Source organism: Orcinus orca, chromosome 12, assembly GCF_937001465.1.
Source record: "Orcinus orca chromosome 12, mOrcOrc1.1, whole genome shotgun sequence".
NCBI classification, from domain to species: domain Eukaryota; kingdom Metazoa; phylum Chordata; class Mammalia; order Artiodactyla; family Delphinidae; genus Orcinus; species Orcinus orca.
The window spans coordinates 36,146,639-36,283,159 of record NC_064570.1 but is presented as its reverse complement, the minus strand read 5'-3'; the positions used below and the strand labels follow the sequence as shown (position 1 = coordinate 36,283,159).

Sequence of the window (136,521 nt, the reverse complement as noted above, 5' to 3'; positions counted from 1 at the left end):
TTCTGGTATATGACTATAAGAACTCATATTTTGTGAATGTGGGCAGGAGAAATAGATAGTTTACTGAGTAAATGTATATTTCTTTGTCTTTGATAGTTTGCTGACATATAAACCTTAAATAGAAGAAGCCCAAGGCAATTTTGTAAACCATTGTATTGCAAGTATCTTCTCCTTTTTATAAGGCCATTTGGGTTTTATCACATAAGTGTCTTTTTTTTAATTAGAAGTTACAGTCTAAGCCAGATGATCTTAATTTGAAGTTAAACTAAGGAGAAAGCAAATTAAGTGTTTTGTAGACAAAAATTTTTGTAGACAAAAAAACACCTATTCGGTGTTGCTGGTGGTGATTACATTTCATCAGTTCACTCTCATCATATAGTCTTAGCAATAAGCCTAGAGTCTCAGGCTGTGCCCTCCAAAAAAGCAGAGCCCAAGATCTTGCGTGAAGGTAATCATTTAATTTGGGATGTGAACCCAAGAAACAGTGAACCCAAGTGAACAGCTGGGAGAATGAAACAGGAAAGGACTATAGGCTTATCTAAGGATGCATTATCAAGGCACAGTTGTCTCTGTGGGAACTGTACCTCAATCAATCCTCGAGGTCCCTGAGAATAGCCATGTAATCTGTTTCTCAGAATTGCCCACCCCAAAGACAGAAGAGGACAAGTTTATCCACCTGCTCTGTTGCCCATTAGTTGAGGGTTGCTCCGTGGAACAATAACTCCTTCATACTTCCATGTACATGAATTTCAAGGGCTCAGAAGTCTGCACAGGGCATCCAGTGAAGTAGAGGCAGAGAGCTCCCAAGATGGAAATCTGAGGAAGGTGCTGCCAGGTTACCTTTGCCAGCAACTGATTGCCTCTGTGCGGCCTAAGTAAAAGCCCGGGCTGAGGAGACGTGAGAGCATAAGCGGTAGCAATGCAGCATTGTAGGGATAAATACACCAACAAAGAAGAGAAATAAGACAGTTTGTTAGGCTAATCACATTAGCCTCTGATACACACACACACGTGCGCACGCACGCATGTCTTGACACTGGCTTCCATCAGATTTCAAGAATCAATTATGTTCATCTCTTCCAGACTCTATGTTCAGTAACGGCAAGCTAGTAGTTTCAAATCAGCAAAGATGTGAGTGTTTACACTACAGAAATTGGCAGTCTCTACACACCAGAGCATTTTTGTTTGTTTGTTTGGTGGGAGTGGGGCAGAGAGCTGGTTTGCCAGCACATGACTACTACGTGTATGTATCCATATATATGTGTGGGTGCCTATACAGAGACACATGACAAAGGTTTAACTTATTTGTAAATTGTATTTTGGTGAAATAATAAAAATCAATTAAATTTAAAAATAGTACTATCTTGATTCCAAAATAACAACTATCATAGGAGCCTTTCTGTGAAGGACTAAACTTGAAAGCATGAGCAAAATGCTAATGCCACCACCTACCAACCCACAGATTAAATGCGGAAGAAAGAAAAGACCTCTAGCTGAGATAGTAGCCATATGACAATCTGTTATGACCTGACCAGCACATGCATGAAATTTATCAGACATTTAAGAACAGGGCCACGTAACACGAGTAGTCCTCCAATCCTTTCAAAGTCCCTTAAAAAACAAGTGTGTTTTAAATTTCAAACACAGCCATTTGGGGCCTAAATTCAAACTATTGAACTCATCATATTGCTTATAACTTCTTGTGGTTTGAAAGATCTTACTTATAACTTAGGATCCACAAGCTTCAACCAATTTAGAGGACAATCTGGTGACCAAAGATAACAAAGCTTGTCACAGAGAAGTATTTGTTCAGAGGGCCAGAACATACAAAAGGGGGAAACTTCTGCAAAAGCCAATGCTTCAGTTCTGTGATTATCTTTGCTGTCAGGAACCAGGGCTATTCTATTTACATTTATCCCAGGTGATTTATTACTAAAGTAAATATTCTAATGTAGGACTACTACTGCATTTAAAAAAATAATAAATTTATTTATTTATTTATGTATTTTTGGCTGCATTGGGTCTTCGTTGCTGCGCACGGGCTTTCTCTAGTTGCAGTGAGCGGAGGTTACCCTTCATTGCAGTGCGCAGGCTTCTCATTGCGGTGGCTTCTCTTGTTGCAGAGCATGGGCTCTAGGGCATACGGGCTTCAGTAGTTGTGGCACACGGGCTCAGTAGTTGTGGCTCACAGGCTCAGTAGTTGTGGCTTGTGGGCTCTAAAATGCAGGCTCAGTAGTCGTGGCACATGGGCTTAGTTGCTCAGCGGCATGGGGGATCTTCGCGGACCAGGGCTCGAACCCGTGTCCCCTGCATTGGCAGGTGGATTCTTAACCAGGCAGGTCCTTACTATTGCATTTGAAATTTCACAATTTAAATTTGTTTCATGATGCTTCCACTTTAGTATAAACTTTAAAATAGAAGATTCTTGTGGGGAACACTCTGGTGAGTGTTCAGCATTTCAGCTGCTGGTGAAATGCTGTCAGCAGCATAAATATTTGTTGAACCAAGACATGGTTATTAAAGCCATAATCATTATAGTGATTACCCTGGAATCTCTCTTTGGGTCTCTATCTCTTTTTAATAGATAACTCTCTTGGTACTGGTACAAAGGTGTATAACCCTTGCATTTCTAAAATGACCCAGAGTCACGTAGCCAACAATGGCTTTAGGTTAGGATTTATTCTTACCTTGATACGTGTCACTTTATTAAATCATGAAATGCATTTAGTATACAATGGTGAATTTACTTAAGTTGCTCGTTCCCTTGCTTCTTTATTTTTGCTGATAAATATACATAAGAATATTGTAATAAACATCCAACACTTGTATCAACATTGTTATACCTTGTGTGATGATTGCTTTTAACACTTTAACCTAATACCACACTGTTATAGGAGTGATGTAATGAATATGTTAAACGTTATGTATTTAATGCACATGAAGAGAAAGATGTGCTGTGAAATGCTTGAGAAGCTGTTTGACTTCATGAAATCAGAAGCTTTAGTTTCAGACAGACGTGTCTCACCAAAAACTGCCTTACCGTGTAATTTTGGGCAAATTAATTAATCACTCTAAACCTCAGTTTCTTCATCTATAAACAAGGAATGCAATATAACCTAACTCACAGGGTTCTTGAAAATTATAACTAAGATGACCTATATCAAAACCTCTGCACAGTGCATGGAACAATGTTACATTCAAAAGATCAAATCGAAACAAAACATTGTTACTATCAGAAATAACCTCACCTAGAAAACGGAGATAATAATAGCTCATTTCAAGGGATATCGTGAGGAATAAATGAGTTTATATATGTAAATTGCCTAGCAAAATGCTTAAAACAAAATAGATAATCAAGAAATGATAGCTATTATCATCATTGGATTTGTTGCCACTGAAATAAGGTCTTTTACATGCTTATGTTTTAAAGTGCTTATGATTTGGAGCCCTCTGGTGGTCCTATTGGGCACTGCAATTTTGAATCAGTTAGTAGTGTTAAGCTAACTTAGATCAGTATTTCCTCAAACTATCATTTACATACTATTTTGTCAATCCAAAAGAGCTGTTACTTACTTAATATTTTTATTTAACTTGACTTATTTCTTAAGGGAAAATCAATATATTTCCAAAACCAGTTTTGTATCATTATGGTAAATGTTAAACCAGTATGTTTTTAACATTTGTTAGATACATAACTGTTAATATAGAAAACTGTACTTTGGGTACCAACCAGAATTATACCTCATACAGCACTTGAGAAACATTATTTTATATCAATAGATTTCATTATATGAAGGGTTAGGAGAGTTTTCAAAATAGGAAGCAATTTTTAAAAATTGAATCAAAGAATTATGAGACATTAGTTTGATGGACAAGAGGACAAAGGATTTTCCCAACAGAGATTAAAGTACATGTAAATGCAGAGGGCTGTGGAAGCACTTGCCTCATGGTGGAAACTGCAAGCGGTTACAAATAGCCGGACCCTGGAGTACAAGTGAGTAATTGGCCGGTACAGGGAGAGAGGTGGACATGGGCACATCAGGGAAGGCCTCCTGGGTCGTGGGGAAGACGGTGGACTCCTTTCCTGTAGAGTCATCGTTTTCCCAAGAATTGAGTTCCATGAGATTTTAGTAAATACTTCTCCTCACCACCCCTCAAAAGTGTTTATGTGTGTGTATGTGGTGTCGAGTTTGTGAAAAGCTGAGTTAAATCAAATTACACAGTATTTTGTTATTGCAGAGGTTGTCACAGCACTGTAAAACTCTAAGAGGACATTATAATATGCAGATTTCCTAACATGTTTGATCTTGGAGTAGTTTATTTTTTTAAATGTTGTCTTCCTTGTGAGACAACGCAAGTAAGAAATGTCCTTGGGTTATGGAGAGTTCTTTTTTTTTATAAAGACAGTGATAACATGATTAGAAGAATCATTAGTAACAGTATGGTGGCGGATTTGAAAGAAAAAAAAAAACTAGAGGCTGCCAAATGAGTTAGATTATGGCTGAATCACCCATAGTACATGTAGAAAATGTAACATAATCACTGCATATGTCATGAATTTTAAACTATAATAGCTAAAACTAATTTTAGGGCAGTATAAATTTGAAAGCAGTAATTTATGCCTTAAAAAAAAGAGACATTAAATAAAGTAATGGAGCTTATTGGAAGGAATGACAAAACCTAAGAGACATAAAGAACTGACAGAAGGAGAGAATTCTTAGAAAAATAGAGAAATATCCCACGCCAAGAAATTAGTACAATGACAGGCAAATCTGAGTAACAGAAAATAATCGTGAGGATAGAATAAAAGGTATGATAAATGCTCAACAGTAACAAATTATAGAAAAATTACTTCCTTTTTATTTGAATAATTATATTGTGTACTTCAAAAGTTTCTTGCAGCTTTTATTGAAAATGACAGATGTAGGTGGAACACTTTAGCTTATGAAATAGAAATCAATTGTGACTCTTATCATTATGAGTTTTCAAAACCAGACTGTGAACATATGTATGTTAGTACAGGGTAGTACTCTGGCAAAAGTGAGCTGGAGATAAAGAGAGGTGGAATTTTTTTTTAAATCTCATAAGTAGAAAACAAAACTTCTTGAATATTTAAGAGAAGTAGAAAGGGAGGAAAATCTTTTTTCCAGAGGATATTGAATGATTCAAGCAGTTTGATGTATCCTGTTTGCTGTCAAATTGATTTTATGAACTAGCATTTAAAGCAGCTGCTCTACTCATTTGACAGTTATGGGGAATAATTACACATTTTCCTTACTAAACTGGTTTGAAATGTCACATTGCTTGAGAGTTCCTTCAGCTTGTCGGATTGTGTTAATTTTCTCCATTTTTCTAGTGAATGTTTTAAACTGTTGACCCAGCTCATAAATAGAGCAGCCCTTTTCTTCCTCTTCTGAAAAAGACAGGTGATTGGGTAACAGATATCGGTGGATATGCAGAAAGTGAAGCATCCTGGTATAGAGGTAAGTCAATGTTTTTAAGAGAAAGTCAAAATAATTTTTTTCTTTTTTCAAATTCTTCCATTGATATTATGCAACATTTATTTCAGGAGAATTTAATCGATTAATTTTTTTTTAAACTTATATTTTCACTGAATATTCCCTAATCTTATTACAGAATGAATTGTGGTTGTAATTTTTTTAACTGTTCCCAGGAATGGAGGGAAAGAAAATTAGAAACTGGAAGCAGTCTGGCATCTGTGTTAAGAACACAGGTTGAGGAATTTAATCTGGGTTCATAGTTCAGCTCCACAGTTGTTAGCTGTCTGATCTAAGCCAGTTAAACAACCCAAGACTCAGCTTCTTTGTCTGTAAGGTGAATGAAAATACCTCTCTTCAAAGAGATTTTATGTGTGTGCAAGAGATTATTTTATCATTGTGGCACAGTCTAAAATTAAATTGTTGATATTAAATCAATATTATTACTTTGGGTTTCATTTTTCAAAATGAAAATTAGAACATGACCTCTAATAGTATGAACCATTTGGCATCTCAGATTCTCCTTGGGTTCCACTGATTTATCCAACCTTATCTACAACTTATTCCCAGAACTAACCCACCATTTCTGTGTGGCTGGTCTTACTGACCAGCCTTCCTAGCTTCTATTTTCTAGAGATTCCAACCGGATGGTCACCTAGAGGTGGCACTCTATCTTCACTTTTCCCAGTCAACACTTATCAAGCACAGGTCCCTAATTCTCTTTTAAGGTATCCATATATATGATCATAAATTAGTATATTAACCATTTGTCAGAACACGTTTACTTTTTAACAACTGCCTTCAAGTTATCTAGAAAACTGCCTAGTGGGAGAATGTCAATCATCAAGAGTCAGGAGTAATTTTTGGCAAAAGGCTGTATTGACAGCTCCAAGTGGTTGCGTGTCCACTCTGCCCATACATAAGATCATCATAGATCAACAGGATAATACTTACATGTGAAGTCTATTGCTCCTTCGAAGATTAGAAAGTAAGGAAAACTAGGAATGAGAAAACCTTGCATTAGTAAATTTACATTTGGCAAAGGAAAACCTCAAATCTCTAATTCTCATAATATGATAGACCAGAGATCCTGATACCACCCCACTAGATAAAAACGTAATAAATTATTGAAAACTTTAAATACAGTTTTTAAATGAAGAGAAGAGGCTAAAAAATAGTAAGGGAGATATGAGGACAGGGGTGAATTATGAGCAGATATCTGGGGAAGTAAGATACCTTGGAGGCATATGCAGATTCTTATTTCCATTCAGAAAGAAATAAGAAAAAAAGTCTTGTAACTACAAAAAAATGGGGAGTCAAATGCAAGAATAGTCTTCATAAAGTTTAGACTCAACAAAAAATACAAGGAACCTAGGAATGAATGTAACAAAAGAAGTTCAAGGTGTTTATTGTATTAAGAATACGGTAAAACTTAATTGAAAGATATTAAAGGAGACATAAATGAATGGAATTAGTTACTCTGATCATGGATGGGAGATTCAAATTTTTAAAAATTTATCTATAGGTTCTATGCTACTTTGATCAAAATTCTAGTAGCAGTTTTTGTAGAATTTGTCTTGCTAATTCTGAAATGTCTGTGAAAGAATAAAGAGCTATGTGTAGCCAAGACACATTTGAAGAAGTACAAGCTAGAAGATGTTCCTGAGCAGATTTACAGTTTAGTATCAAATATCATTAATTAAGATTCTGTAATATCGGCCTAGGGATAGATAAATTGATCAGTGGAATGGAATAGATATTCCAGAAATTAAACCACATATGTATGGGAATGTCATATATGACAGAGTTGGCATTGCAAATTTGTTGGAAAAAAAAAAAAAGATGTACTAATAATTGACCTGGAATGGTATGGAGGAAAATGCACTTGGATTCTTTCTTCACACTATAAGCAAAATTTAATTCACTTAAATTGAAAGAATATTTAAATGTGAAAGACAAAATATTAACACCTTTAGAAGAAAATATAGGGAGAATATATTTATGATTCCAGAGCAATAAATGCACTCTCTTACTAAACAGAAAAGCACAAAAAGTAAGTGAAAATAGAACAGTTCACCATATTAAAATTAGAATGCCAATCAATTAAAAAATGTAGAAAACAAGTGAGAAGAGAAGCTACAAAGTGGGAGAAAATGTTTGCAATATGTGTAACTGACAAAAGACTAGTATGTAGAATGTGTATAGAGCTCCCAAATGTTAACCATATAATGCAAAACAACCCAATAGAGAAGTGGGCAAAAGAAAACAACACATATATTACAAAAGAGGAAACAGAATGGTAAATAATCATATGAAAATATACTTAATCTTGTCATTCTAGGAAATGCATATGAAGACTGCAATGAAATACAATTTTACACACACTAGATTGGCAACACTTAAGAAACATTCTATTTAAGTTAAAAGTTCATAAAGAAAAACATATATTGATGAAGTTTGTGCAGATAATTATAAAGATTAATATTGATCACATTAGCCCATTTCATTGTATAACCTAAAAAGTTACAAAGAATTTTTACATGTTGGCAAGGGTACAGAGCAAGAAGAATTCTTATATACTAAGAGAGTATGAGACAAAATGGAAACAATTTTAAAAATAATTTATAATTATATCATAAAATTGAATATTTGATACCATTCAAGCCAGCAATTCCACTCCTAGATATACACTTTAACAAAAATGTTGCACAATTACACCTGAATATATTTACAACAATGTGCATAATAGCCCTGGTTTATGATAGCAAAAAAAGGAAATGACTCAAAAAATTTGAGGGGAAGATGGATACATAAATTATATTATGTATTTAGTCCTACAAAAATGTGTTCCTTTCCTTAACATAATTTTAAAAATTTAAATGTTTATTTTATTCAATGGAAAAGTAATATGTGTTCATTAAAGCACGACTGGAAAAACTCAGAAATCAAATCATTCTTAGTCCCATAACTCAAACAACTATTATTAACATGTCGTATTTCCTTCAGTCTTTTAAAAGCATAGGTCCCCTGCCTTTAAACATGGTTGAAATGTATTTTTCTATATAATTTATACCTTGATATTTTTAGTGAACCTTGTAACATATTCTTTTTCATAGTACCATATATTTTTTGTTTTATCATCCACTCTTTGGAATCATAACTTTAAAGGATGTTTAATGTTTTCTAAGTAAAGAAATCAACTTATTTATTAATTCACTCAGATCTTTTGGGTTTTTGCAAATTTATGATAATCATTTTCCACAAATACATTTCTGTGAATATTTTTTTCTCTGTGTATATATATATATATAAAGCACATATATATAACACGTATATATATATACACAACTGTGCAATATCTTTAAATTCCATATTATTCTAAACTTGAGCATTTTTTTAAATTGTATTTATGCTTTACCCCTTATAGTCACCATTTGTTTTCCATTCCATTCTGCATTTCTGACCTTACATCTAGATTCATTTTCTTTTTTCCTGAATAACATCCTTTCCTATTTCCTGAAGATTCGACAATCTCACAAGTCAGTACAAGCCAGCTACAGTACTCCACTGGTTTCATCACTGTATTTTCTAAAGTCAAACCATCTGGATTGCTCGGTTTAACCTTGATTGGTAAAGTGATAAGCACACACACACACACACACACACACACACATACACATTTAATATACTGTTGTATTTTATTTGCCTTCATTTTATTTAGAAATTTTGCATTGATAGTAATAATTTTTCATAATTTTCTCTCCTAGGACTGCCTTTGTTGGGTTTGGGTATCAAGGTTACAGCTGTACAAGGTCTTTTAGAGTCTAGAGATTTCATCCCTTTTCCTATTGTTGGTGTTGTAAGTTATTTTCCATATTATTAATTTTGATTATTTTTGATGGATAGAAGTTTTACTTTTTGAAGCCAAATATGTTCGTTTTTCCCTTTCTATCATATCTAAACTTTGAAAGTACTTCTCAAACTGCAAAACCTAATAAATACTCAGTTATATTTTCTTTTAGCTTTTCTATGGCTTAGAAATATTTGATATTTTAATTTCTGTGGAATTACTTTTGATGTATAAGGTGAAAATTATATACCTTATACACCTGTATAAGGTGATGTATAAATTGAAAATTGTCAGACTTCCTAATCAGAATCTTAAAAGAACTATTAAAAACTCTTGGATTTTTTTCCATTTTAAAAGTAAACTTCAAAAAATGTTTTGTTTAGTCTTGGTAAAACTATTTCACAGATTTTCATAATAGATTTTTTTTTAAGTTTTGAAATTAACTGAGAACAACTCTGTATATATGAACAAAAAAAGAAAATTTACAGATTTTTTTATATAAACTATGTGTTTGATTGAAATTAGTGAATGTAAAATGCAGTTAATTCCAAAGTTAATTATAAGTTAATACTATATGAGATATATTTGACTTGCTAATTTTTCCTGTACAATTTGCTTCATCAGCTTATTATAGGAAAGTTCCCTGGAGAAACAGATTTCTCCTCACTCATGAGGAAGTCTTACTACCAAAAAACAAAAACTTCTGAGAGAGAGCTCATGAAAATGTTTTCCTCTGAACAATTCATATATGCTTATTTTTATTCAAAAGTTTAAATATTATCATTAGAATATTTGATCAATTGAAGTTTATAGTGCTTTAAGAATTTTTCAACTCCAAAATGATTCTTTTTAATAATTACTAATTTGGGGTTTATTTTTTCTTCTTCCACAAATATGTTGGCACTATACAGTGTATATTATATATACACTGGGCAATATACAGCATTTCAAATCAAATTTAAATGGGTTTATTCCATTTTATAGTTTGCAAAATGAAAAGTTAATACTATTCACTCATTCACAACCCTAGCAGAGCTGATTTTCTGATTGAGTCTTAAACTGAGACAAGCCTACCTACCAGCCCAGGTCCTTGAATTTGACATAAGCTGATGTAACACAGTTTACGTTGACATGTTCTTATTGCCCTATTGCAATTTTAATGATCAATTTGTATTGTCTATCACATTTGTTTAAGACCCAGTTTAGATTAGTGTCAAAGTCACTTTGAAGTTTTAGAAAATAGCTATTGTGGTCACTAAACAATCCTTTGCCATTTGCGGCATTGTCTGTGGTCTATCCTGTGGCCGTGGATGAGAGACGTGGGCTGTCATTAAGATATCACCCAGATTTCTGTTAAAAAAATGAACGAGCCTCCTGGCTCCTGTAAGACCTTATCAATAATCTCTGTGACGTTCTACTTAACCTTTCTCTAATTTTTCAATGTCACTTGTAAACAACAAAGCCAGAAGTGTACATTGTGTTTGAAAAAGCGGGGCCGATACTTGCTTTTCCACTTTTGCTTTACGAGAATGGTGTGGTCATATCCATTTATCTAGAGGTCAAACCCTGGCTAAGGCGGCCACTGGAAACACAGCCACTAACCACAAGAGCTAGCTAATCAGCAACAAGCCATCTTGGAGCCTTTTGTAAAGAAATTGCACCTTTGAACCAACCTGAGGGCCCATATAAGTAATGTCTTCCCCATCCGCCTTGTTACCCGTCTCCCAGGAAAAGAGATTGGGCTAAGAACACTGTCACTGTAAGGTCAAGTGTGTAGTTGGGCAGAACTTATATGAACACGTTCAACCTCAAAAAAGAGAACGAGGGCTTCCCTGGTGGCGCAGTGGTTGGGAGTCCACCTGCCGATGCAGGGTTCGTGCCCCGGTCCGGGAAGATCCCACATGCCGCGGAGCGGCTGGGCCCGTGAGCCGTGGCCGCTGAGCCTGCGCGTCCGGAGCCTGTTCTCTGCAATGGGAGAGGCCACAACAGTAAGAGGCCCGCATACTGCAAAAAAAAAAAAAAGAGAACGAACTTCTAGCACTTTCCTCATACAGAGTTACAGAGAAAAACCACAGGGATCATTCTGCCTTCTCCTTCTCTTCCCCTCTCTCTTTAGGAACGAGGTAAAGCCCCTCTTAGTCCTTTTTCGGATAAGGCGTCTGCAGATGAGGAGTGATGATGATAAGGGAAGAAGACGACAGGGAAGTTCCAGAGCAGCTGTGTGCGGAAATGTTGGGTAAGGATCCCTCCCTGGCTAGGTGCAGAGGGCTCTGTATACTGTGGGCCTCCCTATATTACACACAGTAAGCATTTCTATGATTCTATTCATAATGACCTTCAGGAAAGAGTTAAAGTCATGGTTCTCACCAGGGGGCAACTTGGCCCTCCAGGGGACATTTGGCAATGTCTGGAGACATTTTTGATGTCACAACTGAGGAGTTGCTACTGGCATGTAGTGAACAAAGGCCAGGGATGCTCCTATCTATCCTATAGCACAAGAAAACATTAGCAAGTGAAAAATAGCAACAGTGCTGAGGTTAAGAAACTCTGTATTAAGACCTTAGAAAATTACTACTTTTTTTTTTTAATCTTGGTTATAAGTAACCAGGACTCGTTTAGGCAAGACTGCTGAGTACACCTTCCCTTTGGACACTTAAGATTTCCACTGCATCCCCACCTCTGTAGAAAGATCAATTCTGGAGGAGCGAACCAGGTTTTCATTGACTTAACCAAACACCCTCCCGTTGTTTTCCATGTGGAGTATCTACAGGAACAAAGAACAAGAGGTTGAAGATGGTTGTTCTCCTAAGCTTTAAAGATGTGAAGGAAATTCATCATCCTAAGTGGCAAGGAAAAAGAAGGACATAGCACAGTCTTCCTGGCCTAAACCATTATGTGGGGAATAACACTGCAAACCTGGTTAATTCCTTCATCCTGCAAGACTCAGGTGAGGCAAGCATCCTCCCCCGTCTGAGTTAGGAGACCTCCCTCATTTCTCACATGCATACTCGACTTAACTCTGGTACAGACTTATTATATTGCACTGCTTTATAAAGCATCTCTTTACCCCTCCTTCTCACGAGACCATAAACTCCCCAGGTAAAAAGGATCATGGCTCTACCTGTATCCTCAGCATCTAGCACAGTCCTTGACACATAGAAGATATTCAGTAGCTGTTTCTGAATCAATATCGATATTTCATTATTATGAACAATGATACAAGAGTTTAAGAGGGCAGACCTTAAAATTTTATAAATCAGAAAAATAAGTCAGAGTTTAGAAGAAGTTTAGGTGACTCAAGCTAGAACATCGTTAACTATTTTTAGCTCCTTTTAACAGCTAAGAGTCAGCTGTAACCTGGTGTTTAATCTCCAGCGTAGAGAGGACCAGAACGACGGAATAGACTCTAAAAAGTGATTTAATCACCAATTCTGATTCATCGCTTGGTGCATCCATGGTCACTATCACCAAAAACCATTCCTCTATAGATCACCTATGCCTAGTGATCTATAGAGGAATTTTTTTTATATAACTTTATTTATTTTTGGCTGCATTGGGTCTTTGTTGCTGCGCTCGGGCTTTCTCTAGCTGTGGAGAGCAGGGGCTACTCTTCGTTGCGGTGCACGGGCTCTAGGGCACGCGGGTTTCAGTAGTTGCAGCACGCGGGCTCAGTAGCTGTGGCTCATGGGGTCTAGAGCGCAGGCTCAGTAGTTGTGGCTCACGGGCTTAGTTGCTGTGCAGCATGTGGGATCTTCCCGGACTAGGACTTGAACCCGTGTCCCCTGCATTGGCAGGCAGATTCTTAACCACTGCTCCACGAGGGAAGCCCTATAGAGGAATTTTAATGGCACTGATTACAAATCAAGGACATCTTCAACATAACAAAAGCCACTAATGTGTTTATACATGTGCCAGGCAATCATGAGTATTCCTTCTTTCAAGCAAAAATGTAAGATTCTATTAATGTTTATTAGACTATATTCTGAGAGTAGCTATAGAACCTACTAGTTAGTTAATTGTTTATTCAATAAATCTTTTTTTAGCTATGAATTTGTATAAGGCTCTTTGTCAGGAAATATGAGAGGCTCAATATAAGACCCACACTGGACCCGGACAGACTTTACCATCTAAGAGAGAAAAAAGACTGAGTAATACAGCAAATCATTCAAGAGCAAATGTAAGTAAATACTACATTGTCTTTTGCAGATGAGGATGGTATAGATGGGAAGAAAAGGGGAAGATCTGTGACAGCTAAGGACCTGAGGAGGTGAGACAGAAGGTGATATTTCTTAGTCCCTGCCAGGCTTTCTAGTCACATTGCCAGGCCAGGCCAAGAAGAGAACTGTGAGTTTCTAGTCTTTTCTCTGAAAATATGACTGCTTCATCAACTTACAGATACAACCCATGGGTTTCAGATTAGAAAATATATCCAAATGCTTTTTATTTGCAGATTCCATATCTGTGAATTTGCCTCCCCACAAAAATTTATTTGTGACACCAGAATCAATAAAGTGCTTTCATGGTCCCTCCCGGACACGGGTAGAGGCCTGAAAAACTTGGGGAAACATGTGCACACCTCCCAGCAAAGGTCTAAAAAGGCTGAGCTCCACCTTCTTGTTTCAGCACTCAGATTAGAAACAAGTGCCCTTCTCACAGACTATAAACAGGCTATTTTTGTGTGTTATGGAGGGTGATTTTGCTATTTAAAACGATCCCCAAGCCTAGTGCTGAAGTGCTGTCAGGTATCCTAAGTGCCAGATGGCAGTCTGTGCCTTAGGGAGAAATGCATCCATTGAATAAGCTTAAGAAGTTTCATTCAGGTTTCCTAAGTTAAATAAGCTTAATAGGGCTGTTGACCGGGGAGCTCAATGTTAATGAGTTAACAGCATGTATTAAGTGATGTATCGTTAAACAGAAACACACATAAAACGGTTATATACTGATCAGTTGACAAAAATTTGGGGTCCAGAATGTCAGAGGAACCTAGCATTTCTGTATTTCTACCACGAGCAATGATTCCTTACTGTAAATCCACCCTCCTTCCTCTCCCCAGGGCATTGGCCCACTGTGCTGCAGCCCACGGATCTCGCCATTGGCCTAGCAACATCATTCACAATAAACTGTCCCATGAAAACAAAAACAAAACACACACACACACAAAAGTTCATCTCCAGTATTCTGACACCAAGTGTCAACTGTGGAACTTTCTTCACCTAGGATATTAATTCATAATTTTTCTTTTTGTTGATGATTGATACCCTTCCCTTGATTTAAACGTACACATTATTTTTATCCCACATGCCCAGTAGTCATAGATTCCAGAGCCACTGGATCACTTGAGTACGTAAGTGCCACTGTTTAATGAAATATGTATATTCAGGTCTGTAAACTTAAACACGTGACTTGGAGTGCTACTTGCAGACGATTCTGACGGTTAAGTATTTACATGGACCATGGTGATATCCAAAAGAAAATGCTTTTAAATTTGTGGATTATTTCATTGAACTATATAAAATGGGTATCAATAAATGTATTCACTAAAAAAAACCCAAATACACAAAACAGTGAAGGTACAGCCGACCTCAAGCCTTCGTAGGGCGGAGCACGCGCCCACAGCCCGGAGCGGGCGCCGTCCGCCCGATGCGCGGAGCGGCCGGCAGGTGGCGCCCAGCGGTAGGCTCCCTCCCCGCGAGGCCTGGGCCAGGTGGACTGGAAGGGGCGGAGGTAACCAGAAGCGGGCAGCTGAGGCCGCTCCGCGGTCCCCGCCCTTTCAGCGCTGCGCTCGCTACAAGCGTGCAGGAAGAGGACGCGAGCGGCTGTGTCAGCTGCGTTCCGAGCTCGGGCGCCGCTGCTGCTTCTCCTCCAAGCGCCGGGCGCCCCCGCCGCGCTCAGTCCGAAGTCGGCCACCATGGAGGCGCAGGCACGAGGTGAGTGGTCGCCGACCGCCCTGAGGGTCAGGCCCTGGGGAACGTAAAGGCCCTTTCCCTGCATCACCTAACTTTGCTCCCGGACCGAGCTGATGGGTGACCGCACCACATGCCCGCAACTCCGCTCCTACCCGCGCTTGCGGGGCAATTCCTGCTCCCCAAACTCAGGACTTGCTGTGGGGCTGGGGACCAGTGAAGGACGCATTAAGTGCAGAGGACCCTCCGCAGGGAATGCGCCAGCGGAATGCCTTACTCCTTTCCCAGCCCGTCGCCCACACGCTTCCCGAGCCTCGTGGGCGCCCAAAGAACCTGTTGGGCAGGGACCGGAGTCCGTGTTTCGTTCCCTTCTCCCCGCGGGGAGTAGCGGGGAGCGCTACGCCTCCTGCCCTGAGCGGAGGGCTAGCGTTCCGCAGCTCCCAAGTCCCGGGCTGAGAGCGGCGCGCGCCGCGGCGCTGGTTCCGCGGGGACCCGGCTCTCCCGGCTACGCGAGGGGTTTGCAGGGCCGGGACCTGCCTTCCGAGGCCGGGAGAGCGTTACCGCCCGCTGATCTTCAGCAGCTCGACACGGGTGTCCCTGTTTCCCACGGTCGGGAGCGACTTCTGCCTCCCCAGGCGCGCAGGGCCGCCGGCCACGGTCTGGCCTCCACGCTCCCAGCTCCTGCGGTCGCCCGCTCGAGGAGCCCGAGACCGCTTCACCAAGGGCAGCCTGGTGTCTTGGGGTCACACGCGGACGAGGGTTAGGGAATCCTGAAGGAATCGTACAAGAGTGGAAGTAAATGGTCGGTGGAAAGAAACAGAGGTGGGCGGAGGTGGAACAGGAGACTGGTAGGAAGGACACTGACTCTGGGGTCTATCTTGGGAGCAACGCCAAGAAGGGATCGGGGGCAGAGTTCAGCCTTTAAAACAATCACCACCACCTTTCTAACACACTGCGGGAAATTCTGTGAAGGCTTTTTAAAATAAATAAAAAACCCGTTTAAAAAAAAAAGGAAGAAGAGGTTCATGACCCTATGTGCTCGCCCTTTAGAGGCCAAGCGTCTTGCATGTGAGCGACTTGGCAGATACTGGGGCCTGGAGCCACCCAGCAGGTTCGCTGCCAGGATTACGATGGTCTGAACAGTACAAACCATCCTCGTTCTTACCATCAGCCAAGATCCTGTGCATAAAGCTGCCAGTTCCAGTATTTTTTCCCGCACTCTCTAAATAGGAAAGGAGAATTCAACCAACGGCTGTTGGTCAAATTCAAACGCAGAGGTCAGGTTGGAGGCCTTCACTCCTAAGCTGAAGCAGGTGGAAACAAGGCTGGAGCTTTCCAACCTGCTTTGCAGATTAGAATTATTTGCAGTCTTAAATACAGGCCCTGGCAGATTCCAGACCAATCAAATTGGAATCTCTGGGGCCTGGGCATGGGTATATTTGAAATCTTCCCAGGTGAATCTGTTACTCAGTGAGGTTACTCACGCAGTGAGTGAGTAACAGAATCTGTTACTCTGGCACAGCAGATAGGAAACATTCATCAGGTTACTGAAACTACAGATTGGACCCACTAGTGTTATTCGTTTGCTTTATGTGAGAAATATACTTAACAAATATTCCAGTGCTTTCCTTGGCCAAGCACTGTGCTAGGAGGAACAAACACGGCCTTGATCTCTGCTTCATGAAATTTACAGTAGAGGAAGAGATGGACATTAATTTGATAGTTATTTGATAAGTAAAATGTAAAATGGCAAGCATCTTAACGATAAGAAGAGGGCCACAGTGTAGCAAGAGCCTGAAAAATCTCCCGGCCTAGTAGGTGATAATCAAACCAGCAGAGTTTGTTCAGTGTGTCCCTGTTTCTGCTCTTTGTGCTTTACATGTGTTAACTCATTTCTTCTTCACAGCAGTCTCATGAGCTAGGTAGTGTTGTCCTTCCCGTTCTCCAGAAAGGAAACAGGTCAAAGATGTAAATTTCTTGTAACATCAAGTTCAAGATCTTCTTGCCCCTTCGGACATTACTCTGGCTAGATGAATTGCCTCTTAGATTCTAAGAGAGTCCTGTGATTTCCTAAATGCAAGTTTCTATCCTCAACACCGTTTATTTTAGAATTACCTAGAGTGGGGATGGCTTCTCTTTCTGCCTCTTGATCTAGAGAAAAGCAAAACTGAGTGAGGTTAAGTGGTCAGCTGCTGATAAGATATCCCCATGTACTTTGCAGGGGACCACCCCCACACACAAATGCTATGGACATGATTTGCACACATCGCTCCATAAATGCAGCAGCGGGTCCTAGAAACGTTTCCCTAAGTGAAATGCGGCAGATATGTTCTTTGACTTTGGTAGAAGGTAAAACACAGAAGTGGGGTTAGGAGCAGAGCCATTCCACGAAGAGGGCCTGGAGAACAGTATGCAGTGAGAGGCCCACAGGAGGCCAACGTTGCCAGTTGTTTTCCTGGTAGTAGAGAATTTGCTTTCATAAAAATGATATATTAGACAGAGAATTTATTTAGGAATGTAGCATTTTCCTGAAACATATGGCAGTCCTTTAAAGTAAAAAGTTCCTGATCTTTTTGAACTACCTTTCAATATTTCGTTACTCTAGGAAATAACTTTCTGTCTTTCCCATTGTCTTTAATGTTAAAAGGCAAAATTTCACTTCACACTTGTATGTATTCAGATTAATAATTGTATTAGTGTCCTATAATTGCTGTAACAAATTACGGCAAACTTAGTGGCTTAAAACAGCAGAAATGTTTTCTCTCACAGTTAGGAGGCTAGAAGTCCAAAGTCACTATCACTGGACCAAAATTAAGATGTCAGCAAGGCTTCGATCCCTCTGGATGCTCTAAGGAATAATTTTTCCTTACCTCTTCCAGCTACTGGTGGCTGTTGGTATTCTTTGGATGCATCTTTCCAGTCTCTGCCTTTGTGGGCATATTGCCTTCTCTTCTGTCTGTCAGATCTCCCTCTGTCTCTCTTTTAAGAATGCTTGTGATTTCATTTAGAGCTCCCCTGGGTAATCCAAGATAATCTCCCCATCCCAAGATCCTTAACTTCATCACATCTGCAGAGACCCTTTGCCCATATAAGGTAACATTCAGAGGTTCCAGGGATTGGGACCTGATATCTTTGGGTGCCATTATTCAGCCAAATTCCAGTAACTTTTTTTTATATTCAGACATTCTGCTCAGGAGGATTCCCATAAGTCCATGAATGACATAAAGTAGTAAACATCAGATTAATCCTGTTTGCAGATTCCATTAAAGTGAAAAGGTCGTATTTACCTTACTTTCTACTTTGCTCAAAGGACATTTATTTGCACTCATCTTGTTCCAGGAAGAACTCAGGGCAGTGTATACAGATATATGAAACAAGGTAATGTAAATTACATTACAGCGAGGTAATGTAAATTAGAAACAGATGAAAGAAAACAAGCCAGGATAAGAACAGAAAATGAAGCAAGGAATGAGCTCTAGAAAAATGAATACAGTTATAACCTTTTTATTAATATTCCATGAAAACAAATTCTTGCTTTGTAAACAAGGCATTTTTTTTTTTTTTTTACAAAGCAGTAAAATAATCCCTTCTCTCATAAATAGCAACAGGTCAAGTCTCTTATATTGTAGGGATCAGATACCCAAGGAAAAAAATCTGTTTTCCACATTTCAGGCCATATAATCGTAAACCTCAAACTGTGGAAGCTAGGTATTACACATTTTGATTAATGACTTTTGAAAATATTATGAAGAGCATTCTTAGTGTCTTCAGAGCTACCTTCTATTGTTTTATTTTCCCTCTAAATAAAAGTTTTAAAGTAATTAATGTTGTTTATATAAGATAAAGTCAATCATTTGCAACAAATCATGTACTATTGTTGCAATTAAAATTCTTATGAAATGGAGTCATAACAAATCATAGATATTATAGTATATTGGAACCTATTTTGAATTGCATTCCCTAATATACACCTTGTTTTCTTGATACTCTTGCTAGGCAGAATCTGAGAAGTTGCTTCAAAAAACTTATAAGCAAAAGAGTCCATTTTTCTGGCCAGTCATAAGATTTGGTACTTAGGGAGCTAAGTAAATAGTAAATAAGTATTGATACTTTGACAAATAATGATTTGTCAAATAAATATTTCAACAAATATTTATTGATTACTATAGTAATAGCAAATATTCAATAAGCACTTACTATTGAGAGGTAGCAGGGGATAGTGGTTAAGATTCCAGAATCAAGTCAAACTGCTTGTATTTTGATCCTACCATGGTCACTTATCATTAACATGACCCTGAAAAATGTATTTGATCTCTCTGGGCCTTGGTTTCCCCATACATAAAGTGTGGAAAACAATAACAGCTATCTCACAGGATTGTAATGAGGATTTAACGAGTTAATATATGCAAAGTGCTTAAAACGGTACCTGACACTTTGTAAGTACTCTGTAAACATTTGCTGATGTTTTTAGTAGCAAAGAACTTTACATGCATTATCTTATTGAATCTTTTAATGACACCATGGGATAGATACTATTACTTTTAACTCATTTTATAGACAGGGAAAACTGAAGGTCAGAAAAATTCAGTGAGGCAGGCAGAATTCAACTGCAAGTCCATCTGAGTCCAGAGTGTGAGCTCCACCACTATCCTACACCATTTCTCAGTATGTGATGGGCAGTATATGCCAACGGGAAGCAAATATGTGTTTGATTGGCATGGGTCATCTTTCCAGGGAGGGCGACCAAGAAGAGTCATTCCTATGGGTAATGGCACATAGAACTAACTAGATGATATATTTCCATCTCATTGGGACTTTTTGAGTATTAAAGTACTAATTAGAACTAATTCACAATTAGGGTGATAAAAACAATAATACTGTATTTTTTTAAAGTGCCAGATGCCATGCTATTATGCACTTAAAAAAAATCATGTTATTACTAAATACAACAAAGTCAAGAGGAAGGTAATGCTATTTTCGTTTTACAGATGAAGAAACTAAATGACAGAGTAGTTGCACACCTTCCTTTAATTCATAGATCTTGGTTGTGTTGGAGCCCAGATTTGGAATCAGAGAGTTTGACTGCACACTTTGGGATTTTATTAATATTCTATACCATCTCCTTAAGTTGGTGTGTATAAGTGGTCAGTGTGCAAAGTTAAAAATAATAGATTTTTCTTGACATTCTGTATGGTCAAGGGGGTTTTAAAAGGGCAGAATTTAACCATACTGTCCATTGCATGTATGGGCAGCGTCTAGGTCTGGGCACATGACCCAGATTAGCTGAGGTCTGCAAGAATAAGCCCCGTATTATGGCAAGTTGGGGTAGGGGTGCTTATGTAGCAACAGCTGGCTGTTTTACTTCTGTTTTCAAGTTGGGAAATTCTGTAAAATCACAGGCCATGTGATGCTTAGAACCAGTGCGGAATTTTATCAGCAGCTGCAAGGAAAAGCCATTTCAAAGGTGGAATGGTTCAAATATGTTATTCCACTTCGTGTTCACCTATATCTCGTAATCTCAGGACTTTAAAATAAAGAAAAGGCATAGGATCTACCTGCTTGTCTCCACAAAGTAGGGTCTGTACACTCTAGATGCCCGCTAAAAAGACTCATCTCAAGGAATAGCCAAAAAAGAAAGATTTTTATAGTCTCATGAGTATAATAATTACTTGTTTACCCCGGTATGTTTTAATTTAACCGTCTCCCAGCATGTTAGCACAATACCTACTTTAAGAAGGTGCCTAGTGGAAAAAATTGAATCGTCAGAGGGTTTGTCCTTAAGCTACTGTAGCAATCTCTGTGTTAAACTTCTGTGGTCTAAAATGGCAATTGAAACAAACTTATGGTTACCAAGGGGGAAAGAGGGGGAAAGGATAAACTGGGAGATTGGGATTGACATATACACACTGCTATATATAAGATAGATAACTAATAAGGACCTATTGTATAGCACAGGAAACTCTTCTTAATACTCTGTAATGACCTATATAGGAAATGAATCTAAAAAAGAGTGGATATATGTATATGTATAACTGATTCACTTTGCTGTACAGCAGAAACTGACACAACATTGTAAATCAACTATACTCCAATAAAAATTAATTTTTTAAAATGGCAATTGAAGAAAAGAGGGTGGCAGTCCCAGTCATCAACCTGGCTTGCTCTCCATGTATGTGGACGTTCATCATGACTGCAATTTTGGAAGGTCCCCAGCAACACTTTGAAGCCACCTTTTAAACTTATGGAGTTAGGATGCAGTTAAGAACACGTAAAGGATGACCCCAATCTGTGGATTTTCCAGCCTGTCATTCTACTTTTCATTGAATATTTTAGAAATGAAGTGTAATTTATTTAAAATCTATACATTAAATTAAGAATCACTATTAATGTACCAGGGAAGGCAGTAGGACATTTTAATGAATTTGAGTTGGCTAAATGAAAGCTTTGGGTCCTCAAGGAAAGATGAATTTTAAATAGTTTCTCACAGTGTGAGTCGTTTATAAGTGTTACATTTTGATGCAGAGGGTGTGAAATTCCCAGAATAAAACCACAAATCTCCAAGAGTACCCCTTCTTCACCACCATATTGCTTCTTTCTCAAAAGACAAAAATCTGACACTTGACTATTTGTGCTATAGCCAAATGATGTACCACACACTGAAAATGTGTGTATATGTTACACCTCATCTCCAGACTTATCCATGGTTATTTGCACCTTACGCAAATTACATTTTCCCTGCTGTGTATCTAAAACATAGAATCCTCCAAGCCCTTGGAAATTGCAAAATGCAATTTTCTTATAATTAGACGCCTCTTTTGTCAATCAATAACAAGAGCACCTTGTCAAGTATCCTGGAAACAGAACTGATTCATTCAAAAGAAAAAGATAACTAGGGATTGGGGACGGTGAGAAGGGATCTCTTCAGATTTCTCAGTTTCAGAGTCTCTGGCTGTTGGATATTTGTTTGTTTGTTTTTCACTGATGTTCCCCCCTGCACATGAATGAGCTGAGAGTAGCAATAATGAGAGCAGAAAAGAAAATTGTTTATAAGTATTTCCAACATTCGGGATTTCAAAATGGATTCATTTCTACATGAAGACATCATGGAAAGATGGTTCCCTTACTTAAGAGTTAGGACAAGAGTTAGGCCAGGAGGAAATTGAAGTCTTTGGCCTCGTTATTCCTCTTTTGATACCCCAGGTCTCCATCTGGAAATGTCAAGATATTCATTCTTCCTGCAAAGTTTATTTCAGGTGATTGGAAGGTTCTTATAAGCACTCACCTATTTCTATTTTCCTCATTCCATGAAGGACATTACTGACAAGGAAAATATCTATCGTGGGCCTACTGTGTGCCAGGCATGGTTGCAGTCATTATGAGATGTTCCATCAGGTTCCCATAGTCCACTCTCAATGACACTGTCCCTGAAAGAAGGAGGATTAGGACTTTGCGTTTTTTTCCCTGTGACAGAGAATGTATACAGATGAGATAAGATGCATAGATACAATGTATAGAGACAAGAACACACATGCAGAAATTTTTTGAAATATGATCTTGCTATTTTGATAAAATCTGCACGTGAAGACGTAAGGGGAGTGTATCCACCAGCCAGAAGGCAGGCGGTCACTTCATGGCAGTGCTCAACGCATATGCTTTACAGATTCTCTTGCATGCAGGAGAAGGTCTGAGACCCAGGCCCCTCCTTTCGAGCAAGGGTTTTGGCCTCCACAAGGGAGCAAGGCCCTTGTACTTACAAATAAAAAATCCAGTATATTTGAAAAGCAAATCTTGTATTGGAAGAAAAAGGGAGGTCGGTTGAGTAACAGTAAAAAAACAGCGGTAAAACACACATCTGAAAAGAGATTCAGGTATACATTTGAAAAGAATTGGAGTCACAATATTGCCCACACCACATTGACTTAAGTTCTTTGATTAGGTATGTTATGGGGTTGCTGACTTCCCTCATTAAGAGAACTGGACAAATAATAGTGGTATTAGCACTAACATTTTATAATCTACTATCCCAAATCTTACAATTAGATACAAATATAACTTTTTATGACTTTTGCTACTGTAGAGAAAAAACCCATTTATATTTAGTGTCATCCCACATATTGTGTACTTACAGTTAAATATGCTTGTTTGCAATGACCCAGGAATTCACAACATGTAAGTACAAAAACTACCTCCTGTGGAGATCTGGCCTCAGGAAAAAAAGAACTTGATGCCAGTGTTTTGCTTGGCCCTCTCTTCCCGGTGACACCCTGTGCCTGCCTCTGCAGAGTTGCCTTCCTCAGATTTTTGTCCTTTCTTCTTATTCCTTCCTCAAGGCTGAGGGAAAATAGATATTTTGGATTAATGTAATGGGACCTGTTATATATGGTGGAGTTATAATGGTCCCATGTAATTGCTTTGAATTTGGGTTCTCTTTGAGGAAAGAGAAAATTAGCTCTTTCTCTTTAAAAAAAAAAAATCCAGTGGTCAGTCCTCCGACCGTCCCCATCTTAGTTGACATACCAGCATCTCTTGGCGCTGTTGCTCATTCCCTCCTCCCTGGAGCACTTTGTTCTCTTGGTTTCCAGGATGCCAAGCACTTTCCCCCCCTCCTTCTTCGCAAGCCCCCCCTCAGTTTCCTTTGCCTTCTATCTGCACTCGCTCTCTTGGTGAGCTCCTCGTGACTTGTGCTTTTAAATTCCATCCATACGCCAACAAACCAGCAACTCCCAAATTTATTTTCCCAGCCTGGACCTGGCCCCTCACCTTCAGCTACTCACTTGCTACGTCTGCATGAATGTCTCAAATCTTGAACTTAACATGTCTAACATTGAATTTCTGATCTTCTTCCTCTGAAATAACCCTAGTCTCCCAGTATCTCCCAAAGTTATTGCCATCTCAGCTAATGGCAACTCCATTTCAAACATGGAAGCCCAAAACCTATCCCAGGAAAGGTTTTTGTTTTGGGCTTCCCCCCGCATCATATCCATATCCCGTTTCCAGTCTGTCATGGCAGCTCTACTTTCACAATATATTGAGAGTGGAACAGCTTCCCACCCTCTCTGCTGACCGTGCCTTAGTCCAGGCCACCATTATTTCTCACCTGAGTTCCTGCAGGAGTTTCCTAGCTGGTGTCCCTGCTTGGGCCCTGGCCTGTCTTCAGTCTGTTCCCAGCATAGTAACGAGAGTGATCGTCTCAAAACAGGTAGTGTCATGCCATGCCTCGCTTCAGAACTCTGCAGGAACTCCTCCTTTCACAAAGAATAAAGAGGAGGGTCCTTTCTGTGGCCACAGGGGTGCTACGTGATTCCCCTTCCTCCTCGTTTCCCCGACCTTATCTCCTAATGCTTTCCTTTGGAGTTCCCTTTGCTGCCTCTTCAGAACCTTTCAGCTGAGCCTTCTGCCTCAGAAACTCTCCCTCAGCTACCTTCCCTAACGCTCCCACAGTACCTTCAGTGTTACCCTTAGTCCTGGCAACTGGACCCCTGTTGTCAGGAGACAGTTCTCTGTCGGTCTCTCAAGTTTCTGCGCAACTGGTCTTGTGAGCACAGGCATTCACAGCTAATTTTCCCTTGACGCTCTTTTCAAGGAGGTTTTGCATAGCAGGCAGCCTTGGAAGACAGAGACTGTCTCCCTTAGGGGCAGGTAGATTTACCGTCCGAGATAATAAAGATCAGGACTCCCTCTGGACCCCATGTCGTGCAGATTTGCTAGCAGCCCCTGTATAAAATCGGAGCATCCTAATCTCGGTGCTACTCTCGGAAACACATCCCACTGTGTAATCAGGCACCACTGGCCCTCAGCACGTCACCCTTGTGGAATTAGGGCTTAGGGAACTGGTGCAATGATGTTGCCATGGCTACTGCTATTGTTGTGAGTAATACATTTTCTTTTTTCTGTGACCCAGGAGTCTTGTATCTCCTGCCAACATCTATGAAACTGGCAGGCTAATTTGTTTGCTTGCAAGTGGGGCAAAATCCAACACTTCACAATTCTTGACACCTTTCCTGAGCCGTTAACTTTAGAGGACCCCATTTTAGCCTTCTGTGTGAGCCTTGTCTGGAATGAGTAGTCTATAGACCCACCTAGAACCTATGCCTCTTCTTCTAGACCGAGCTCTGGGTACCCGGGACTCCAGAATTCTCTGCCCAAACAGTCCTCAGTGTGTTACCAGGCTTGCCTGTGCCTTCCAAGAGTAGACCATGCTGCCAGTGTGAACATTCTTCATCCTGAGAGATGACGGGCAGGCTGCTCTTGGAGTTGGCAGTGGGAGTCGCTTGGACATACAGGCTAGGGTACTGGTTGTCAGTGTGATCCCTTGACCAGCATCATGGGCTTCACCTGGGAACTTATTAGAAGTGCAAATTCTTAAGCCCCGCTCTCGACCTACTGAATCAGAGACTTTGGAGGCGAGCCATCTGTGTTTTAAAATGCCCTCCGAATGATTCTGATGCACATTCTGTTTGAGAGTTCCGATATAAACTCACTGGGCTAGGTTTCCCCATGCACGTGCACAGGAGCCCCTGTTTGTGCTTGTGATGGACAGACCTCTAGGTGACCCCAGGTGATGAATGATTTCCAGTTTTCATACCCGTTTGGTCCTTCCACTGAGATTTCAGACGGGACCTGTGACTCGCTTCTAACAGCATGTGACAGACATGATGGGATGTTATCCTTTGATTATGTTACTTTAATAATACTCTGTCTTAGCAGACTGGAGTTGAGACTCTCCTGGTGGGTTGATGAAGGAAGCAGCTGTGTTAGACAAGCTCACGTGACCAGGAACTTTGGGCAGCTTCTAGAAACTGAGGGTGTTTTCTAGGACCTGAGGAAGGCAGCAAAAACCTAAGGCCTTCTGCTCTGTAGATGCCAGGAAATTATTCTGCCAACAACCTGAGTAAGACTTGAAGTGGATTCTCCCCAGTCAAACTTCTAGATGAGAGCGCTGGGCTTCCCTGGTGGCACAGTGGTTAAGAATCCGCCTGCCAGTGCAGGGGACACGGGTTTGAGCCCTGGTCCGGGAAGATCCCACATGCCGTGGAACAACTAGGCCCTTGCGCCACAACTACTGAGCCTGTGCTCTAGAGCCCACGAGGCACAACTACTGAGCCCGCGCGCCACAACTACTGAAGCCCACGCACCTAGAGCCTGTGCTCCGCAACAAGAGAGGCCACCGCAATGAGAAGCCCGTGCACCACAACGAAGAGTAGCCCCCGCTCGCTGCAACTAGAGAAAGCCCACATGCAGCAACCAAAAATAAATAAATAAATTAAAAAAAAAAAAAAAGGAAAAAAGAGAGTGTACTGTGGCTGACACCTGGGTTACAGCTTACTGCCCTGTGAGACCCTGAAAGAGGACCCAGCCAAGCTGTGCCCAGGTTTCTGACACACAGAAGCTCAGAGATAATAGAAGCATGTCATTTGAAGCAGCTAACTTCATGGTAACATGCCATGTGGCAGTTGGTAGCTAACATGGTGCAGGGTGTCTGCGGGAAGAGAGGACAGGCTGTGTGCCTGCTTTGCGCTCTTGCCGTGGGCCCTGCAAAGGTTAGTGATGATCATGTCGTCGTGGCCTCTTTACATGACACTTCACCCGACACCCTCACCACTCGCGCAGAGACACTTACTATTGATATTTCCCTAACCTGCTTTCCATTTCTCTTTTTAGCCGCTATTCCCCTCTCACATACTGTATATTTTACCTAATGTATTTTTTTTTCCTTGGCTTTTCCTACCCCTCCTAAAAGTAAGTTCACTGAGGCCAAAATATTTTACTATGTTCGTCAGTGCTCAATCTCCAGTACCTGGAGCTTACACATAATAGGGGTTCAATCAATATTTATTAAATGAATGAAGCAAGCTACAATCTTTTTGAGAGTCTACTGGTTCCTTGTTAGTGCTCCACTGAAATCAACTGGCTCTTTCTACTGACTCAGTTCAGTATTGGATAATTGCATGAATGGTAAAAAATAAATGTGAAGAAAATAGTTTGAAGCATAGTAGTTAAATAAATGAAAAAATGTGTTCCATTCCCTGCGACTTCCACCATAAAAAGAACAAACTGACCCAGGGTTTGCCATTCTTGCAAGACCAGAGTCCATCTACCAGTATCACCATGAAAGGTAACCCTTACTTTCTATCAGCAGGCCTCTTCTTTTTCTGTGGCAGACTGGCGACTTTGCGGTCAGTTTGTAGATGTGATCACGTGCTCACAGAAGGAATCCAGGAGGCAGAGAGAGTCCAGCTTCCCCACTGGTCTGTGCCCCATTTTCCTCTCTCCCTTCCCCTAACTACCAGGCTTTGCCAGCTCAGTCATTTGCCCCAAAGGACTCTCCACTTTGAGTCAGGCACATGGTCCAAAGGATATCTATAGACAGCCCTGGCTGCTTTCCCCAGTATAAATCTACATTTTTCCCTGGGTAGATGCTTTCTGTTGTTTCTGTCATCTGTCTCTTGATCAAACCCTTGGCTTTGAGATCATTATGCCTCACCTCTCAGGTCTGTTTACTCACCTCTTACATGAGGGGTTGGATCGGATGTCCTTTGAGGTACTGACTAGCTCGTTCCTGAAAGGCTCATTCAAGTCCTTTTATCCATGTTGCTTTCTAAAAATAAAAAAGTTGTGTATGTATCTATGTATATATGCACACGTATAAATGTGTGTGTATGTTTATATATATAGAGCTGCTGTTCCTATATGTATAAAACAACCATGATGGAACTATGCTTGCTTGCATTTCTATATGGAAAGTTTGCAATCAAGTTAGGTATTTTCATTTCCTAACGTAATTCCTAATATTTTAGTCTGGATACTGGTACTTCTCATTTAGAGATTGACTGTACACCCACATAAGCTGTTTCTCCAGGCTGAGAAGATGAGTGTGGTCATGTGGGGAGAAGTCAGGAGGAAGAAATAGAAGAAAGATAAAGGTTCTGTCAGATAAAGGAACTCTAGCCTACTGGTGGAGAGCACAGATGTTGTCACAGAGATTTGGATTCGTGTCCCAGTTCAGTCATTTTTTGGTTGTGTGACCTTTAACTTAACCAAGTCTCAGTTTGGTCATCTGCAAAACGGTGAGAGTTGTGGCCACCCAGTGGGTTTGGTGATGACTGAGGGAGATGATGCCCGTGAAGCCCTTGGGATGGTGCTTGGGTACTATTACAGTAATTAAAAGGAAAGGTGAGATGTATTTATTAAACAAATGTCATTTCTTTGTGAGCTTACCACCCTATTTTTATTGAAGCAGTTAGGTGTCAAGTTACTATGTTTAATGCATTCTTTTATCAGAAAATTCTTTGGATTTGGTACACCACCTACCACACGATTAAATATAGCTCTCTGGAGCTAAGGAAAGATGAGTAGGTTGAAGATAGAAATAAGTATATAAGTTGATGGAATTTGGACATCTGGCCAGCATGCAAAGTTCTTTTCTGAAGTATAAATTTTACCTACTAAAGCACACTGCAGTTTTGCTAACAAGAGGATATTTTATTTAATTTTTATTTTTATAAATTTATTTATTTATTTATTTATTTTTGGCTGCATTGGGTCTTCGTTGCTGGTGCGGGCTTTCTCTAGTTGCGGTGAGCCGGGGCTACTCTTCATTGTGGTGTGCGGGCTTCTCATGGTGGCTTCTCTTGTTGTGGAGCGCGGGCTTCAGTAGTTGTGGCACATGGGCTCAGCAGTTGTGGCTCACGGGCTCAGTAGTTGTGGCTCATGGGCTTAGTTGCTCCGCAGCATGTGGGATCTTCCCGGACCAGGGCTCGAACCTGTGTCCCCCGTATTGGCAGGCGGACACTTAACCACTGCGCCCCCAGGGAAGTCCCAAGAGGATATTTTAAATGATTGCTCTTTGGCTCCTTCTTTCTTTACTTGGGTAAAAGCTTAGAGATATGCAGGTATAACAAAGCAATGTTCATCGTTTGGACATGTTTTGAGGACGAACAGGTTAAATTTTTTGCTTTCCTTTCCATTGCTTCTCTCATAATAATTTAATAAATCATCGGGGTGGTGGGGAGTGCTGGCAGTGCTTATCTTTTCAGTTAGCTGATCTTATTTCTGATCTCTCGTGGCTTGGATGTTGATTATTACAGTGCAGCCTTGCTGAAGGAATGCAGAGCCTGTGGAGCAAGGTGTGTATTCTGGATGGCGGGCCTTTGAAGATCCCGGTTTCTGTTGCTTAGCAGCATGCTTGAGATTTCTGAATATTCTGTAAAGCTCCTAATGACAAATGCAGATTTCTGCTCTTGCTATTTCAGATGTTTCAAAAAATAAATAATGCACAAATGAAAACTATTTATGTATAAATATAAATATATAAGACCCCATCACAATCTATTCCCTTTACTCTACCTTCTTTTTCTTCATAGCACTATGGCATGTTATATTATGCATAACTATTTGTCTTCATTTTCTCCCAACTATCATTTAAGCTCCTTGAGGGCAGGGGCTTTGTCTCCTTTATTACCATATCCCCAGTGTCCAGAACAATGTCTGGCCCATGGAAAGCACTCTGTAAATATTTATGGAGGAAACGATGAATGAATGAATGAATAGAACTGAGTGGATAATGTCTTATGTAACCCCAGCAGGGTGTAATAGGGGATGAACATTTCAACTTTTATAAGAAATGAATAATTTTTTAAATTTTTTATTATAACTTCTCATAAAAGCTCTCCAGATTAAAGAAGTGCTAGAGTGATAGTAAGAATTCTCAGTATTCTTTCATTGTCACAGAATGTTTCCAAGATTGAAATGTTGAAGAAGATATTAAACTTAGGTGTTGGGGAGTCAACATAAAAATAGAAGCTGGGGTAGAACTAAGTTGCTCCTTTTAAGAAAACGAGAGTGAGAGGGCTGGGGAGAGGGTAAGGGAGAAATATGGGAAGCAGGGAGGGAAGGACCCACAAAGAGTGAGCCTTAGCAGGAGAAAAAGAAATACAGCAGGAGAGAAGAGGAGATGCCTGGAGGCTGAGGAGAGAAACTTAGGACAAGAGATGCTTCTAATGGTGCTTTCCCAGGAAATGCTATCATCACCTCTTAGTTTCCCCTGTGATATCTTTATTCAATATAGAATTTCACATTTTTTTCATAGAGTTTTGTTCGTGAGACAGCTCAAAAGAGAAGAGGTCATTGGACACCTGATGTATATTTTGCAAACAAAGAAATAGATATTCAGTTTCTCCCAATCTCCATTAAGCAAATATTGAGCAAATACTTAATAGTCTTCAGTATGAGATGTGCAAATGAACCGTGTGCTTTGGGTGCCCAGGTTTTTCTGACTGTCCTGGGGCGGAGGGTCCAACAGGGCAGAGGAGGGACGAGAAGGAGAGACTGCAGCCCAGTCCCTTGGGGATGCTTTACCTGAGCAGCTGGTTTTCAGTGCAGTCGAAAACCTTGGATCAGCAAACCTGTTCAAACTATTTTAACTGGACAAATGAAAGTCTCATTTATAGAAATAAAAGCTACAATAATTTGGTAGCATTTTCTTCTGTAATGTGCATGTGACCTGCTCTGCTTTCTATTTTGTAGAGATTTATGAGAAAATATGTCCATATTCTTTTTTTTTTTTGTGGTACGCGGGCCTCTCACTGTTGTGGACTCTCCCCGTTGCGGAGCACAGGCTCTGGACGCGCAGGCTCAGCGGCCATGGCTCACGGGCCCAGCCGCTCCGCGGCATGTGGGATCCTCCCGGACCGGGGCACGAACCCATGTCCCCTGCATCGGCAGGCGGACTCTCAACCACTGCGCCACCAGGGAAGCCCTGTCCATATTCTTATGTCCACTATTCTGCATGTTGCAAGAAGTTACTGAACTTGAAAAACACTTATTTCCTTCCCTGAATGTGCCACCTCCCCCAAGTCTTTGCTGATAACCTGTGAGGGTTTGAAATATTGATGAATGTGAGTCCATTTTTCTCCCATTTTCACTGACCTTTCACTGGAGAGTATTTTTAGCTTTGCTGAGAATTTAGAGAAGAGGAAACCTCTTACAGAAATATCAGATGATGTGGGTATTCTTTCTGTTTCATAGAACTCAAGATGAATTCTGTAAAATGAATACTTGAATCATGATTAGCCTTTTATACTAATAAAGTAGTAGAGTATAAGGTCATTTTAAAATAGGCTCCCAAGAAATAACTGTGTAATGTAAAAGCATATCTTTCTTCCCAAATCTAATCTTAATACAAGTAGATGTCATAATTTTGATAATCAAGTGTTTGTTTAGGTCCTGTGTAAATACTACCGTTGTGCTATGAAAATATCTCTGGCGTCCTAGCAGATACAGTAAAGGCTGCTACTAACACACTAGCTTTTTGAGCTATGCGATGTATTCATCAACACACTGGTGAAGTGCTCTCTTGGCCGCACTGGATGGCTTGCTCATCATTGGACGTTTTCCTGTCCCTTCGTTTTCCAAGCCCACTTTCTACTTCCCCATGTTAGACCCTCCATCAGGTGGTTTTGTCCGCCTGGAATGCTGGTTCCTCTCATTTCAACTTGTCAGATCCCATCCCGCTACTAATGAACTTCTGATCTTCTCCCTGGAGGTAATCCCCCTCTTCTGTCAACTTCCATGGCATTTGGAATCTGTTTTATGTCCTTAAGGAACAGCATCATAATTTAGAGTTGGGAGGGACTAATAAATGATCTCATACAGTCTCCTCATTTTGTGGCTGAAAACACTCCAAGAGATCTGGAGGGGGGATGGGGGCGTTGCCCCAGGCTAGTTTCTTATAAGTGGAGACACTAGAACAGAACACGGGTTTCCTTCCTGCCCCGCAGCCCTGTGATCCTGTCACGTGCAGCCTTCCACCTTCTGCAGCACATTGTGGTGATTTGTTCCTGTGTCTTGTTGAAAAGACTATGTGGAGGTTTATTTTTTCATTCAAACATTTTATTCATGACAGATTCAGAAAACTTACACTCTTAAGTTCAGCTTGCAAATCTTATTCTATTTATAAAATTAGCAAATGCTCATAATTACTCTTAAAGGAACTTTGAATAGTATGACAGTCAAATAGTATGACATACAAATTTAGCTCATATAGTCAATTTCATATTTGAGTACTTCAATTTTCTAGTTGACATCCTTCCCAATTACTTAAATCTTGTAAATCTAAAAATTAAATATGTAAATATAGTAAATCTAAAATTCTCTTAAATGTTCTAATATTACTTACAAACTTAGTAAGATTTCCACTTAAAAATCACATTTAAATCAATTTCCTAATTAAACACTTAAAATTGTAATTATAAACCTGATCGTCTCTCAATAGACGAAATTCTCTCAAACATAATATAAAATACCAAATACTCAGATGTCTTCCCACAAGTACCCCAGTTCTGTGGCTTTGGTTTTATTCATTTTTTCATTCATTCATTTCTTTGTGCAATAATTATCTAAAATATTTACACCTGAAACTAATATAATATTATAAACCATTTTACCTCAATAAAAAAAAGAAATCTAAAAAATAAGTGAATAAATAAATAAAATATCTATGTGCCAAGACATTGTTCTAGACTCCAGAAAAACACAAGCAAACAAAATGAAAATTTCTGCCCTCAGGAAGTTCATATTCTAGGGAAGAGGCAAATAGTAAACAACTTAAATTAATTGAAGATGTAGTATACTAGTTGTTGGTCAGTGCTAAAGAAAACAGTAAAGTGCTGAAGGTGGTGGGTGGAGTGATGGTTGTAGATGATTCTGCCTCTCTCTGGGATTGATACTCTGCACAGAGCCTTTAACTGAGCTTACTTTCCAGAAGAGAGACGTGGCTTTCTGAGTACACTTGAAGTTGCACAAGGAGAAGAGATTTGGGTTGGGACGCTGCCTGCATTCCCACTGGTGACCCTGGTGAATATTCTGAACTTATAATTGCTCTGTCCACAACTCCGTGACTTCTAAAGGGCAACCTGTAGCCCCACATGACTTGATTGGATTTCATTCTTTCTTTGCCTCTTACAAAATATAAACATTCTTTTCACCCAACCTTAAAGACCTTTGATGTCCCTCTGAAATCCTTCCTATTCTTCAGACCACTCAATCTTAACAGACGTACCTGACTGCATTCCAGCCATCCTTCATGGTTCTCTTCTGCAATTTGGACACAACTTCCCCAGTCGCTTGCCTGATCAACTTTAACTCTCCAGGCAACAGTGAACTTCAAGAGGAAAAACGCTGTGCCTTAGATCTCTTCCGTTTCTCGTTTATCACTGTGTTCTGTAGAACACAGAGGATTACCCAAGTAGACCCTTAGAAGACAGTGGATTACCCAAGTAGACCCTGTTGCTAAAGGCAGCAAGTATAGAGCTGCTCAAAGAAAGACAGGGTAGTCCCACTCAGCCTTCAGGTTAAAGGCAATTGCTCAGCGGCTGGACTCCCTGAAGTGTGAATAAGAATTATAATAATCCCCACATGCCTCAAAGACCTTTGTTAACTAAGAACCACTACAGGAATGCTAATTTTCCGTGGTATTCGTGGTTGAATGTTTATTCTGTAAATCCCTCAAAGCACTTCACAAGCAGATCGTCTTTTTCCCTTTCTATTTAGGCTTAGGATAATGCAAGTTGTACTATTGTTTTGTTTTCACAATGCTGATAATTTTATTGTATCTGGTATATATTGAAGGCACAAGTTTTTTTCCACAGGATAGCTTCAATGTAGCAGAATGATCTTTCATTTCTTTCTTTTCAGTGGTACTAACTTCTTTTTTCTAGTCCTTCAATTTACTTACTCTGAATGCCAGCGATCTTTTTTTGGACAGAAATGCTGAGAAGGCAGCTCTTATTTGACGTGAGTCTTTTCTGCTCTCGTGCATGATAGCATTGTTTGAGCATTCTAAGAAAAATTCGGAAATGGTTTTTAAGAGGGCTGTGTTGCTCTGGGGAGCAGCTTCTTAGAGGCAATCTGGTTAAGGGAGAGTGTTTGATAGCCATTTCAACAAGGAAAGTCACTTTCTACTGGTGTCTGAATGCACTTGAATCCACCACCAGGCAGAACTCCGATACCATCCTGATCCTACCTTTTCATCACCTCTAATCCATAGCTCTGGTTATTACTGTTCTTCTGTTGACGCTCTATCATGTGAATAATTATTCTGCTCAGAGTCTTGGTGAATCATCAGATGTCTCAGTTTCTTCTCTGTCTTTTCATAACTGCTGCACAAGCCCTGTTTTATTTTTGTGTAATTATTATTTCATCATATATGATGTCGTAAGCCATTTCGACTCTGTTATGGAGTGAAGGTGAAAGGGAGGGAAGGAAGGAAAAGAAAAGCAGGCTTGTATTATTAAGATTTCAAAGCTAGACATTTGAAAGTGAGTCTTTTCCCAGAGTTCCCTACCATCTGCTATGGTTAATCGACCAGTTAGTGCCAAGCATGGTTTAGAACTTCTCTAAATTGAGCAAAATTTCACTTTAACTTTGAAGGTCGTGACATTACCAACAAATTGGAATTTTCAAATTAAATGTGATACATAATTTTTAAGTAAATAAATAAATTCAGCATATGTATGTGTTATGTATTCAGCTTTTCTTTATCAGAGAATATAAAGGAGAGTGTGAATTACCCTATTCTGTAGAATTCAACTTATAATTGAAAACATGAGTGGGACTGTTTAACATCTATATAAAACACTGTTTCCTGTTTTTTCTAATGATACATTCAGGTATCAAAAATGTTTTCTATTTACTTGCTCAGAGTTCTTTTAAATAAAGAAACAGAATCCCACCAGTTTCCAGCTCTGGTGGCCCACAGAATGGCAGCCAAATGACTTGCTATTACCATAGCCCTTTATACTTGCTGAATGCTATTCAGTACATCTAATTGTGACTATTCACAGTACTTTCTGGTAGTGCGAAGGAGGCTGCCTGGTGTTGCTCTTGTGCAGGTTACAAAGGTAGAACCAGAAGAGGGGAAACAATGATGGCTTAAAGTAATCTTAGAAGTTGGGTTCAAGCCCACTGTTTGTTTTTCTCTTTAAGATTTAGAAAGGGTAAAGAATCTGATGGCAGTGAACCAAGCAGTGAACATGATGTCAAATTAATTGATTGATTTATATACTGGAGTGATTAATTTGTAGCAATGAGGTAACAAACCTGATAATACGTGATCTAAATGATTAGCATAAGTAGCAATGCCAAGACCAAAATTCAGGAAGACTAAGAGGCTGTAATATAAGACCTTCAGGAGGACTTAGGAATAAACAAGAGAACTACATAACAGACCTAAGAGACTCAAGAAACATATCGGCCACAGTACCAAAAGAGCTAACCATTGGGGACTTCAGCGATAGTGTCGAGGCAGACCAGCTATTTTACCTGATTATGTACATGCTATTTTCTAGAGAAAAAAAAGAGAGAGGAAACCAAACTGAGATTTAACCACATCATGGGATTTAAATATCAGACTAAGAATAGTTATAGGATTTGGGTGTTTTCCACTAGCACTGAGGACAGAACTAGATAGAGGCATATGATAACATTTGTTTACTGACAAGCATTTCCTGAGCATCTTCTGGGCGCTGAGTAATGTATAGATTCTGGGATACAGTGATGAACTAGGAGGGATGCTAAAATGTGTCAGCACAGATAACTGTGAACCTCCAGGCTTGATCTGTTTCCGTTGATGTGGTATGAGCCATAGATCTCTGGACAATTTCTCTCTTCTCTCAGTTTGTCAAAGGAGAGCTGGAGTGAGTTGTTATTAGGTGGTGCGCTGATTTCAGGGTCTGAGGAGTCTCTAGGACATTACAGAGATTCTGGGGCAGTTGGCTTTCATTCGGAATGTTGAGTTTGGACTGCCGCTCTCCTGGTGGCTCTTGTCTAGATCACCCCTTCGGGGCGGTTCTTATGGGCAAGGCTAACTCTAGGATACTTCTGACTTTACAGAGGCACTGCTATGCTCCTCTGCAGCTGTACTTTCTAGAAACCAGTTAAGCATATAATGACCAAGAGTCCCTAGGAAGGCAGATAGGCATAGGTGCTGAGTCAATGCTGGGAGGACTTTATTAAGCCAGTAGCTGTAAATGTGTGTTACTTGGCTGGACCTCGTACAAAGCAGTTTAAACAGCATCTAAGGCAGATGTGCAAAGCACACAGGCACAGGGGAAGTATGGAAACCCTGAACAAACGCACAGCGCTGTGGCGTTTTTTTTTCTAGTTTTATTTTTTTTAACGTCTTTATTGGAGTATAATTGCTTTACACTGGTGTGTTAGTTTCTGCCTTATAGCAAAGTGAATCAGCTATACATATATCCCCATATCTCCTCCCTCTTGCGTCTCCCTCCCACCCTCCCTATCCCACCCCTCTAGGTGGTCACAAAGCACCGAGCTGATCTCCCTGTGCTATGTGGCTGCTTCCCATTAGCTATCTAAGCCCAAGTTGTTTTTCAGGATTCATGAGCTGAGGTCGTAAGCAAAGTGTAGGAGTTACGCTTTTAGATCTGTGAGGTGGAGAGCAGTGGCTGCCTCTGTATAGGCAGTCAGGAGAGGATTGCCTGCCGAGGGGGTGGTTCTGAGAGGTGGTTGAAGGTAGAAAGGGAGGGAACCTGCCATTTGGATGGATGATGACATTCCAGGCTCTGGATGCAGCTTCTTAAAGGAGCTGTTGCTTTTGGAGTCCATGGAAAGAAGAAGACATTAAATTAATTTGGCTGAGAACAGCTGAGGGAGTCAGGATGTTATGAGCACTGGCTTGGCTGTCAGACATCATCATCCCTACCATTTCCTCACCTCTGGACCCTGGACCACTGCTCAGAGCATTGCCATATAAGATCCCATTTCATGTTCATCAAAATATAGCTAAGCAGTAGGTGACAGCATCTTCATTTTGCAGATTAATAAATGGAGGCCTGGAGAGTTTAAGTAATTTGCACACCAAGTACTCAAACAATTACTCTGTGTGTGTGTGTTTATATACCACGTTGGAATACACACACACACACACACACACACACACACACACACACACACACACACGGTGGGGATTAAGCATGCAAGGCATGTTATTTTGAGTACTTCATGCCAGTCACTGTGTTATAAACTCTGAGGACAGCCAAAGAGACAACTTCCCCTTCTTTGAGGAATTTCCAATAGAGCCAATCCTTATACAGTAAACAAAAATGAAAAGAAAATGGGAATGAAAAATGGGAATGAAAGCAGCATGAAGGTGCATATGCAACACTGAAGCATCCAGAAGGTTCAAGGTGGCCAGCCTGGATCAGAACTATATAGGAGAACTTCTTGGAGGGGTGAGCTTGGAGCTAGGTTTTGTATTTAGGAGTGATAGGATATAAGTATTTGAAAGAAGCATAGATGGATGAAGAGTGCCTACTGAAGGGCCTTGAACAGAAGAAGGGTTGATGTTGTTGTTATTTCTTTGTATGACTCCACTGGAAGATCGTAAGGGAAGGACGTTTAATGAAAACAATGAACAAAGCATCACTGGATTGTATGAGAATGAAACTGGAAAATATTTATAAAACCTGTGAAACTTGTGAAGGTGACTATATGAGCCAGGGATCAAGTTTTAGCAGTTGTTTTTCCTGCAGAGCCTAATCCCTGGCAACTTGGTTGACACTCAGATGTTGATTAAATGTAAATAAATCATGATAGTGATTGGGAATGTGTAATATGAGCTAAATAAGGAGTCTTGACGTAGAAGAGACATACTGAAAGGGAAACTGTCTTAAACCAAATGTACTTAATTATTATCTCAGTAAAATCTGGGAGTCCTTTGGGGAGGAAGGGGGCATGTCATTTAGAGTCCAACGGCAGAGGACAGAATGCACCCATCCATTTTAAACAGGAAGGAATTTGTTACAGAGCCCTGTTAAAAGGCCACAGAATCATAGTGGCCAAAGGAGTAGACTCCAGACTCAGCTTTCAGGAAAAACTCTTAAAGCTACTCCCAGAACTGGGGCCCCATATTGCTGCTGCCACAGCTACTATTAAGAAGCATTTGGAATCAGGAAGCCACTGCCATCGGGACCTGCTGCCACCAAGCTGCCGTTCCTGCCATTGGCTTCAGAACTGAGCTACACCTGCTCCTGTCTGCACCGGCAAAATGGATGGCTCACATCGTGAAGCTGGTGGGGGGCAAACACTGGGACCTCAGCCACAGGAAGCCGATGCCTCCAAGACTGTGCTTGGCTGCAGGAAGAGCAGAAACGGCTGAAGTGAGTCTTCTACCTCTGCTCTCACAGATCTCCTGGGAAAACCTCTGGCTGACCAAACCAAAGTCACATGAGGCCCTCCGGCGTCATCCAAGGAGGCCAGCTTCTGGGACTTTGCAGTAGAGGCGGGCATATCCACAGAGAGAAGAATGCAAGCTCTCGCCTTACAGGGACAAAGGAGAAAGTGATGTAGGATTAATGGATCTGGAAGGAAGCAATAGTTGGCTTTGTATAAGATCGCCAACATTCGATTTTGTCTGATTACCAGTATTAGGCATTTTGTTTTCAGAAGATTTTAGTACCACTATTTGTGAAGGAAAGGCAACAACTTATAGAATTGAGAAGAGTAGTAGAAATTTCAAATTAACAAGAGAAAAAGGAATGAACAGAAAGTCTACCAAGCCAGCAAAATAACAAAGAAAAAAAGAGGAGAAAACAAACTAAATCGTAACTATAAAATTTAAAAAATCAAGTATACCATTGTTACATTACAGTGTAAAAGATCTAAATAAAGAGACTGTTGCGATAAAAATAAAAGCATGGAGAAAAGTTGCTACAAGAAATATACTTAAGCAATGTTTTGTAAGGTTGAGGGAAGAAGGGGTTAGGCAAAAATATACAAGGCAAAGAGCAAACAAAATAAAAGCATGAGGAACAATATTTGTATTGGAAGGAAAGCACAAAACAATAAAAGAGTCACACTTTGTGATGTCATAATCTTCTATGCCCAAATGGCATAGCAACTAGAAATGCATAATCAAAAGCTATCACAATTGCATGGATAACTGTTTAATAATTCAGTTTTATAGTGATGTATTTTAATGAGGAGATAGTAGATAATAGGTAAAGACAAAAGGGCCTTGGGTGATTCCATTAAGTTGACTTGATAGGATATATTATGGAACTTTCTATAGAACTTCATGTTCTTTCCCTAACTCTCTTGGTGCCATGAAACATGGGGAAGGTTAGTGAAGTACTTGGCCCAAAAAAGAGCTTAAAAATTTCAGAACAGCTTTTACAGACCACATACTTTTTTTACGTTGAAAATGAGGAATTTATTACATGCTCTGACAGTAACATTATCTTTTTAGCTTATGTGGAATGGGATTTTTTTTTTTTTTTTACTTTTTTGAAGTTTAGTTAATTAACAATGTTGTGTTAGTTTAAGGTGTACAGCAAAGTGAGTCAGTTATATATTCTTTTTCAGATTCTTTTCCATTATAGATTATTATAAAATATTGAATATAGTTCCCTGTGCTTGTTGTTTATCTATTTTATATATCATTATGTGTATATGTTAATCCCAAACTCCTATTTTATCCCCCCCATCCTCCTTCATAACCATAAGTTTATTTTCTGTCTGTGAGTCTGTTTCTGTTTTGTAAATAAGTTCATTTATGTCATTTTTTTAGATTCCACATGTAAGTGATATCATATGATATTTGGCTGACTTACTTCACTCACTATAATTTCTAGGTCCATCCATGTTCCTGCAAATGACATTATTTCATTCTTTTTGATGGCTGAGTAATATTCCACTGTATATATACACACTACATCTTCTTTATCCATTCATCTGTCGATGGACATTTAGGTTGCTTCCATGTCTTGGCTATTGTAAATAATGCTGTGGACATTGGGGTGCATATATCTTTTCAAATTAGAGTTTTCTGTGGATACACACCCAGGAACTGGGATTGCAGGATCATATGGTAACTCTATTTTTAGTTTTTTAAGGAACCTCCATACTGTTCTCCATAGTGGCTGCACCAGTTTACATTTCCACAACAGTGTAGGAGGGTTCCTTTTTCTCCACATCCTCTCCAGAATTTATTATTTGTAGACTTTTTAATGATGGCCATTCTGACAGGTGTGAGGTGATACCTCATTTTAGTTTTGATTTGCATTTCTCTAATAATTAGTGGTATTGAGCATCTTTTCATGTGCCTGTTGGTCATCTGTATGTCTTCTTTGGAGAAATGGCTATTTAGGTCTTCTATCCATTTTTTATTGGGTTGTTTGTGTTTTTTTGATATTAAGCCGTATGAGCTGTTTGTTTATTTTGGAACTTAATCCCTTGTCTGTAGCATCATTTGCAGATATTTTCTCCCTTTCCAAAGGTTGTCTTTTTGTTTATGGTTTCCTTTGCTGTGCAAAAGCTTTTAAGTTTAATTAGGTCCCATTTGTTTATTTATGTTTTTATTTTCATTACTCTAGGAGGCAGATCCAGTAAAACATTGCTGCGACTTATGTCAAAGGGTGTTCTGCCTATGTTTTCCTCTAAGAGTTTTATAGTATATGGTCTTACATTTAGGTCTCTAATCCATTTTGAGTTTATTTTTATATATGGTGTTAGAGAATGTTCTGATTTCATTCTTTTACATGTAGCTGTTCAGTTTTCCCAGCACCACTTATTGAAGAGACTGTGTTTTCTCCACTGAATACTGTTTCCCCCTTTGTCATAGATTAATTGATCATAGGTTCATTGGTTTATTTGGGGCTTTCTATCCTGTTCCATTGATCTATATGTCTGTTTTTATGCCAGTACCATACTGTTTTGATTACTGCAGCTTTGTAGTATAGTGTGAAGTCAGGGAGTATGATCCCTCCAGCTCCATTCTTCTTTCTCAAGATTGTTTTGGCTATTCAGGGTCTTTTGTGTTTCCATACAGATTTAAAGTGTTTTTGTTCTAGCTCTGTAAAAAATGCCATTGGTACTTTGTTAGGGATTGCATTGAATCTGCAGATTGCCTTGGGTAGTATGGTCATTTTACCAATATTGATTCTTCCAATCCAAGAACACGGTATATATTTCTATCTGTTTGTATCATATTCAGTTTCTTTCATCAGCAGCTTACAGTTTTCAGAGTACAGGTCTTTTGCCTCTTTAGGTAGGTTTATTCCTGGGTATTTTATTCTTTTTGATGCGATGGTAAATGGGATTGTTTCCTTAATTTCTCTTTCTGACATTTTGTTGTTAGTGTATGACAGACCACATTTTTTATTGTCCAACGAAATTAGAAATAAATATCAAAATATAACCCCAAATTTTTAGAAATTTGGAAATAAACATACTTGGGCCAGAGAAAAAAATCAAAATGAATTCTGAACTGTCTAGAAAACAATGAAAAGGAAAACACTCCAAAATCTATGAGATACAAAGTAACCACAAATAATAAAAGTTAATACTTAAGAAATTAGAAAAAACACACTAAAAGAAGAGAGAATTTTAAAAGATGGAAACAGAAATGAATGAAAACAGCAACAACAAAAATAGTAGAAAGGGTAAATCAAAAGTTAATATTTGCAAAGATACACACCCCTTGAGAGCCTATTTCCAGAGAAAAAGAGAGCAAAGTTAGAAGTAAAAAAAGAAACAAAACTAAAATATTGAAGAAATTTTAGAAGCTGAAGAATACCACATATAACTTTTTGGAAACTAAATTTTAAACCTAGAGCAGGGATCTGCAAACTTTTTTTTTCTTCCTTTTCTTTTATTGAGGTTACCTTGGTTTACAACATTATATAAGTTTCACGTGTACAACATTGTATTTCTACTTCTGTATACACTACAGTGTGCTCACCACGAAAATTTAGTTTCTATCCATCACCATACAGTTGACCCCCTTTACCCATTTCACCATCTCCCTCCCTCTTCCCTTCTGGTAATCACTACTCTGTATCTACATGTTTGTTTTGGTTTGTTCATTTATTTTGGTTTTTGCCTGTGAACTTTTTCTATAAAGGGACATACAGTAAATATTTTAGGTTTTGTAGGTCATATGGTCTCTGTCACAACTATTCTGTCACAGTAGCACAAAAGGAGCTACAAACATTATAAAAACAAATGGGCATGGCTATGATCCAATACAACTTTATTTACAAAAATGGACAATGGGCCAGATTTGGCCTGCAAGCCATAGTTTGCTGACCCCTGAACCAGAGGAAGTATAGCAAAATATAAACTACCAAAATTAATCCAAGGAGAATTGAAAACTTTAATAGATTAATTAATAACTGTATTTCATATAAGTCCATTTAAAGTTCCAGTATAGATAAGATATTTTGGAATTGGACAAATGCTCTTAAGAGTCGCTATAAAGAAAAAATATGTGAGATTAGACAAGGCATTATGATAACGACAGCTAAGTGTGGGAGGGAGTTGCCTTATGGACTTTTTCTTTTTTAAAATATTACTACTTTATTTTATTTTTATTTATTTATTTTTTTTCTTTTGACTGCGTTGGGTCTTTGCTGCACACGGGCTTTCTCTCGTTGCGGCGAGCTGGGGCTACTCTTTGTTACGGTGCACACGGTCATTGCGGTGGCTTCTCTTGTTGTGGAGCATGGGCTCTAGGCGTGAAGGTTTCGGTAGTTGTGGCATGTGGGCTCAGTAGTTGTGGCTTGCGGGATCTAGAGTGCAGGCTTAGTAGTTGTGGTGCACAGGCTTAGTTGCTCCGCGGCATGTGGGATCTTCCCCTACCAGGGATTGAACCTGTGTCCCCTGCATTGGCAGGTGGATTCTTAACCACTGCACCACCAGGGAAGTCCCACCTTATGTACTATTAATACATACCCTAAAGTCACTCTAAACAGCATGGTAATGCCAACATAGATAAGTACCACAAAATGGAGTCCAGAATGGATCTTAGAATATTCTGGAATTTAATGGAAAATATTTAATAACAAAGTCCTAGTACAATTGACTATTTGAAAAAAATAAAGTCAGACTCTTATTCTATGCCTTAAAAAATTAATTGTACATAGATTAAAATCTTTACTGTAAAAAAATGCAAATATTCAAAGAAAAGTGACATGGCTACGTACCATGTAATGACTGGGGAGACTGTTTTTACTAAGAAAGGAAACACAGAAAAGAAAAATAATAAACATTTTATCCTACATAAAATTTTAAAGTATTTACATCACAAAAAGTATTATCAAATTCCATCAGCAAATAATAGGTGGGAGAAAAAATTTCATCACATATAGCAGTTAATGGATTAATATCAATAAAGTATAAAAAAATCTAATACTTTGATATATCAGTAGAAAATAGGCAAATTATTTGAATGGACAGTTTACAGAAAAGCAAAGGCAGTTGGCTGACAGCATATGAAAAGATGCTTAAATTAATATACAAATGCAGATTTGAGTAATGATATGATATTGTGTTATATACTTTGGATAGGTAAAAGTTAAAAGTGTGATAACTCCAGTAACTGAGAAGGATGGAGGAAAGGAATACTTTCATATGCTGCTGGTTGAAATGTGAATTGCTTCAGTCTTTTTGGAAAACAATCGGGCAACATCTATTAAAATTTAAATTCTTCTCTTGAAATTTTTTGGAACTAAAACTACCTTGTGTAATAATACACGCACTGATACTCATTGCCACACTGATTATAGTAGGCCCTTCCCCATCCAGAAAAAAGTGAAGTAAATAAGTGTCCATCGAAGGGGCAATGCTTGAATACATATAGCATTTGCTTATCATGGAATAGTCACCAGTCCCTTAAAACAATTAGCTATAGCTATACCATTTAGCATGTATATTCATGGTGAATTGTTAAATAAGAATAGCGAGAGACAGAGGAGTATATAAATATGATGCTATTTTTCTCAAACAGTGGCAAAAAAAAGTGCATGTGTATGTGTAATTAGATATTTGTACATGTACACACACACATACATACACACATTGCCAGAGAATAAACAAAGTCTTGTGTTATCTCAAATCCAGAAACTGTCAGATGAACTTTTATTTTTATACCTCCTCATTTACCGAGGATTTTTTTTTTTTTTTTTTTTTTTTTTTTTTTTTGAGGTACGCGGGCCTCTCACTGTTGTGGGCTCTCCCGTTGCGGAGCACAGGCTCCGGACATGCAGGCCCAGTGACCATGGCTCCGCGGCATGTGGGATCTTCCCGGACCAGGACACGAACCCGTGTCCCCTGCATCGGCAGGTGGACTCTCAACCACTGTGCCACCAGGGAAGCCCTACCGAGGATTTTTATGGTGTTAAGGCATAAAGGTTTTTACCTGGGATTCGGAAGGAGGAGTAAGGGAGCATTTCACCTTTAAGAATAACTAATAGAGATCTTGTTTGGGAAGTTTCTGTTGAGAAGGTGGCCAGGTTTTATGGCATCACCTGCTGAATAAGATATCCCATAGTTATCCAAGCGTATTGTACATTCTGCCAAAGCCTTCACAGCTGGGTAGGTTTCAGACAAGTTACCATAGCAGAGAACACTAGTGACTCCAGTGGAAACTTTACAGTGACTTTCTCCTCTGTCAACTTGTTATCTAAGTGGAAGGACAAATTTTTATCCTTCAGTGGATCTTCTTCCTGTAGTAAGTGTGATATTTTTAGACATAATGCTATTATTGCGCACTTAATAGACTATACTATAGTATAAACATAACTTTTATATGCCCTGGGAAACGAAAAAATTTTTATTACTCACTTTATTGTGACACTCGCCTTACTTAGGTGGTCTGGAACTAAACCACAATTCTCCGAGGTATACCGCAGAGAACAATAAAGGTAAAGCAAACATCTTAAAAGTATCCATAAAGAGAACACAGATTAACTACAAAGAAAAAAATTGATGGCGGGCATCTTTTTTTTTTTAATTTTTTAAAATTTATTTAATTATTTATTTAGTTTTTGGGTCTGCATTGGGTCTAAATTGTTGTGCTCGGGCTTTCTCTAGTTGTGGCGAGCGGGGGCTACTCTTCATTGCGGTGCACAGTCTTCTCATTGTGGTGGCTTCTCTTGTTGCAGAGCATGGGCTCTAGGCGCGTGAGCTTCAGTAGTTGTGGTGCGCGGGCTTAGTTGCTCTGTGTCATGTGGGATCTTCCTGGACCAGGGCTCAAACCCGTGTCCCCTGCATTGGCAGGCAGGTTCTTAACCACTGGATGGCGGGCATCTTATAAGCAACGGAGGCCAGAATGCGGCAGAGAATATTGAAAACCAGAAATGTACCCATAGCCAATATTTTAGTGGGAAAAAATGATTTTAGTGCCAATAAGCCATCATTAAAGTTACTTCTAAAGGAAGTATAAGAAGGAGAAGAAGAAGAGGAAGAAGGAGGAGGAGAAGAAGATACAAGAAATAATTCTGAAAAATAAATCAGTATAGGTAAGGAAATCCAAATGAAAATTGACTGTTTAGAAAAATGGAACATTTAGGTTTAAAAAGACAGAACTAAAAATTTGAGCTTTTATAAATACGTAAAAGGAAGAGGGATTATGTTCAGCATTTTATAATTTTTAAGGAGAGTGCAGAAATATTGTTAAACTTTGGACTTTTAAGTATATATTTTTAAGTATGAGTGTCAAGATCCTCTAGTAATCAATAATAGAACAAAACTAGAGGACATAGCTCTCAATGTAATAGAGGAAAAACCGGAATTAAACACAGCAATTCATTCGAAAAGAAAGGAAATAATATGGGAAAATCATAAGGAAGAAAGTCCAAAATATTCTGCTCAAGGAAGGCCAATGGTTGTTTGTCAGTAATTTCTAGCCCATCTCAGATGTCACAGGTCCTCACAGCAAGAGCCTGGAAACCAAGGCACTGTGAAGTGATTTCTTCTCACACTTTCACTACAGCAGCCAGAAAATATAAGGCAACTGAAATATTCCAACAAGAGCCTTGGGTATAGGGTGTCAACAGATTTCCTGGAAGGGGACAGTGGGGGACTATACGCTCCATGATGTCACAACCAGTAGCCTCAGGAAATGGCCTGAATCCACCCCCTGCAAATGCTGGTATTACCTCTACTGTTCATGTTTAGTATGTGATCTTGGGGTGATTTGGTTAGGCATGCACCTGTGATGGTTTTCTTTATGAAATGCTCCTCTTTATCTCATGACTGGTTTTTACCTTGACTATAATCTTGCCTTCTATTATTATTATTTTCAGCTGTCTATTTTTATTTGTTTTTGTTTGTTTTCACTATTTACCTCCATCTGGTATACCATTTCACATACTTTTATCTTTGACCTCCTCCAACTCACATAGTTTTTAGATAGTTTTATGCAGGTGTAGTTGGGTTGTGCTTTATGATCTCTTTGGAGAAATTTTTCTCTTGAGGCAAATTTATCCCATTTTATTTACTAACATGACAGACAGGAGAAAATATTTGCAAACGAAGCAACTGACGAAGGATTAATCTCCAAAATATACAAACAGCTCATGCAGCTCAATATCAAAAAACCAAACCGATCAAAAAATGGGTGGAAGACCTAAATAGACTTTTCTCCAAAGAAGACAAACAGATGGCCAAGAGGCACATGAAAAGATGCTCAACATCACTAATTATTAGAGAAATGTAAATCAAAACTACAATGAGGTGTCACCTCACACCGGTCAGAATGGCCATCATCACAAAATCTACAAACAATAAATGCTGGAGAGGGTGTGGAGAAAAGGGAACCCTTTTGCACTGTTGGTGGGAATGTAAATTGATACAACCACTATGGAGAACAGTATGGAGTTTCCTCAAAAAAAAAAAAAAAATAGAACTACCATATGACCCAGCAATTCCACTAGTGGGCATATATGCAGAGAAAACCATAATTCAAAAAGACACATGCACCCCAATGTTCATTGCAGCACTATTTACAATAGCCAGGACACGGAAGCAACCTAAATGTCCATAACAGGGGAATGGATAAAGAAGATGTGATACATATATACAACGGAATATTACTCAGCCATAAAAAGGAACAAAATTGGGTCATTTGTAGAGATGTGAATGAACCTAGAGACTGTCAAACAGAGTGAAGTAAGTGAGAAAGAGAAAAACAAATATCACATATTAATGCATATATGTGGAATCTAAAAAATGGTATAGATGATCTTATTTGCAAAGCTGAAATAAAGACAGATGTGGAGAAAACTTATGGGTACCAAGCGGGGAGGGGTGGGATGAATTGGGAGATTGGGATTGACATATATACGCTATTGATACTATGTATAAAATAGATAACTAATGGGAACCTACTGTGTAGCACAGGGAACTCTACTCAGTGCTCTGTGGTGACCTAAATGGGAAGGAAGTCCATAAACGAGGAGATATATGTATATGTGTAGCTGATTCACTTTGCTGTACGGCAGAAACTAATACAACATTGTAAATCAACTATATTTAAGTAAAATAGATTTTTAAAAAAGAACAAATTATAAAAACAAAGAAGAAAAATATAGAAATATATAGAAAACAAAGGACTTTAAACAGAAATCATCAAACAGATAAAAGGAATAAAACTAATGCATCTGTCATATTACTAGGCTACTTTGTTTTATTTCATTTAAAAAATGCTGGTCACAGCCCATTAAGTTGACTTAGTGATCCACTAAATGGGGTAGTGACCTACAGTTTGAAAAAAATACTGCATTAGAAGATTCCTATCAAGCTGCGTGCATGGCATTCCACGGTCAGAAGATTTCCACTGGGCTGTCAAGGCAGTGACTCAGTGAGGTCAAATCCAGACCTAGGCTTGCTTTGCCTTATTGAGTATATGCCAGTAAGGCCAGCTTATGTGGAAGACATTCAGGGAGCAGGTTCCTTAAGATAGTTTTCAGTCTTAGGCAAAGCATTGTGATACTTTTAGAGAATTAGCTTAAAATGGGAGCAAATACTTTTTTTCCTGCTGTGGTAGATGCCTTAGGTAATGATTTTTCTCCAGCGGTTGGGTCTGTCATAAGAATGTGGGTTGTCTTGGTGTAAATAGAAGGCATCTCAGTTGATTTCACCTCTGCCCTAAACATTCTTAGATTATCTTTTCCACTTAGGCTTTAAAATTATATGCTCAAATGGAAAGAAAAGAATTTCCAAACCATTCCTAAATGAAGCATTCCTAAATGACGAAGAGAGAGACTGAATGTCCTCTTCCAGGTTCCATCAAAATATGGACTTAATTATTTTTAATTTCAGAAGGAAATGGTGAAGGGATAATGATGCGTTCCAAACTGGGTGAATAATAGTCTTTCTTCTAACTGTAACAGTGTAGAGGAACCTACCCACTATCAAATATCATGGTGCAGCATTGTAGATGCCCAAGAACAGCAGTATTTCCCATTTGGCTGGCTATTCTTACATGTAGTTTGTCAAAATAGAAAAACAGGGTGCAGATATCCTAAGTATAAAGCCAGACATTCTCTGAGTGTGTCTTTCTCCCTAACATCTGAGGAGAGAGAGAGCTCAGAGCAAAGGAAGAAATGAACAACTGTAGGACATCGAAGTCCTCACTGGCCTTCTGATACTTGACTTTTCTCTCTCCTTCTTCTGCTCACTGGACACCTACATACCTTGTCATTATGAACTATTACTAGTTTTTAAAAGGTAAGTTCAAGAAAAATAAAAAGAACCAATATTCACACGGTATAATAACATGTGGAACTTCCTATTCAAGGCACAAACTAGAATCATAAAAAATTTGAACAGAATTATGAATGAAGGACCTGAAATAGCTACTACACAGCCATCAAGCTCTCTTGATCATGTTGTTGGAGAAACCTGTCCTCTCATCATTATTCCCTCAGGGCCTCTGTTGCAGGAGAGTAGTGGGGGGTAGGGGGGTTGAGGATGACTTTGACTCCAGGTGGAAATTGGTATTCTCCTGATGAACTGGGCTAGCACTCAGGACACCAGACATTTAGCTCCAGGCATGTGACTATCACCTGGCCATGTTGACACCTGCCCTTAATGCCAAGGGTTTCAGAACCAGCATCATGAAGTTCGTCTGGGTTAATCCATAGCAATACAAATTTTGAGAAAAAAGGAAAATCCTTATTTTCCTTATCTGCAAGTGCCTCAGCAGGATCCCAAAATGTACATGCTAGTAACTTGCAACGTAATCTACTAAGGGGAGGAGAAATAGACATGCAGATGTGACTTACGCAGACTTTGTCCCCATAATGGAAAAACACCTGCTATGACATCACCTGGCCACCAGGGGATGTGCTGCTAGCACCTCATGGGAAAGAAGAAGGGGTTGGGTTTGTTTTGTTTTGTTTTTTAAGTACAGCAGCACCTCATAAGGGAGTCTTCCTGCTGTCTGCCCATCTTCAGTTCTAAGGAAGTAAGCATTGATTTTTCTCCCCTTGGTTAACTTACCAGCTAGGTTTAAGTCCACTTTTCTGAGAGTTAATAAGAACTCAGAGAGAAAAGAGAATATTAGCCATGGTTCCAAACACCAGCCAAGGGCTTTACCACGGTGGTCCGCTTTGGTGGTGGGCCTGAGTCTGCACTGACCCCTGTGGGACTCGCCTCCCCCGTGCTCTGCACTGGACCCGCACACATACCTTACTGATAAAGTCAGGCCCATGTGTGGCCACTCCAGTGAGAGCTGGTTCTGTCACAAGTGTCCCACCTGATTTCTTGAAAGATTTTATTAGCATCCATGTCTTCCCTGGCAAGCATTCAATTATAAGGGCACTGACAGAGCAGTTCAGCTCTGTAATCATTGCTAACATCTCTTCATTATCCTTATGTGTTAAACATTGTACCCAAGAGTTTACATAACTTAATCTCATTTAATCTTCCAGACAACTTTTTGAGGTAGTTACTATTATTTTCTGTATTTTACAGATGAGGAAAGTGAAGCTTAGAGAAGCTGAGTGAGATAGCCAGGATTGCTCAGCTAATAATTGTGTTGCCAAGACTAGATTCAGGCCCATCTTATTCCAAAAGAGACATTCTTAAGTTATATTGCGATTCTCAGTATAGAGGGTGGAGACTGGGGCTACGACCTGTCCCCGGTGGGGTAGGGCAGAAGGACTTAGTGAATTTGTTTTCAAGCTGCTTGTGTTTATATTCTCCCTTCCCATGTCCCTCCTCACTCCTCTCTGCTCCCCTCCTTTTTCCTATTCTGATGTACTTTCCTGGGTAGACAGAATAGGGGAGTGCCTATCCTCACCATTGCCACTCACTGCCACACTGAGTACTGTTCCTGAAGGCTATGCTACAGCCCTTAGGGGCACCGTGATGGAATATAGCTGAGAACCAGTGGGCTGAAGGAAGGCTAACAAATCCGCAAGCAATTTTTCTGTGGCTTTCAGTGTGAGGCGTTCTCGCTGTGACGGCATAGCTTCAGGGGGCGCACACAGCAGCAGAGTGCTAAGGCAGGCTGGAAAATAGCCTCTCTGGATATGAGAATTGTATGTATATCAAAAGCAGGAAACATGTATATAAAGTGCATATACACATGGAAAACATACATATGCAAAACATATACATGAAAAATACATACATATATGAGAAAATAGATATGCACATATATTTTATATATGAATCTATATACCTAGGTATAGATATTGATGTGTATGTGTTGGACTCTAGGTTTGTGTTTCCTCCTCTCCCAATTCCAGCATCAACCTTAGTAAGGGTGCAAAGCTGTGATATGTTCATTGCGGAGCAGTTCTCCTTGGAGACTTGCAAGACTGAGCTGGGGAGTTGGTGGGGTTGAAGGCCACGCCCAGGCCTTCAAGGATCTCACAACCCAAAGGACTTTTTTTCTTGAGGATAATACTGACAGTTCTATTTATAGATCCATTCTTTTAGATCGTCAAGATTTAGACAGCCAGAGAATTCTGTGGAAAAGTCTTCTGAAAAGTAAAAGAATTAAAAAATGAATACAGGGACTTTCCTGGCGGTCCAGTGGTTAAGACTTCACCTTCCAACGCAAGGGGTGCAGGTTTGATCCCTGGTCGGGGAGCTAATATCCCACATGCCTGCGGCCAAGGAACCAAAACATAAAACAGAAGCAATGTTGTAACAAATTCAATAAAGGCTTTAAAGATGGTCCACGTGAAAAAAAAAAAAATCTAAAAAACCCCCCCAAAAAACCCAGAAAACGAATACTAAGGCTCCATGCCTTTTAGTCCCTAAGAGCTGACTAGGACCACCTTTGGAATTCAAGCTTATTTACTCAATTAATGATTAATATTGAGTGCGACTTTTTTGTTTCCCTTGGCAACGTCTAGTTTGCAATCAATTAGAAGTGGCAGTTCACAACAGGGAAAAGTCTGGAAGAAACAGGGATAGATCTGGAAGCTCAGCATTTCTGGGTTTTCTGTTTAAGGATGAAAGGGCCATTCATAATTCAGCAGCCCCTGAGGTCATCCATGAGCACATCATAGCATCAGGAAAGTCGTGTTTTCTTCCTTAAGCACATCCTATCACTCCTCTGCTCAACCTGTGCTTCTCTTTTCCTCTCGTGCCTCCAGTCTCCTTTCCATCTTTTTTCCAATTCAGGATCCTCTGTGATCTAGACCAAACATGCTTTTTGGTACATTCCTTAACTCCTTCCCCTAAAAGCCTAACTTCAGATAGTTAAGCAACTCTTCATTCTTGTACTATACCTGAACTTTTTTGGTTCTTATACTTTGACAGTGCTCTTCCTACAAGATCTCCCTCCCCATCTCTACCTGTCAAAATTCTCCTATTTTGTAAGACCAAAATCAAACAACATTATCTCTGTGAAGACCTTCAGGATAAGTTTTTGCATTAAACATTTCTTATTTATGCTAATAATACATTGTTTAGACCTTGGCTAAAGTGTTTAATACATTCTTAATTTATAGTTAGCTGAGTACATTAAGGCTCCCTACTCAGTTCTTTGAGGGTAAGAAGCATGTCATGCATTTTTTGTATCACCCTTTAATGAGAGAAAGATTTTATATAAAATGAGCAGTTTAAAATGCTTTAACATTAAGTAAACTTTAGATCTATGGAAAAGGAACTGATGTGACATTCCTTGATAATACTGGGCAAATCAGCATTGTCATCTCGAGTTGCTCTAATCATCACTTGCATATTTTGATTCTTTGATGTTCCAAGCAGAGATTTTAACCTTAGGGCTTTTGAACTAGCTGTTATCTCTCCCTGGAGCTCTCTTTCCTTTTGGGAGTTTTAAACTTCAGCCCATTCTTGGGGTCAGCGCACATGACCCATCTTAGCAAGGCTTCCTTTGACTTCTCAAATCATTGTCGGTCATGTGTTGAGACAGAAACCCTGCTTCCAGTTGCTCCGTCACGGTGCCCTGTTGTACCAGAGCACTGCCACAGCCACGAGAGTTGTTGCTTATCTGCTCATCAAGCGTCTCTTAAGCTTCATGAGAGCAGAGGCTTTATCTAAGAACTAGACCAGGGCCGGTTTCACAGTGACACCTCTTACATCATATTATATTATTTAAAATCAGTGGTTCTCAACACTGGCTGCACACCAGTGTCACCTGTGGGGCTTAAAAAAACACAGATGTGCCAAGTTGACTTCAAAGATTCCAATTCAGTTGACCTGGAGTGATGCCCTTAAATTTAGCTCTAAATGTATGAATCATCAAAAGCTCAGGAAAACAAGGAAAGATAAGCTTTCCACAGCTTCCAAAGTTGTGGTTGTTTGTAAGACTTCCTATATTTTATTTTAAGACCTCATCTCATATCCTTAATCCTCGTGACTGTCACAGAGAGATAATAAGAAGATCAAACACGAACTTACATTAGCCAAAGAAACATCTGGGGCAGTTCCAAAGTTTTAATTACCGTTTCAGTAATGTTAAGAGCTTAATTATAGTTTGAATGTTGAAACGAGTTTGGGTATGTCACCCTACAAATAAAAGAAATATAACTATCATCCGGCCTTCTGTCTCAATGCAAGACCAACAATCACCAAATTATTTTTAAGAAATATACTACATGTTAAATGGTTATTTTTTATTAGCTTATATAAAATACATGGCACTGAGTAATGTATTTGAAATAAATGTTTATTTTATCCATAATATGTACTTTGGTATTTATCAGCTTCCATTAAAATTGTAAAGCAAGTTTCAGTGGAAATAGAACCTTTTCTTTTTCCTCATATTTGTGTATTTGATATCAGACTTTATTCTTAGACTCTCCACCTCCCTCATCACCATGGTATCTAAGCAGATTTATGACTATGACATGCTGTGCCCCTTACTTTACACATGGGGCACAGAGGTGAGAGTGAGGAAGATTCCTGCCCAGAGCCACTTACCCAGTGAGTGGCAGACCCAGCGTCAGGATTCCTCCCCCTTAGTAGCAAAAGTGTAGTCATATTCCTAAATCATTAGGCAGGGAAATAAAAACAACAACCTTGAAACTGTTCCTCAGAGATATCTGGACAAGTCTGTGCTTTTAATCAGAACACTCATGTGGTGACTCTCCCACTAAGGAGCTCCAGCAAGGATTTTCCCAACCTTTTCTAGATCATGAGGAACTACATTTAATTTATAATCTGAAAATATTCCAAACATAGACCCGTAATCTTGCTTGCTGAAATTTTATTTCATCTTTCTTATTGCTTGCTGAAAAGAAGAGCTGCTGTCCTTTTCCTTTTAACACGCCTCCCTATATGAACAGTCTCTAGAGATGTCACTTTTCTAGACTAAAATCTCTGTTTATATGTTATCACTTTGACCTTCTAAATCCTTGAACCATTTTACTTTTTCTTCTTGGTAGGTCTGTTCTCTTCATAATCTCTAATTAAATAGTTCTAAACAGCACATATCTGCCCCTTGATCCAGTTCAGTATTGAGCAGTATGAATCAAGCTCACATGCTCAGAAATGCAGGAAATGTAACTTTTCTTATTTTTCTGCATTCTCATTTTCATGTCTCTTTGAGTTCCTTTTCTTCCGTAGAGTATTTTAGTGAAATGTTTGTCCCCCCAATCAGGAGGCACTTCCCTCTTTCGTCCTGCGAGACCCTAAAGTAAAGACTTTTGAGGGTCAAGTGTACGATTCAGGACCGTAAGAGGCAGAATAGCTGGACGAATTTTTTTAAGCAAAAGCTATTTTCTACCCAAAGTAAAATATAATGTTCTAATCAGGTGTGCAAACTAGTTATTTCTAAAATAATGTATAATTTATTACTTTCTTAAAGTTAGACCACACTTCAGAAACAAGATTGCTTTTCCAGTGATTACTCTTAACTAAGCTGTACCCCAAAAGATTATTAAAAACTTGCCAAGTTACTTTTCCTTTCATCTTAGTGCTAAGGATGCAGATGGGTGGCAGGAACTAAGTAAACGAAAGTGTACGTAATTGGTGACGTGGAAGAACCCAAAGGGAATTGAATGAAGCCCGCTAAACCTCAGAGGTGAGGGGTTGCACCACCCAATTTTCAAAGAGGCATTTGGGTGTCCTTTACCTGAGACAGTAGAGGCACTAGTGTCTCCAGAAAAAAAGGAAAGAGAGAGGTAGGGGATGTCACAACCAAGTGTGGTTAGTGACAGTCACTGCTGGTGTCCACGTGGGTGAGGCTGGCCAGCGCCTCTGCAGCTCTGGGTCAGCGTGAGGCTGGCCGAGGGATCAGGCAGCCCAGGGCCCTCTGAGTGAGCCCATGGCTCCAGTTAAATAAGTAAGGGTCAGGATCTGGGAAGGTCAGCACTGTCAAAGCACTACCAGGAAGTAGGACTGTGCCCAGGGCTTCAAGCTGAGACCCTGGCCCTCAGCCCCATCTTCATTTGATCTTGAACTCTGCTTTGCTCCCCGAATGGAGGAACTCAAGGTCTGTCCACCTTTAGGGACAGAATATCTGCGGTTAGTTTCCAGTGGATCCTGATTACAGCAGAGGCAGCTGCAAAGGCTCTCAGCCACTGGGAGGCTCTTACAGTACTTTAAACCCTTTAAGGCAATTTGAGTCTTCTGTGTCTGTTGTCTTTGAAGGCATCTTGTGTAGTGTTTGAAACCTGTAGTGGCCAGGTTAAGTGAGTTTTCAGTTATTCACTGGAGATGGAAAAAAATCACAAAATTCTTCTTTATTTTACATTTCTACTCACTTGCAGTGGCTGCCCCTATTCTACCCCTCTACACACGTTTGGATGCATGGAGTAAGGGAAATCTATTTGCAAACACATGAGCAGCTTCCAGAGCTGGGAGGCCTAGGGACACGCTGAGATGATAAGTTGCCTGAATATAGAAAAAGCAGGGAAACCTGGCTCGACCATTTTCTCTCTGTGAACATCAATTTTCTCATCTATAAATTAGGGGTAGGGATGCCTAACCATATGAATTAATGAGCATCGAGCCCCTTGACCTAGGGCCTGACACATGAAGAACACAAGTGTCAGCTTCTTCCCAGCAGCCATAATTGTGGATGTGGGGCTGCCTCTGTGCCCCAGGAGAGCTTCCTTAATGGTTCTCAACTGGGTGTGGTTTTGCTCTGCAAACACGGGGCAATGTCTGGAGAGAGTTTGATAGTCCCAGCTGGGGGAAGGGTACTACTGGTATCTGTCTGGCAGAAGCCCTGTAAATTACTGAACATCCTACAATGCATAGGACGGTCTTCCACAACAAAGAATCCTCTGGCCCCAAATGTCAAATAGTGCTGGGGTTGAGAAACCCATCTGACTGAAAAGTCATAGCAAAAAAGGGCAAGGTTGGCTCATTTTCCTTCATCCTTAGGAAAAAGAACATACATGATAACATAACAATACTGACCTCTTCTGGCACTTAAAGAAACAGCCTATAAAATCTAGACAATGCTATGAAACTAAATCTGATTGTGGTGAAAGAAAACAAAAGTAAAGATATTTTGTTTGTTTGTTTGTTTTAATTTAAACAAGCAATCCTATCTATTCAGCTGGTTTCTTGATTGTGGATTGAAGGATCTAAGGCTGGATTTTATTGATTTTAATTTTTACCAATCATACAGCCTAAAAAATGTTTTGCTAGATTTGTATGATTTACTAAATAATTACTGATGTTTGCATGACACACAAAACCAAGAAAAGGTCAAGTGTTAAATTCTGTGTTTAGACACTTACTTCAATTCAAATGAAACTCTAAAGGAAGAAGATATCAAGTTCAGCTTGCCTTAATGTACAAGAAAATGTGCTAGAATTGAGCACTTGTATCACAAAATATCAGATGTTGATGAAAATTTTTAAATGACTTACTGCACAAGGATGCTTTAGAATCATAGGGCACTTTGTAAAGCTCGACTTGCCTTGTGTTTCCACGTTGTTGCATCATTAGATGAAGTCTCCTTAGTGGGTGATTACCACCTGCCTGCCTGGGTTGGGTTGCCTGGGATACGTAGGTGAGCCTGCAGTCACTGCCATGTTTCGTAGTCTGTGTTGAACTTCTGCGGTGGCACCTTTCTAGAAGAACATACATTTTATAGCCATGATAATTATTTAAACCCTTCTTTCAGTCATCTTACTTGAAGACTGGTTTTTAAGTTTTGTTTGCCACCCACTGGGAAGGATTTTAAAAGAGGACCAGGATTCTTCCTGCTTCTATGTTTAGCATGCCATAAGTTCCATTAATAAATTCTTTGATCTTTTTTAAAAAAATAGTTCTAGATTTAGTCATCTGTTAAAAATGTGTTGAAAATTGACCACGTGTACAAAATTGTACTAGCCACAGATTTAAATACGTATTTTCTTTGAAAAAATGTGCATTGAAAATATCAGAAATGTTTTCACAAAATAGAGACAAATGATATACACAGTTTCTCAATAATTCAGTGTGAGCTAATTTTTAAATGTTCCTCAATAGTCATTTGTCCCCAGAGTGAGCAAAGGCTTGTGTGTCTGCGAGTGTGGGACAGTCGACCGGCTTCTGAAGACTTCTGATTGCGGTGGGCATGTGAACACTGTCTGAGAGACAGGGAGGGCGGGAACTCTGGAACTGTATGCTCTCCCTGTACCTCCCTGGCTGTCTCCAAAGGCACTGTCTCCTCAGCCACCTTCGAAAAGCCAGACCCCCTTTGCCTGGGTCCATTTCGCTCAGTTTGTGTAAGTTAGGATTTCTTCATGCATGTTCCTTCGCCCACTCTGTATTTGAAATAAAAACCACCATTCATGATTTAGAAGTGTGCATTGCCTCCCACTGATACCAAAACTGTAAAGTGAATGAGTTATTTAATGGTTTATACATATACTGTATATATACTGTTCTTTGATGATAACACTGACACAATTGAAAAGACTCATCTATTCGTTCTACATATTCGTTCTTACATATGTAAAAAATCTATCTTCCCACGTATGGCTTTTTAAAAATCATCCTTGATTTTGATTTTTGATTGCAATTTGTAAGACTCTGTGACTCTCTTGCTCAGAAAGGTCTCCTTGATCCAGTGATCCTTCTTGTTTTTTCTATTTTCCTGGTGATTTTTGGCTGGAGGTTCCAATAATTCTCCTGTTATATGCCACAACGATGCTAAGTGCTGGAGATTCAGACATGATTATGACAGTGTCTCTATTCTTGAAGAGTTCATGGGTAAGGACTAATAAGCCCTAAATTCAATGTGATGAGTGCCGGAATGGAACCAGTGAGAACAGATAAGACACATACATGAGGAAGCAGTTAATTCAGAGAAAAGCTTTCACAGTGTAGACACCATTTGACCTGGGCTTAGAGGACGAAGCAGTGTTGGACACATGAAGATGGTAGGGAAGGGCATGACTTGCCAAAGAGTAGCGTGAGTAGAGGAATGGGAGCAGAGATTGCCCAGGGCTCTGAGAATGACTGGTGAGCTGGTACAGCTGGAGAGTAGGCTGCCTGATGGAGAAAGGCTGAAGGGCCCAGCATAGAGGGGCTCTACTCAGTCTCGATGCTCTACTTCGAGGGTTATATTTTATTCTGAATCCGGTAAAGAGACATCAAAGGCTCTACTGTGATGTTACAGACCAGGATAGGAATGATGTAGGGACCCTGAGGAACCCAACTAGAAAGATCTGTACTTTCTTCTTAATATATATTTATTTTAGAAAATTTGAAGAATACAGGAAAGTGGAAGTAAATGAAAAAAAGTCACCTGTAAATCCACTTCCCAGTAATATTCATTTTTAAGATTTTTGTGGATTTCCTTCATATAGTCTTTTTCTATGCATAGAAAATATATGCACTTTTTTTTTTTTTTTTTTTTTTTTGCGGTACGCGGGCCTCTCACTGTTGTGGCCTCTCCCGTTGCGGAGCACAGGCTCCGGACGCGCAGGCTCAGCGGCCATGGCTCACGGGCCCAGCCGCTCCGCGGCACGTGGGATCTTCCTGGACCGGGGCACGAACCCGTGTCCCCTACATCGGCAGGCGGACTCTCAACCACTGCGCCACCAGGGAAGCCCTATGCACTTTAATATTTGATATAAAATTTGAAACTATGGTTTTATATGTTTTAAAATTAACATGATATTTTTAACTTTTAATGCTATTATTAATTGTTTTTCTGGAAAATGATTTTTTTATGATGCAAAATGTTCCTTTTTATGGATTTACCAGAGTGTATAAATAGTCCTCCATTTTTTGGCATTTAACATATTTCACCCTTTTTGTTGTTGTTAGTCTTCGATATTTGTCTTTAAGATAGTTTGCTGAGCATACCAGTTAATATTGTTAAAAATACCACATCAGTGATATTGTGTATTTTTTCACTAATTCCACTGACAAAAGATAATAAATAGTAAATAAATAAATGTTGGTTGACCTGAATGGAAATCAGGCATTTGCTTTGATGGTAGTGAGAATAATTTGAGTTAGACATTAGAAAGGACTTCCTTACTATAACAATTGTGAGACATATTTGCAACCATGGGACTCCTGAACCCATTTTCTGGATATTTTAAAAATTAATAGCCAAGATTTAAGTATTATCTTTCTTACCTGAATTAACTAGGATAGGTAGTATCTTATATCTATATTTATACTTTTGTAATCCTTTTAAGTTTTACTTATACATAAATTTGAAATTACAAATTTTGAAAAATTTTAACAATTACATGCTATGTTGGTCCATTCGGGATGCCATAACAAAAGTACCATAGACTGGGTGGCTTAAACAATAGAAATTTATTTATCACAGTTCTGGAGGCTAGGAAGTCCAAGATCAAGGTGCCAGCAGATTCTGTGTCTGGTGGAAGCCCACTTCCTGGTTCATACCTGGCCATCTTTTGCTATGTCCTCACATGGTGGAAGTGGGGAGAGATCTCTCTGGGCACTAATCCCATTCATGAGGGCTCAACCCTCATGACCTAATCACTTCTCAAAGACCCCCCACCTCCTAATATCATAACATTGGGTATTATGATTTCAACATGTGAATTTGGGGACCACAAACATTCAGTCCCTTGCACATGCTTACTGTAACCAGCCAGGTAATACAGAGCTATGTAAAACAGAGTTAATCTTTTCCATATCCAATCTCACCCTTTTGAAATGAACAGCATTAATGATTTGGTGTGTATCTTTTCTCACCTTCCTCAGTGTTCTTACAAACACACAGACATTCATGTCCACATATAAAAGGTATTTTTGTTGGGCAGAGTACTGTGTGCTGGTTATTAATCCCACAGGAGCAGAGCACTGTGCACCAATGCTAGGAGAGGACTCTAAACATTCCTGTCTATTGTATCTTGATACTGGAGTTGCCAAGGAAAATACAACAACGCGATCAGGCTCTAGATGGAACAATGCTTTACTTGTATAGAAGAGAAAGCAAGGTCAGCTTCAGTATTGTGCCTAGGTCCTTCATGGCTAGCAGGTCCCCTCCCTCCCCCAGCAGCTGACTGGGGCAGTTGACCATACTCACCCCTCTCCTTTCTACCACCATCAGCAATAGAGAGGAATGATCCCAGCTGCACCCCTGTGGAGTCTGAAATACTGAAAGCTGGGGTGCACTTGAAGGCCATGGACACACATGCTTAAGCAGAGCAAAAGAGCACCCACTGAGCCTGAGATAGGGAAAGAGATTCCCTCACGAGGTGATAAGCCCAGCACAGGCTATGTGGGCTCTTTCTCTCTTAGTAAGGAAGTGTTCCAGGCACAAGGCCCATTTCTCGTTCAGCCAAATGGGGGTCCAAAGACTGCATGCTTGAGACTGCCTTCCCCAGCAGTTTTCATTGCTGTCCCCAAATGGGTCATGGGTGAACATGATGTAGCAGGTTGCCTTACACATTTAACAACATACAGTGAACATTCCTCCTGGTCCATGAATGTCAATCCAGTTCATTATTTTTAATAACTGAAAAATAGTACACAGTATGGGAATCCTGTACTTCTTTCAGGTGTTCCCCTACTGACGGGTAGCCAGGTTTTTATAGTTTTCTGCCGCTACCAACAATGCTGCAGTAAATACTTATACCTATTTTCTTACATCTTCTCCTTTTTTTCTGTAAGATTGATTCTCAAGAGTGGGATGGCAGGGTCAGAGGCTCTCCCGATCAGCTGTCAGAGTCCGGAAGCCAGTGATGTGGTGGAGGACCGGTTTCTCTACAACCTTGCCAACACGGGCTGTCCTCCAGCGTTCGAATTTTTGCTAATCTCTTAGACGAAAAATCATACCACTTTGCAATTTTAATTTGCATTTTCCTTCTACTAGTAAGGTTGTCTTTTCATATATTATTTAGCCATTGTATTTTCTTGTGTATGACTTGCCTTAAACTTTCCTAGTTCTTGCATACTTTATTTCTGCTAAACATTTCATGATGCAGAAACACATCTTTCCATCTCTTTTAGCATTTATTTTCCTACTGAGATTTCAGGAGAAAAAGATTTTCTCCTGGACATTGTCAGTAGCAGCTATTTGAAATGCTAAAGATTTGATAAGCAAAACTGGGGAAATGTGAATGCTACTGAACTGATTAACAGTAAAGGGAAGGCTGCCTATAATTCTGGCCAATGCTTTTTAAATGATCAGGCCTTCAAGTCTGCCTGTGGTACCAATAGGCTGCATCCTGGCATTATTCTTTAGCTCTCACCATAGCCATAACGTTGTATAAGGACTAAAGAACTTTTAAAAGCTTATTAAAAAAAAAAGAACCTTGGTCCTATGGAGGTCTTTCTTACTATTTACCCCTTTCTGTAAATATGCGGTGTGGGGGGAAGTTATATTTTGTTCTGCTTGAGTCCCTAGAAGATGTCTTCTATTGTAAAGGGAATGGTTTTACTTTTTTTGCTTGAACTTGCCCTGAAGAATGACCCAGACCTTTACAAAGACCCATGAGCATTCAAGGAATGACCGAGGATGGGAGTGTAGCCTGTCCAGTGAAGCTGACCATAGGCAAGCTTGTGTCTGTCTCACTCCCTCAGGGGTTGGAGGAAATGAGAAACTGGTCCCAGGTCCCTTGACTGTAGCTCAGTTATCTCAAGATGACTCACCAAATAAATAAATGGAAAATCTAATTCTTGAGTCTATTTCTGATGGTGTAAGAAGAAAGAGGGGAAAGGAGAGAGAAAAAGAGAAGAGATTCTTTCTTTTTTTAAAATGAGTGTTAATTTTTGTTGATGAGTTTGAATACAGGATAGTTTATTACCTTGGGCTTTTCTTGTAATATAAGTGAGACTGTCTTCCTTCTTGTTCAAGGCAAAAATCTAAGGCTGGGTGTTAAATTCCGCGGATTTATCTTTTGTCAGGTTTGGTTTCCTTTTCCAAGTTTCATGAGAGGTAAAGTTGAATATGTATATATAGGGCTGGGGGTTGTGAAATGAGGATGGGGATACAAAAAAAGGATTATTTAAAAGTTAAATGATCTACCTATTTTTGGTTTGTCTATACACATTCTTGCAATAGTTTTATTTTTCCACATCAATGTAGGAGTTTATTCAGAGAAGGAAGTTCCTAGAGTCTGTCCATCAGGAAGATTAGTTATTTTTTGTTTTTCCATAACTGTTTGTTTGGTTTTTTATTCACAACTTTGTGGCTGCTGCCTTTTTATCACTCTGCTTTTGGATTGTTTTGGTCTGAGTTGCAGATTTATCCACTGTGCATCTATTTTGTGTGTGTCAAACTGTGCCTTTCTAGAATAGCAAATGATGGTTCGGAATGGGAAGAATATTCCAAGTGCCTTAATCTTATACTTGAAACGTAGGCAATTGGAGAAGCCAAGAAGATTCATGATAAATATGTCACGTATTTTATTTATTTATTTATTTATTTATTTATTCTCTTACATGTATTTTAAATGACGAAAAGTTGCCCATGACAGTTACAGAAAATGGATGGAGTTACCTTAAAAATGCTTAAGTTCCATTTATGTACATCTGTGTGTGTACATACACGCACTTTTTAACAAGAGTTAAACTCTCCACTAAAAATCATATATGGGAAATGTGTATGGGCATCCTCACTTATGGGGAAGCTCAACAAGATTTGGGAAGAGGCCTAGGACATTCATATTAAAATAGGAAATGCAGGCTGTCTTCAAATGGCTCAAATCTTTGTAAATCCAGGACGGAAGTCATGCAATTCTGACACATCTAATCAGGATCTTTAGTTTTAAGTTCTTTTCCATTTTGGGGAAGCTCTTTCAAACGCTTTCTGCTTTCAGCTTCTCTTTGGAGACCTAGCTCTCGATCCTTAAGGGTGAGCACAAAGCATGCATATTTGGAATTTTAATGTGTCCTCTTTATGAGATCCAGATTCTAGTGACTGGTTTCCTCTTTGGTTCTAATATTTAAACGCTCAAATTCTATCAGCATTAATCTCAGTTGAATCAAACTATACTCATCTGCCCAAACCATCCTTTTTCCTCTCCCCTAAAGTATGACTAAAATGTAGTATACTTTTTAGATGTTTGAAGATAGAAGATTATCTAGTCCAGTAAAAAGAAAAGTATAAACCAAGGAAAGCATTGCCGTCACCTTAAGAACTGGTACCCACAGAGGATCAAAGACCAAAAATAATACGAAAAGCCTCAACATCTGCAAATCTCTATTTCTACCCCACGTTCTACAAAAAAATGTAGAAACTGTACTATGTCACAGGAAAAAGCACCCCATGATCACTTCCCCGAGACGGTTTCCACATCAGCAATCTTGCACTTAAATTTCCCAAATCCAGCCTCATCCTCTGCAGTTGACAATACTTTTGTGAGCTGAAATAATGTTCAAATTCTGCCATTAGTGTCAGAAATCACTCATTCCCGATTCATGGGCGGTGATGAGCGGGTCTGGATTCCTGACGTAACTAAGGAACTTGCAGCATCAGTCGAGCTTCTTACCAGCTTCTTGGAAACCCAAACAGCAGTCTGTCTCCATCTTTTAGAAGCGGATGGCATTCCCGCCCAAGACCCCGGTGTCATTCTGCTGCCCCTGTGCTTTGTGACCATGGCCATGGCCTGAGGTCACACCAGGAGGTAGTTTTGGAGCTCATTCCAGAGCTGGAATCTGTCCGGATTCACGATGGAACCAACAGATCAAGCAATCTTTTTACAACCCAAGGTCCAGCTGTCTACCTTATCATGACTGAGGCGTCTGAGGAATTAGGAATTCTTGGTTAGGTAGCACGTCTATTGCAGACAGAAGAGAAAACCCTTCAGGGCAGCTGCGTAAGCCGAGAAGGAAAGGAACTTTGCACAGGATCCATGAAGGCGGATCTTGTCTGGGTGGAGCTTTTCTCAAAGCAATGGGTGGCTCTTCAAGGCCTCAGATGTTTTCTGGTTCATTTGTCCTGAAACAATTCCTCCTCCTGTTGTACTGGAAATAGCTGGCCGTTTACCCCACCAGGGTCACCACCCGCACACGATAGGAGACAGGAATTTTGCTGTCCTGTTGCCTTGTGGGTTGCCGTACAAGGGATAGCCATCTCCACCTGCGGACGGCCTGGGCCTGGGCAGGTAGCGGCCGTCATCAAGGTCCCTGTCGCTCAGGAAACCGTCCATTTGCTCCCCCGCTCCCCTTGCTGCATGGCTGGCGCAGTCCGTTTGGTGCCAAGAACCAGGCTCGGCACATAGCAAGCGCTCAATGAAATGCTTTCACAGTCCTCAGTGCGAGCTAACCTGCCGTCCTCAAAAGGGGTCCGTCCGGGTGGGCTGCTACAAACCTGCCAGGGATGCTTTCCTGTCCCTCGCACCCACCTGGGCAGCCTACTGCGGACCCGCTGCACAGCCTGCACGGCAGACCGGGCCCCGTGGACAGCCTTGATGTCCCAGCCGGGAGCATGGGGCACGGCTCCAGGCTCTGTCCCCTCTCCCCGTCCTGCAGCCTCCCCATCCAGGCCTGCCTCGTGTCACATCTTTTAATTGAAAATTGACTTCGTGGTTTTTTCCCATGGCTTTGAGTGTGGTCACTTGAAATGCTTGTAACCAACAGAAGCCATTGGTGTGGATGAGGCCATGTGACCTCAGGTGAGGAATAAAAACTCAGGTCTGAGTGGCTCACTCTTTGGTTGTGATTCACATTGGCCTCACATGAGTGAATTTCAGAAGCAGCCCCCGGAGGAACACATCTACCACATCAACTGTAAGGAACTTAAGCTTTTCTGTTTCTGGCTTTCATTAAAGAAAACCCAGTGTTTTCTATACTTGTTTCCTTGACCCACTTTTAAACATTTAAAGAAATTTTTTTCTACAGTATTCACAGTTAACTAAAGCTTTCTTTTATTGATATTTTCTAAACAACCTAAATTAACATGGAAGTTGGACAGTGTAACACAACCATGTCCTGGGTGACATGAAGGGACACCTTTCTACCACAGATAGTCCCAGGTATATGTCAATTTTCAACTTGTCGGGATGTTGGGTAAGATCCTGCTGTAGGTGTTTTCTGTTACCAAATGGGATTAATATTCTAGGGACACCCATCATGTCTTGAGGATCCTAGTTCCTCTTAAACTTTCTCCCTTTAATTACTTGTATCTTTTTCAAGGAAGTAGAAACAGAATTGTTTTATTGGGGAATATAAAGGTATAAACTCAGGCAGAACATTGATAGAATGAAAGCTAGCCTCTGGCTTAATGTAGTTCTTGAAGGGACTAGATGCAGTAACAAGAATGTAGTGATGGTGCCAGGACAGCTGATACATTGATGTGTGCTGATTGTTGCTTCTCTGCTGCGTTATTTAATACTTCTGTCAATGGCCACTGCGTTGGTTGTAAGTCTTTTTTTTTTCTTTCATCTTTATTGGAGTATAATTGCTTTACAATGGTGTGTTAGTTTCTGCTTTATAACAAAGTGAATCAGTTATACACATACATATGTTCCCATATCTCTTCCCTCTTGCGTCTCCCTCCCTCCCACCCTCCCTATCCCACCCTTCCAGGCGGTCACAAAGCACCGAGCTGATCTCCTTGTGCTATGTGGCTGCTTCCCACTAGCTTACGTTTGGTAGTGTATGTATGTCCATGCCTCTCTCTCGCTTTGTCACAGCTTACCCTTCCCCCTCCCCATATCCTCAAGTCCATTCTCTAGTAGGTCTGTGTCTTTATTCCTGTCTTACTCCTAGGTTCTTCATGACATTTTTTTTCTTAAATTCCATACATATGTGTTAGCATACGGTATTTGTCTTTCTCTTTCTGACTTACTTCACTCTGTATGACAGACTCTAGGTCTATCCACCTCATTACAAATAGCTCAATTTCATTTCTTTTTATGGCTGAGTAATATTCCATTGTATATATGTGCCACATCTTCTTTATCCATTCATCCGATGATGGACACTTAGGTTGTTTCCATCTCCTGGTTATTGTAAATAGAGCTGCAATGAACATTGTGGTACATGACTCTTTTTGAATTATGGTTTTCTCAGGGTATATGCCCAGTAGTGGGATTGCTGGGTCATACGGTAGTTCTATTTGTAGTTTTTTAAGGAACCTCCATACTGTTCTCCACAGTGGCTGTATCAATTTACATTCCCACCAATAGTGCAAGGGTTCCCTTTTCTCCACACTGTCTCCAGTATTCATTGTTTCTAGATTTTTTGATGATGGCCATTCTGACTGGTGTGAGATGATATCTCATTGTAGTTTTGATTTGCATTTCTCTAATGATTAATGAAGTTGAGCATCCTTTCATGTGTTTGTTGGCAGTCTGTATATCTTCTTTAGAGAAATGTCTATTTAGGTCTTCTGCCAAGTTTTGGATTGGGTTATTTGTTTTTTTGTTATTGAGCTGCATGAGCTGCTTATAAATTTTGGAGATTAATCCTTTGTCAGTTGCTTCATTTGCAAATATTTTCTCCTATTCTGAGGGTTGTCTTTTGGTCTTGTTTATGGTTTCCTTTTGCTGTGCAAAAGCTTTGAAGTTTCATTAGGTCCCATTTGTTTATTTTTGTTTTTATTTCCATTTCTCTAGGAGGTGGGTCAAAAAGTATCTTGCTGTGATTTATGTCATAGAGTGTTCTGCCTATGTTTTCCTCTAAGAGTTTAATGGTTGTAAGTCTTGATCATTTTGTCTTCAACACTGCAAAAAGACAGAGGCTCCCCTGACTGAATATCAGATTTAATTTATAGACATTTGAATAGTACGTATGTAAGGTCATGAGAGCTAATTAAATTAGTCCACAAATATTGATATTTATGGAGAACCTTGTATGAAGAGTGTATAAAGTACCTCATAATCTGAAGGAGGAGAAAGACAATGAATTGTGCGTTTAAAATATAGCGTAAGTGATAAATATCTTGAAGTCATCAAACTCTCTTTATTCTTCCCAATGCTTACCAGATAATCTTTTGCTGTTCATTTGGTTTCTCTAGTAGATTTTGTTCTGAGAAAGTAGAGAGCACAGAATTTCCCGAAAGAAGTTTGGTCTTCTTGGCAAATCAATCTCCCAGAAGATTTGTTAGTGGAAACTATCATCTAAGAGGCTGATTACCACAATGTGAAGTAGTGAAATAAAATATCTGGACTTAACAGACTACAGGATATGACATCTCTCAAAGATGCAGCCAACCTGGGGATCCCAGCCTGAATGGCCAGCTGGTCTTTCACAATAATTGAAGCCGTGTCTTAATGCAAGGACATTTTCTGTAGTTAGCCCAGTAAAATGATACCACAAATCAAGCCACTCCCATGGGCCTGGGCAGCGCCACTGTAGCCATAGGGGAGCGGGGCCTCTCCATCCCTCAAATTTCCACAGCTCTCAGTACCTTCAGAAGCACCCTAAAGGCGTGGGTTGGGCATGAGCCCAGGGAAGCCTTGGGTAAATGGGGCCAGTTCAGACTGTCTGGGATTCTTATCCCTGACGGTAGGTAAGAGTCCTGATCAGACCTTAGTCACAGAAATGATAATTTAGGTTTATGTGCATCCCTGATTGATTTGAGCTCCTTGAAGATGGCCTGCCCTTCAGGGCTGTGCAGTACTTATTTAGCTCTTGCGTGCCATATACTTTCTGCTAACTTTAGTATCCTATTGAATTTTGGTAACCTCATCAATACACAATGCACCTAAAAATTTTATATCAAGGGTATGTTTCCTCTTACAGTCAGAAGACAGTTACCTTGTACATATGGGTAAATGAGAAATGGAAGGAAATATTTCCATGTATTTGTTTATCTCTATCTGTAATAGCATGTCACTTCCATCTTTAGCCAACGTTAGGTTTTGGTCAGTCACAAATTTTTCTTTAGAGAGTAGAGTCTATTTTAACCAGCATCTGACTATGTGGATTATTACCTAAACGGCATATTTTTAAAAAAGGGGAAAGATGGAGTGTAAGAATTTAATTTAGTCGTCTACAACCTCAGAAGCATCTTTAGATAAAATAGTAAAAAGCATAAAGTCCTTATTCAACTGATTAGTGCACTCTCAGGCTGAGCATTACAGAGATGATCTTTTTTAGCTACATTATTAAATGACACCAAAGCTTTAGAAAATAATGCTATTAGTAGTGGTGACTCATGTGTTCTTCATATTTTAAGAAGGATAATAAAATTTTACAGGACAGTGCCTGAAATATTTTCCCCATAAACTTGTTTAACTATAATTATAGTAATATATAGTATTATGTGTATTAATGCAATTTATAAAATGCAAGTCGTAATGTAGCTTTTACTCTATATAATATTTAGTAGTAATATATAGAATAATGTATATCATAATAGAGAGTAATGTACGTCGTAATACATAGAGAAAGCAAAAGAGCCATTTTAGATCAATTTAAGGCACACGACATGTTAACTTGTTATTCTAGTGTTGTTGGCAACTTGGTAGGATTCTTAGAAGAGAAACTGAAGAGGAAGGGAAGAGAGGCTTTCGAGAGAGATGGAGTGGCATAAAAACATAAGAATGAATAGAACACGAGTGAGGAACACTGCATATGACAGCCTGGTGGGTTTTGAGGCCTTGGCGGGAGAATCATAGGCAGGCTGGTTGGCATCACCACTTGTAGCCAGCTGTGGAAGGTTTTGAATGCTAGTGTAAGAATTTTCAAATTTAGGCTAGAAGCAATTCCATTCCATCCATGTCATGTTTTTGCAACGGGGTTTTAACATGATGAAGGTTATGTGTTCAAAATATTAATTTGAGTGTTGTGTAGATTGGGTGGTGGAGAAAGAGACTACAAGCAAGGAGGAAAAATTTAGCTAAGATTTAAATAATTTTGAGTGTGTAGTGACAAAAGCCCTAAGTCACAGCAAGCAGTATGCACAGCAAGCAGTACTGTGTCATAGCAGTGAAAATTCAGAAGGATAGACAGATATGATAGATGATGAAAAGATACACAAAGGGCATCAGGAAGACTTGGTAAGATGTAGAAAACAAGCCTGTGGTTACCAAAGGGGAAAGGGATTGGGGGCGGGATAAATTAGGAGTTTGAGATTAGCAGATACAAACTACTATATATAAAATAAACCACAAGATCCTACTGTATTGCACAGGGAACTATATTCAATATCCTATAATAAACCATAATGGAAAAGAATATGAAAAAGAATATATAGACATATATATGTATAATTGAATCACTTTACACAGCATTGTAAATCAACAATACTTCAGTGTTTTTAAAAAAAGAGTTGGGGCTTCCCTGGTGGCGCAGTTGTTGGGAGTCTGCCTGCCGATGCAGGGGACACGGGTTCGTGCCCCGGTCCGGGAAGATCCCACATGCCGCGGAGCGGCTGGGCCTGTGAGCCATGGCCGCTGAGCCTGCGCGTCCGGAGCCTGTGCTCCGCAACAGGAGAGGCCACAACAGTGAGAGGCCTGCGTACCGCAAAAAAAAAGAAGAGTTGATAGCTTGATTTTCTAGGGGATTAACTCAACAAATATTAGTTGAGCAACTCCTATATGAGAGGGTTTGGGAGATGAAAGCCCACCGTGGACTCTTCCCGGTGCTCAGCAGTGGGAGACCCTGCATATATTAAAGCTACAGACTGCCGTAGGTGGCAGCTGGGGTTTATGTGTCACCCCCTGTCTCAAAGGCTGGAGATAGGTTATCCCACTGGCGCGTCCTACGTTAGGGTTCCAGCCTTGCTTTTAGGATGTGGGAGTGTAAAGCTCTCATTATATTGTTCTTAGCATTTGAGCCCTCTGCCAAAACTACAGGGCAAAACAAGGAAAAGCATTCAAAGCCCTATCTGCTCTACATGTGATTCAGCAATAGGCTAGATATGAGTTTCTGGTAAATGAATGAAAAGCAGTTCAAGAAGGGAGGTGCATAAGAAATAATATTTTGGTTTTTTGTGTGGAAGATTTAGTAAATGTGCAGAAGGGATTCTAATAAACAAATTTGTTTTATAGCTTTAATTTCTACCCTCCTCAGATTAACATGTATTAGCTTTTTGTGTGTGTACTCAGAGATAATCATAAATCCAACAATAATGAGATTAGCTCAATAGCTTTTCCCTTAGGGAATAAATGGAGATATTTTGAAGTTTTATGTTAAAAGAATGCCTGAAGCTATTTTTACCAAACATCATGAAGAAAATATAATTAAGTAACCAATATTACAGTTGTAGATTTATTATTTAAAGCATGGTGAATTTTCATTTAAGCTATTTTATTGCATTCTTTTTTTAAATTTTTTTAACATCTTTATTAGAGTATAATTGCTTTACAGTGGTGTGTTAGTTTCTGCTTTACAACAAAATCAATCAGTTATATATATACATACGTTCCCATATCTCTTCCCTCTTGCGTCTCCCTCCCTCCCACCCTCCCTATTCCACCCCTCCAGGCGGTCACAAAGCACTGAGCTGATCTTCCTGTGCTATGCGGCTGCTTCCCACTAGCTATCTACCTTGTGTTTGGTAGTGTATGTATGTCCATGCCTCTCTCTCGCTTTGTCACAGCTTACCCTTCCCCCTCCCCATATCCTCAAGTCCATTCTCTAGTAGGTCTGTGTCTTTATTCCTGTCTTACCCCTAGGTTCTTCATGACATTTTTTTTTTTCTTAAATTCCATATATATGTGTTAGCATACGGTATTTGTCTTTCTCTTTCTGACTTACTTCACTCTGTATGACAGACTCTAGGTCTATCCAGGTCTATCTTTTTTTTTTATTAAGTCCTAGGATAACTTTGTATTCTTTTTGAAAATATGCACTTCCTTCGCTGGATTTATTTCTTAATTCCTGAATATGGTGTACGCACACAAACATGCAAGATTCTTTTGTTATTTAAAAGAAATTCTGGAACTTTTATATATTTGCCAACAATTCAGGGTATGGTCATTCGTCTGAAATCACAGTTCATAATCATTTTACCTCATAGCTATCTGTGCTGTTTCACTATGTGCATGAAGCCACAGCCTAACCCAGGGGAGCGCTTGGCCGGATGCATTCACGTATGTTGATGCCGACAGGTGATTTCATCTCAAGGTTGGAGGGGAGGCACTTTCATCCAAAGTTCATTCTTGACTTGTACTCAGCAGCATTTTGTTTACTATTCTTTAGATGGTTGTAAGCCAGGTAAAGGCATAGGCTTAGGAGTCAGACTAACCTAAGTGAGAACACAGCAGCTTGTAGCTGAGCCAGACTCTGAACCCAGGTCCCATGAGTGAAGGTCCCCATTAGCAAAGGCTGAGACTGGCCCACAGTGACTTCTCAGTTGGATCTGGTTCAGTTTGTTGTGTCATTCAGTCCCATATGTAGGACTTAAATGAGTCATCACTGGGTCATTGTAGGTATAGTGAAAGCAGGCGGATGGTAGCATTTGATGAGTATTTACAGACCAGGATGTCACCTGGCCAATGCAGAAGCACAACTCCTGCGGTAGAGTCATTCCTGTGAATATCTGTTACTTTTATTAAGACAGGTCTGTATATTTTGTTGCATGTACTAATGAAAGTAAAATGGGCATCTTGAAGTGCAAAATACCCCACAGCAGGTTTGCAAGATTTATTCACACCACACCTTGGTGCACATACTTGTGCTCCATACCTGACCTATACCTGTACCTCTACTACCCTTGCACTTTGGATAGTGGGGAAGAAAAAATAGCTTTAGTCCATTCCAATGCAATCATTTTTAAAGCCCCTTTAAATAGTACTTACTTCCTTAGTAAAATTACCCTCTAGCTCAGAATTCTCCTTTTTCAGCTCCCCTTTTCCTTGTCCCAGCTAAGGGGATGTCTGGTATATGGAAGCAGGAAGGGCCCACGTAGTGCCTTGGCTTCTTTCTGCTCTTTGGGCCACTGGGACCATGAAGTCTTCCGATGCTGACGTTTTCTGCAGGTATTACTTATGATCCTGTCTTCCTTACCTGAGTCTGGGCCCAGTAACCTTTCCAAGCTGATTCAGCTTCACTTTGGCTCTTGATGGCTGATTTCTCCACCCCCTCCACCCAGACCTCTGGCCAGGGCCAGTAACCTCCACTCCTGCTGCAGGGGCACCAACCCTTTGCCAAGGCAGCAAGTTTCTCTCTAAGTGCTAAGGGGAGTTCTGGATCCCATGCGTGGTTAACTGACTGCAGAAGAGTGAATTGGGGAACTAAACACCAAGGGCCAAGATGCCCAACCACCCAGCACCTGTTGATAGGGACATGGCTGTGCTCCAGGTTGGTGCAGCACAGCCTGAAAGATAGTTTTCTCTGGAGCGACCACTGCCCTCCAAATCAGAGTGGGGCAGGCTTCCTGTATCAGTCAGGGACTAGGAAAGAAGTAAATGGATGACATGCTCAAAAGGGGTGCCTGATTCAAGAGTTTAATGAAGGGACTATTAGAAATATAGGAAGAATTAAGGGAAACCAACAGGGGATGTTGAAGCTCCTCAGAGCAATAGCAGCAGGAAGTCAGTACAATCCCTAGGCTGGAGGACAGGGCAGGGTTCTAGGAACTTGACAAGAGCTGAGCTGTAGAAGAAAACTACTGAACAGAAGCTGTGGTCTTTGGTGGTGGAAAAATAAAACTGCACAGTGCAGCCTGGCAGGGAGAGAGGCAGTCCCTGCCCCTTTCTGTCCCACAGGGTCCCGCTGGGGCTCTGATGGCCAATGCAGAAAGGAAGCAGAAGGGTGAGGGAACCATGTTGATGTAATCCTTAGGCCAGTCTCCCAGGCACAGAGCAGAGTGGAAGAGGATAGAGGGTGGGTCTGGAGAAGCAAACAGAACCTCCAGCAGGTTCCTCTATAAATCTTTCTGGGCCAAAACCCAAAGGGAAAGATTGGACATACACACCTCACAGCTCCTCTCCTTCTTTCTCCCTTCCCTCTTCCCCCCTGCTCCGGGGCACAGAGCAGGAGGTATGTACATCCTTGGTAAATCCTCATGCACTGTGTACCTAAGGGGAACTTCCTGGCCTGGATGTCCTGGCCTTGGCTTCTGATGTACAAAGAGGGAAATAAAGATGTGGAGAACATCCCCTCCTAAGAATATTGCCTATTTTGCAAAACTGTTGTCCTCCTGGCAAATCCAATTTCAGATGCCAAAAATCTAAATATTAATCTTTGTGTTTCTTTTGCTCCTTTCTCTACCTCAGACAGATGGATGCCTTAGACCAGCTAGGAAAATACTATATCTTGGGGAGGCTAAAACACAAAAGAGAACATAGCACATTAATACTTTTAAAAACTGTCACCCCCAAATTTCACCAATATGTTGCTGAGGTCTGTATGGAAATTTAAACATTTTCACATATCTTATCTGATTTAACATCATTTAATCTTAACAACAATCCTGTAAGGTACCCATTTTACAGATGAGATAATTGAGATCAAGTGTCCTCTGCTGGTTAGTGGCAAGCCCACAGGTAGGCAGAATTCCAAGTGTCCCAACTCCTGTTGTAGTGCTCTTTCTTCTATGCCAGATAAAAGTGGTGTAGTCTGCACATTTGGAAAAGAGAACAAAATTCATAATGTATTGGTACCCGCTAAAAATTGTGCTTCTTGAACAGTTTTGCCCACTAATTATTGCTTTTATTAAAAATATGTTTTTAATCTTCTCTAATATCTTCTTCCATAGTAACTAGGTTATTTTATTCTCATTTTACTGCCCTTCTCACATTATCATCTGTCATTTGGTATCTCTTCCTATTTGCTTTTTTTTTCTTTCTGATTTTGACTCTTTCACTGTTTAATCACTTTTTAAAATCGAACTCCTTTTTCCCCCTACTCCTTGATTCTGGAATTATCCTTTGACCTCATGAGTGATTGCTGCTTCCCTAACGCAGTGAGTCAAAAAAATGATAGGGAACTGACATTTATTTCAAAGACAAGAGTAAAGAAGGTAGCTGGTCTAATTAGACCTGACCTAACTAGCAGCTTCTGGGCTCCAGGCAGATTTCCTGAATGGCTGCTTTCTGGGAGAGAAACTTTGAGATTCATGATGTCTCTGAGGAGTGGCATGTGTGACAGATCAGAGCTGAAGCCAGTGCAGGAAATATCTCACTTTATGAGATGTATATACCTTCCCCCTGAAAAGTAGAAGCTACCTGCTGGATAAGGGGAGGTCTGTCCTTCCCTAAATTTGCTAGAAGTTTCCCAATTCACATATGAGCAATTTAAATGGATTTCGAATCTTCCTAGAATATAGGAAGATACTAAAGACGTTTGATGTCTTGAAAAGTCTAAGTGCCTGGAACTGTTGTCTGTTCCCTGGTACATGTCCTCTCATACTGTCAAGAAAGGAGAAGATGGAGAATTTAGGTTCTGGCTAAGTTTGAGCAGTATCTGCTAAGTTCCTGGGCCAGGCTGAGTTGGGGAGAAGACCAGAGTGTCTTACAGGTTCCTCCTATGGCTCTTCCCCAGCCCCCAGTGCAGGCGGGCAGGTTACCTTCTGGGCGCATCTCTTAAAACTGTGCTTGGAATTACTGCTGATTCCTGATTTAGACAGTTATCCTAGAACACTGACTAAAAATATATTGGCCACATGTAAACATAAATATTTACCAGCAAAAATAAATGACAGTGTTTAAAACCTTTTAAATGACCTACTTAACATTCTTGTATGGAGAATCTAGAGATACTCTCCTAGGTTGCTGATGTTTGCATAAAATTGGCACCACCTTTCTGGGGGATAACCAGGCAGAAGGTTTAAAAATGTCCATGGCCTTTGCCTCTGTAACCCAGTGTGTAGGAAATCATCAAGATTTTGCCTAATGACTTGGCAAGGAGATGTTCACTGCAGCTCCCCAATAAACAGGATGAATTATCAGTCATACATGAGACAAAATACTGTACAACCATAAAAATAAATAAAGGTAGATATGTGTTTTGAGACATGAAGGATATCATGTTATCCTATTGAAAAAGTAAATTAAATTCACAACAGTAAATGCATGTAAATATATACAAGAAAATGTAAACAAATGCATAGAAGAAAGACCAGAAAGGATGGACAAAATGATCATTATTCCTGGGTAGTGTGATTAATAGTAATTTTAATGACTAATGGGTCATTTTATTTTATTATCTTTTACAACGAACAGGTATTACTCATGAAAAAGAAATACTTAGCATTGAAATTGGTCTCCCCCACTCCTCAGACAAAACCATGGTCCTGAATTTTTTACCATAGCCTTGCTTGTCTTTTTACTTTTATTCCTAAACAGTATTTTATTTAGTTTGTGTGTTTGGGGACTTCATATAAGTGCAGTTATACTTTATTATTCTTCTGCAACTTGTGTTTTTCACTCAGCTCTTGTTTCTGAGTTTCACCCATGTGGCGTGCATGGCTGTAGTTGACTCATTTCACTAGGGTCGAGTTGTCTTGGTGTAAATGACCACGGTGTGCTTATATGTTCTCCTGTTGATAGACTTTTGCTGATTTACAGTTTTTTGCTATCATGAAAGTTCTTATTAATGACCTCAGGTACTGATGTATGAGTGTCTTGGGTATATCCATAGGTGTGGAATGCTGGATTGTAGGGTGTGTGAATGTTCAACTTTACTAGATAATGATACATTTTTTTCAAGTTATTTGTATCTATTTATATTTTTGTAAGCAGTGTATCAGAGTTTCCATCCTCTACATAGTCATCAACTTTTATTAATATCATCAAACTTTTAACTTTTTGCTAATCCAGTGGGTATGAAATGTTTTAATTTGTATTTCCCGGAATATCAGTGAGGTTGAGCATGTTAGTCAGGATTTATTAACCACTTGTGATTTCTCCCTGTAATGAATCTGTTTGGGTTTTTTGGCCCATGTTTCTATTGGGTTATTTCCATTGTTTATGTGGGTTGGTAGGAATTCTGTTTATTCTGGGAACTAATTTTGCTAGTTCTACATCTGGGAGATATCTTCTTCCATTAGTGGCTTGTCTTTTTATTTTCCATACAGTTAGTGTTTTTGATGAAGAAACATTCTTTTTTTTTTTTTTTTTTTTTTGCGGTACACGGGCCTCTCACTGTTGTGGCCTCTCCTGTTGCGGAGCACAGGCTCCGGATGCACAGGCTCAGCAGCCATGGCTCACGGGCCCAGCCACTCCGCGGCATGTGGGATCTTCCCAGACCGGGGCACGAACCCACGTGCCCTGCATCGGCAGGTGGACTCTCAACCACTGCACCACCAGGGAATACCCATTCTTATTTTTTGATTAAGAATTGATTTACAATATTATATTAGTTTCAAATGTACAATATAGTGATTCAGTATTTTGATAGATTATATTGCATTTAAAGTTATTCTAAAAATATTGCCTATATTCCCTGTGCTGTACAATATATCCTTGTATCTCATTTATTTTATATAGTAGTTTGTCTCTTTTAATCCTCTACCCCTATCTTTTCCCTCCTCCATCCTTCTTCCCACTGGTAATGACTAGTTTGTTCTCTATATCTGTGAGCTGTTTCTGTTTTATTTGTTTATGTTCCACATATAGGTTATAACAAACAGTATTTGTCTTTCTCTGTCTGAATTATTTCACTAAACATAATACCCTCTAGGTCCCTTCACATTTTTGCAGATAGCAGAATTTCATTCTTTTATATGACTGATGTTCCATTGCGTGTGTGTGTGTGTGTGTGTATGTGTGTGTATATATATATATATATATATATATATATATATATATATATATGCATGCCGTGTCTTCTTTATCCATTCATCTGTTGATGGACACTTAGGTTGCTTCCAGATCTTTGTTATTGTAAATTATGCTTCTATGAACATTGAGGTGTATATATCTTTCAAGTCAGTGTTTTTGTTTTCTTTGGGTAAACACCCAGAGATGAAATTGATGGATCATATAGTAGTTCTATTTTTGTTTTTTTGAGGAACCTCCTTACTGTTTCCATAACGGCTGCACCAATTTGCATTCCCACCAAGAGTGCACAAGTGTTCCCTTTTCTCCTCACCAGCATTTGTTATTTGTGGTCTTTTTGACAATAACCATTCTGACAGGTGTGAAGTGATAACTCATTCTTAATCTTATCCATCCTTTCTTTCATGATTTACCCTTTTTTTGTGTCTCAAGAAATCCCTTCCTACCCAGAGGTTCATAAACATGAAGTCCCATATTGTCTTCTAAAATATTTATAATTTAATCTCTGTTAATGGTGTGAAGGTGTCCAATTTTATTTTTACTATATGGAAAACTATTTGTTCCAGGACAATTTATTAAAAGACCTCCCTTTTTCCAGAGATGTATGAATGCCAGCTCTGTCATCATTCATGTCATAAATAAAGCTTCCGTATATATGTGCGCCTGTTTACAGAGGACATATGCATTTGCGTTGTCCAGGCACTTCCCACCTCCCTCTGACAGAGTCAGTGTGGCCGCAGTACTTCCTCACGGCTGCAGCTGCTCCAGGTTCCATATCTGCATATTTCCACATCGAAGTGGAAAAAAGTTTTAATATTCTCTTATCTCGAGGTTCTTTTGGACCACCTGGGAGGTTGTGAATTCTCAGGGGAAGCCCTTTTGCCCTGTCCATTTCATGCTGAGTGTCAAGGCAGGCAATTTGCCTTGCAGATGCCTGTGGGGAGTGAAGGTATTTACTTCCAGGTCACCTTACTCTCAGGGTGTAGCCCTGTGGGCAGGAGGGTCTCACCATAACCTTCTCTCCCTCTGTGGCCCTGGGCTTTGTCCTCTGCCCCCTGCATCCCATGGGACAGTAAAGACTGAGGCTGGGATTCATCTGGGTGGTAAATGTAGAATTAATGAAGACTTGTTTTGTTTACATCTCCACTTCCCACTTTCACTTAGTTTTGGGGATTCTTAGTATTCTTTACTTTCTTGACAGCTCAGGACACATTTAGAAGGATTTTTTTCTTCTGGAATTTTTAGTTATTTTTCAGTGGGAGAGTCAGTCAGAGTATCTAGTTCTTCAGACCATGGAAGTAGAATTTGGCTAAATTCTTATTTTTTTTTTTTTTAATTTTTTTTGGCGGTACGCGGGCCTCTCAACTGTTGTGGCCTCTTCCATTGCGGAGCACAGGCTCCAGACGCACAGGCTCAGCGGCCACGGCTCATGGGCCCAGCCACTCTGCAGCACGTGGGATCTTCCCGGACCGGGGCACGAACCCGCGTCCCCTGCATCGGCAGGCGGACTCTCAACCACTGCGCCACCAGGGAAGCCCTAAATTCATTTTTTAACCTGCATTATGTTTTGCCAATCTTGCCTAAAGGTTTGTTGGAGACTGAACCACTGCAAGGAAGAGATGAAGACACAGGAGCCAGTGCTGACTTCCCTAGCATGCTCTCTGAGGAGGAAAAAGAAGAATTAAAGGCAGAACTAGTTCAGGTATGTTTAGTAATCTTCTTATTGTTGCTATGTCTATCTCCAAATCCTGAGAATTATTGTTAGTTGATATAAGTTGCATATTACAATTGTGTTATCTTTCATTTAATAAGATTTAATACGTGATATATTGTAAGATGATTCATTTTTTGAGGTATTTTTGTAATGCTAATTGTCCATTATCCATTGGTGGCCATAGGAAAACAAACGGTTATGATGCTTAAGCAACAATAATTAGTTGTAAACATGCACCTCTTACTCTTCTTAGTATCACAATGCTATGGGGACAATAAATCACTTACAAACCTTATGGAATTCCTTCAAGACCTTGGTACAGTCGCAAGCTGCCTTTGAAGAGCAGTTGTTTTAGGTCAGCAGCTTAGCTCAACAAATACTGTGAAAGGATTTATGTTTATAATGAAAACTTCATTCATAGAAGCAACTGAATTTGTTAAGTTGATGTGCTCTTTTTCAGAAGAATAAAGCTCCGGCGGTAGAGAGGGAAGCTATGATGACTTTAGGCTTCATTAGAGCTTGTGTAGTTGCCGTGGGCATCTGGACCTAGAGATGAGGAGGGTGCCTGGCTTGTCGTGAAGACATCTCTTTGTTCAAGCCGTTTGTTTGTAGCACCCACTACATGCACTTTGCTACCTCTTAAATACTTTGCTAGGGAGCGTTTACATTGTAGGAGGAAAGGGCAGGAGAAGGGAGCTTCTCAAGTAGAAGAAGCAGTAGAGCAAGAGGGGAAGGGGCCAGCATTCCTCCCCATTTGAATCCCTGGCCCAGAGGGTAGGAAGCTCCTGGTCCAGCTGGAATCAAGGCTTGTCTTCTTCCTCTGGCCTCTTCTACAGGCTGGAGACACAGCTTTAAATTAAGCTTCACCCTGCTGTGTCCACCCCAGACTCTCCAAGCTCTAAGGTTCTGATAGTGTGTGTTTATGACAGCTCATAATAATACTAAAGACATTTCAGGTGCTTTCGTAAGACACACCCTAGAATAACCTCATGATAAAATGAAGGAGCAGCTTGTTCTTCTAGTACAGCAGAAATTATGTTAGTAAGGACAGTGCCTCAGATCAAACAGCCTGGTTCTTTAGCTGGACCTGTCTGTGGCCACTGATCCAGAGCCACCTCGTTTATTTCAGATTGGCCACACCTGCCAGAGTGCACGGACCAAAGTCAACCTAAACAGAGAATATCTGAGCTCCACGTTTTCTTAGGGCCTGGAATCCTGGATTATGACTTGTTCCTGTCAGTTGTGTTGACTAAAGTTATATTCTGCAGACTGTCATCAGCTAACTGATTCTAAGCTGAAATTTAACTCCTTCACTGTTATCATCCAAGTTTAAGTTCATACACAACCTCTGTAACAGACCAACTTTTATAAAATGATTTTTCTCAGTTCTGGGATTACTGGGATATATATATACACACACACACACGTACATGCATCTGTGTTTTTTGTGTGCCTGCATGCTGTATTTTCTAAACTTTCAACAATGAGCAAGTATTATGTTTATAATCAAGAAACAGTAAGCCTTGGTTCTCAATGGATGCCCCCATGAATATAAAAAACCAGTGTTTTCACACATTCTTGTCTCATTTGGCCACATTAATGACCCTCCAGTGTGTCTCATTCCTAAGACTTTTTGAGCCTGACTTCTGAAAATAACATCAGACTACTTGTTACTTTTTCACGTTACCAGGATTGATGTTTTCATCCTTTAGGATGCATTAGCCTCCATGCTTCCTGTCTCTTATTTCTGGATTCCTCAGGGATGGAGAAGCGCCATGTCTTGCCAAAGGTAGCAGTGTAACCTCCAGGGGCACTGGGCACAGCTGTTTGCCTCAGGCCCAGCAAAAAGCAAAGGAGGGGATCTTTGCTATTTTTCCTCTTCACATGTCCATTTCTTCTCCCTCCATCTAGGCCACCTCTGCTTTCTGCTCATTCTTCTCTTAAATCCACTTTCTCTGCCCTTTCACAGTGTACGTGCGCGCGCGCGCACACACACACACACACACACACCACAAATTAGGTTCTTTCATATCACACATGCATTCAGATTACCGTAAATGCTAGGGTTTAATTGCATCAAGGACATCTCAGCAGTCCCACGGCTGGCCCTATGAAGAACTGAGACATCGTGCAGACAGCTCAGCTTCTCTGCCTCAATTCTCCACAGATATTCCTCTGGGGCCCCTGGTCATAAGCAACCCCTCTCTGTTTGAGGGAAGATCCTACTGGGTCTGTTAGGCACTTGGGTAACAGGACACCTCACAGGTCAGCCTGTTAGACTGCTTTTGAATCAGGCAGTCAGTTGTGGCCGTGATCCAAAGCAAGAGCTTCGTGTAGGAGGACTTCTTACGTCTGATTGCTTTGCTTAGAGGGGTCTTGGGGTGTCCCAGGCACCCGCTCTCCTCTTCTGTACACTCCTCTCCCTCGTTTCCTCAGCTTCTCCTACTGTTTGCTGACTGTGCTGGATCCCCGCCCCACTGCTTTACCCTGCACTGTTTTGTGGTCTGTATTCTCATGAGGGCGCCCTTAGACTTCAAGCGAGCCTGTAACCCCATTCAGCCACACAGCCAGCACATTGCTGTGCTTACCAAGTGCTGGCAGAAGGAAGACCTGTCCTTGTGGGGAGAGACATAAAATAAGCCAGTATTGTCCAAGGGGCTACATCTTAGCCGAAGTCTGCATCTTAAAAGAGTAATCTGTCGTTAACACAGTTCAGTCTCGAGTTTGTTATTATGTTCACGCAATATGTGTGTTTTTAAAAGTTCCTTCAATACGGGGCCAATATCACTTCTGATCTGGTGCAGTAGTTTGTGCACAGAAGGTGCGCAATTAAGATTTATAAATAACTTGAATCATAGCACCAACAAACATTTATATTTGTGAATACTGGAAGAAGAATATATTTTTTTTTTACAAATCTTGTCAATATATAAAGAAATATTATTTTGTTTCAGATATTTGTTCTCATTAGTCTTATTACCAGCTGCTCCTAACATCTTTTCTGAGGTTTTTATGCATCTATTCTGTGGGTTGTTTTTTCCATTCTCCCTTTTTAGATAAACTTGCTCAATATTTCTGTGCTACTAACATCCCACTGTCACTTTCATTTCGCTAAGCTGCATTTGATGCTCAATATTCTATAATGTGGCTTACCTTTTGAAAAGGATGAAGTGTTAGCATTAGAACCATAAATTTATGATTATATAACAATCAAGTACTGCCAATGTCCCCTAGATAAAATGACTCAAAAAATGGGCATTAATAGGAGTAGCAAAAATACCAGACAGCATCATCAAGTAGACAATGGCTGTTTCTCAGTGTGTCGTTCCCCAAGAAAAGCACACAGTGCCCTCAAGCCACCCGTCTCTTAGCCTTTCCAAAGAAGTGCCCTAAGCTCTTCCTTCCTCTCTCAGTTTTTTTCCTTCAAGACTTTCATTTTTTCTGGACTGAGCTAGTGAACAACTAAAGTCTTCACAACCAATACTGTCTTATTGTAACACCCCTCTGTGTTAATCAGGGTTCTGCAGAGAAGCAGAACCAATAGGATATATATTTGTATATAGAAAGAGATTTATTATAAGGACTTAGCTGATTGTGTAGCTCCAGTCTGAAGACCTAGGAAGAGCCAATGTTACAGTTTGAATCTGAAGGCAGGAAAAAACAAAAAAACAAACAACAACAAGACAAAACAGTGGCCCATCTCAAAAGCAGACAGGCAGATAGAGTTCCCTTTTACTCAAGGGAGGGTCAGCCTTTTTGTTTTATCTAGGTCTTCAACTGATTAGATGAGGCCCACCCACTTTGGGAGAACAATCTGCTTTACTCAGTCTGCCAATTCAAATGTTAATCTCATGCAGACTAACCCTCACAGACACACCCAGAATAATGTTTGACCAAATGTCTGGGCACCCCATGGCCTGTCACACCCTCCCAGATATTATTTGCATTTTAATTTTAATTCTTCCATATTCTTAGCCAAGGCAGGAGTAAACCAGGAGAAGTGGCAGGACTTGAAGCAGTGTGTACAAGAGACCACATGCTCTTACTCCTAAACATCATACTGATACTTAATAGTTTATAAAAGTATTTCTTTTTCTGGATTTAAGTTAGATATTTTATGTAATATAGCAGATTAAATAGAAAAGTAAGTTTTCAATCTTCTAATATAAATTTCATATTGAAGCTAACTCATTAATAGATTTATAATTTTTTTCATTGAAATAAATTGGCATAACATAAAATTAACTATTTTAAATTGAACCATTCAATGGCATTTAGAAACTTACAGTGTTGTGTAACTACCACCTCTGTCCAGCCCCAAAACATTTTAATCGTCCCAAAAGGGAACCCCATACCCAGTAAGCAGTTGCTTCCCATTTCTCTTTCTTCTCTGCAGCCATCAGCCTGCATTCTGTCTCTGTGGATTTAGCTAGGTATTTCATGTAAATAGAATCATACAATATGTGACCTTTTGTGGCTGGCTTTATTTCACCTAGTCTAGTGTTTTTGAGGTTCACCTGTGTTGTAGCTTATATCAGTACTTCATTTTTACCACTGAATAATATTCCATTTTATGTATATACTGCAATTTGTTTATCCATTCATCCTTTGATGAATATTTGGGTTGTTTTCACCTTTTGGCTATTGTGAGTAGTGCTGTTTTGAACATGCATATACATGTATTTGTTTGAGTACCTGTTCTCAATTCTTTGGAGAATATGCCTAGGAGCAGGAGTGCTGTGTCATATGGTAACTCCATGTTTAACTTTTTGAGAAACTGAGAGACTGTTTTCCGCAGTGGCTGAACCATTTTTCATTCCCACCAGCAATGAACAAGGGTTTCAATTTCTCCACATCCTCACCAACACTTTCGTTCCTATTCATTCATATCTGAGTAATCAAGTTGAAATATCTAACTTTGTGCATAAATATTTATCCTATAAGAAGATCTTCTGGGCTTCCCTGGTGGCGCAGTGGTTGGGAGTCCGCCTGCCAATGCAGGGGACGCGGGTTCGTGCCCCAGTCCGGGAAGATCCCACATGCCGCGGAGCGGCTGGGCTCGTGAGCCACGGCCGCTGAGCCTGCGCATCCGGAGCCTGTGCTCCACAACGGGAGAGGCCACAACGGTGAGAGGCCCGTGTACCGCAAAAAAAAAAAAAAAAAAAAAAGATCTTCTAAGGGGTCAAGAAACCAAAGAACCAGACTATCAGTTTCTAGTGAAGATATGATTAATTTAAAATTAAAGGGGAAAGGATATCTTAAATACTTGAATTGATGATTTACCTGCACTCCAGCTCATTCCAAAACGCATTTGATATGGCTGCAGAGGTACTTACAATGTAGAATTTGCATACTACCTGCATCAGAATATTTGGGGGTGCTTGTTAAAAAATATATGTAGGCTGGCCTCACCAAATTTGAGATATCAGAATCTTAGGGCATTAAAAGGGGCCTACTTTTGGAATCTGCATTTTAAATGTGCTCTCTGAGTGACTTTTATATAAACTGAAATTGAGAACCACTGGTGTAACTAGGCCAGAAATTCTCATTAGTTAAATAAGTGAATGAATCTAACCAGGATTGTCGTTTAAACCATTTGTGATTAAAGGCCTTTCTGCTGTGTCAGGACTCTCTGCTCTGCTGAGAGAGAAGAGATTGGCCATTTCCAGTCTGGCATGTTAATGTAATTTAAGATTATCTGTTTTTTCACCTTCTGGGTTTTGCTTCATAGATATTTTGTCATATATTTAGATCACTGATAAATAAATGAAAGCTTTAAGAAGTGTGAGCCTTACATTTTATTGAAATGGTGAGACTTTCATTATAGAACCTGACAATAGACCCAACAGAGTAACTGAGTTCATGTTTCCATCATGAGAAGTTTTTTCTCTACGAATGCCTTTTAACGTATGCTTCGATTTTTAAATTATTAGGTGTGGAATTTTATCTTTCTTTAGGATGTTGTTTGGTAAATTGGTCACTTCAATGTTTCTAGCACTTTTGGGGATCGTGGATTTCATTAGAAAATTGTGAATACTTTACCCACTCCTCCCACCCCCAAATAACTAATGAATATCTTACTGTCCCCCATAGTTTTGAATAAATTTCTGGGGTTCCATAGATATAAGGTTGAGAATACCAAGATGTTTAAACCTCTTTCTTCTTCTCTACATCTTTAATTTCTTTTTGCAAGTTAAAAAACTTCCCATTAATTTTGTTACAAGTTGGAAACTACAGTAATACCTGATATATGTACAAAACCAGATTCCTAGTCATTTCAGTCACCCAAACTGAAAGAAAGCCAAAAAGGTCTTTCTAATACAGAATAAAAGGCTGAAATGAAGCCCACGTATTTTCTATGGTAAGAGAGATAGAGATACAACCTTGAGAAATCTTAGGCAGCAAACTAAATGCAGAAGAACACATTGACAAAGATGAAAAAGTGGAATATAACATGAGAGCAAAAGGATAGAAGGGTTTGACTTTAAAATGACAGTGTCTGGGCTTCCCTGGTGGCGCAGTGGTTGAGAGTCTGCCTGCCGATGCAGGGTACACGGGTTCGTGTCCCGGTCCGGGAAGATCCCACATGCCGCGGAGCGGCTGGGCCCGTGAGCCATGGCCGCTGGACCTGCGCGTCCGGAGCCTGTGCTCCGCAACGGGAGAGGCCACAACAGTGAGAGGCCCGCGTACTGCCAAAAAAAAAATAAAATAAATGACAGTGTGTTCTCATTTAATGGAAAGACTAAAAACATGATCCCCTTTGCTGGTCCCTAGGTACACTCCTTATGCAGTCATGAGTATATGTCTGCATACTGAAGACTCTTGCTCATCAAGAAAAGACAGGGTGCTATTGATTATAACATGTTTGTGGAAGGTGAAATTCATTTCAGAAAGATTTCCATGAACATAAAAGAAATGTTCCATAACCATAAAAAGAATGGATAATGTTAGATTACTAGGACATTTTGCTGATATTAAAAGCTCCAAGATATTGTTCTTTTCTACTAGATTATTTAAGATGCTTGATTCAGTATTTCTGCCTGTTTTGCTTAAGTGATTTTTTGTGAATACGAAGGTTTACAATGCTATTTTTGTCTGTTCACCATTGCGGTAAAATCTTCCTTGCTCTAATAAAAAGGACTAATTTTTGCAAAGGTAACTGTCATTGTTGAGATGTGTTTTTTAGCAGCTACGTCTCTGGTGACCCACGAACACATTTGCAAGATGACTGACAGGGTTAGTGATGCTCCTTGTGGTCAGAAGTAGAGTGACACTTAGAATGTAAATGAGACCCAGATCTCCATTAAAAAAAATAATGATCTCATAAAGTGTCAGGCACTTTTTTTTTTTTTACCTCTGTGCATGTGGGATACTAAGGGAGTACTATTGATTCTCTTCTGGCTTCACAAAGAAAGTCACAAATATTTATACTTTTCAGAAAACAAAGATGTAAATTTAAGCAATATTACCAGGGCAATATGTTACAGAGTGTGACAATGGAATAAAGTATGATAACTGGAATCAGAGACTTTGAGGAGGTTCAAAATTATTTTCACAAAATATAGCAGTGCTCTCTAAAATCTGGGTATTTTACAGAACTCCTTTATTAGAAATTAGATTTGCAAGAGCAATTTTTCATGACTTATTTATTTTATAACAGGAAGTTTATACCTTTTGATCCCCTTCACCCATTTCATCCACCCCCCTCCCTTGCCACTGGCAACCACCAATCTATTCTCTTTATCTGTGGGGTTGGTGGTTTTTTTGAGATTCCACATATAAGATCATACAATCATATGGTATTTGTCTTTCTCTGTCTGACTTCTTTTACTTAGCATATTGCCCTCAAGGTCCATCCATGTTTTAAATGGCAAGATTTCCTTCGTTTTAATGGCTGAATAATATTTCTGTATGTGTGTGTGTGTGTATGTAAAATATCTTCTTTATCTGTTTATCTATCAATGGACACTTAGGTTATTTCCATATCTTAGCTATTGTTAATAATGCTGCAATGAACATGGAAGGGGTGCATGTATCTTTTCTGAGCTAGTGTTTTTATTTTCCTTGGATAAATCCTCAGAAGTGGAATTGCTGGATCATATGAGAGTTCTATTTTTAATTTTTCAAAGAATCTCCATAATGTTTTCCATAGTGTACAAGAGCAATTTTATGATGCTGGAGAGATTTACTTTTCTGCTAACACAGGGGAAACAGGAGATACATCAGTACAAAGACTTCTACATGAATGTTAATAGTAGCTTTAGTTGCATTAGCCAAACCCAAATGTCCTTCAGTAGTTGAATAGAAAACAAACTCTGGTATATCCATACAATGGAGTACTACTCTGCAGAAAAAAGGAAAAGCCATTGATGATGCAGCAACATGGATGAATCAAATGATTTCAAATTATTATATTGAGTGAACAAAGTCAGGCAAGAATGAGTTTATACTGTGTAGTTCAATTTATATTAAATTCCAGAAAATACAAACTAAACTCCAGTGAAAGATCAGTGACTGCCTGGGTGAGGGAAGAGAAAAGGGAGGGAGGAATTACAAAGAAGAACTAGAAAACTTTTGGAGGAGATGATTTCTTTACTATATTGATTAAGGCGATGACTTCAAAGGAGTATACATATATCAAAACTTACAGATTGGACACTTTATGTGTGTACAGTTTATTGTATGTTAATTACATGTCAGTTAAGATTGTTAAAAAGAAAAATCAACACAAATCGCTCCCTTGCATACATCCTCTCCTCCCTTGTTCATTCTCTCCTGAGGCACCACCTTGGCAAACCACAACATATGCTAGGTGTGGTTGGCAAAAAATAAACCACACTGACTAATAACACTTTAAAAGAACTTGTTAGGCATAGACTACAAAAACAGTCTTTTGTTCAAAAATTATATCTATGTATAATTTTAGAAAAACGTTTGGATGATTAGAAACCAAAAAAATTAAGCAGTGGCTGTTTCCTAGTAGATTACACATGATTTTTATTTTCTTTACATTTTGCTGTATGAGTGAATTTTTTTTTTTTTTTTTTTGCGGTACGTGGGCTTCTCACTGTTGTGGCCTCTCCTGTTGCGGAGCACAGGCTCCGGACGCGCAGGCTCAGCGGCCATGACTCACGGGCCTAGCCGCTCCGCGGCATGTGGGATCTTCCCGGACCGGGGCACGAACCCGTGTCCCCTGCATCGGCAGGCGGACTCTAAACCACTGCGCCACCAGGGAAGCCCCTGTATGAGTGAATTTTTTACAAGGAGTAATTTCTTTTAGAATTATTAAAGCTAAAAAAATCTACTTTCATTTTTAAATATTAGACAGTCTTCTCTACAGGATGTGTTTGCTAAGGCCATGCACTGGGCTATGGAAACAAGAGGCTGCAGAGGCTGCTTTGGAGCACCGAAGGCGCCCGTGTGTGTTTCAGCTGGTCTGACCTCTTTCCCCACCATTTTCCCTCCTACCTGTAGCTAGAAGACGAAATTACAACATTACGACAAGTTTTATCAGCGAAAGAAAGGCGTCTGGTTGAGGTAAAACAAAAACTCGGCATGAACTTGATGAATGAATTAAAACAGAACTTCAGCAGAAGCTGGCATGACGTGCAGACTACTACTGCGTGAGTATACGTTTTTCTTAAAAAAAAATCACTCAGCCTGCTGTCTTGCCTCTTCAGGTTTTTTTCCCATGAGGCTGATTTCATATTGGTGGCTAGGGAAAAATATTTTCTCCAGAAGTAAAATAAGGAAATACGAATAATCATTAATATGATGCAGACTCTATAAAGTAGCTTCATGAAATGAAACTTTGTTCACCAACACTCTGTTTTCACTTAGACTACTTTTATGGAGTTGTACAGTTTAAAGTTCTTTCTCTTCATTATATATATATTTTTTAACATTTGTTAAATATATACTTTTTCCTTATGTTTTCTCATAAAATTCTAAATCTTCAGAATACTTGGCATTCACTGCATATTTTGAGTTACTATCAAAAATGGTTGACAGCTTTAAAAACTGTACAGACTTTTTGTCCATTTACATGAAAAGAAAAGCTTGTACCTCTCATGTTTGGGGGTGTGCTTTTATCCCCACTACTCTAGGGAATGTTAGAACTGGGTTAAGGCCACATGAAATAATAGAATATATTGGTTTCTGCCCCCGGTTTCTGGCACAGAGCTCCCGAAACCCTTATAATTTCCTACACCAGGAGCATCTTTTGTTCTAACATTTGCATTTTGACCTTGGTTCCTGACACAGAGTTCCTAGATCCCTTGGAATTTCCTGGGTGATAGCAGTATCCTGGGTTCTAATGAGGTGACTTTTGGTGGACTCCTGGATGAGGGCTGGTCACCAGAAAGACCAAGCCATGATTAGAAGCTTGGAACTGTCAGTCCCACACCCCCATTCTCTAGAGAGGGAAAAGGAGCTGGAAGTGATCTATCATGCCTACATGATGAAGCCTCCATAGAAATCTCAAAAATATGGGGTTTGGAGAGCTTTAGGGTTGCTGAACACATGGAGGTGCCGGGAGGGTGGCGTGCCAGGAGAGAGAATGGAAGCTCGGTACCCATCCCCACATGCCTCTTCCATCTGGTTGTACATCTGTATCTTTTATCATATCATTTTTACAATGAATCGGTAACCCCGTAAGAAACCTGTTTTCCTGAGTTCTGTGAGGCACTCTAGCAAATTAATTGAACTCAAGGAGGAGGTTGTGGGAACCTCTGATTTATAGCCCACTGGTCAGAAGCACTGGTGATAATCTGGACTTGCGATTGGCATCTGGAGTGAGTGGGGGGCAGTCTTGTGGGGCTGAGCCCTTAACCTGTGGGATCTGACTCGATCTCCAGGTAGATAGTGTCAGAATTGAGTTAAATTGTAGGATGCCCAGCTGGTGTCACGGAATTGCTTGGTGTGTGGAAACGCCCCCATAGCTGATGTCAGAAGTATTGTGAGTCTGATAGTAATGTGAGAGTAAAGGAGAAACACAGGAGAAGCAAGTTTTTCTTACTTAGACCAACAGAAATGTTTTTCAGCTTTGCCATTATCTTCCTGTCTGACGTTAGGCAAGGTACAGAATAGGTTTGGGCATTCTACAATCATGCTTTCATGGGGTTACTTTTTAAATTATGTGAAATATTTAACTATTGTGGTACTTCTCTTATGATTTAAAATGTTTTGCTTGCCAGGGGGTCTTGTGCCAAAGCGAAGAAGGTGCCCGCGTCGTAATGCGATTGTGCTTCCTTTTGTGTGTTGGGAGCTGGGGGCCGATGGAGAAACCACAGAGGCTTCCTATCCCTTGACCCCAAATTCCACCATCAAGAAATTTTTGTCTTTGTGTTATGCATTTTCTTCCCTAGTATTCCTCCTTGGAAGGTAAAGATATTACATTGCTAGTATCTTAAGTGGGAAACAATTTTTCTCTTTGCTGGTACTTTTCTCCTAGGCGTAGAGGGGCCTGGTAGTAAGAAAAGGTACCCATGATAGACAGCAATTATTTCAGTTTGGCTGCGGGCCAACTTTGCCTGCTGGTTACTGAGAACTAAGATCTTAGTGAAGATACCCTTTGCATTAGAAGTTAGATCTAAGAGGAGCCTGACGTCTCCACACTGTGGTTCCCTTAGTGTCCATGTAAAGGGGAATATTCTCTCCAGCTCTAAGAGCCTAGCAATTCTATCTGTATCTGTGCATGTGCACCCCGTGGGCTCATCCAGAAAGGGTAAGGACACAGTCCAGAGTAGGGCAGGATGGAGCCAGGGAGCCCATCAGTGTCCCTCCAGAGGTTAACCAACCTTCCCCAACCTGATGATTATGGAAGAAGATAAGAAACTACACACTGATGTTTATCAATTTAAAAAATATATATCGGGCTTCCCTGGTGGCGCAGTGGTTGAGAGTCCACCTGCCGATGCAGGGGACACAGGTTCGTGCCCCAGTCCGGGAAGATCCCACATGCCGCGGAGCGGCTGGGCCCGTGAGCCATGGCTGCTGGGCCTGCGCGTCCGGAGCCTGTGCTCCACAACGGGAGAGACCACAGCAGTGAGAGGCCCGCGTACCGCAAAAGAAAAAAAAAAAAAAAAAAAAATATATATATATATATATTGCCAGCACCATATGAACAATCTCTTGAAAATTCAGGATAGCTGGATTTTAGGCACTAAATTAAATGAGCTTATCTGTCAGTAGTTTTGCTTTTTGTCTTTGCACTTTGGTGGCCTATACCAATTAATGGCCCTGATAGGGTGAGGCCGAGCCATCTCTACTTCCCTGGGTCTGGTGGCCTCTGTATTTAATCCAGGTCTGGGCTTTCTTGTCACTTGATCTGAACTTCCTTCTGGGGTGTCAGAACCAGGCAGGATCTTTCTGCTTGGCCTCCCTGACCACACTGCAAGGATAAGAGAACCCAATGGAGGGAGGGCAATTCTGGCTCTTCTGTTGCTGAGAGGAGGGAGGGAGCAGCGAATATCTGAGCAGAGGATGTGGCCAGTTTGTTCTGGGTCTGCCAGGGCAGGCGGCGGGGGGGAGTGAGGAGAGTGGGTCATGGTTTCCTGAGACATGGAATTAGAGCAGGCAAGTTCAAGGAAGGCTTGTAGCCTCTGCACACTGGAGAATATATAGTTTCTGGTTTTCCCATGTTTGAAAAAACCAATTGGTTTTATAGTCAGGCAGTACATTTAGTATCAAGCTTTTTGTTGAATGAGTAGAACAGAGTTATTCCCTGGGGTTATCGAGTTTCAAGTCGTGGTCAGGAAAACAGAGTTTTGTTTTTGTTTATTTTACAAGTTTTTACAAGTAACCGGTTAAAAGCTAAGTGTGACAGGGTTGTAACGGCAAATCCAGGGTATTGTAGGGGATGTAAAACAGGGGATGGAACCTTGCCTGGGGTCTCAGGGAAGCTTTTTTGAGTAAGATGTTTAAGCAGAACTCTGGAGGATGATTTGGAGTTTAATCCGGCCACGGGGGGGGCAGGAGGGACGTCCTGGGGGACGCACAGGCACAGCCTGGTTGAGGCTGGCAGAGAAGGCTCCTTCTCCTAAGGAAAATCCATCCAATTACTTAGGCTTGTTGAGATGGTGGGGAGAAGGGGCCGGGGCTTGTGGCATCTGTTTATAAACAGAGTTATTCTTTATCCACAGGCAATAGAAAGCTGTTAGGGGGGTCCTGACAGTTTGTTTACCCAACAAGTGTTAGTGAGTGTCTGCTATTAGGCATTATTACTCGGGGGCTAATCTAAGCCCTCAGGATACAGGATTCAACAAGATGGACAAAGTTCCTAATCTCTATGAATGTTGAAAGGGAAAAGGGCATGAAACAAGCAGCAAACAAATGAGGATCTGTCGGGATGCTATGATGAAGACAGCATAGGTTGAGGTACTAGAGAGTGACCTGCCGGAGAGGGTGGAAGCTGCCTTGATGGGTCCCTGACGGGGAAATCCTGTCCTGGGAGGTTTCTTTGAGCTGAGACCTGAATGACAGAAAGATATGATCTTGTGAGGATCTGGGGAAGAGCTTTTAGGCTGAGGAAAAAATTGCCACAAGGACACTGAGGCAAGACCTAGCTTTACAGGTTTCAGGAAGCAGAGGAAAGGGCTGTGTCTGGAGTGTAGTGAGAGGAGCTTGAGGTCAGAGCCTCTGGGGCCTCCCAGGCCAAGGGGAGGAGTGAGGATTTTATTCCAAGAGCTTTGGATGCCGTTGGAGAATTTGCAGCAGGAAGTGACTTGTTCTAATTCACCTTTTAAAAAGAATGTTCTGGTTCGTTTGTGTAATATTGATTGTGAAGAGGCAGGAATGGAAACCAGAAAATCATGTATAAGACTGTTGCAGTGGCCCAGGTTGTCGTGATGGAGAGTCATGAGCAGAGAGAGGACAGGATCTGGAGGTTGACCCAATGGGACTTCCCAGTGGTTTGGATGTGGGGGGTTGAGGGAAATAGAGGGATCAAATGTGACATTAGGTCTCTGACTTGGGCTACTGGGTGAATACTGAGACTGGTTACAGCAGTGGGGATTTAGCATTGTGGTTAAGCTGGTGGGCTGTGGACTCCAACCAATTGCCTGGTTTGAAATCTAGGTCCCCTGCCTCCATGAAATGAGATCGTGTTAGTACCTATCGTAGGTAGTGAGGATTCATTGAGCGCAGAACAGTGTCTGACACTTTGTAGGCCTGTTTACTCTTCTAGGAAACAGGCCTGGTGAGGACACCCAAGAATTCTGCTTTGGCTGTGCGCAGTCTGAGATGTCCAGTAGATAAACGAGTTTATATATTGAGAGGGCAACTCGGAGGAGAAGTCAGGGATGGAAATGGACATTTGAGAGCCATCTACATATTGATGCATTGAAAGCTGCAGACCTAGATGAGATTTCCTCGGAGATAAGTTAATAAATACAGATGATCATGGACTCACTAACCTTTAGGAATGATGCGAACTTTCCTTTGTAAAGAAGAATAAATCTCTTTCTTAAGAGGGAGGCATGAGTCTATCAGCAACATAATTTCAGGAGAGCATCTTGCTCCCACCATTTTTTCTTGGCTGCTGAGGGAAAGGGAAAAGTCTTAATCATATGTTGGGGGGGAGGGGGGCAGACAGAAAAGCAGAATCTATTTTTCCCCTGAATATTTAGATCCCTGCTATTAGTGTCCATGATACCCATTCTAGAACAATATCTATACCTCATACAATGAAATTTTGATGTGGGGGAATGATGAACTGGGGTAAGGTTAGATTGGATAGAATTAGATTTCAAAGCACCAAAAAGAATTTCAGCTGTCAGAGTATTGCAGGTATCCCAGAGGCAATAGTTTGCATACTGATTAAGCAATCATGACCTATTTAGTTTGATTTATAATGAAAAGAAAATCTGTGATATGTTAATGAAAGATCTCGGCATATTTTAGTCTGTGGTAGGATTCAAATTGGAATAAGACCAGATGAGTAGGAATAACTACACCGCAGACTAAAATTATCTCCTTTATAGAAAGATAACTATACAGTAGTGGGTCGAGAGGCCATCTGTGTCCCTGGGTTTGTCGTTGCTGTTGTTTTTGTCATAGTTTTTTATTTGCCTTGATTTTGGAGAATCTAAGAACACTCACAAAAAATTCCCCCCACCCTCATCCTGAAGCTTTTTAATGTTTTTAGGCTTCAAGGAAGCATGGGGGAGGTGGGCGGCTTTGGGGTGAAGAGGTGGGGAGACCACTGGAGGAGAAATTGGAAATAGAAGGAAAAGGAATTTGTAAGCTTTCATCTTATCACACAAGGCAGGAAGTAGGTTCTGCTTTTCTAGATTCAAGTGGTAAATCTATGTTTTGATAGTGTGTTTAGGGAAGCTTTGGAAGAAAAGAAGCCTAAATAGTTTTTGTGTCTGGTGAAATGCTGCATATGCAACTGTTCAAGTAATGCTCTCTTTTAAATTCCATAATAGAAAACAGATTTGGGCTATAAGCTATCTTCTTGTAAAAAGACTATTGAATTTAAATTTTTTTCTTCGATCCGTATGTAGAAAAATGCTTTAAGTCAGAACATGTTAGAAGATGACACGCTTTCTCCTTTGATTATTAACACTGACTTTCAAATCTGTAAGACATGAAGAGGAATCTGCATGAAAAGTCAACAGAATGCCTTTTATTTGGCTTGCAGAGAACCTTACCCCACACTACTGAAGAGCACCCTTGTTGGTGTGCTGGCCAAACAGCTCACCTGTTGTAGCAGTTAAATGCTACCCATTCCTTAAAGGTGCACACACACACACACACACACACACACACACACACACACACGAATGCAATGGAATATTATTCAGCCATGAGAAAGAAAGAAATCCTGCGGTTTGTGACAACATGGATGGACCTTGCGGGCACTATGCTAAGCGAAGTAAGTCAGAGAAGGAGAGTTACTGCATGATATTACTTATATGTGGAATCTAAAAAAACATCAAACTCTTGGAAACAGAGTTCAAGGGTGGTTGCTAGAGGTGGGCGTATGGGTGAAATAGGGAGAGGTTGGTAAGAATACATACTTTCAGTTATAAGATGAATAAGGTCTGAGGATCTAATGTATAATATCATGACTATAGTTGGTAACACTGTATTGTATAATTGAAATTGCTAAGAGAGTAGAACTTAAATGTTCTCATCTACACACATACACACACACACACACACACACACACATATGTATGTGAGGTGATGGATATGTTAATTTACCAGATGGAAAAGAGTCCTTTCACAGTGTATATGTATATAAAATCCAATATCTCACAATTTTGTTTCGTCAGTTATACCTCAGTAAAGCTGGGAAGGGGGAAGCTATCCATTCCAGCCAAACTGAATCTCTGAAAAGTAAAGCCTATTTTTCTGTTGACTTTCATTGGAAAAGAGGAAGATTACTTGTACTCCAAACAAGCAAACAAAATGCATCTTCGATAGGTTAACGCATACAAAGTGCTTAATAAATGTGAGCTGCCATTTGCTTATCACAGTTAAACTTTTGCCAAAGAAAGGTTCAACACTGGACCATATTTGAGCCTTGTTGGGAAGTGCAGGTTCCTCCAAAGCTACTGTTAGCTGGATTGCTTTAGAGCACGCAAGGCAGAATTGCCCTCACTCACCTTAAGGTCGCCGTGGCTCTTTTCCAGAGTTAGAAACTTCGCACTGCCAAGCCCTGACTCTGCACCTGTAGCTGAAGCTGGGGCATTCCAGCCTCCAGAATCCAGAGGAAACTCACGTGACTCTTGCTGTAGTTGATTCAGGCACTGGGGATACAGTGATGATGAAAAAGACGTGGTTCTGCCCTCAGGAAGTTCAGGCGAGTCCCAGAGAGAGGTTTAAAAACCGTAATTGCAGCACATTGGGAGGATGTTTGCAAAGAGCTGTGCAGAGGGGATTATGGGAACCCTGAGGAGAGGCACCCAACACAGACTTCTTGAAGCAAATACTCCCAGTTTTCTTGCCTCCCAGTGCACAATTGACAGCAACCTGAGGATATCTTTTTTCTTTTTAATAAATAAATTTATTTATTTATTTATTTATTTATGGCTGCGTTGGGTCTCCGTCGTTGTGCGCAGGCTTTCTATAGTTGTGGCGAGTGGGGTCTACTCTTCGTTGCGGTGCACGGGCTTCTCATTGCAGTGACTTCTCTTGCTGTGGAGCACGGGCTCTAGGAGCACGGGCTTCAGTAGTTGTGGCACACAGGCTCAGTAGTTGTGGCTTGCAGGCTCTAGGGCGCAGGCCCAGTAGTTGTGGCACATGTGCTTAGTTGCTCTGCGGCATGTGGGATCTTCCCAGACCAGGGCTCGAGCCCGTGTCCCCTGCATTGTCAGGCAGATTCTTAACCACTGTGCCACCAGGGAAGTCCCTGAGGATATCTTAACACTTGATTTTTATTTAAGGAAAATGTGTTAGTTGTCCGCTCTATCAATTATGGAACTCAGCAATGGTATAATTTATCTTTAGCTTAAAATAAGAGATGCTAGTAATGTAAAATGCTAAATACCACTTCCATTTAAATTATAAGGTTGTCAAGTCAATCAGAATGTTAGTATTTAAATTGTTTTTCATTATTTGAATACTATTGAACATAATTTTATGTGATAGAGTTGAAAAAACAGTTTTCAGTATTAGTAGTACAAACTATGTACAGAATTTCATGGCACAATAAAGGGAGTAAAATGCAAATACACCGACTTCCTTGGGGGTTATCTGTGGCCTGACAGAAGAGCATTGTTTCAAGACACAGGCTCCTAGCCTCTGGATGAGGATGTATATTACTTATTCGGTTTTAAGATCAAGCCCAGTTAGGATGCACCATAAGGTACAGGGTCTGTGCAGTGCACAACTCCAGGGGACCCTTCACTTAGGCTGTAATGTGTGTGGTACTCCTTGGAGCTTTTAAATGCTCTGAGCCTGCTGACCTATTTCTCATGGATTCCCTAGTTATTTTGTTCGTGGAGCTCACTTCCCCATGTATAACCCTCTCTCATTGCCTAACCCCTAGAAATCTCTTGTCCTCAATTATTGGTCTCTAAGTAATGTATATAAGGACTACTAATTGTTTTCAAGAAATGTAGTGGTTAGCCTAGGGGAAGAGGCCTAAAAGTGTGGGTAGTAAATGTGCATCTTAAAATTTCTCGAAATATATTATTATTTAATAATAATAATTTAATAATTAATAAATTATTTAATAATTATTATAATAATTATAATATAATTATAATAATTATAATATAATAATATATTATATATAATAATAATAATTAATTAATGATTATTATAATTATTTAATAATAATTAGTATTATTATTTCTCTTCACAAACACTGGAGTTGATCTAATTCACCCTTGTCATCTCCTAGGCAACAAGACACTCTGGTGGAAGGCAGGCACACTGCCTACTCTAACCCTACCTCTGTCATTAAAGAGTCACTCAGCTCTTCTGGGCCTCAGTTTCATCATCTGTAGTCTTAAGGGATCGGGCTCTAGTGCCTTTCAGATTTAACATTTTATAATTCCCAGAAATAAAGAGTTAACAGTCCCTAAAATCTTTAACACTCCATTGAGCTATCCATACATTTGAATTTTAACTTTGAAATTTCACATAGATATAGAGATGCATTTTTCATGGTGAGGACTTAAATGTCCCTAATACCTCACTAAAGTAGTCAGATGCCTGTAAACACCTGTCTCACATTTTGATACAGAAGCGTGTTTAAAACATAGTGTGCTAACACTTACTGCTTACTATATGTAGAGTCACCCCTAGGTATCTGCGGGGGTTTTGTCCCAGGACCCATGCAGATACCAAAAGCCATGGATGCTCAAGTCCCTTATATAAAATGGTGTAGTATTTGCATATGACCTATATGTATCCTCCCATACACATGAAATCACCTCTAGATTACTTATAATACCTAATGCAGTGTAAATAGTTCTAAATACAGTGTAAATGCTATGGAAATAGTTACCCACTGATGGCAAATTCAAGTTTTGCTTTTTAGAACTTCCTGGAATTTTTTTCCTGAATGTTTTCCATCTGTGGTTGGTTGAATGCGCAGATGCAGAACCCACAGACGCGGCGGGCTAACTGTACTTCTCCCTGACTAGCTATTTTTAAATGAAGCCATTAAATTTAGAATGTCTCACACACACACACACACACACACACACACACACACACACACCAAGTGTTCAAAAGTCACTTCTTACCTCAAAATTCAAAGCATTCTCAAATATATAAAAGTTAAACTACGTGGAAAGTTTACAAGTAAATTAAATATTTGCTTTAATTGCAAGAAATTCCTGAAAGAAATGCAGGACCAACACAAGAAGGAATTCTCTAACTGGTACCCAGTCCCAACCTCATGCAAAGACCACAGTGTGACAGAGTAATTTTTTACTTTTCCCTTGAGTCACCTTTCAGGCCTTACAGATGCAGTATTGAGTGGATACCCGATTGACTGTCCTCCCTTGGCCTTCCTTGATTCCCTCTTCTGTGCCCATTTCCCCCCAGAACCCAACTCTGTTCCTCTGACACTCACTTGGCCAAGACCCCAGGTGAGTGATGATGGTGAATTGAACTAAGGCAGAGACCAGTAGAGGTGGTGAGACAGTAGACAGATTCGAGATCTGTTTGGAGGGCTGAACTAGCAGGGTCTCTTGACGGGTTGGCTATGGAGTGTGAAAGGAATAGAAGGGAAGAGAAGATACAAAGTCTCCTCTTTGGGTTATTTAATGGATTATTTCCTCACCAATATGCCTGAGAAACTTTTGCATAGGGAAACGTTTTCCTTGCTAATTAGAACTGAGCCTAATTCTAAATTCCAGTCCATAGTGCAAGACCATGTTTCATCTGTGTATAATATAGTGTCTTCCTCACTTCCATCATGTATGGATTTCATGTTTTACAGCCCATTTTCCATAGATCTGATTTTTCGGGGTTTTTTGGGCCATGCTGTGCAGCTTGTGGGATCTTAGTTCCCCAAACAGGGATCGAACCCGCGCCCTCGGCAGTGAAAGCACAGAATCGTAGCCACTGGACCGCCAGGGAGTTCCCTCTACAGATCTGATTTCATGGCCGGGTTACTGCTTTGTGAAAACTTTGTCAGCATCCTAAAAATATAACTGGAATAGTAATTCCACATTTTTCTTTGTTTATTTGTAAATAAATCCTTCTGTTTTTAAGGCTAAAACTACTACCTTTAAATCTTTGTTTTAAAGGCTATCTCTATGCCTAATCCAAGCATCAGGACACTGCTTTGGGAACCTGTTTAGTAGCATGTTTCTTCTGAAGGATTCTCAGCATGTGCCATTTCAAGATCACATCTCCTGAATTCTTGTAATAATGATGGAGGTTTTTATTTCTGGTCCACATTTAGTGCTATATTAACTGCCTTATCACTAATAAGAAGTTAGAGATTAATATTTTATTTTATGTGTAATCTGCCTGCAATTCCATGATTTCACATGATCAAAAATATTCTCCCGCCATAATTAAAACCTAACATCCTATAGTGAAATGTAAAAAGAAAGTTGTAATTTGAATAACTGCTATTTTTGTAACTTGGCAGCGAACAAAATTAAGCAAACATTCTAAAAGCTGTTCCTTTCTTTCATCTTCCCACTTCTCATTTGCTGCTTGACCCAGAGCCGTCTGGGGTCCACCTCCCCTAATCACATACCTCTCCCCAGAGACAAATTACCTCCCGCTCACCAAATTCTGCTTTGACCCTTTTTCCTGTCAGTCTTTCCCTGTTCCCTAGAAATGTCTGTTTAGTAAATGAATATTTGGTTTGGTTTTATCATCCAGATAATACTTGATTTTTACACTTCCTGAAAAACAGGCATTGTGTAAATAAATAACATGCGGTGCTGGTAATATCAGACTCACTCCTTCCTGCTAACAAAAAAGAATAATAGCATACCATGCTAATGAAGTGATTTCAGTCCCAAGGAAGACCAAGGAGCATGTTTTAAAGCATTTGTGTAGAGTCTGGTAGTATATTTAGGGCCGGATGATGTGTGGGAAGTGGAAGGGTGGGAGGGATAACGGAAGTTCCTACACAATGAATGTCACAGGGCATAGTCTTCTTAGATGTACCATATGCATGCAGGTGTTCTAGGCTAAGCAAGGAGCTTTGGGGGAACTTACCTGGGAGCAACATATATGGGAAGAAGATGGTATGTGCATTATAAGAATTAGTTTATAGTGGGAAGCAGCCACATAGCAGCCGCATGGCACAGGGAGATCAGCTCGGTGCTTTGTGACCACCTAGAGGGGTGGGATAGGGAGGGTGGGAAGGAGACGCAAGAGGGAGGAGATATGGGGATATATGTATGTGTAGAGCTGATTCTGTTTGTTATAAAGCAGAAACCATTGTAAAGCAATTATACTCCAATAAAGATGTTAAAAAAAAAGAATTCGTTTATTTTTTAAAAGTCAGTTGAACACTTTTTGGTTTGGTTTGTTTCCGTTTTATTGAGATATATTAAATGAAATATAATACATACAACACTGTATAAGTTTAAGCTGTATAGCATAATGACTTGACTTACATATACTGTGAAATGGTGTACAAAACTTTCGGCTGATTTCTTTTTATTCCCTCAGGTTAGGTGCCTTTTGTTTTCTACTTTATTAGTTAACACTTAGAAATTTCCTAGCCCAGTGGATACACCACCGCCTTTCCTGTCACCATGCTCAAAACCTTAAACCAATTTATTCGTCTTGTTCCATTTGTCACTTATAACCTCCTGTCAAGTCCGTCCATTCTCTCTCTATAACCCATCACACTGCATTGTTCTTACTGTCATGACTCCTAGTTCAGAGCTACAGAGGAGCTTCCTCTTTGATCATTGATTCATTCCTCTAATATTTATTAAGTTTCCCCTGTATCCCTCTGCCACATACTGGGGACACAAAGATGAATGGCTTCCTTGCCCTCAGGGAGTTAGCCTTGTGGGGACATAGGTTTGTGAACAGATCATTGCAGTACTATATTCCTAAAACTGTTTTAAAAAAAGTAACTATATTAAGATTATGCACCCTTCTTATTCCCAGCTCTAAGTATTTGAAAATTAAGTAACTAGTTCTATTTTGCCATTTTATGGTTACTTTTACCCACATAAGCAGTAAAAGCTTAAATTTCCCTTTGAAATATACATTTTCTAATTCGTGTTACCATTGATGGCTAGAGCTTTCATCGTCACTTCATAGAGTTAATACATCTCTTTAAGAATAACTCTCTACTCTCAGAGCAGTTCCACTATTTGTGATTAAAGATCTGCACATTCAGATCTGGACTTATATATGTATATTTTTCCTGAATTCAGATTTAATGGTCTGAGTTTCCCTCTGATGAGCGGCCACCAACCCATCCTCCCCAAACAATGAATAGAAACAATTACTTCTGTGGATCATCTTCCTAAATCTGGCTTGGAAAGGGAGTTTTCAAAGTCAGGAGAGAGAAGTACGATGAATGTTTTATGGGAAATCATGATATTATCTTTCTCTGTTTTATTTTTTGTTTTATTTCTAGCTACAAGAAAACACATGAAACTCTGAGTCACGCAGGGCAGAAGGCAACTGCAGCTTTCAGCAACGTTGGGACGGCCATCAGCAAGAAGTTTGGAGACATGAGGTACTGTGGGAAAGAACCACGGGAATGGGGCTAAGCCTTTGGCTTTCTGAGAGAAGGGGAGCATTATATATATATATATATATCAACTGGTCTTCCTAACACATTCTTTTTTTTTTAAGTTGGATTAAAATTTTATGTGGCTGATAGTATTGGTGACTGAGATACATTTTTATATTGGGACATTTTCTGGGCCTGGTCCCAGAGATGCCCTTTCCACTAGGACCCGACCTAGTAGAAATAGAAGATAGAGGGTGCCTTTAATCACCAGTAATAAGGAGAGATTTCAAAAGAATGCAGCACACACTGAATTTTAATCACTGTAATTTAAACAATAAGTTAAAATATGCCTTCAGTGGAATATTCTCTGATAAACTATTCTTGGTTACATTTTTGTATATATCCAACTAGTACATGTATTTTTTCTATGCTAAATGCATAGATATTTATTCTTTTATTCTAAAAAGGTACCATATAATGTATGCTCCTGGTAGTATTCTTTCTTTACTTTAGCAATATATTGTGAATATGTTAATAAATGTTTATTGCATCTTCATTTTTTAAAAAATTATTTATTTTTGTCTGCATCGGGTCTTTGTTACTGCACACAGGCCTTCTCTAGTTGCGGAGAGCAGGGGCCACTTCTCGTTGCGGTGTGCAGGCTTCTCACTGCGGTGGCCTCTCCCGCTGCAGAGCACGGGCTCAAGGCTCAAAGGCTCCGTAGTTGTGGCTCATGGGCCCAGTTGCTCCACGGCACATGGGATCCTCCCGGAGTAGGGATCGAACCCATGTCTCCTGCATTGGCAGGTGGACTCCAAACCAGTGTACCACCAGGGAAGTCCTTACATCTTCATTTTTAATGGCTGTATTATCTTCCAGTGCATAGCTGTAGCAAAATGTTTAAACCAGTCCCTTTGTTCATTTTGGTTATTTTCAGTATTTGTTATATAAAATTAGGGTGAATATCAAGATTTTGAACTGAGAACCAAATGACCTCACTATAGGCACCAGGAAAACAATGTAGTATTGACCATTTTTATTTTTCATATTAGGTACTAGGAAGTTCTCTTACATAGAGTTGTTACTCTCATTTTTTTTGCTTAAATACCTCTCATAGTTTATTTTGAATTTGGCTGATATGCTTAAGAGATTTTTCGTATAAATCATGTCATTTTTCTCTCTAGAAATCAAATTCACTTTTTAAAAACTTCTCAAGTACATTTTATATTTAAAATATAAATTTAAATATATATTTAAATATAAATTATAATATAATTTATATTTAATATATAAATATATATTTAATATATATAAATTTAAATATATTTTTATATATAAATAAATATATATATAAATTTTTATATAAATTTAAATATATATTTAAAATATATATTTAAAAAATATGTGTGTATTATTTTACTGGATTCTTAAACTATTGCTTTCTTTGTTACCCTGCAGCTTTGATACCTAGAGGCAAATATTTATATCTTTGTGTTTAAGTTATTTTTTGACGTCAAAAATTACTGGATTGTGCCCCAAATTCATGCATCATCTTAACAACTTGGCATTCATGAGGCTAGAGTTAAGTAAGTACATGTGCATGAATCTGAGTACATTGCTTTATCTTCATTTTTGCTAATAAAGCAATAACAAAAAGCAGTTAAAATTCTTCAGAGGCAGTGTGTGATGAACGGTAAATATTCTGGATTATGAATTAACCCTAACTTTATTAGATAAAAATTTGCAGTCATTTCAGTGGCATTAAAACATTTATCTAAACTAATTAAATAACTCCTTAAAACAGGAAAGACCTTATCACCAGTTATATCCAAGAAAATATATTTTGTCATGTTTATAAAGTTTGTTCTCCACATACGTAGTTGAAACCTTTCACTTGAACACTGGGATTCAGTGGCATAATACTGCCGACTAGAATAGTGTTTCTCTAACGGTAGCAGACCTTAGGGACACCTCTGAAGCTTGACAAGTGCATATTCCCAGATTCCACCTCTCTCTCCAAGGTTGCACCTCAGTAGGTCTTGGGTGGCGTCTAGGAATCTGTGGCTGTTCTCAGTTATAAACAGGGATAAAAGTAACAACATCTTCAGTTTATTATACAAGTAGCAAAAGAGAGCCTGCTATGTATTAAGCACTCAATAAATGCCAGTTTTTACCTTTACTAAGTGACTGTCTCAGTTACAAGGTGACCCCACAGGACTGAAATTGGGAGAGTCCGTGAACAGGAGTGCAGTGTGTTTCATAAGTTGTAGAGAACGAGGACTGTGTTTCACACGTGCAGCATGTTGACATACTCATGTTCCTACAAGAGCTGGGCATAATATCAAGGTTCTGTTGACTGCCTTTCCTCCTGTTTCAGTGTGGCTTTGTTTTAGCACAATGGATAACCTGTTTCCCAGGAGTTCCAAACTTTTCATTAATTATGGCTCTGTGTAGAGGATACAAAACTTCCGTTACAAACTGTGGCTAAAAATATTGGGAAATGTAGTCCACATTCAAATATGGGCCTGTAATAGTTTGTAGACCTATATTTTCAGGTCTATATTTTTCTCAAACTATAATATCTAACATTTGAAATAAATGAGGATAACTCTCTGTGAAAGCAAAAAGTTTTACAAAGAATTGTTACTTTTATACTAGAACAAGTAATATATGTAAAAGTCATATTTGAAAAGTATTTAAGTTTAATATAATAACGATTCTCAAAAGAGAACAATTAGTAAGTTTTAAATTTTTCATTCAAATTAATTTGCCAATTTATAAAATGATAGTGGGGAAATTTTAAAATTTTATCACAGGCATTTTACTTTGAACCCCTTTTCAGTTTGAAAGTATCATATTATTTTATATTTTGTTGGTTATACCATAAAATTCTTTTGTGAATTCTGGGAACAAATTTCTGAACTTCTTCAAAAAGATTGACAGAAAAATTCAGATACCTGAGAAGAAAAACAGTACCTCTCAGTTTTGTGGGGTTTTTTTTTTTTGGTTGTTGTTGTTGTTGTTGTTGTTGGCTGCACCGCGAGGCTTACGGGATCCTAGTTCACCGAACAGGGATCGAACTCTGGCCCTTGGCAGTAAGAGCTCAGAGTCCTAACCACTGGACCTCCAGGGAATCCCCTCTCAGTTTTTCTTTAAAATAATTAAAAGTTAATGCTTACAGGTTTTGAAAACCTAGAATTTGGGCCTTTTAATAACTGGATGAAAAGCACTATGTTAGGATTTAATTTAGATGTTTTATAAAAATAAATAAGATTTCCTGAGCTAAGGTTCTCATTTTCTCCTGACGGCCACTAAGTGAAGGCCCCTGAGCCTGGTCACGGAATTGCTCTGGCTTCTTCTCCACCTGTCAGGTAACATGGTTAATAGCTACCTAACTAGACTGTTTTCTCTGAAGTTAAAATAAGGTCACATTTATGAAAGTACTCTGAAGAAATGCAAGCTATTAGAATCACTTTTATATTAATAATGTTGCCATCTTCTTGGGACTTCTCGGTGAATTTGTTCAAACTGTGTGTGATCTAGTGGAGAGGAAATCTTTGGAGGAGGCGTGTGACTTTATTAGAGAATCCAGCCACCTCTATATGTCCGTGAGAAAAATAGTGAGAAGCGCACATACGGTAGGTTGGTAAAGTAATTGTGAAGACATTAAAAAGTCAGTGTACTCAAAAAGAGTAACAAATGGGGTCTCCTCGTCTTTTCCTTGGGGCTCTTCAAAGAGGGGACAGTGGGCAGTGAGGCCGGTTCCTTGCATCCTGATGTGCTAACCCTGCTCCTGCTCTTCTCTCCTGTGCTGCTCCGGCTGCAGGTCTCACTCCATCGGGTAAGCGCTGCCCCCAGGGCCCTGCCAGCTCCCTAGCAGCTCCCTTCCTCCCCGGAGCCCCACTGTGGGTGCGCTTCAGCCAAAGACCAGGTCTCTGTTGCTGACAGTGTTCACAACCAGGGAGAGTTACAGAGTATAGGGCACCTAATGCATTTGAATCTATTTCAGCCCCTGTGTATCTCACTTCTGAATCATTTACATGACTTTCACTTGCTGAGCCATCCCTCAGGAATCTCCTTCTGCATCATGCCTTCTTACACTGGCAAAGGTCCTTAGATTCAAAGAGGAGGAAAGTGGCAATTGCGAGTTGCGTATGTTTACGAAACTTTCAGAAAGTGAAGTCGAGAAACAGGAGTTTTTTCCACTGGATTGTTGTGTTTTTCTGAATTCCTAGTAACTGTTACTTAGGCAGATGATTTACCTTCAACTCTCTGTACCTTCTGAAGTTGAAGAGGAGAAAGGCCACCAGAAGAGCTCAAATGTTAGCAAGTGTGCAACTGTCAGTCCCAGGTCTCTGAATTAAGCCTCCTTTTAGGTAGAATCTTATTACATCCTTAAAAAAATTTTTTTTATTAAGAAAACTACCTGTATTTAAAGAGATGAATAATTTATAATGCTGATGAAGTTCTTTTAGTAATTCTTTTTTTAATGTAACTTATGAGGAAATATTTGCCTATGATTTCTAAATGGAGTGTCTAGGGTAAGACCGTAAGTATCCCCTGCACTTCTTTGTCCTTTTCTTTCTGAGTTCTAGTAAAGTGCCGCCCCTACTGATGACCTCAGTGGATATTGGTGGGGAAGGTGATGAGTCTGATCCCCTACCTGTTAGCTTCCTGGGAGAAGAGAAGGCCGGGACTGTGGTGGAAATTGGATGAGGGCATGCTAGCCTAGGAAAATGGACCCCATTTTGCTTGCTCCCTTCCTGCAGCCTGATTTCCGAGTGGAACTCACGTAGAAATAACAGGCAGTCGATCAGAGGGAAGACAGTTAGCCGCTGTAGGATCAACAGGGTGAGAAGGCTGATGATCTTAAGAGTTCTCAGAAAAGTTGATCTTTGTACCAGATGTCCTGGGATGGATGCAGAAGCCCTGCCACCATGTTGGACTGTGAATTGCGTTTACCTGGCATGTGTTTCCTTGATTGACTCATGTTAACTACACACAGTCCTCTGGAGTGCTTCTCTACAATGGAATGATTAGCTTTTAGCTGCCTGGCTCTATGTGCTAGGCACTGCCCCTTGCCCCTTACTGTCTTCCTGAACAGGAGAAGGGAGCTGGACCAGGTGAGCATGTCCACCAGCTGTTGGGCTGACCTAGGGCAAACCAGACGGTCTCCTCCTCTCCTCCCTGGCCTACAGGGAACCTACAGGAAGTGAAATAATATGCAGCCATGGACCACCTGGTCTCCTTATTCCTTTGGAAGTGACTGTGGCCCATCCTACCCAACAAAAACAAATCTCATCTTGGTGGGGTGTGCAGGGAACACTTCAGATAGTTGAAATTGCTGTTTTGAAACTGTGAATAGGGAGTTTCTCATGTACTTATATTGTGCTATCTTTTTTTCTTTCTTTTTTTTTTCCCTTTAATCTGCTTTTGCCCTGAAGCTACTCCATTCGCCATTCCATAAGTATGCCTGCTATGAGGTAATCTGTGTAAATTATTTTACATAATGTCAGTGTATAATGTGCATGAAGTGTTAACTTTATTGATACTTTGTGGGTTTTTTCCTTCTTTATATAAAGGGAGATGCCATGACCTATCTTATGCTCTTTTCTGAGGGCCCTCAGGAAGAAAGGCTGACAACCCTGTATAAGTATTGTAGGTGTCATGGGCTTGGGCTATTGACCAGACACACTGGGTTAAGTCCAGCCACTCTTGATTTGTGTGACCTGAGGGGTGAACTTGGCAGCCTTGGGAAGGTCACCTCAGTGACAGCATTTTCATCATGTTTAAAAATAAGAGGCTAGAACCAGCTTTACTGCTCTTCCCTTGGTGCTTCCAGGAGCCCTAGTGCTTCCTTGGGCTGCCCTGGTTGGGGCTCCAGGGGAGGGGATCTAGTCTCTGGGACCCTCCCTCACTTCAGTCAGAACTGTGCCTCTTCTTCCTGCTTTATATCATATACTGTGGTGTGAATACATTCTAGAGGGAGTTCAGTTACTCTAAATAGTTTGAGCCCACTGAAGCCAAATTCTTTCCAGGGTCATTTGCAGTGCTACAAGTTTGTAGTTGTATATGACATGATTAAATCTGAATAAATAGTTTCTCCGTATTCCCCACATGCACTCTAGTGTAATTTGATTAGAGGAATGTCTGTTTTATATATCTGATGATGTCTCTTCTACACTGGGGTTATGTGGTTACTTTGGAAGTTTAACCACAGCATTTGATTTCCCTAATTTGGTGGTAAGTAGAGAGCATAGATTCAAGATGGCTTAGTTCATATTTGAATGACTTGCTGCCCCTAGAATAAGGGCACCAGAATTGAGCAGTGCAGCCTGCAGCTCTGAGCTTCTTTACTCGTTAAATTTTAAGTCTGGGTGTCCAAAAAAGCCTTGAAAAAAAAATATGGTTTTCCTCTGTGAACCAGGAATCCATCTAGTGACTTATGGGTCAAATGTATTCCTTGTGAGCTTGCCTGAAATTAACTTTAAAAAAAAAAAAAAAAAAGGTTTTGCTCAACTAACATAAACCACGAACCATTAGGCTGAACTGTCTGCCCACTGTGGTCCTGTGCAACTGATGGATGACAGGTAGTTAGTCATGTGACCAGCTTGGCCAAATAAAACATGCAGTGGAAGTAAAGTGCTAATAAGTGTACACTTCTGAATCATTCTTATGTAATTTCACTAATATTTCATCATGAGACAGGTACGGTGGAGGATTCCTCACAGGAATTCGACTCATGTTTGAGTCATATACAAGGTGTGATGCCATGCTTGGGCCCTCTGAACTCACCACTGTTACTTCATACAGCCTGGATGCAAATGCATTTGTGACCATCCGGAGCATCAGAGTCTTGGGAGACAATCCCTAATGAAGCCAAATTCATTCAAAAACATATCCTCTACATTAGTTTCCTCTTGATAGTATTAGAGCCATGCTACAGCCCACACCATACAGTGAAGCCCGTATTTTATAACCATCCGCCCTTATGAAGTTTCTTTAGGCCATTCCTCTTATTTTATTTCTTTTGCACTCGAGAGAATAGCAAGTGGCTTATCAAGTATAGTAACGTTCAGTTGAATCTTTTGACCTGAAAATGATGGCAGTCGTTGCTGAAAGCCAACATGAACACAAGATTTAAGACACATTTTTAATTCAGTTCCTGTTTCCTTAGTTGGACTTGGTGATATCATTTTTAATGGTGATGATGTCATTAACTCATAATGTCATGTGGCCAAATCCCGTATAGGAAACCAAAAAGCACCAGATAAAGATCTAAATCTTAAAGTTACAAGACGGTATGTAGATTATTTAACACAGTGAATGAGTCACAAATAAATTGTCGATAGACAGCAAAGGTTCTGTCTGGTAAGAACAAGTAAGTGTATCTTCTTTGGGAGGAAATATAACACGTGCCAATAGCACCATTTTGATCAAGCATTAAACAAGTAGTGAGTATATTTCAACCTAAAATAATGGGCGCACTGACTTTCAGAAACACTGCTTCCTGGATGTTGAGAAAATGCTTAGTTTTAAAACTTTAAAGTTTGAAAACATCTGAACCTTTTTTTTCCTTTAGCTATTTCTGTCTTGTGTCACATTCACTAAAATAAATGACTTTTAAAATTCCAAGTGGGAAAACTCGAATGTGACGTTCTTCAGATAGACTTTCTATTGGTTATAAAATAACTGAGCTGGGAAAAGGAGTGTTACGATAGAAACAATTAATTAGTAAATGAAAAATTAAGCTATCACTCCTTTGACTCGTTGGAAATGATGTACGGTGCACCATGGAATTATTACAGTTGTATCCTTGCCAAATGCTATATTATTTATTCTATAGTTATCTATTTTACTTAGAAAAATTCCATGTCGGGTTATGGTTTCTGGATCTAACCTAGCAGAAGTGAAATAAATTTGAAAACATGGTTGGTGTAGGTGGCAAGTCAGCAACTAACTCTGGTGCAGAGGTGATGTTTGCAAGTAAGAGCAGAAAACAGGCAGCACAGCACGATTGCTAAGACAGCTAGGTCTTCGGAGCTGACCTCTCTTTTTTTGTTATTTTAGGAATTCTCCTACTTTCAAATCATTTGAGGAGAGGGTTGAGACAACTGTCACAAGCCTTAAGGTACAGATGAAGTGAATTTTGTGTCGCTGGGTTCGTTGAATCAGGACAGCTTAGGCGTTGCTGCCATTGGCTTCAAAGGCGGGGCTACCAGCATTTGAAGGCAGCACTGCACAGTCACTTTTCTTCACATATAAATCTATAAAGAAAACCAATATTGAATAGTGTTACTGTAGCCATACCAAGTTGTTTATATAAATAAATCATTCAGAAGTGAACTGTTCATGAAAGCGAATTGGGATTTGTGTTGATCTGTTCACTGGTTAGAACTCTTAATGCTATCCCCCAAGAAGCAGATATGTGATAGATGACTGTGGATAGGACAAAGGATCTGTGAACTCTGAAATCAGAGTGTAAGTGAAAGTTCAGTAACAGCTCAGAGCTCCTCTGGTTTGGACACGGACCAGTAGAAATGAACTTGGTTCCATGCGCTGTCCTGCCATCCACCGCCCATCAACACCACTTGCCTACTCCACTCACGTACTGAGCACAGCACAGCGTGGTTATCATGGAGGGAAAATAAAGCTGAATCACAAAATGCATTATTTTGTAATAGTGCGTTTGTTCCCTGGGTATAAACTGAAAGTATGCCTGTTCTATAGTAGGTGCTAAAAAAAAAAAAAATCATTGAATTTATTGTTTGAGCATAGATAAGTTAATGTACAGAGGATAAAAGAGCAAAAGTAAAATCAGTCTAGTCCTAACTGTATAGAACGTTTAAAACATGAAAAGTCATTGATACTACTAAGATTTTTTAAAGATACCACCTAAACTTAATTACATCTTGATATCATTATCACTATTTTACATACAATCCATTTCTATATTTCCCTATTACTAGGAAAATTAAGAATATGTGTGATCTTTAATCAGATCAAAAGCACATATAGGCTCGTGCTGATTACCCAGCTGCTTCTGAATCATATGACCCTCACATGTGCTGCCTGATGAGAGTCTGTGAGGGTATAAGTTATTCCTTAGTCGAGGTCTTAGATGCTCTTATTGATTTTGACCTGGAGGGTCTTTCCCCTTAGAAGAGGCTTTCACGTAGTCTTCTCTTTTCCAGACCTGTGATTAGGTGTTTAAGGCTCAAGGATGAAATTATTACTCAACATTTACCGTGCTTTCATTGATTTCATTTACCAGCAGTCTCTAGTTGTGCAGTTTTACTGCTCTGCCTGTCAACATTATCATTTATTTAGGGACCCAGAGGAGCCATTAAATTGCCGCTGTTTGTAGGAAAAACTTTTTATGGGTAGAGACCTGCAGTGTCACAGACGTTTCTCATGCCAGAATATCTAGTTTCAAAACAAAAGATTCCAAAAACCCCAGGAGTTAATTTCTCAACATTTGGTTCTCAGCCTTAAGACAATCCAAGAAGGATGGATTCTCTTGTCAAGTTCTGACATAGGAGAAGTTGTGCTTTTTAGGTTTTCTTTAGAAGAAGGAGGTATGAAGAAGCAAAAGAGGAATAAAGAACAACCTGTTTTCATTTGCTTTTAGGAAACTCTGGTTAGCTCACAGTTCATATATGAGATAAGTGTCTGGTCCACACTGTCAGCCTCTCACTTTTCTCACCGCATCTGGATGGAAGGTACAGAGCCTGCCTCCTTCCTCAGACATGCACAAAACTAACTCAGCCAACTGGATACTAGCCTGTGTCAAGACCTCCTGAAAGCAGATTCTATGTCTGCATGATTGTCCATGGGTTTAACAAGACTCACAGCCCACCCACCACCTAGTTTCTCTTTCTCTGCCCACACAGGCAACAAGAGAATAGCTAATAGTCATGCTGTGTGTCAGACCTTCCACTTCCTCAATAATTACAAACTTCCCATTCCTTTTTTTCCCTCCAGACTAAACAATAGATATTTAACCCTTCTGTGTATAGTTTATTTTCTGCATAGTTTTCTTTTGTGTTCTGAATCTTCTCCAAAACTTCTGTAACTTTTCAATCCTGAGGTTATTTCCTGCTGAGGGAATGACTCATGAATCAGTACAGATGAGTGAAATTCCTTGCAGGTCTATATACTGTATTTCCACTCACACATCCTGCTTTAAGCTTGATTTTTCAAACACCACTTAGAGAGGGAATCGTGTTCATATTTGTGTTCTATTAGAAGTAATGTTCTGCTGTGAAGCGAGGTCCGTTCCTGCCATCTTTGCACACAATCTGTCACACCATCTGGCATTTGCACCCAATGGATAGTTCTTATTTTATACCCAATTGTGTAGATAGTTTGATTTCCCATGAAAAACTTGCCAGTTCATCAAAATCATATAAAATTTAGTCCTTTCTGCCTACATCCTTGTAATACATCAATGTATTACTTGACATCTTGGCTGGTGTCACCTGTACACTCAATAAGCACAATTTCTATTTCATCTAAAACAAGCAAACAGAAAACAGACCCAGAATCAGCTCCTATGAAACCATATTTGGAATGTTCTACTATGTTCCAGTGAATCATGAACAACTACATCCCCTCTGACCGTTCTGCACCCATGTCAAGCAGAACATATTTTTAGTGCCCCTACTTTTTGGTGAGCACATTGTATGGCCTGAATTAAAACCATAAAAAAAGGTAAGATATACTTACTGTTTCTTTGTGTCCTTTCAACCGGATACTTTTATTAAGAAAGATCAGGAAGCCCAGTTCAGTAATTCAAATAACATTTTTTTGCAAAGAGCAGTTATAGTGTTGGGGACACAGTGACAACTTCTTGGATGAAAAACCATTTTGAAGGGAAGGGTCCGGGAGAAGCTTATTGTTCACATCTCTGCTTAAGGAGGTCCTTGGCTAAAGTATTGTCGTGTGTAGTTATTAAACCCACATGGTTAGGAAACCCCTTTAGTCCACTCCTTTCTTGGCCAAACTGCTTTATTTCCAAGTGGTTTCCTCCCTCTTTATTTTTCTATTTTGATTTGAGAAATCAGGAACTAGAAGAGAAGAACAAAACAAAGCCCAGAAGAAAACATCAGTAATTGGTATTCGCCTGATTTCAACACTGTGTGTGACTTCTATTGCTAAAGAGAATGCGACTAAAGAGGAAGATGGGAACTATTAATAGAGTTAATTACATTGAATTAACCTTGCCTCTCTCGGAAAAGAAATAACCATAGTGAACAATCAGATAGTTGAAACCAACCCCCTGCTTCTTTCCAGTGCTAAGATAGCACAGAGTGGAGGAGGAATCAGTGCTCTGTCCCTGAGGTCTGCAAACTAAGGTTTATGGGCCAGATTCAGCTGGTTGCCTATTTTTGAGCGGTCTGTGTGCTAAGAATGGTTTTCACTTTTTTTTTAATGGTTAAAAAAAATCAAAGGAAGAACAGTATTTTGTGATTTGAAAATTAAATTACATGAAATTCACATTTCACTGTCCATTCATACAGCCTGTATGGAACACAGTTCACTTATGTATTATCTCGGCTGCTTTCTACAATGGCTGATTTGAGTATTTGTGACAGAGATGATGTGGTTCCTAAGCCTAAAACATTTATAATCTGTCACTTTCCAGAATGAGTTTTCCAGTCCCAAGCAGAGTGGAAAAATTCAACTTAGTAACTGAATTTACAGAGGCAGAGAGGGATTTTAGTGACAATGGGAGAAAAGTTCGTGTGTGATTTGCCATGACTGAACTGCTTTTAAATCGTGGTTAAGGTTTTAAAAGGGCAGGCCAGGCAATTGGCAGGTGCATTTCCCAGTGTGGTTTATGTCCTTGTGAGTGATCATAAGTGACAGTGAGGTGTAGACAGCATTTTGGGAAGAGCAACATCTTCTATACCTTTCTTTTCCTCAAAGTATTTTTCCATATTGTTAATGGTTAAAGGAAGGCCGATGTGGCCATTAACAAGACTTGCATTAAGCATTTTGGACCATTAAATATTCTTTTGAGAGACCTTATAATCAGGAATTTTTCAAAATACTTAACCATATTTCTTAATTATAAATTGATTTCTTCCTGACTATATTCTCTTTTTTTTAATTTTTTAAAAATTTATTTATTTATTTATGGCTGTGTTGGGTCTTTGTTTCTGTGCGAGTGCTTTCTCTAGTTGTGGCAAGCGGGGGCCACTCTTCATCGCGGTGCGTGGGCCTCTCACTATCGCTGCCTCTCTTGTTCTCTGCGGAGCACAGGCTCCAGACGCGCAGGCTCAGTAATTGTGGCTCACGGGCCCAGTTGCTCCGCGGCATGTGGGATCTTCCCAGACCAGGGCTCGAACCCGTGTCCCCTGCATTGGCAGGCAGATTCTCAACCACTGCGCCACCAGGGAAGCCCCTGACTATATTCTTATTAGCCAATAACAAGTACACAAAAAGAGAGCTTCGTAAAACATCATAACTTTGCATTTTAAGGTATATTCCTCCTATAAAGACAACTGCCTGGAAAGATGTGAGAGGAGCAGTGCTTAAGCCATGATTCATCTCCAACTCTCAAAGTATTAGAAACCAGAAATCATGTTCCATTGAGCCACTCTGCTTTTCAAGAGACATTTTTCGGAAATCCAGATTGCCTTGCTAAATCCCAAATGGAAAACTCAAGCTGGAGTCACTAAAAGGCATTCACACATTTGTGAAATTGGGGGAATTTATCTAATATCCCATTCCATTTGATTAAATCGGTTCTCTGGGTGAGTGAGTAGATGGTGCAAATCCACAGATCTGCATATGCCCCTGAAGGGACTGAGAATTTTGATGTAGAAGAGACAAAGAGAGAGTCACTAAATCTGTACAAATTAAAGTTTCGAGTCCAGTCGCAGAACCCAAATATGAATGATATCCTAGCCCCCTGCTAAAGGAAACTAACTTCTCTACATCCTTTGCATCCCCTTTCAAGAAGACAGGTATATTTGTGAACTTGAAAGCAATCGATCTTATTTTTAAAATTACAGAAATAACGAAATAACTGCATGTGTGCGTCTCAATCCGTTTCAGACGAAAGTAGGCGGGACGAACCAAGGCGGAGGCAGCTTCGAGGAGGTGCTGAGCTCCACGGCCCAAGCCAGCGCGCAGAGCTCGGCCGGTGGCCCCCGGCGGGCCGAGGGGGAGGAGCTGCAGTGCTAGGGCCCCGCCCGCGCCCGCAGCTGCCCTGCCCGCGCGCATCCGGATATGAAGACCAGAATCCCACTGGAAGACCCAGGCCTTGACCTTGTTCTTCAAATGGCTTCTCCTGAAAGTTTAATTAAATGATTTCCACTTGAATTTGTGTTGATGATGGACCACGTGACCATCACACTTTAGTATTCATAGATTGTCATCTTTTAAAATGTCGGCTCCAGCAGGTACACAGTTGGTCACGACGCTTGTTTTTTGTGTAATTCAACATATTTTCCAAACGTAGCTATTAATTATTTGCTTCGATTTTTGCTTGGACTCCTGTACGAAGTGCATGTCTTTGAAGGCTCAGTGCCCCCTTTCAGTTCTGTCCACAGGATGGGGCTCTTTCTGACCGTCTCTAGCAGTGAATGGGATGACAATGAGAATTTCATCAAACTGCTTCCGATCTCCCTCGCCTACTTTAATTCCTTATGTTTATTTAAGCAATTAAAATAATTGATTTTAATGACTTTGAATTCTTAATTTCTTTACGTTTCAGTTCTGCTGATGACCTTGAAAGGTGGTAGGTATAATTCTGCAGATGCTATTTTAAACCAACTTCTGCTAATTTGGAAAATATGAGAGAGGATATGTAAGTAATTATAACCTCAACTACCTTAGGATGCTGAAACAATCTACAATTCTAAAATTCTCTCTAATCTACCTAGAGTAGTAGTTAACTTGGTGACTACTGAGTTAAGTAGGCAAGAGATAGCTGAAAAGGGAACTGCTAGAAAATGGGAGAAGCAGGGCTCTGCAACAGTTTCCAGTTTGCAAATTGCTCACAAGAATGAAAAAAGCATCAATCAGTACAATCAGATTTCTGCAGTACTGTTTACCTTCCACATCATATGCTGCTTTTTTCTTCTAAATGGGAACATACATTTGTTACTAGGTAGCATTTGTTGTTAGTAGCTTCCTATAGCTACATTTTTTAAATGTATACTGTAGAATGTAGAATAGACCTACCAACTAAAAATTCACAATTTAAATAAGCAATATATATAACTATTATATATAAATAATATATAATCCATATAATATACATAATATAGATAGCAATATATATAACTATATTATATATAAATAATATATAATACATATAATATACATGATATAGAGAGATAGTATGTTCATTGTTTTTTGTTTTGTTTTGCGGTGCGCGGGCCTCTCACTGCTGTGGCCTCTCCCGTTGTGGAGCACAGGCTCCGGACGCGCAGGCTCAGCGGCCGTGGCTCACGGGCCCAGCCGCTCCGCGGCACGTGAGATCTTCCTGGACCGGGGCACGAACCCGCGTCCCCTGCATCGGCAGGCGGACTCTCAACCACTGCGCCACCAGGGAAACCCCATTGTTCATTTTTTAACTTATTATTAAATAGAAGTGGATATATGTAAATAGTGAAGTAAGACCAACCTAAAAACTTCCATTGAAGTTAATGCAGCAGGACAATCCATACACCTAACTGAAAATCGAACTGGTTCAGGGCCACGTAATCTCTGAGGCCTGAAATCTCAGGTGCAATAGGTGTGGGGCTATAAGCTTGAAGCAGAGTGGACAAAGGAGCCCTGCCAGTAGGAGCGTTGGCATTCTCCCTAATTTATCCTTCCAGCCTGCTGGTTGAAGCCAAACTGGCTTGTGACTGTGTTGCTCACCCCCTGCTACAGCGTGGCCTCGGTCTCTCTGTGACCAATCTGCAGTTGCCTGGTCACCTTTTGTAAACTCACTGCCATTGTTCTGATTGCATTCAGCACCCTGCATTGTATTAGAAAATGCAGTTATGTTGCTATAAACGTATTTTCATTCACCAACCCATTTCTGCACACAATAGTCTCAACCCTACAATCTGAAAACACAGTATTAAAATTAGGTAGAAAAATAATCAAGAAAATTAGTGTTAATGCCTCAAAGCTAAAATAAAATAAAATAAATTTTATCTGTTTGTTTTATTTATTTAATTTTTTTGACTGCACCATGTCTTAGTTGCAGCATGCAGAATCTAGTTCCCTGACCAGGGATCGAACCCGGGTCCCCTGCATTGGGAGCATGGAGTCTTAACCACTAGACCACCAGGAAAGTCCCTAGCTGTTTATTTTAAACCATTCTTCAAAAAGTCTAATTTCATCAGTTTTTTAGAAACTATATTCACATCACCTCTATTAATTGAAAAGTTTGTTTTTAATTAAAATTATTCCCTCTCATCTGGGAGCGACATAATGGCCATGACATCTCTTTTTTCATTTTGTCATCGGATGTGTGAGTAGAATAATTAAATCAGTTTTTGGTTGGTAGGTCTCATCTTCTCACTGCTTACTCACTCAGGAGCTGCTCGTGTCTCCCTGACTTTGCATAGGCAAGTATGTCCCAACTTGACTGGCCGCTGAGTTGCCCTATTTTGTCCAGCTGGGCTTAGTTCACATGCAGTAGTTTAAAGTGTTCCACAAGTACTGAACAGTATTTGCACGCAATGGACATAGCCTTTTTCTAACAAATCAAAACGACTTCAGGTCAGGCCAGCCAAGTATACGAAATGCCACAACATGTATGATACCAAAAATGCATCTCAATAATTGAAAACTCCAATGTGAATTGTGATTACAAAATAAACTGTTTTTAAGTAAGCCATTCTGTAATTTAACCATTCATTACTTTTAAAATCCTGTTGCTCTGATGGAAAATATTCAGAAATTTACACTGCAAATTTATCTTAAACTCAAATCTCATAGACTATGACTATTGGTAGGTCATGTCAGCAAAGCAATCTGTATCTTTCCCTAAATTACACATTTTCTTATAAATCTGCTCTTGAACCATAGACAACAGAACGAACTGTCCTGATAAGCCATGCCACTCACAGTGGTCAACGTGAAGAGAACTCTGGGAATCTAAGCGGCTCTTCTGCCACAGTGCATTGTTCCAAACTTACCCATCAGCTTGAAAGTTGTTGAACTTCACTGTAAAATGGTGCATAAGGTTGTGAACTTTAACCCCAAGCCTCTCCTCTCCCTTTTTATTAAATTGGAGTGTGGATGGGTACAATAAAGGAAGGTGGTGATAAGGTTAAAAAGTGATTTAAATATGACATGTAAAGCAACTTCTTCAAACCTGGCGTTCAAATATAATTTCAAACTATATTTGGCAAAGTCTTACGGTTATTTTTGATAATCTTTATTTAAGAATGGTAAAATTCTTTATTCTGCATTTCTACTTGACTTTCAGTTTCTACCATAAAGAATATATATATCAAGGCAAACCACAAATAACATAATCCTAAGTCTCCCATAGAAATCATCCCCAATCTCACTTTGTCTATAAAGACTGGCAAGTTACTTAAATAAAAATGCTGGGTACAGAGGATGCTCTTCCCAAGGCACTTCGTTAGTCATTTATCCCAGAGCATACAAGATTTTAAGACGAACAGGTTGGCCATTCTGTTAGAATTAGTATTTGTCAGATATAAGGGCATTGAGAATTACGTAAGAGCTAGGGAAATGGTAGCCCACAGACAATGGGAAAAGAAGGAACTGTTTTGGAGATAGAACCACCCCCACCTCCACCCGACCCGGATCAGCCCCAGGGACCAGGCAGGGAGAACTAGCCTGAGGTGCCCCCTGCAGACCAACCCTTCCAGCTGCTCCTCTTTTTGAGTGCGGGGTAGTCTCTTCCTCATTACCAAGAGGTAACAAGGAATTGTTTTTGTTGAGTTCATGTTGGAGGTCATCCGGAGGATGTGACCACCAGCTGACCAGAGAGCTGGGCCCAGGCAATTGGAGGCTACTCACCCCCATCGCTGTGCGTGTAATGTGTGTTCCACCTACCATTCCCACACTAGGAGCTGTTTCAGGAAGCTGCCTTGTGACGGCAATGGTTGAGACCATCTGGACGGTACACATGACTGACTGAAGCCAGTTAAAGCTTCTATATAAACTCAAGAGTCTGACAGGCGAGTGCAGAGATCTTGTCTTGAGGCCGCCCCTGACAAGCTGCATATGTAAGTTGCCTTGCTTATGAACTGGCCACCTACTAAGCTGGAGTGGCTGCCTCTTCTGCAGTCTCGCCTTGCCCTCCGCGTAGGGGAGCCGGTCTGCGAACCAACAGTTCAACCCAAGAATAATTATTTACTCGGCAACATAGTTCTAGGGTTTGTTATTCAGAAGACCAATTCCAGACAAGTAGCACAGGTATCTAAGAAGAAAAAAACATTAGATTGATAATGCTTAACTATTTGTAGACATCGGCTGGTGAATGCAATAGCTATCTTCTTTTACTGATCTTCATTTTGTCCTTATTAAAGGATATTTTATTTATAACACCATTACATTTTCTGTTTTTAAATATATTAGCCCAATAAGGAAGGTTTAGGACTAAGTGTGAACCCTCATTTGGTAGGTAAATGGAAAACTGAGATAATGATTGTGACCAGTATTAAGTCTGACCCAGTAAAGACTTCGAGAGTCTCTGTGTGGATTTATGAAAATTACAACAGGCAAACAACCCAAATAAAACTCCAGGGCCACAGAGATCTTCTGGTTACAAATATTTGAACTTTATCAAGGGTTATTTTGTGTGTATGTTTTCATGCCAGGAGAAAAAACTCCAAAACACTGATAGATATAGTTGTTTTCTTCTAAACCGTATCTCCAGTGAATAACCAGACTTTGCTGACTTTCAACTATTTACTGCTTTTTACATACTGTTGCTGTGACGCAACAGCATCTCAGTGCAGAGCAGCACTGCTCTTTTCAATGCAGATCAGCTCTATGTACACGTTTGTGTTGCTCCTAAAGAGATCATGCACCTTGCTTCCGGCAGATTGGGTATCCATGGATACTGCAAAGTTTCCAAAGAAACGGTGCCTAGGATTCTCACCATGCCAGCCTTTTTAGGCCTTCTTCAAATGGAAACTGACATTTGAATTAAAGGGACAGGCATCATGCTCCCACCAAACTACTGAGCAGGTTTGCATGGATAGCCTTCCCTTCCTCACCATTCAGTGGCTGTGCAACATGTAAAGGCAAGCGGGCAGATTACTTACCCTATGCTAGGGAGATGAGGGGAAGAAGTCGGGTCTGATGTGTTCTCTCCATAAGGTCCCGTGACCCAGTAATAACGCATATATTTCTCTGGTGATAAATATCTTATAATCAAGGTCGGTCTGAAGAATATAAATCAGCCAGGAGAAAACAGAGGAGGAGAAATGCCATTTGAGATCGCATGCCCAGATTTATATCCCCAAATGACAGAAAGGACTGACGGGGGCAGGGGCAGAACCAGTTACCAGGTTTACAAGTCTATGATCAGGGGCCTAAAGCAGATCATAGTGAATTAAAAATCTGGCTGCAGCATCTGAATAAAGCAGCATCTCATCTGATGGGAGAATGCATTATGATACTTTTGTCTTTCCTGGATCCTTATCACTAAGCCAGCTGAAGAATCTTCTTAAGAGCAATCATAATTAAATTTTCTCTTGTTCAACGAATCTGGCCTTCAGGGAGGTAGGTTATTAACTCAGAATAAGATGACTTAAAATCAGTAATAAATATTCCAAAGTTTAAGGTTTTAAAAATTTATTTACTCAGTTCATAAAAAGCCCCCCACCCTCCAAGTCTTCATCCATGGCCTTTTCAGGACCACACCCTGTTCTGTACCTTCTTTTACTGTCCAAATTTTATCACGTTTCTTGCTGGAGTCCAGGCAATTGAAAATAAACAGACTCGCATCTGGGGAATCAACAGACCAACAGTGGCAAAACACAATACCATGAAACAGAAAAATAAAATGTTTGTTACAGGAGTGCATCTCACGAGTGTGGCTCACTGGCGGCGGCAGCTATGTTAGCGTTTCTTTCTGCCTCAAGTTCAGAAACAAGCTGGGCTATCTCAGGGTGACTGAATTTTCCTGCAATGCAAGAAGATAGGGAAAAAGATAATGACAAGTGAATACATCAGTTTCTCCAGCTGGATCCTAGGGCTTGTCAGGAGCCCAATTCTGTGATCTGACCCATACTTCACTCCAACGCAGAGTAAGATTCCAGGTCCTGGAGAGAGGCCAAACGCAACCACTCGGAGCTTACGCTAGTCACCCCAGATGCTATCAAGCGTAAGCATGAGAATCAGGCAAAGAACTACAGCTCAGGCAGACCTGGGGAAAACCTCACCAGGCAGCCTCTGAGTACTCCTACCAGGAACTCCAGGGAAACTCAGGGAGGATGGAGTCCAGAGAACTGAGAACAATCGCTGTCCATTCTGAATCTGCAGTTAGTTGTGGGGAACAATGCACCTACATATAAAAAGACTGATAGGAAGACCAGGGGGTCTGGGCTGTCCCAGGATGCAAACAAGAGTGCAAACATCTACAATGAAACCAGCTAGTCTGTGCTGTCTTCCTGGCTCCTTGGCCCCTCTGGGCTTCTGCCCTGGGCAGCAACCAAGCTCCGAGCTATCTTAGGTGGGTGGTGGCTAGCACGTGGTGGGCGGGGGGTGGTTAAACCCACCGTCCCTTCTTCCCTGACTGTCTTCTCTTGCCAGTGTCTTTTGTTGCTTGCGCTTCATTCCACAGTTAACTCTATTCCATTGATTCGCTGTGCTCAATCTCTTCTCTGAACGTCCCCTTCACTTTCTTGCCCTAACTGACACCTACTCGTCCTGAGGATACAGCTTTCTCTGCAGCCCCTCCACCCGTGGCTGTCTTCTGTCTCATGCAGCTCCTACCACCAGGCCAGGGCTTGTCCTCCACACTCCTCGTTGCTTCCAGGCCATCCTCTGCCCCACGGTGTAAGAGTCGTGCTGTCAGACTTAACGTCATTCCACCAAAACTGCTTTTACCAAGGACACCAATCAGCTCCATGTTGCTAAATCCGACAGCTACTCCTGCCCTCTTGAAACACTTTCTTCCCTTGGCTTCTGGGACCCCTGATTTTCTTCCTCCAAACCTATTCTTCCCCCCATCTTTCCTGTCTAGTGGAAAGTCCAAAATCCTCAGACTCCTCTTATAAACACCCCATACACAAATCCTGTCGACTCTATACTCAAAATATATCCAGAATCTGACTTCTTACTTTTTCTACCATTACTACCCTGGTCCAAACCAGGGCAAGAAATAGGAAGAAACCATTTCTTACATCATTTACACTGTTTAAGTTTACTAATTTTTTACTAGAAATAGTGCACCACAGTGGAAAGTGCAGTGAATTTTAATCTCATCAGCTGTGCGCACATCACCCTCTTTCCAGGCTCAAGTTTCTTCCGCAATAAAATGTGGAGTTTAAACCAGATGACCTTCCAGCTCCCATAGTTTTTGATTGTACTAGTATTCTCATGTTTCATTTTCTGTTTTTCATTGTGAAATGTACCAAAATAGAAGATAATAGTATTAAAATGCAAAGAACAACATAAACATGACATACTTTATTACCTTATTGGGGAAATATGCTATCTAGTAACCCAATCATTGGTCAAACCTTTTTTCGTGTGAAGAGTCAGATAGTAAATATTTTAGGTTTTGTGAACTATTTGGTCTTTGCTGCCAACTACTGAGCTCTGCTGCTGTAGCATGAAAACAGTATAGACAACAGAGAAAGAAAGAGCATGGCTGTTTCAGTAAAGCTTTATCGATAGAAACAAGCAGCAGCCAGTTAGGCCCACGGGCTATAGCTGGCTGACCCCTGGTTTACAACATTATTCCACTGAACCAAAGTCAAACATTTTGAGCATCACCTATATCAAGGACAGATAAGACAAAGCTGGTTGGTCTCAGCCCTCAAACAGCTTACGATAGGGTGGGGTGGGCAAGTGGGGTTTTGGAAAGAAACCCAACGAGGAACATCATTACGGAGAATGCAAGTCAGACTGTGACAACGCTAAGGCAAGCTGCAGACCGAAGGCAGATTGAGCAAAAAGAAAGGAACGCTCAGCTGTGACAGGGAAGATTAGGAGAGGAAACCAGACAGCTGAGTGGCCTTAGCCTGCAGAGCTGTTCAGATGACTTAAAAATTGTCAAGATTTTATTTTTAAGGAAGAGGAAAGCCGCAAACGTTTAAAAAACAAGAGGTGATGATACCTATATCTACAAAGGAGGAAAGCACTGAGACATGCAGGATGAACTCATGAGCCTCGCAGATTAAATTAGGTGGTTATAACAACAGTTCAATACAGAAATAATGAGGGCCTTGTCAAGGCAGAGGTAGTGGGGCTGGAAAAGAAAGAAGGAAAATCACATCAACTTCATTACAATGCAAATCATAGTTTGGAGCATATTTTGGAGCTGGGACTTTCCTCTACTTGATGAGGTCACAAAAGGGTCCAGAGAGGTCCCCCCAAAATCATCGCTAACAGTATTCTCAGGGGAGATGGAGGCTGAGCTGAGCCTGAAGAACTCCCAGGGAAGAGAGATGGAGTTCTACTCCAGGGAGCAACATGAACACCGGCGGTCAGTGCACCTGGTGCCTCACTCTAGAAGCTGAATCAAAATGAAGATAGCGGGCTTCCCTGGTGGCGCAGTGGTTGGGAGTCCGCCTGCCAACGCAGGGGACGCAGGTTCATGCCCCGGCCCGGGAAGATCTACACATGCCGCAGAGCGGCTGGGCCCGTGAGCCATGGCCGCTGAGCCTGTGCGTCCGGAGCCTGTGCTCCGCAACGGGAGAGGCCACAACAGTGAGAGGCCTGTGTACCGCAAAAAAAAAAAAAAAGAAGAAGATAGCTAAGGCTTATTGCCAGCCATTATTCTAAGCACTTCACATATATCCTCAAATAACCCTATAAAGTAGATTTTGTAATTATCCTCAAGTTAAAAATAAGGAAACGAAGGCCCAGAGCTAGGTTAAGTATTAATTTACTGGAAGTTACGTAAATTGTATGTGGCAGAACCAGGATTCAAACCCATGCAGTTTGACTTTAGGCCTGTGCTCTGAAGAGCTATAATGACGACGGTGACTTCAGCTGTTTGGAGTTTTCTCTTTTTGAGTCTCTATTTCTACCTCCACCTTAACATGACCTGACATCTATAAAGCACTTACATATTATAATGCATTTGACATACATTATCTCTCTTGAATCTCAAAACCAGCCTATGTCTTAAGTAGGGTATTATGATTTCCATTTTTCAGAGAGGTCAGGAGACTGCCTGGAAGCACACAGCTAGTATGTGTGATGTGAACCTGGTGCTCAGACTCCAGGGCGGCAATGCTCTTGTGCACTAGGTCACCTCATACCATAAACCCCACCATTTGCTTCTTAGATGCTCCATATGAAAGTGTCAGAGGAGGGTAACAACAGTGGACATATAATATAATGTTATGACTACCATTTATACACTAGGAGTAAATTAAGCCAAACTAAAGTGATGCTTATTGAAAGCAGCATTGCGTACCTGCTGTGGAATTGTAGAAGTCCTGCAGTCTCCCAGGTTTGTTCTCAAGGTCTTCATATTCAGATGCCTGAAGAATCATTTCACATTGGTCCAGCTGCTTCACAAATTTAGCTTCTGCACTAGATTGGGTCTCATATTCCTAAGTAAAGGGACAATTAAAGCCACATGATTAGGGCTGCATGATAGGTTATTCCAGGAAAACTCTCATTCTGGTACCTGAAATCAGAGTCACAGCTAAAAGCACATTCTGCACTGGCCACATTTCTCCACTGCATACAAACCCATCACAGAGACTAGTCACCTGCAACTCCACAGCTTAACGGCGGCGCTGTATGTGGGAAGGCGGTGCTCACAGCTCCATCTATTCCACCCGATGCCTGCGAGGCCTCATGTGTTCACATGGACACTTCCAAGCATTTTCCTTCCTGTTTAGTAACTTATCTTCAAGATCATTATTCTTTAATCCACCTGAGTAGGGCAGATCTTTTCAACTTCAAGCTAATATTTCATCGTACGCTTCTCAAATTATTTCCCTCTCCATTTAATGTCGCGTTTCCTTTTCCTTTTGAAGTGAATTTCTAGCTTTCTCATTTAATTTCGGTTACCACTCTACAATGAAAATCTCTGTCCCTGCTTTCCAAATAGGGAGGAGTTAATCAAGTCCCTCCGGGTTATGACTCTTGAGGATACAGCCAGGGTCTGAGAACTCTTCATGCCATGGGTATGTGCATGTGTTGGTGGCAGGGAGGCGGTGAAGGTAGTGGACGGGGTGTGGCTTTTTTACCTTTCCTCTTCCCTTTGTTCCCTCCCTCCTCAGTGCAGACCAGAAATAAGAGGCAGTCTGCTTCATAGTGCATGACACATGTCACAAAACCACCAGTCCCAATTAATACTATACAGAACCATTCTTCTATTAAGACCAAAGTATTCCCAACTGATTTCCCTGCCAAGTTCTCATTTGTAATTCCACCCTAGATGTGTTCAGATAATGAACCTGTCATGCTTTCTCAGCAGGGTGATGTGATGTGAATCACTGAAGATTTCTTGGTTTTTATTAGATGCAGCTCTGACTGGGGTTTTCAGAACAACAGAAGGATGAGGATTTCAAGCAGGAAAGAGATACAAGTTCCAGGTTCTCAACATGGAGGACCAAAGGAAAGAGAAAGAGAGGAAAGGAGAGGAAGATCAAAGGTTACCTCCCTCTCCCTTGGGGAAAGATTGGCCCTACATGAAGTATTGACTATATAAAGTTGTCTTTTATGTGTTCCACTTTCCTACCTCCTAGTGACTCTCCCTCTGGGACCCAGGACCCTCATGTTGCTGTATATCAAACTCCCCACCAAAATACTGCACTTGTACTTCAAAGGATAGAACAGAGAGAGGCTTTTTTAAGGGGTACTTGTTAACCCAACAGTATCTTCAGCTGTATGTTGGGAAACAATCCAAGGGCAGGTGAGTGTGCCAGGCATTCAGCATATGGCAGGGAGCACCTCTTGCTTTGCCTCGGGATTCCAAGGGTTATTTCTTTAAAGCAAAATGCAGGTGGTAGGGCGGATATCTTTCTGTGATACTTCGAGGAAAAAAATGAAAATGTTTTCCCTTGACTTACTAAAATTTGACTTCACACTTCTATGGTAAAAGATAAATTATAATCGAGGATATCTAATTGCTTTAACTAGATGTGACCCTGTGGGCTGACAGCTATTTACAGTTGTGAATAGCAGTGATTAACGTTTCAGAAATCGATCAACTGCCATTTTCTATGTAACCAGTACTCAGTTCCCTGCGTACAGAGTGACCCTATTTTCTTAAATCAAAATCAGAACATATGGACTGGAGACAGAAAAACAGAGTGTACTATGTGTCAGGCAATATTCTAACTGCTTTACATATATTCATTTGATTGCCACGCAACCCTATAAAATAGGTATACTACTATTAGTAGCATTTTATAGATGAGGAAATTGAGACAGAGAGGTTCAGTAAGTCGCCCAAGATCACATAGCTAGTAAACAGAGGAGCCAGTAATTTGAACCTTGGAAATCTGGTATTGAAGCCAATGTACATGAATCTAAAACATGCATAAGTTAATATGAGAGTCTGTGTTCTCTGTTGAATAGCGTTCCCACAAAATCATGTCTACCTGTAATGCACGAATGTAACCTTATTTGGAAATAGAGTCTTTGCAGATGTAATCAAATTAAGATAAAGTCATAATGGATTAGCATGGACCTCAACCCAATGACCGACATCCTTACGAGAGGGAAATCTGGGCACAGATACAGACACAGGAAGAACATCACCTGACTAAGGAGGCAGAGACTTGAACAATGTATTCAGAAGGCAAGGATGTCAAAGCTGGAAGACGCATTCACAGGAAGCTAGGGAGAGGCAAGGAAGGATCCTCTCCCAGAGCCTTCAGGGAGCATGGCCCTGCCAGCACCTTGATTTGGACTTCTGGCCTCCAAAACTGTGAGACAATACATTGTTGTTTTAAGCCATCCGAGTTCGTGGTAATTTGTTACAGCAGCCCCTGGAAACCCAGGGTCTCTTACAATTAATAGTAAGTAACTGACATAGTATCATGAATACATAAGAACTATAAATGCTTGTTCAATTAATTAACGTACAGCGTAATGACATAAAGAAAATGCTGAGTTAGGAGGCAGGCTTGTGGCCTTGCTTTGTCACCAGCTGGCTAAGAGACCTTGGGGAAGGCAAAACTCTTTAGTCTCCAGTCTTCTTATCTATAAAATAAGGGAGCTGGAAACAGGCTTTCTTTCAGCTATAACTGTACAAAACTCTAACAGATACAGTAAAGAGCCAAACAGAGAGAATATAGAGATAATTAAAAAATAACGAAGAATATAATAAAGTAGCCACTGCACAGAATCAGGGAAAGAGGAAGAAAGAGAGAGAAAATTAGTTTTCTAAGGCTGCTGTAAAAAGTACCACAAACCGGGTGGCTTAAGCAACAGAAATTTATTATCTCCCAGTTCTGGAGGCTGGGAATTGGAAATCAAGGTATTTGCAGGGTTGGTTCCTTCTGAGGGCTGTGAGGGAAGGAACTGCTCCAGGCCTCTGTCCTTGGCTTACAGATGGCCTTCTTCATGCTCACATGGTATTCTTCCAATATGTGTGTCTCTACATCCAAACTCCCCTTTTTATAAGGACACCAGTCATATTGGAAAAGCGCCCCACACAAATGACCTCATTTTAACTTGATTACCTCTGTAAGAATCCTAGTTCCAAATAAGGTCTTATTTGGAGGTACATATAAGTTTTAGGGGGTGAAAGAAAAGGTGGAAGGTCAGGTTCAGAAGACAGGAGGAGGGAGCAGGGCTTTGAAGGAAACGTGAAAAGTGAGAGTGAGAGGCAGGGCTACCCAAGCGTAAGGGGTGGGGCTAGAGGCTCAGGCAAGGGAGGGTCAGTGGGGCTGGAGGGGAGTGAGAAACTGCAGTAGGCAGGGTTTGTTTGTCGTTTTCTCTTCACTGCTGGAAAACAGCACCAGGGAGGGACTGAGCACCCACAGAGCCCACGTTCTGCGCTGGGCTCCATGGCAGCACCTGGCCTTGACCTCACTCAGTCCTAGCACCCCTTAATGGTTTCAGAGATGGACAACTGACTCAGGGAGGGGAAGGAGCCCAAGGTCACTGAGCCAGGAAGTGGTGAGTGAGGTGGGAACCCAGTTCTGAACTACCCCAAAGCCTACATTCCTTTCAAGGACCAGAGACGGGGGTGGGGGAATGTGAGGTTGACAGGGTGGAGGATGAGAGCCATGCATCAGGAAATCCAGGGGCTGTGAGTCAGTATCCGTACCAGGCTTTATGGTGACAAGGGAAATGGGAAGAAAAATTACTGTTAGTCCTGAGAAGTTCCTGCAGCAGCTGAGAGGTGAGAAACTGACACGACCAAAAAAGCAACAAGTTGGAGACAGCTTATTGAGATAGTCTAAGTCAAATAAAACACTGATGAGCCATATAAATTCAGTTACAATAAAAAGCAACCCATCAGATATACTTACTTCCCAAAGTTCATAGAGCTCTTTTCTGAGATCCTCTGGGAGGAGCTGGGTTAGCTGCTTCATAGCTTCCTGAAATATCAAACCATTACTTTAATCATATTTACATTTATTTAACAACTCATCTACAAATGCCAAATAATGGACTCAAACTCTTACAAATAACTCCCAAAGGGGCAGCAGAATATTGGACAATATTTAGGCTTACAAGGAGGGCAGTTGTGTACATTAAATAAATGTATTTGTTCATATGTATTTATTCACGAGCACTTATTTTGTGGCCTAGAGCACACCAGACACAAATAAGGACAATGAGGAAGGTGTGAAATGATTACAGAAGTATCAGAAGCGAGGCCAAGCAGTTTACATCTTTTTTTTTTTTACATCTTTATTGGAGTATAATTGCTTTACAATGTTGTGTTAGTTTCTGCTGTATAACAAAGTGAATCAGCTATACGCATACATATATCCCCATATACCCTCCCTCTTGCATCTCCCTCCCACCCTCCCTATCCCACCTCTCTAGGTGGTCACAAAGCACTGAGCTGATCTCCCTGTGCTATGCGGCTGCTTCCCACTAGCTATCTATTTTACATTTGGTAGTGTATATATGTCCATACCACTCTCTCACTTCGTCCCAGCTTACCCTTCCCCCTCCCCGTGTCCTCAAGTCCATTCTCTACATCTGCATCTTTATTCCTGTCCTGCTCCTAAGTTCGTCAGAACCTTTTTTTATTTTTTAGATTCCATATATATGTGTTACCATATGGTATTTGTTTTTCTCTTTCTGACTTACTTTACTCTGTATGACAGACTCTAGGTCCATCCACCTTACTACAAATAACTCAAATTCGTTTCTTTTTATGGCTGAGTAATATTCCATTGTATATATGTACCACATCTTCTTTATCCATTCATCTGTCGATGGACATTTAGGTTGCTTCCATGTCCTGGCTATTGTAAATAGAGCTGCAATGAACATTGTGATACATGACTCCTTTTGAATTATGGTTTTCTCAGGGTATATGCCCAGTAGTGGGATTGCTGGGTCATATGGTAGTTCTGTTTTTAGTTTTTTAAGGAATCTCCATACTGTTCTCCATAGTGGCTGTATCAATTTACATTCCCATCAACAGTGCAAGAGGGTTCCCTTTTCTCCACAACCTCTCCAGCATTTATTGTTTGTAGATTTTGTGATGATGGTCATTCTGACCAGTGTGAGGTGATACCTCATTGTGGTTTTGATTTGCATTTCTCTAATGATTAGTGATGTTGAGCATCCTTTCATGTGTTTGTTGGCAATCTGTATGTCTTCTTTGGAGAAATGTCTATTTAGGTCTTCTGCCCATTTTTGGATTGGGTTGTTTTTTTTTTTTTGATATGGAGCTGCATGAGCTGCCTATATATTTTGGAGATTAATCCTTTGTCAGTTGCTTCATTTGCAAACAGTTTCTCCCATTCTGAGGGTTGTCTTTTTGTCTTGTTTATGGTTTCCTTTGCTGTGCAAAAGCTTTTAAGTTTCATTAGGTCCCATTTGCTTATTTTTGTTTTTATTTCCATTACTCTAGGAGGTGGGTCAAAAAGGATCTTGCTGTGATTTATTTCATAGAGTGTCCTGCCTATGTTTTCCTCTAAGAGTTTTATGGATTTTACATCTTGTGGATGAATTGCAAGATGCCCACATGAATTTCAACCATAAGCACACTAGAGTTCAAAACAAACCTGAATGTGGGGAGAATAGGAAAGTATCGGTGAATTACAAACCTCAAAGAAATTTTTTGTATACCATTATGTTCATTTTTTATCGTTAAAATGTTTTTATTGCAAAATGTAAAGCACTACACAAATGGGCAGATATTGTTATTAACATAAAGGAAATTACAAGCAGCATTTCGTAGGCTCACAGACTCACAGACTGAAAAGAGATGTTAAAGGGTAACGAGCCCAACCATCCAGCAGCATCACTGGGCACTTCTTATCCTCCCTCCACAAACATGTCCAGTGGTGGGAACCTAGCACCTCAAGAGGTTACCCAAATGGGCTTTAGGCAGCATTGGTAGAAAGTACTTTCTTACATCAAGCTGAAAATTGTCCCTGTAGTCCTTCCACTATGCCTATAGCCCCAGCTCTTCTGCCTTCCTCCCTCATAAAAACACAATGTCAAACAGGTGGGCAGTGGCCCAGCTGGGCCAGAATCTCTGCGACCAGTGATTGGTCCAAGGGATGGCCATGTAACTCAAACCAGCCACTCAGGGACCATCTGCATGAGTTGTCCAGCAGAGGCTGGGAGACAGAAGCCCCGAGTAGAGCCTGGAGAGCCAAAACCCACAGAAAAGCAGAGATGAGAGAGTGAGAGCATGGAGGGTGTTCAGTATGTATATCTAGTCTCCAAGTCCCAGGAGCCCCTCTCGTTCCCATCTCTTCCTTCATTTCTATGTTGCTCCAAAATTCTAAAATATCACATTTTGGGGGCATGAGGTCTGCAGTCTACTCTCAAATGGCTTCCAATTCCTTCACTATCCTCATCCTATGCTTCTTAATCTGGTCCAGTTCTTCTAACTAGAGCTTAGGCTCTTTGAAAAGAATATGGTTGTAAGAACCACTTTTGGCAAAGTGGGTATATAAAAGTGGCAAAGGTCTCACATAAAATCAAATGGTGAGATGGGAAAAAGCAATAAAAATAAAAATGAATATTTGTATATATAATTATTTATTACCGGGAGAAAAAAATGTTATAGAATACAACCACTTCCAGAGCAAACCATATTGGCCAGTGTCAACGATCTGCTCTTGTAACTAACATCACCATCTTGAATGGTTTGTACCATTATAGCAGCCTTAGTGGTATGAAATTTAGGGTATTTTGCACCTGCATTCTCTCTTGTTTCTTTTTCATAAACCTCAGCAAAATACTTGAGAAAATACTTTGCACTTTCAAAAATTAATAGTGTCTTTATAAATAGATCACTTTTCTCTACACTATTCTAGAAACATAAGTTTGCCCATTGCTTTTGTTTGAAAAGAATGAACTGAATAACATATAGGTATAGAGACATATCAAAATTAAACTTTTAGAATATAAACACAGAAGTCCTGCTGTGACAAGGGATGACTTTATTTCCTTCAGAGCGATGCACCCAGCACTGAATACAGTGATGGATATGTGGTCTGACCCCGAAACACAATGGAACCAAAGCTTCCATCGTGCCAAATGCTCTATTTCTATAAATGCAGCCCAAGGCTGAGCTGGCTTTTTGGAAATCACATATGATTACTGACTTATTAATAAGCTTCCTGGTGACTAAAATCACCATGTCTTTTAAAAAACAAAACATAGCAAACAGATACGTTTTTGTTCTCTTCCTGAAATTAAGCAATGATTTTCTGGACCTAAACTCATTGATATCATTTGTTATTATACAATCAGAATTGCATTTTGAGACCTCTTAGTTGTTATTCCTCGTTTGGCCTCATATGCCACAGAATCATGCCTACCTTTTCAAATGAGCCACTGAAATCGACTTCATTGAAGTCCAGGACAAATGGCTGAAGATGTCAGACTTGCCCTGCCTGATGGTGAGCCCTGCCACTCCCACTTCTAAACTGAGTTTTGTCTTGTTCACACAGATTTAGAGTGATAATCTCCCTAGCTTCTTCCTGTTAGCAAAGCATGTCAAGAATCTGCCTACAGGGCTTCCCTGGTGGCGCAGTGGTTGAGAGTCTGCCTGACGATGCAGGGGACATGGGTTCGTGCCCCGGTCCGGGAAGATCCCACATGCCGCAGAGCGGCTGGGCCCGTGAGCCATGGCTGCTGAGCCTGCGCGTCCGGAACCTGTGCTCCGCAACGGGAGAGGCCACAACAGTGAGAAGCCTGTGTACCGCAAAAAAAAAAAAAAAAAAAAAGAATCTGCCTACAGTTCTGAGCTGAGTGAAGCTTTCAGCAAATGTCTGTCAGTTTTGTGACAAGCACCCAGAAAGCAGTATTCATCACTCACACACCTTTGGTGAGGCTGAAGAGTGCAACAGTTAATGACAATCTGTAGATTCAGATGGGGTTTGAAACGCTGCTTGCCATTTACTAGCTGTGGAACCCTGTGCAAGTTACTTCTTTGTCCTTCAGGTTTCTCATCTGTAAAATGGAGTTAATAGTGGTACCTACCTGAAAGGATTGCTGTGAGGATTAAATAGTTAATATATATATAAAGTGCTCATTATCTGGCACAGGAGAAGCACTCTGTAAAATGTTCACTGTATTTTTCACTTTCTCCATCTTGCCATGTTTACTCCCATAATAAAGTTTGGTTCCTCCCCTTTTAACCTCTAGTTCTTCAGCAACTTTAACTCTCAGGTACATATACATCATAACTCTGCCTTCTGTTTTAATAAGTTTTCCCTTTGCCAAGGAATATAACCTGCTATTGCTATATTCCAGAGTCAAGCTTCATCCCACTACTTCTTAATGATCCCTACCAGGCATCATTTACCAACTAGGGTTATAATATAAAGTTTATTTTATCCTGTTTAGGAGGGGAGTCAGACTACAAGTATTACTTTTGGCCCCCCTGAATTTTCTGTTCTACACCTTCATTCTCCCTTTCATCTTAATACCTACTCTCCTCCAAGACAATCAGCCTTCCAATTTTATCAAGTATTTCTCCTCCCATTCCTACTTGGGTTTAAAGCCTTTCTGATGCCGTTGGCTAGCCTCTGGGCAAATGATACTTCCTGGTTTTCAGTATGTGCATTCCACCTCAAGGAGCCAAGAAACCCTCATTTAATTATCTTAAGTTATGGCTCAGACATCCACATCTTATTCATAAACACCATCTGCATAAAGAACTGTTCACCTCCCAGATCTTTTTCTCTGTCCCAAATCCTAACTAGCAGAGGAAGAGGCAATGGAGTATCAGCACTCCCCAAGCCTTTGGTTTCCTGTCCAAGAACTTGGGGTTCTTTAAGATGTTTCCCCTGTCCCTTCTGATGATATTTATTCTCCTATAAATCAGATGGAGTGGGCAGCAGCCAGGAGGTTTAATGAGGCTGGGCAGGCTTTTCATCATTGCCTGCATACGGCGTCCAGGAAGAAGCAGCACTGAGTGTCAAGTCCCCTCTATGCCCCGCTCCGGGGGGTGTCACTAGCCAGGACTCAGCTTCTGTCAGGACACAGGTAGGTTTTCTCTGTCTCCAGTGGTTGGAGATCCTTCCTACTGAATGTTTTTTCTTCAGAAGGTTCTGACTCGCTCCTCTGTGGAATGAACCTCACATTCCTTGTGTGCCGATACGGGAACACTCTCTTCTTCCTTTGCGTCACTTTAAGGTCTCTGGTCACCCTCTGGTACTTCAGTATGTGATTTCTCCTCCACAAGGTATACATTTACCCTTGAATGAAACCATCGTACATCCTGAAACGTGCTATATAATTGAGGAGTCTTTTCCTCCTCCTTTTTCTCTATGTCATATGTCAATACCCAACATCCTCTGGTTTGGGGCTAACTCCTCTCCACAACTCAGCATCTTGAGCTAATTGTTTTCTTTTTGTGTTAATCCTGCCAGTCAACCTAGGAGTTCTTTATTCAGGACAGTCTAGACTCCTACAGAGAAACATTTCCTTAGCTCCTCCATTTTCACAGACTGTCATGATGCTCATGTGTTCTGGACCTGTATTTACACTAAGAACACATTCCTTACACTATTCCCCTTACTACCATAATTTAGGGTGTGTTGGAACTCCTAAACTGAGATTCCTTATAGATCTTCTTGCCTCTAGAGGGGCAAAAATGCTGTTGGCTACTGAGCTCTAGCCTCCGCCAGCTCCGAGAACAGCTATTTAAGCCCACCTTCCCTGTTAAACCACCTTGATGAAGGATCTGTTGACTTAGACATTTAGGATCAATCTCTCTGGCCTACAATAAAAGCAGCTTGCAATAATCCCTGAATTGGGAACCAGCCATTCAGCATTTTAAAAAAAAACCTTCCTGGATTTTCCAGTCTCTGTGTCAAATGTGTCTTCCTCTTTGTCCCTGGACTCTGGTTTAGAGTCCAAATCAGCAGACAATGTTTTATTGATGTTACTCATTTTTTACTAATGCAAAATTTTTTTCTTTACTTTTAACCACTAAATCAAAGGACTAATTTAAAATTTACTAAATACTAATTATAATAATGATTATTCTTGGGCTTTATAGAACTTCTCTCCAAAGAGCTTAAACCAGCATGGAGAATTCCTTCAAGTTCCAGCTATTTCCATTGTTCTAATGAAAGCCGTACTATCTGTACTCTGTGTTCAGGTCCCCTCTATGCCCCTCCATGAGAACTGAAACCAACAAAATGTCCTGTCTCTGTGTTAAACAAGGCTTAGAATAAGCAAAACCAATTCACTGCTTATTCCAAGAAATCCTTACTTCTGGAAGGTAAGATTGTAAACCACCCAAAATAGAGTAAGCACTAACAGCTTGCCCTTCAAGATGCTTGTTAAGACCTTGGCTCACCAGCCCTACCACCCCAAAGTTATTATGTCCTAAACTCTATGCAATCCCATCTTGTAAGATAGTAGCTCCTCTTGTAAGATGCATCCAAACATCCTCCAGCCCAGGCCCTAAAACTCTATAAATACCCTCCCTTCACCCTCCTTTCTGAGACACTACTAAAACTCCATCAAGGAGGTACTCTCCCTTACTGCAAGAGGTCTAATAAACTTAGCTTTGTTTCAGCAGTGGGTTTTTCTGGGGGTCTTTTGTGGAGTCAACAGTCAACACTGACCTCTTCTCGCCTATGTTTTTCTTCTTTGGGGATGTTATCTGCTGGTGCTATGTCCCCAACGATGCATTCTGCCATATCATGAACCAGGGCTAGGCGTACACATCTGACCAGGCAAGAAATGGTGAATAATTACACAGAATGATATTCACTAGATTCCTTCTCTATACTACTTTGAAGTTACATAATATAGTTTTCTTTCTCCAGCCTCACAGAGTATTTTATTTTAATGCAGTATTTTCTAAAGTAATTATATTCTGCCAGCCTGCAACAGTTCTGAATCAAAACTGCTAGTTAATATTCAGCACAATACATGAGAATACAGGGGAAATTGTTAGCATGAATTAAAAAAAAATAGCTGGTTTCTCAAATGTCACTTTAAAAGGTGGATAACTTTAGATTAAAAAGCCAGGAGGTGATCTAGTTAGAGCATTTACTTACTGATACAAAATTCAAAAACTATCATCTCCCCAATGTACTAGTCAGATGTCAAAATGATGCCCTTTCTAGAGAAATGGGTAGAGTTGGACAGATCTGAGTTTGCATCCGGCAATCAACATCTAATAGCTGTGTGGCCTTTGCCAAGGTACTTAATTTCTTTAAATGCTGAGTTTTGCAGCCTTCATTTTTAACATCCGTAAAAAGGGGTAATAATACTTCCTAACTTTGGTATGAAAACTAAATTTGATAATTTATGTTCCTGAAACATGTTGATGATTCAACAAATGATTATAATTATTAGTGATAATGATGAGTGATTAGGATAATCAGCATCAAAATAATAAAGGCAGTTCATGAGATAAATGCCCCAGAGGGCCAGTCTGTTTTATGTTCCCACCATCACCGAGGCAGAAGAAGGCCTCCCAGCCTCCTCACAGGTGTCCCTGCTTGCAGTTGCTCTCTCACCTAGTTCAAATCTCAGACTGTCCTTACGAGCCTCTCCAGCTGACACCGTGCTCATCTCGTACTGTCTGCCAAAAACCTCCTACATTCTACGCCATCTACAGAGTAACAGGCCTCCGGAGACTCCCTAATGGACCTTCGTTTCAATCAATTTGATTTACTCATCAATTCCAAAATATACCTTTACTTTCCTACCATCAGAGATTTGGTTTCTCTGCCCTCTCTTTATGTGCTGTCTTCTACTTCTCCACCTAATCAGCACCATAGAGGTCAACTCCGATTCTGTCTCCTCCATGAAGACCGCCCAAGAACAGGTGATCTCTTCGGTTAAATTTTCTAACTTAATTTATTTTGTGCTCTGTATGGAAGCCACTCTGGGCCTGTGTAATTCATCTGGGTTTTATTTACTATCTTATACTGTATTGCTAGGAAAGTTTGTCCTGCGCTCAAAAAGCATTTTATTTTTTATTTTATTTATTTATTTTGGCTGAGCCAGGTCTTAGTTGCGGCATTCAAGACGGATCTAGTTCCCCACCCAGGGATCAAACTCAGGGCCCTTGCATTGGGCGTGGAGTCTTACCCACTGGACTGCCAGGGAAGTCCCTCAAAAAGCATTTTAAACACTTGTTGGTTGACTGAAGGGAGACAGGATATCTTTCTCAGCTCTTTCCTGCACATACAATTTCAAAAAGTCACTTCACAAATATGTGCTACTATTCAGAAAAGGGGTGAAATAAAGGTACACACAGTGTATGGATACAATTTTAGACAAAAGACACTTTACCTTCAAGGCCCTGGAAACCCTCACATCACACTTAAGTTTCCTGGAGACCAAGGTAGGCTCTTTCACTTGCCAGGAGAAAACCCAGAGTACAGTTTACAACAACTGAAGTGATCAGCATATAGTGCCCCTTCCCACATCCTGAATCTGTATGGTTTGCCTCAAGTAATTTTTCTTGACATATACACTAAGCTACAAGAATCTGACACAGGCCTCAGTCATGAAGAGTCATGCATACCCACAGACCCTAACCGGCACCAAAGTTCACAGCTTACCGGTCTTTGTTAAGATGTTCATCTTTGGTCACCAGAGCCATAATTGCCATCCTATACATGTGATCTGATACGCTCTCTGGCTTCTGGACATTTCTGTATACCCAGCCAGTACGTGGGACTCTCTGATAAAAATGAACAGAAAACAATTGATAAAAATAAGTATTTTAACTATCTATGGTGCTCTTCAAGAGAAGTCCAGGGAATAGGGCACAGAAGCTGGGTCATGGTTTCAGTACATATTAAAAAATGCTTAACTAACCTAAATGATCAACTGCTGGAATCAAATAAACCAGTGAGGGCAGAGAATGAGAAAGAGAGA

General features: G+C 40.2%; 2 protein-coding genes across 6 annotated transcripts in view; one reads left to right on the top strand and one right to left on the bottom strand.

The window, feature by feature from the left end:
• Window positions 1–14,914: 14,914 nt before the first annotated feature.
• On the top strand, window positions 14,915–114,568 carry TPD52L1 (TPD52 like 1). Of its 5 annotated transcripts, XM_004263858.3 has the most exons (8): window positions 14,915–15,275; window positions 78,115–78,230; window positions 87,717–87,865; window positions 100,777–100,878; window positions 104,702–104,716; window positions 106,320–106,358; window positions 108,946–109,006; window positions 113,941–114,568. In XM_004263858.3, the coding sequence occupies exons 1-8, from the start codon at window positions 15,257–15,259 to the stop codon at window positions 114,067–114,069; spliced, it is 630 nt and encodes a 209-aa protein (XP_004263906.1). In that variant the 5' UTR covers window positions 14,915–15,256; the 3' UTR covers window positions 114,070–114,568. The 5 variants fall into 5 exon arrangements, with proteins under 5 accessions (XP_004263906.1, XP_033263755.1, XP_033263766.1 ...); XM_033407864.2 differs by lacking the exon at window positions 104,702–104,716 and having other exon boundaries at window positions 15,050–15,275; XM_033407875.2 differs by lacking the exons at window positions 104,702–104,716; window positions 106,320–106,358 and having other exon boundaries at window positions 15,050–15,275.
• Window positions 114,569–119,650: 5,082 nt separating this feature from the next.
• HDDC2 (HD domain containing 2) overlaps window positions 119,651–136,521 on the bottom strand; it is an 18,040-nt gene continuing 1,169 nt past the window's right edge. Inside the window, exons 2-6 of the mRNA XM_004263857.3 lie at window positions 136,203–136,324; window positions 134,247–134,349; window positions 127,491–127,559; window positions 123,467–123,605; window positions 119,651–119,998 (exon numbers count right to left, since the gene is read on the bottom strand). Coding sequence (XP_004263905.1) covers window positions 119,901–119,998; window positions 123,467–123,605; window positions 127,491–127,559; window positions 134,247–134,349; window positions 136,203–136,324 — 531 coding nt within the window. The 3' untranslated portion in view covers window positions 119,651–119,900. The remainder of the gene's footprint in view (window positions 119,999–123,466; window positions 123,606–127,490; window positions 127,560–134,246; window positions 134,350–136,202; window positions 136,325–136,521) is intronic.

Coding starts and splice junctions, on each gene's coding strand:
- TPD52L1 (XM_004263858.3), top strand. Junction 106,359..108,945: donor ATAAGTATGCCTGCTATGAG/GTAATCTGTGTA, acceptor TTGTTATTTTAG/GAATTCTCCTACTTTCAAAT. Junction 109,007..113,940: donor CAACTGTCACAAGCCTTAAG/GTACAGATGAAG, acceptor AATCCGTTTCAG/ACGAAAGTAGGCGGGACGAA.